The 116,474-nt window shown below is 44.1% G+C and overlaps 5 protein-coding genes and 4 long non-coding RNA genes across 13 annotated transcripts; 6 read left to right on the top strand and 3 right to left on the bottom strand.

The window, feature by feature from the left end:
- The first annotated feature begins 4,725 nt into the window (after nt 1–4,725).
- Nucleotides 4,726–26,760, top strand: LOC116946961 (transmembrane protein 88-like). Of its 2 annotated transcripts, none has more exons than XM_032962255.2 (3): nt 4,726–5,154; nt 10,123–10,506; nt 19,840–26,760. In XM_032962255.2, exons 2-3 carry the CDS (start codon nt 10,141–10,143, stop codon nt 20,158–20,160), a joined length of 687 nt encoding a protein of 228 aa, XP_032818146.1. In that variant the 5' UTR covers nt 4,726–5,154; nt 10,123–10,140; the 3' UTR covers nt 20,161–26,760. The 2 variants fall into 2 exon arrangements, with proteins under 2 accessions (XP_032818146.1, XP_032818145.1); XM_032962254.2 differs by having other exon boundaries at nt 4,727–5,154; nt 10,102–10,506.
- Nucleotides 16,209–19,584, bottom strand: LOC142929301 (uncharacterized). The gene is made up of 3 exons (XR_012945539.1): nt 19,526–19,584; nt 19,037–19,094; nt 16,209–16,409 (listed from the first exon to the last, which is right to left on the bottom strand). It is a non-coding gene; the product is annotated as an uncharacterized LOC142929301 (long non-coding RNA).
- Nucleotides 26,761–49,213: 22,453 nt separating the features above from the next.
- Nucleotides 49,214–58,032, bottom strand: LOC116946960 (acidic phospholipase A2 homolog). 2 transcript variants are annotated; one of them, XM_032962253.2, is made up of 4 exons: nt 55,463–58,024; nt 52,448–52,622; nt 50,795–50,901; nt 49,214–50,223 (listed from the first exon to the last, which is right to left on the bottom strand). In XM_032962253.2, exons 1-4 carry the CDS (start codon nt 55,500–55,502, stop codon nt 50,084–50,086), a joined length of 462 nt encoding a protein of 153 aa, XP_032818144.1. In that variant the 5' UTR covers nt 55,503–58,024; the 3' UTR covers nt 49,214–50,083. The 2 variants fall into 2 exon arrangements, with proteins under 2 accessions (XP_032818144.1, XP_075926410.1); XM_076070295.1 differs by lacking the exon at nt 50,795–50,901 and having other exon boundaries at nt 55,463–58,032.
- An 870-nt stretch (nt 58,033–58,902) lies between these two features.
- LOC116946959 (phospholipase A2 A2-actitoxin-Cgg2a-like) lies at nt 58,903–67,199 on the top strand. 2 transcript variants are annotated; one of them, XR_012945538.1, is made up of 5 exons: nt 58,903–58,998; nt 62,781–62,842; nt 63,605–63,773; nt 64,598–64,704; nt 65,214–67,199. XR_012945538.1 is itself a non-coding variant. In XM_076070294.1 (4 exons), exons 1-4 carry the CDS (start codon nt 62,963–62,965, stop codon nt 65,339–65,341), a joined length of 447 nt encoding a protein of 148 aa, XP_075926409.1. In that variant the 5' UTR covers nt 62,853–62,962; the 3' UTR covers nt 65,342–67,199. The 2 variants fall into 2 exon arrangements, 1 of the variants encoding a protein (XP_075926409.1); XM_076070294.1 differs by lacking the exons at nt 58,903–58,998; nt 62,781–62,842 and adding an exon at nt 62,853–63,005.
- A 3,936-nt stretch (nt 67,200–71,135) lies between these two features.
- Nucleotides 71,136–75,695, top strand: LOC116946958 (phospholipase A2 A2-actitoxin-Cgg2a-like). Its single transcript, XM_032962250.2, has 4 exons — nt 71,136–72,731; nt 73,746–73,914; nt 74,379–74,485; nt 74,902–75,695. Exons 1-4 carry the CDS (start codon nt 72,689–72,691, stop codon nt 75,036–75,038), a joined length of 456 nt encoding a protein of 151 aa, XP_032818141.2. The 5' UTR covers nt 71,136–72,688; the 3' UTR covers nt 75,039–75,695.
- A 10,911-nt stretch (nt 75,696–86,606) lies between these two features.
- Nucleotides 86,607–93,691, top strand: LOC116946957 (basic phospholipase A2 textilotoxin A chain-like). 2 transcript variants are annotated; one of them, XM_076070292.1, is made up of 4 exons: nt 86,607–87,104; nt 91,730–91,898; nt 92,366–92,472; nt 92,894–93,691. In XM_076070292.1, exons 2-4 carry the CDS (start codon nt 91,798–91,800, stop codon nt 93,028–93,030), a joined length of 345 nt encoding a protein of 114 aa, XP_075926407.1. In that variant the 5' UTR covers nt 86,607–87,104; nt 91,730–91,797; the 3' UTR covers nt 93,031–93,691. The 2 variants fall into 2 exon arrangements, with proteins under 2 accessions (XP_075926407.1, XP_075926408.1); XM_076070293.1 differs by having other exon boundaries at nt 86,607–87,109.
- LOC142929300 (uncharacterized) lies at nt 87,106–95,799 on the bottom strand. The gene is made up of 3 exons (XR_012945537.1): nt 95,518–95,799; nt 92,614–92,990; nt 87,106–89,407 (listed from the first exon to the last, which is right to left on the bottom strand). It is a non-coding gene; the product is annotated as an uncharacterized LOC142929300 (long non-coding RNA).
- A 5,835-nt stretch (nt 95,800–101,634) lies between these two features.
- On the top strand, nt 101,635–104,075 carry LOC116946827 (uncharacterized). The gene is made up of 3 exons (XR_012945510.1): nt 101,635–101,865; nt 102,376–102,482; nt 103,056–104,075. It is a non-coding gene; the product is annotated as an uncharacterized LOC116946827 (long non-coding RNA).
- A 7,271-nt stretch (nt 104,076–111,346) lies between these two features.
- On the top strand, nt 111,347–114,253 carry LOC116946826 (uncharacterized). Its single transcript, XR_012945509.1, has 3 exons — nt 111,347–112,319; nt 112,830–112,936; nt 113,353–114,253. It is a non-coding gene; the product is annotated as an uncharacterized LOC116946826 (long non-coding RNA).
- The last annotated feature ends 2,221 nt before the right edge of the window (nt 114,254–116,474 follow it).

The raw sequence follows: 116,474 nt of genomic DNA, 5'->3' as shown, positions 1-116,474 counted from the left end.
GTATGTCATCTTCTCTTGCTCTTATTTGCAACTCCGTATCGACCATTAAAATGTAGCCTGTTGAATACCCATCCGTCACCTGCTGTTATGGGCTAGAGCCTTTCATGAACATCATGGGGCCCATCCACCGCAGTAACCCAGGAAGCACACGTAACCTTTGTCAAGATGATCAAACATAAATTAGACATCTATATTACAAGCGATCAAGTCTGTATTAACACGAATACTGTTAGTAATAACGTGCAAATAACTATGCTTTGATAATGTATTCATTGTACTTGGAACTGATTGGCCTACACCAGAGAGACAGTCTCCTTTTATAGCATTGTCTCACCGGTGATATAGAGCACAGAACCCCAAAAGGCGAAGAACACAAGGAAGATGCAAACGACAAAGGATTTATCGATGTTAATACTGGCACAAAAAAAGTCCCATAGACACACAACATGCGTTAAGGTTTGCTTTATTATGCTGAAACTGCAAACAAATTGTAACATGCCATTTTTGTTGTTCTTCATGCATCTTGTAAACTAATATGTTAAACTAATAAATCGTGTACACGTGTGAATATTTTTTTTCAGAAGACTATTATTTCACAAATATTCTTGAAGCAGTGCTCCAATCCAGAACCCAGTGTGAGATGATCCAGAATCCAGTGTGCGGTGATCCGGAAACCCAGTATGTGATGATCCAGAATCCAGTGTACGGTGATCCGGAAACCCAGTATGTGATGATCCAGAATCCAGTGTGCGGTGATCCGGAAACCCAGTATGTGATGATCCAGAATCCAGTGTGCGGTGATCCGGAAACCCAGTATGTGATGATCCAGAATCCAGTGTGCGGTGATCCGGAAACCCAGTATGTGATGATCCAGAATCCAGTGTGCGGTGATCCGGAAACCCAGTATGTGATGATCCAGAATCCAGTGTGCGGTGACCCAGAATCCAGTTTGTGATCATCCAGAATCCAGAACTTCTGTCGTACGAAAACAACATTCACAAGGGCAGATCGAGTTCAGATATCCAGCCAGGAACAACAACGGATGCGGAATGGACGTTTCGTCTTCCCGTCGGGAAGAAGCGAATGCAAGGGGCGACCGTTCCGTTGTGTGCAGATCACCCGCACAGTCGAAGCGCGCCTCGTCCTGAACTCACCATCGTCATCATCGTCGTCGTCGCCGCCACTCGCGCACCAGATGTGATCCACGTCGCCCGTGGGACATCTTGACGCGGTTTACGATCGCTTGTTATCCGTCGTGATTGCGGGAAGCCACGAGGTTCGGACCTAGGATCTCCACGAAGATCGTTCGACGTCAAAGCAATCCACCAGCTAACTACACCGATGCCGATGATCCCAGATATCGATTTAAACTAAAATTCCGTTCCAAAAATCAGTTGCGTATTTCCGCAACACGCCATACGAAAGAAGATTTACTCATTTTGCTTTCCGTAACTCCGATACCTTCATTAATCTTGTCACGTTGTCCATGTTTGCATTGGCAGATTCGTTTTCCTCCTTTGTGGTCCGTGTTTTTTTTTGTTTCGTATTAAATGAGATTGCAGGCTTCAGAAAGGAATGAAACGTCTTGTTACCTGCCATAATAAGCATGCAATTAAAATGTACATCAGTAAAAATGTTATTGTCCGCAGTGGACCATAGCCCCTGGCTTTTATTTGTGAGCATATTATTCGTTGTTATTTTTGTGTTTTAATATCGGCTGTCGTTGTAGGCTTGCACATGGTAATTGCCCCAAGCCTAATAATCTGGCAAAATAATCTAGCACATTATGGATGAACATTTAGGTGTGTTCACGCTAATTGCATCTTTACGCTGCCAAGCCCTTGTTTCCCTTCATGTCACCCTTTGGGGACTAGTCATTGTCAACATACGAAAAACAAATTCAACACAAATGGATAAAAATCATCTGTTTACAAAATTCTTGAATCGAATCGCAATCCCGAGATTAAAAAAAAATCCTCTCGTTATTACCCACTGCTCTCTCTCTCTCTCGCGTTGTTTCTTGTTTGTTTCGCCTCGTTTGTAGTTTGGTTCCCTCCGCCAGCCTCATTGCAACACGTGCGAATTTTTTGAGAATTCTTTGCGTGAATCGAAAGCGTCGATTCCGACGCGATGCAATGCGCGTGAAGTCCCCGAAGGCACCGCGTTAATCGATTGCTTGATGATGTATCATTAAACGCTGATTTAAAACAGCACCACACTTGTCCCTCCCCCCGTTTTAAACAATCAGAATGTTTTCGTTCATGGCCCTCTCTTGTGCTTTGTGTGGTTATTGTTTGTGTGTGTAAACGGGTTCCAAGCGGCATCCCCATAGAATACCAAAAAGGGCCTCCGTTACTCAGGCACTCATGCAGGAATGGAAATCTTTTAATCTGCCACCGCCTACGATACCCCCCCAACTGCTGCATTTTTCTAAACAGGTTTCGCGCGATGTAAGCTTCCAAATTGGTGTTCAAATGTTCAATGTTGCATCACTTTGGCTTTGAGTCTTTGTTTTGATATTCATTCCGAGGCCAAAATTTGTCTTTTGTACGAGCGCGGTCACACGCTGAGCTTCACTGTTAAGCCCTCTTTTAATTTAGTAGAACGTTTGGCACTATTATATCTTGATAACATTTCATTTTAACAAATATATGGCTGCATTGTCATAGCTTATTATACCATATGGTTGAACAGCACGAGTGAGAAAAATAGTCGCTTTATGAATGCCGTGATTGTTCTCAGTTGTTATAATGAATCTTTGGTTCACGGTTATGCATAATGGTTCTACGTTTTTATTTTTTTACTTTATGAGTATAACCAGGGTAGCTGCGAACGAAGTTGGCTGTGGTTACACGGAGCAACCATCATACTGGACATCTGTGAAACTACTGGACATCTGTGAAAAAGAGCTTTATAATTCATCGGATTTGTCCAGTATGAATAAATATTCTGATTCTGATCAAAACGATCTAGATTTTTGCTCTGACCGCACCCAATCTCCTACCCCTTAGCTGACCATTAAGCTGTGTTTCACTCACAGAGGAGATCGTAAATCCAAAGTGTGTAGAACTGAGTGTCTTGTTTATTTTTCCGGCACGAGGTTTCTGTACCAGTCCGTTTTGCTGCTCCATTCCAAGCAAACGAGACTCCTCACCCGCACGCGTAACGAGACCACATCGCTCCTCCACTGGTTCCCAGACCCAGTCTGAGTCAACCATCAGATCGCCCTCACCGTATTCAAGAGAGCCTCCATGTACCCTGCCTGCCTCTCTGCTCTCATCTTCCCCTGCATCCCTTCACCCACTCTCTGCTCCAGCATTCAAGGCTGCTCCATCTCGCTTGCTCCTCCCGTCCTATGAAAGTGCCCCCCTTCTCCTTCCCAGTCATTAGTGCTGTTGACTCCATGCCCCCCCCCCTCCCCCTATTCAGGGTCAAAACCACCTCCCTCTCCCCCTCTGCCTGTGACTGACATTCCCCCGTGTATCAAGGTGATTCCATTCCCACCTTACTTAATAATAACTCGGTGCACTGCACTGTGAAATGCAGTCGCATGTGGACGCTCCGTAAACGAACACATTGGAATCCTGCATTGTAGTTGTAAATGCGGTCCGTTGTGTACGGCGCACGGCGAGGTGCTGTTTGTCGGGCGAACACGGAGGCAGGAAGGCAGTGTGGCAACCCTGCAGCATGACCTGCAGCAAACGGGGGGTGTCGTACAAAACAAACCCCATCCTTGACTCGACGATAAGAATTTTAAATGGGGTGCTAAGCTTTCATTCGGCAGGCTGTACCGTGAATGTGACCCCTCGTCCCTGTTGTGTTTGCTCTCCAGCAGCCAGTGGTACTGATGACCCACGCAGTGTGAACCTTTGTTGTACGAAGGCAAGCGCGTTTGGGGTGGTAGGGGAGGGGGGAACGCACACCTCGTGAAACATTCACTCCCAACCAAATAGGTTTCTCTTTCCTCCGCCAAAGACTGCTCGCCTCAACCTTGCCACTTTTCTCGTGTCGAATTCATCTCGGGTGACCCAAGGTTCGAGTCTGGCCTCCGAGCCTCCGAGTCCTCAAGGGTTGCAAGCCGATGGTCTCTGCTCGGTCACGATGAACTGACAATTAAAATTAGTAAAACTGCCACGCGACGAAGACGCTTTGCAGGGCGTATGAAAACAACAACAACGTGTGCCTCCAGTGTGCATAAAGAGGAACGTGTGATGCAATCGTAAAGGACTGCGCGCTGACACAGGGTGATGCACTGCTTACCGCAAGAACTTCAACGATATACTGCGTAACCGTATTGTCTGGCGCCAATATTGTCCGCGCCTCCGATTAGCCACGCACGGTGCCAAAGAAGTTCAACATACATACCTACATACAATAACAGCACGATTGCAATTCAATCGGAGAGGGAGGGGGGGGGGGAATGGTTTTATTTATTTGATTTAACATAAAAGGAAGCCACCGTCTACATACAGGGTTACAAGCCTGCGGACCATAACTCTTGGCACAGCTCTGCAAAGCCATTACGGTTGTGGCATAGTTGCGAGAGCCATCTGGCACTCATCACGGAGCGGTGCCTCCCTCTCCCGTGCGACCCGGCGCTCCGCCTCATCATCACCACCACCACTGCCGTCGCTCGCTCTCTTTAAGTGGGGAAGTGGGGTGGGTGGGTGGGAGGCGCCCCCCCCCCATCCCTCTCTCTCTCCCCCCCCCCCCCAAAAAAAAAAAGCGAGGCAAGATTCGACAAAGATAAGGAAGATAAATAAATAAATGGAAAATGTTGGAGCCCACCCTCGTGCCCTGGAATAGGGGGCTCGGGAGTCCACACACCTCCTCCTCCTCCACCACCGCGCGCGCGCGCGCACACGCGCGGACCGTTCGTCGCCCCTAAGGCAGCGGCTGCTGCTGCTGCTGCTGCTCAGACGAGCGATCCTTTTCTGCGGTGGTTTGGTGCCGTGGGGTTTTATTGTTATTGTTGTTTGGTTATCCGCCTTAAAAATATTTCCCCCCCCCCCCGCACACTTTTTGTGCTCCGGCTCGAGCGCGGTGGTTCACAGTGCAGAGCGATCGGAGGACTGCAAGCGAGGCCGAGTTTGTAAATTGTGCCTGGGACACGGACTCCCGAGGGGGGGTCCTGGGATTCCACCCATCCTGGAGGTGCGTGAGTCCGCTCTGTCTCTCTGCACTGCGCTCAGTCGCGTGATGTCCGGGTGTCGATGATGATGATGATGGTAGTGCGGCTGTGAATTTTGATTATTTGTTTTTGTAAGGAGTTAAAGTGTTGGTTGCATTGGAGGCGCGTCTATTGGTTGCTATAGTGCAAATTAATTAAATTAATTGACTGTCTTTTATCATGATTTTTTTTGCGCTATATGGCACAAAATTGCATACATAGCTTGGCTCTTATAATTGTTCAATCGACATTTGAACCCTATGGTAACATAATGTCAAGGCTTCAAGTATGTTGCACAGCAGAACACCTACAGTTACGATGTAGAAAATTAATAATACGAGTTAACTGTTCTTGGACTAAATTTCGTTTATCGCTTTATGACAACAGTTACATATAACGCGTCAACGATTATTATACGCTCAGCTACTTCACTGTAAAGCCCAATGCATCAATGTGCAATACGCATATATATAAAGTGCACACAACAAGCGCAATACATCGTTTCAGATTAAAGCTTAATTTGCTCTCAACCTTTAATTAACGCGCCTCGGTGCATAATTACAAGCAGGGTAGAAGCGTAATGCAGGGCTGGCTACTACTGCCACTACTGCAGTCGTGCGCGACATTGCCGGCTCTGATATATTAGCGCACATTATCACCTCCAAGTGTAATAAATTGCCTGGCTTCTTGTGTTCAAGCTTCGCTGGTTCGCGGGCCCGCGCGCGGCTCCCCTTGGGCAGTGATGGAACATTATCGATAAGTGCCGCTGCATGCGTGTGAGGAACTCAACGGGCTCGCTCTCCTTTTGTCTCCCACCGCGAGCAAAATCCACGGCTATTGTTCTCAGGCGTGAGCCGCTTGCAACGTAATGTCGTAGGTCAATCGGTTTCAAAGACAATGCGTATATTTTTCGATTTCAAGCTTTCGTGACTGCAGGGATTCATCTTCTTGGTTCTTTCGGTAAAGCCACCACGTAGAATGGGGATAAAATAATAATAATAATATTCCCATTCTACGTGAAGAAGAAGATGAATGCTTTTATTATCAGAGCATCGTGGAGTCTTTCTCTTGCCAGTATCGAAGTAAGGAAAAATAAAAATAGGTTTTAACCTTTCTTTTTTTATTGTCAGAAAAGGGGCAAATGCATTCTTATTTTTGCATTATCAGATCGTGTTTGTTTTGCATGTTCACCACACGCACACGTGGTTAATGCAGACTTGATTCCTTTGCAAAAAAAAAAATATATGCATTTGGTGCTTGAACATCTTAACACCTGTTTCATTGCCAGAAAGGGTGACGCCTATTCCTATTCTGATGTTTCGCACTTTGATGCTGGCGAAATAATGCCCCATGATACATCCCTTTTATCAGCGTTGTGGGAGCCGATGTGATTACATTTCAACCACGCCGGTCAGTGCGGTTTGGTGAACCCGTGGCGCATAGAACGTGGGCAACATAGTGTAGGACACCGACTGGTGCTTCTGCAGTGCTCTCTGTGCTGACAACATAGCCATGCAGGAAAGCCCACAGCACCTGCTTTGTATGTTCATGGCGGTCGCCCATGAAACCACCAGCCCTGGTGAAGCGATCTCGCGAGATCGGGAGCATTCCGGGTGATCGGGATTTGACCGTCGGCGGTTTACAAAGCGGTCCCACACAAAATTTAACGATTTATAGGAGGGAATCCTCACTGCTCGCGACACACCAACTGGCCGTTAAGCTGAGCCCTTTCCGTGCACGTGCGATTAAAATCAAAACCCCAAGTGGAAAGGCCTTCATGTTCTCATGCGCATTGGGTGGTGGTCATCTCTCGTGGCGGTCCCGTGCCCCCTTGGTTTGAATTTCAAATTCATGTGCCGAGGTCCAGTGTTTGTATAGGGCAACTGCTGTTGACTTTCAACAAGGAGTTGCGCATGTTATTCACCCGTGGGAAATGATGTGCCGAAGTTGAATCCCCCCTCCCACCCCATCTCCGTCCACACTGTGACAATTCGTAACAATGCAAATCGCACGTTGCATCTTGCAGACCCTTTGACTTTGTATTTATGAAGCTGTAACGTTGAGAGTGGGTGGCACGGTGGTTGGCGTACTACACTGCGAACGTACCATGGTACTGAACTGTTTCTTCACCATCCCGTACTGCTCAGCGTGTATGGCCAAAGAGCGCCCATGACCGCTGCAGTGTGAGAACACCTTCATCCATCATTAGGTGGACAGAGTGGCCTGTAAGCTATTGTATTGTATACTGTTAACATGGGGAGTAGTCCAGTTATTTCGGAACATCCAGTCAATTTGGTGTTTGGCTGTGATACCAACCCAAGTGCCCTCTTTCGTTTCGGTCTATGCCAATTGTACATTCAATTTCATGCCTGTACTTGGGCCGCACATCTTTCCAGATGACGTTTCGCTGACAGCACGCGGTGGTCTTGTCTAACGTTGTACAATTTATCCTCGTCTCGTGCGCAACATTGAACGTTTTTGAGAATTAAGTGGCTCTCGGCAGTAGAGCGAGCGGCTCGTTAACAGAAAGTTGTGAGTTAAACTTCCGGTTGTGGGTTGACTATTCTATGGGTCTTTCGGTAAAGCCACGTAGATAGAAAATTAATCAAAATATCACGACGTTTCGATCGCAACACAGGCAATTGTCTTTACCGAAAGACCCATAGAATATACACTATGCTGCGTTATTTATTACTCATTCAATTTAGAAAAATGTAGGCATAAACAACAAATAAATCGCATGTGCTTTGTGCCTCTTTCAAGCAGTGGATTGATAATGGACTGAAAGTTATTATTTTTATGCAATTATATTGTTGAACCCGCTGCTGCAAGGCGCCTTACAAGTTAAGTAGGTGCAACGTGTCCTAAACAATTACATTCACATAAACGGGACACGTCCAAGAGGATATCCTCCAAGGAGATGGAGCAATTAAATCAGTGAATGTGCAGGTGCTGCGCGGATTATTAGTGGCTTGGGGAGGCCTTCATCCAAAAGTGGATTGATAATGGATGATGATGATGATGGTCTGGCATGTAGGGTGCATGGAATAATTCTTAGTCAAACTGTGCAATCTCGTTTTTACTCTGCTTGGGTCCTGATATCAAATGTGTTCATGTGCATCTTGGTATACATGCGAACGTGAACATTGCAAAATTAATGAACTAACCATTAACGCCGTGTAAGAAATGCAGCTGGTAGTGTTAACTTATTTAGCACGATGTGCCATCTTCGTGAAAGGTCGCTTTTTAACTTGGTGGATTCTGGGATCTGCTTTGAAGATGTTTCCCCTGGCATCTCTCTGGATGAGAAAATACGAGATAATCTGAGCTGCTTAATAAGTGGTAATGTATGGCACGCAAGTGACGAACACCATTCAGCGAAGCTTGGATTGCAATTATTTGTCATTTAGAAGTGGCTTCTTTGTAAATTTATCTTCCAATGATTTCTCAGGATCTTATATACAGCATCGATGAGTCTTAGTTAGCAGGCACTCTTAATGTTCTACCGTGTAAGAAGCAAGTGAGGCTACGAGTCCCCCTGAAAGAGAGATCTGGGACGAACAATGGGAACACGTTAAAACATTCCAACGCAAACTCTCCCATTAGCACGGTTGGCTACGTACAGTGCAAAAAAAGTTCAACAATCATGCAAAACAAGACCAAACATTACATCAACATTTTATAACAAATTATAACATTTTATAATGATAACTTTAACAAAATGGAAGTTTTAAAACATATATATGTCTAATCATTGGATATGAATGTTGAACATGTGAGCAGTGTAAGAATGACCATTTAAATATATGATCAAAGTGGTCTTAGTAGTTGTTTGCATTATCAACCTTCAAGATCAGGTGAACCTTGTCAAAATCTCAAAGTTGGTGCGTGGGCCTCATGTTTCATTGAGAAATTGCTTCTCTTCATCTCTATCCATTTTCCCAAGTCAATGATGGACATTCCACATTCCTGTGACCATAACCAATCTGAATATTGCAGTGTAACGTGACACGTTTACTTCCAGCAAGGTGGTATTATTATTTGTATTAACCACCGAGAGATGATAATATGCTGGGCTGATTTGACCTCGCAATGTTCCAACTGCAAACGTGGCTTTTTTTGTTGTTGCTCGCGGTCTTGGACCAACGATGATAATAAAACATTTGTGCGGCAGGTACCCAGTTGGAATATGACGACAACCGTTGCCAAAATCCGACTGGCCCATGCTTCATTGCCATTTTCTGACCGCCAACCAGAATATGAACCCACGACCTCCCTCCCCACAAATAACGATTTCCATGATCTAACCAAAGCGCCTCGATTCTGGAACGATCACCCTATCTGCAGAATGTACGTATGCATGTTGAACTTCTTTTGCACCGTACGTAGCCAACCGCGGTAATCGGAAGTGCCACAATTAAATGGCCCTGTCGAATGATCGGCCATCGTCGAGGCGTCATTGCTCGAAAATCCAATCGGCCGTCCCACCTTTTACCCATTGGATTCCGGTTGCCGAAACGAATAGATTATATGGTCACACTCATTACACACAAAGTGCTTGGCCCCAAGTGAACCACAACACCTGGCTTATCTCGTCAAGGAGCATAGACCATCATCAGCGCGCGAACTCCGGTCATCCTCGCAGCAGTGGCTTATGACTGCTAGCCATCGAACACAGACGGTCACCGCATCGCGCGCTTTCAGGTGTGCTTCTGCGGCCGTCTGGAATGATCTTCCTTCCGATAGTCAGAAGCCACTGGATCTATATTTAATCAACAGATTTAATTTGTATTGAAAACGAATTTATTTTTATAACTGCTTTTTCTGCTCACTTTGTTGTCCTTCCCCCGATTAGCACGGTTGGCTACGTACGGTGCAAAAAAAAGTCCAACATACATACATACTTACACCACCCCCCGCGCCCTCCGCAGACGCGTTCGCTATCTCGGCAGCCGCCACCTCCTCCCAGGATGACGCTCGACAGCCTGGAGAAGGTGAGCGTGTGCGAGGGGCACGTGCCGGGAGACGGGGGCAACGCCGGCGGGGAGGCGAAGCCCCCCAGCTCGGCGGGGACGTCGACCACCGGCGGCCACCACCACCACCACCACGCCCCCCACAAAGGCACGCTGACCGTGCCGCCGCCCTACTCGGCGGACGAGCGAGCGGCGCCGCTGGAGGCGAGGGAGCCGCTGGACTGCTGGGCGTGCGCCATCCTGCTCACGGCGCACAACACGTGCGTGGCGGCGCTCAACCTACTCCTGCTGGCGCTCGTCTTCGGCCTGCTGCTGCTGCCCGCCATCGTGATGGTGTGGTTCGGATTCTCGTGCCACTCCAGGGTAAGTGGCGCGCGCGCACGCGCGCGCGCACGCACGGGGTGCGGTGACCTTTTGAACTTTTTGATTGCGAGGTGGGAGAGGGGGCGAGGTTTGGACGCTTGGTGTGGTGAGTGGCCGGTGAAGTGGATTGCAGCACTATGCTCCGCACCTACGCCAAACTCGGCGTGGTGAAGTGTGATCAAACAATCCCCATTACCGGCACGGCATGTGGAGGCCCTCATCCAGCAGTAGAGTGACAATACTAGCTGTATCTGTACAGGTACAATACGGTTTTTATTTGACTGTCAGTTGACCAGATGATGGCTGAATCCATCGGTGCAACCCTTGAGCGCTATCAGCTTGCATGTGTAGTGGCCTTATCGACGTCGGAGACTGTTCTTTTAGAGGCAACACGTATTTATTACAAACACTTCTGTTACAGAATCGAATCTAATACTTGAAGAGATAACGGCCCCTTCACCCGTACTCTACAGAGGGAACGATCCCCGGGCTTTACCCACGCTAGCTCCCTGGTTCCCTCTATCCTGGTCCTCTCTCCAGAGCTCTCTGACCTGGCCCAGCTTCGGCGCAGGTCCCGACCACCAGCCACACGAGCCCGGCCCTCAGAAGGACGTCGACCCTCGCGGCTCTGGTGTCGCACCCCCTGGCTTGGCTTGCCCGGCCCTCAAAAGGACAGCGGATCAAGGGAGCTCCAGGGCCTAGCTAGTCGGTCTTCTCTCTTCAACTGGTTCTTCATCTTGCTTGAGTCGAACTCCCCCCCAGCTCTCCGGGTCCCACCTTTCATACTGTCCCTCTCTGAGGGGTGGGGCTGGGAGGGATCACAGCGTCCTCCACAGCCCCCCAGGGTGATGGCCGTAGCGGACGTGGTTGTAGCCACCGCCCTACAACCGCGTGTCACCATCCCATAACACCTCTACACATGCATGGTGCTTTGTCTGCAAGTTCTCCAGTTTCCTACTAGATGAAGCCAAACTGTAATTTCGTGGAAATTGAATTATTTTATTTGGGCCACACATCGGCGAGGCTTTTCTGAGTGAAAGGAATGGCATTGCCATTATTCTTAGCGAGAAAAAAAACGGGTGGCATCCTGCTGTTTACCACATCATATACTTGATTGGGGGGAAGGGTCTGGAGGCAATGTGCATCATGTATCGCGTGCAGCATGGCTTTTGGCAACTGGATTCAATGATCAAGTCACAAATTCTCAGTAAAGTGGAAACCCTATGGGTAGCAGGCAAAGACAAAGATCACCCGTGTAGCCTTTAGATAATGTTGGGGCAAGTGCTGTTAGAGAGCACCTTTGAATGCCGAGGATGGGTGGCCAACACCACGCCCGACCGCCTTTCTCTCCCCATTGGCGATGTTTACACAATAGACCAGGTATTCATTTCAGGCTGAGTCGACCTAGGGGAGGCCCATGACCGGTTCAGACAATCGTCACTGGTGTTGACCGTGAGCAGGAATCGAACTCGGGTCACTGGATTCACAGCACAGCAGCGTGCTACCCGCTACCCTACCGCTCCCCCCTGTGTAGCAGGCTCACATGCACTCGCACAACCATGCGTGGCTGCTTTCATACTTTCCACTGCTGGCTTTATAGGAAGCTTTGAGCCCTCGATTGAAACCGCTCGCACAAACCCCAGGTTCTTTAGAGAAAGCTTCTTTCGCCTAGGCAGTTATTCATTATGCAGTCTCCGTGGTAACTCAGCGTCTCATTTGTACAATCTGTCCGTTATCGTTCAATTAAATTCACATGAGTGTAACCACTTTCATATCATGCGCATGCATTCTAAAATAAACGATTAGCACGTACACGATCCGATTGCGTGTGGTCAGATTAAGAATCGTTATTCAACGATGAACCGATGCATCGTTGTATTACTTCGACTAGTATTAGCGTATGTACTCATTTGTTTTTACATACATGTTTTTAATGTTAGCTGCCATTGAAAGACTGTATTCATATTGACTACCTTTATGATAAATGTGCCTTGAATTGGATGTTTAGGTGAGCTGTAACAAAATTATGCCTCTCGATCGTGTATCTTTTGGCTTGTATCAATGTAAACGGTGGAATTTTGCCCAATATTAACATCCTTATATTTTTTCTCCATCTAAATATTATATGTCCTGAATTTTTTTTTACTTACAATAAATACACGGTTGGCCACAAAAATAATGACATGTTAGTTTTGTGCTATTTGCAAGCAGTTTGAGAAGGCACATATTTGATATAATGTAAAGAAAAAACCTATTTGAAATTTTCAAAGTATGGCAACATGGTTTGCCATTGTTTATGAAACTGCATCAAAGGTTAGGCTCACGAAAAAAACATTTGTTTTAATTTTCAACTTTTAAAGAAAATAAACTGCAAGGGCAGCGACTCATTAAGAATTCCCAGAGTGTGCGTGAACACGGGACCCAAGAAGACATTTATAAAAGCGACAGTGAGCTGCGCAGAAACAAGTCGAAGCGATTTCCTGAACAAATGATGATGATTGAAGGCGGTGGTCATCTCCTGTTTACAGCCCTGAGAGTTCGTGGTAGAATTTCCACATTTCTGTGGCAGCGAAAAGATTATATCCATAGGAAGCAACCAATGTTGACTTCCCCCACAAAGTGGTCCCTATATTATCGACCCCAGTGGGATGATGAGCTTAGTCAAACCCAAGTCGGGATTTTAACTCGAAACCTTTCAATTGCGAGACGCTCTCTCTACCGCTGAGCAATCTGGTCGGTTAGAAACAAGATAGCATACATTTATCATGAATATTTATTTGTATATACACACACAGGGCTAAGGCATTCTGCCGTGCTGGTTTCTTGAAGAACTCTGAACTCTAACCAGTTTCATTGGCTTTTAAAAAAATGATTTTGAGATACAAGTCCTACATATTTGAACGTTGATAAAAGCCATTGTGTAAATAAATCTAAAGCCAGTGTTCCTTTTGATGCTCAAAACACATGTCGCATATCATTGTAGCTTGTAACACTCTAAAAAGATTATATAAAATAAAGCAAAGAATATAATGTAAAAGCATAATGGTTACTGTAATTGTGAAGCCAAAAAGTCAGATGTCCTTGTTAAGCTATTATATAAAAAAAATGCTGACCCTTTGGGAAATGCCATTTCCTCTGGGAGCTTTATGTTTAAAATGTCCCTTCTCTTCAAGTCGAGTTCCAAGATGGAATCTTCCTTATCTACGAGTTATTTAATGTTATTTGCTCAGACTCTGGGTGGCTACTGAACCTTCCTTCCCACTACTTTGGGGGGGGGGGGGGGGGGAAGTTGTTTACTCTCAGAAAATAACCGTCACTTAGACATTTTAAATCTTCACCAACTGCTTTCTACATAGAAGAAAAACAACACAACTAACTAACTAATAAGAGATGGAAGTGTCTTTTTTTTAAACACCGTCAAGCCCAGTGATAAATAGCAGACCTAATGGACTGTGTTTCACCCCTGGTGTAACGGGGTTACCCCTCTAGAAGCCCTGAGCACGTCACGGCACATAGCGCCGTGTGATTTGTGTTGCCACAGAATGATTAATCTCTCCACAGTGATTTGTGGCCACAAATTCGACTTAATAATAATCCAACGAAAAAAATATTGTCTCATTGTATTTGAACATCTCGTGATGCTTTTGACGCTGCCGTCGGTGAAAGGGTTAGCAGCACGCCGGACTTGCAACCCAGAGCTTGACGGTTCAACCTCTGGATATTTTTGTATGTGCCGTGTCCTTGCCAAATATGTCGAAAATCATGGCCTTCCATTGAGGTCTGCCCATGATATTACTCAAGAACTTTGCATGATATAGATACTCCTCCCATGTATGTATGTTGAACTTCTTGTTCACCGTATGTAGCCAACCGTGCGAAGCGGAGGTGCATCTGATTGTTCAATTAGCTCACGTTAGTAGATCGGCAGGTCACGTGTGGTGGGATAAAGTATTGGCATTTCCACCTCTTCCCACGCAACATCTGGCCAGCATGGAAGAGTAGGCCAAATTTTCCTGAGAGAGGCTCTCTCTAAAGTTCACTGTAGTGGAGGCCTTTCTGCCAGCAGTGACGTGAATTAGCAAGTGCAAAGGCAGCACCTTCACCTTTTATTATTACCACGTGGTGTGTATTGTTCACACATTTTATATCTCGTTTGTGTAGTTGTGTTTGCTCCGTTAGCCTAAGTGTAACATTGGCTTGTCATTTTTATTTAATTTGTACACATGGTTACATTTTCACAATTCAATTCAGGTGTCTTGAGAATAAGAATAGGGACTGTGCGTTAGTTAATTAATAGATCGTTACCTGCCTTCCTCTTTGGGTTTTCAAAATCCAGGTTGGTAAAAACTGAGTGGGGAAAAATACACATTGCGGGGGGAAAAGCCACAGGTTTTGTAACATGGTGGCTTAATTTCAGTTTTAGTCTGACAATTAATAGTTTTAAGAACGTTACCAGTCACTGGGTTTCCATTAAGAAATTGGAGAAATAGCTCGTGCGGTTGGAATAAAAAGAGACACCCTGTTTTAACACAATAAGTTGAGTGGCTTACTCTCTAACAATACAGATTTGCTCATTTTTATCGGCCACTAATTGCACTGTGTGCTGGAATTTTGACGTGTTGTTTTCATTGTGACATCCTGATTATAATCCATGACTTGTAGCTTGGTAAAAAAATATTGACTCATTCAGTACAGCCGTTAATGTATTTGCTGAACAAATATAAAGAAGGCCTTAGACATTTCAATCCTGTTCAGGAGTAGATTGGTTTTACTGGAAGGACTCACGCATTTTTATCTATCTTATTTATTTTCCCAAACAAGTTTCTTTCAAATAAACGACACGTATTCGACGACAAATGAAAATGGGAAAAACCATGAAGTCACTATGAATTTTAAATGTTTATAGGGCCAACCAAAATGTATACAGATATAATTTGTGTTTATACCGTATGTATATTGTACATTCCTGTACATATTTACGTTTAAGTCCTGATCTAATGAGGACAATTAGGAGGACCATTTTGTAAAAAGGAGATATTTTGAAAATTCCAGTGTGCTGGTTCCGTTTACAGTCACTGCAATTTGCGATGGCTTTGCTCAACAGCCTTGTGTGAACATGTGGATAAGAGGTTTCTTTTTCATATTAGGCATACATTTGTTGAAAGTTAATCGGTAATAGAATGAATACGAATGTGGAATAAAGCCACAATAGTGGTAAAGGTAGAACGATCCATCTATTCTTCTATTAATATAAATGCTTGAGCTCTCAATACATTCATATAAGCACGTGTTAGAATACATACTTTTTTAAAATCAAATAATGTGGTTATGTAATGGGTTCCCCTCACCCCTGCAGCTATAGGAGGTGCTACCATTCACTCATTAAACGCATTACCTTCAGATGCTGCAGAAAAAAAAATCTACGTTGTCACACATATATTAATACAGTATTAGGGCCAGGTGTATTAGTATTGTCATTTGAAAAATATGTTGACTCGTGGCCTAAAGCCCCTACGTTTTGATGATTTTCAGTATCATGATTTTTGCTTTAAACTGAGCAAGATTGATAGGCCCTTTGAATACACGAGGGCCAGAGGAAAGGAACTCCACATTATAGTTGATAGGAACGTCGGGTGCTCAATGTGGGATCAGGTGGCTCAGAGGTCACAGCACTGAGCTGGAACCACTGAAACCCTGGGATTGGGTCTCGTATTGGGCCACGGCCTGGTGGATGCAGCGGCGCCACCCACCCTAGGCGGTCAGCAGCCTGCCGCTCCTCACAATCTCGGAGGCTGATTTTTCCGTGCTTCAGGGAGGACTTGAGTCGCTTCACTTGGCCTCCCCTCGCCAGCTGCCCATTGGAGAACTGGGAGATGATGCACCGTTCGCTGCAAACTTTCCACCTGGAAATGTACGGTATTTTTTGACATTCCAAAAGCAGCAAAATTGGAATATATTTGGGGGGGGGGGCGGGGGGGGATCAAACCAAAAATGTCGGGTGCTCTGAAAAAACGTAAGGTTACAAATATGGGTATGAGGGAGTAGTGAGGGAGTAGTGAGGCAGTGGTTAGCATGCTGTTCTATGAACCTTGCCTCCCTGAGTTGAATTCCCAGACCATGGCTAACATCACTGGCAAGTGATATCTGAACCAGTTCTGGATATCTCCCTTACCAAACCCGCACTGACCAGTGTGGCCACACAACCCTCATGACCAACACGAGTGTGGGAAGGCCTTCATCTAGCAAGTGGATTTATTATAATTATTTTTTTGATGTATTTTCTTCAATGTAATAATAGATGCTCCTATATGATTCAAGTAAATTATTGGGCACTCAAATTTTTTTTGTAAATATATTCCCAGGTCCTCAAAAGCATTGTCTTGAACAAGACACGCGTCTCAAGATCATGCCACCACCATACCTCACCAGTGCTTTCCGCCCTTTACCAGATCCCGGCAGCTGCTGCACAGTCGTCACGTGATCTCCACGGTCTGCTCTGACAGCAGCCACCATTTGGACTTAGGTCTTCCCCTTTGTGACCAGATTCGTGGAGACGACTCCAGCGGCCGTCTCAGCAAACAGCGCAACCATTTTCGCCTGATCACGTCTACTCACCTGTCACGTTCTCTTCCGGATTTGTTTATCCTGCGTTGCTTATCCTGACTTGACACGGCATTCCAAGCTGAGTGATCGAAAAAGCTTTTTAATGTCAGACTGGACATTTTACCTCCCACCAAGCGCTAAGATCAACATTAATAACTCAACTCTAGAAAATGTAAATGGATGTGCACAGCTAAGCCATTTGCTCATCTTGCTTAATAGGGGACGTTTTTTAGTCATTTACAAATCGCCCTCGATGTGTGGTGATGTGTGGGAGGGACCCTCTGGTGTCCCCTGGCACGTCAACCACAAAAGCAGCTGCTGGGCATCAGAGAGAGTTCAAATTCCTCCCTTGACATCAGATAGCCTAGATAACCTCGCGGATCAGGATTCATAATTTAAACGCGTTCCCAATACAAGTCGACATTTGTTTTAGTCTGCGGGCAGCATTAGTTACGCTCTGCAAATCTCTTTACTCTACGCTCATGACCGCTCCCCTCCACCTTGCTCTTACTCTCCCCAAAACCCATCCCACCCGTGCCACGTGCCTTCATTTTCTCAGAGCTGCCAAGACTAATTGTAGCGCCTCTCAACCCGTATGGCTAAGTAAGTATATACATGCTTTTGGAGGAGGAATTCTGACGCAGTATGCCGTGGTAAGAAAAAAAATAACACGTGCGTGCCTAATGTTAAGGACCGTGAGCATATTGCCTGTATTATTTCATTTTGTAGATTCGTTGATGTGGGAACCAGGTCCTTCTATAGCTCAGTAACGGATGCTGTCGTATAAATCTTCACATTTGACACGGGGCTCTCAGCTTTATTCCTCAGCAACGATAACCACTTGGCCGCCAATGTGCCAAACACACTGTATTGAGTTGTGTCGCCGATACATTTCAATAATTAAAACGAGTTTGTTTCACTGGTCTCTTGGTATTATTGTCTAGGCTGCTACATTTGATCATATTCATGTCCTCCATTCACCCGTGAAACCTTGCCGAATTTCAAGACTCTTATTCAGTAGAGTTCTGCATGGGGATGTTTGGTCAGTTTCCTCAATGCATGTTTGGCAATGTTTGTGGAAACCAGAGTACTGTACCTGGAGAAACGCCATGCATATGAATGGACAACACTCAATGCCCTGCACAGATAGATTAAATAATCCATTGCTGTAATGGCAACTCCTGGCCAGCTCCATTCCTATGGGTCAATTCTACAAATCTCGGTATTCCCAGGCAGTCTCCAAGCACTAACCAGGCTCAAACATGATTAGCTTCCAAGAATTCAGGCACATTCAATGTTATTTGTTCATGGGCACATCCTTCCATAGTAGTGCCTTGCATTTATTACGAATGTTTGGAAGTCACTACAAAGGTTCGGTCAAGGAGTGCTTATGGGAAAAAAGTGTTACGTGCTAAGCTGCCTCCACCTCAACGATACAGGTTTCCCTCGCTTTATGCCGGTTCGATTTGTGCAATTTCCCATTATACATGCGGCTAATCTATCTCTACCCAAAATTTGTTATATGCGGTTTGAATTCACTCACATGCGGCTATGCGGTCGGGCGTGGTACGACATCGTGTAGTGTGAATGTACTGTGTGTGTACTCTGTATGCTACTCGTCAGGCAGCTGTCTCGTTCGGTTTCACTTTTTCTTGGAACGTATCTACTACCGCATATTTGATAATTGAATCTAATCACGACCTTACAAATCATCAAAGAGAGGTGAGGGTGAATCTGTGTGCGTACATGTACAACCCTTTTCTCAATCCACTGCTGGATGAGCGCCTCCCCACGCCGTACGGGTTGAGGGATTATTTAGACATACTTCACCATGCTGGTTTAGTGCGGTTTGGTGACCGTGGAGAGCATAGTTGTGGAAGCATAGAAGTACAGAACATGCATCTCTACAGCCAATAGCATACAACACCTGTCATGCGTGGTGGTCGCCCATTCAATAACGATCCAGGCTCCATCCTTCGAAGCTTCTGAACAATGAAAGGACCGGGCACATTCCAGATGATGCAGTCACAGGCAAACTAAAACTATTTAAACATGTATTTTTATCTTACCAGGCTAAGGCCGCAGCGAGCAATATAGCTCTTTTATTCAGAAGCGACCTTGCCACAAACGATAGTTCAACGAAGCAGGATTATCATGTGGAAATGTAAAGCAGCCCAAATACTCTGAGCGCATGTTTCTCAATATGGAGGGAAAAATCGGAGGACCCGGACAAAAATCCACACAACCACGGGATCGGGATCGAACGCACGAACTCCTACATGCCATGCAGAGCAATAATTCGCCGTACTCCTGTGCAGATTTTTTTGCGGTTGTGCTGTACAGCTATCTCTGCCGACGTGTTTTCGGGTCGTACCGCGTGCTGTCCGGTACAGTGTCTGACGTTCCAGGAACTGACCTGCATTCATTTCCTGAAGAAAGCTCCCAGCACGTGCAGCGGACCACAGCGCCACAACTGCAAGCGCGCCACGGCACACCACAACAACAAAAAAAAGCAGCAGACAGAGAGGCGACGCCGTCTTTCATTCCGTTCCACAGCATCGCATTTCTCCGAGCGATTTGCTCCGGAGCAGCGGTGGATTTCCGGCGGCGGGTGAATCGTTCGTGCGTGCCGAGCTCAAACAAACGTGTTGCGCGTTAGCCCCCCATAGGTTCCTTCTCACCTCTTCGCCCCCCCCCCCTCCCCCGGTGCCCCTTCTTGCCACGCTGCAGATGGTCCGCATCCGCCTGCCGCTGTGCCAGGGCGTGCTCAACGACAACAGCTCCACGGCGCTCATCATCGTCGGCTTCGTGCTCATGTCGCCCCTGCTCGTGCTCGCGCTGGCCGCCTACTGCCGCATGGCCCGGCGCCTCCAGCTGGGCTTCTGCTTCCTGCCGTACAGCCGCGCCGTCTACAAACCGCCGCTGCCCGCTGGCCTCGCTGCCCCGCGCTGCCCGCGGCTGCTGGCGCCCTGCTGCTGCTGCTACTACACGCGCGGCTCGCTGTCGGGTGGCAGCACCACCCCGCATGGCACGCGCTCCGTCTGGGTTTGAATTCACCACGTGGTCTCCGGGGCGTTCCTCGGCTTATCCCCTCCCCCCCACCCCCTTTCGATTCCCCCTGCTTTGCTCCACCCCTGCTGCCGCTCTCTCTCCCCGTCTCTCATCTTCATGCCACCCTCTCGTACCTCTTTTCCACAGTATGACCCCGCCATGCACGCCGAGGCCGTGCCGTGCCAGCCCGGTGTGGCTCAGGAGGCATCTGGTTGATTTTTTTTTCCCATTGCGGAGGCCGAGCCGTGCCGCTGATTTCACGCGCAAATGAATGCATTGTTAACACCAGCACTGAGCGTGCTTGGCCCAGAGCTATATGTCTCGTGGGTCCTGGATATCACAGTTATGGTTTTGGCTTGGCACAGCAAATAGCCAGTGGATTGAAACCTACACCGGGAGGCCCTCCCGTGGGCTCGGCTCAGATGTGCCAGTGGAAAATGGATATGAGCAGCTGCATACGCTCGTGTTGAGCCATTGGTGGGTGTAAATGGCATTCATTTTTGTTGTTTTTGAGATGGTTGGATGATTGTGTTGAGGTTGCTTTGTGGGGTTGGCCACGGGCCCGTGTGAAATGAATTAAACGGGCCCAATCCCCCTGTTCAGTCTTCCCCTCTTCTTTTGGTAACTCGACGCCTGGGCCCCCTCCAGGCTGTGAGTTACGGTGCAGTTGCGCTGCCTGTACCCTCGAAAGCTACGCGACTGCTTTAGGAAGCGTGCTTTCCTTGGGGTTTTTCATTTTGTTATAATGTCCCCCCTCCCTTTGTGGTTAATTTCTAGAGAAGCACTGGTCAAGAGGCTGTTGAATTTGTGGGTCGCTGCTTGAGATTCTATCACCGGCTATGGTGGAGTGGAGTTTCATGGTTTCAGCACCCTCACCGATAACGGCGCACAATTATACCACGAAAGATTTGTTGAATTACATTTGGCTGAGTTAATCTCTCCGAATGCTTACCACGCTTACCTATCTATACACTTGCAGACAGCCCAGTTTGGAGATCTTGGTCGGATAAGCCCTTGAGGGATGCCAGATAACGGTCTGCAATGTGTATTTTGGTTCATTATATAAAGTAACGTATGGCTTTGCTGTGTGTGGCCAGTCTTATCAATCTGGAAATTTATTTGCTTTGCGGTTACATGCGAAATCAGAGGTGGGATGTAGTGATTACTTTTTTTTGTTCAACATAATTCAATGCAGGTGGTATACCAAAGCCGAAACTGGTCAATTGTGTCTGGATTATAGCGAGTGCCAATGTTTCTCTGCAGGAGCAGCCACCACATGATCATGTTGCCAGCCTGGGTGCCATAGTTGTGAGATTAAAATAAAAAATACCCACAGAGCTTACAGGCATAATAGTTTGTAGGCTGCTCATGTACAATGTAGGCTTATCAATTATTTTGCAAACAAAATAGTATATAGCGAGCAGTCTTTGATAGATTTGGCCAAGTCGGTTAAAAATGTAATTAAATTTGATTGCTTCCAAAGCACATAAAAACGTGTATTTGCTAACCACTCAGAAATAATTGTCCAAATCGAGTACGAACATTCTCATACACACAGATTGTCACGATTTGGAATTCTATATCAACTAAATAATATTGTTTTTATATTGGAGTAAATTGTAGTGTAAGGGTTACACAGATTCATTACATGCAGCATCAATAGAAAATAATCGATTTGCAATACTCTCCATTGTGGTTGGACGAATAACAGTAAAGTTGCATTCATAACCAGTTGAGAGCCCATTGAGGCCAAAATTATCTTTTTCAGGGGTAACCTGGCTTCAAATAGAGTCCTGAATCACAAAAAATCCCCACAAAGTACAAAAAAAAGACAAAAAATGGAGCGCTATGATAAAAATAATTAACGTTATCGATAAAGATGAGGTGAAAATAAATGCAACGGTTAAATATAAGACTTTTATGAATAAAAAAATTTTGCCGTGCAGAAAAACTGGTGGCTAATTTTCCCACTTCATCTGTTCACGGTATTTTAGAGGAAATCTTAGGGTAATTGGGGCTCACTGGTGGATGGAATGGCAGGCAATTTGTTAAAATGGGATATGGCTATTTCCCCAGGTCTGAACTGCTGGCCCTTGTTAAAGCGTCCATGCATAGCCAGTGGCCTCTCATGATAACCTTAGGACAGGGGTCATTGTGAAGGCATTGTGCTTGGGTTTAGGGAGAAGACCGGTGGTGACAGCTGTACGGATTCACGCGCACACTCGTTCTGACACTGATGAAATAGCGGGCGGATTGCGTGTCCCGGGCAATTGGCAATCGGCCAGCCGTTAGAAGAAAACTGGAAGAAGTGAGTGTACATACGTCAATCATTCTTACTGTGAACTTTCAGCATCTTGGGCAATCTCCGTTGACAGAGGACAAAACGAGAATGACAACACGGGCAACAGCAACTGACTACAGCGATCACAATTTGTTACCGAGTGCTGATGATGTCCCAGATGGACACACAAACAGAAACCACCCGACCAAAACCTCACACAGGGCCCTTTACATTTCACAGTCCTCTCCATGTTGTTTGGACTGCATATTGTCAAATTAATTAGTGACGTTGGCCTTGACTGAGATGAGCAAGTGTGTGACACTCTTTATGAGATTATGCATCAGTCGGGGAGACTGATGTTGTGCGTGCGATGTTTGGCCCGCTGTTCGACGTTCTGCTGCACGTGCTGGGAGCCTCCTCAAGAAAATTCCTGAAGAAGCTCCCAGCACGTGCAGAGAAACGTCGGACACCGTGCCGAACAACGTGCGGCACAACCAGAAAACACGCCTGAGAGCTCATTGGTTTCTTATAGCCGCTGGATGTCAGAATCTCAAGCAGCAGTGCCCTAAATGTATTTCAACTTAACTTCATTTCCGAGAGATGTTTTGGAGCGTGCGAGGAAAAAGCAGTTTGTAACGAGGTGCGGGAAAGATAAACCAATGCCCTTGAGCTCAACTTCCATTCAGAATTTGTGTTGTTGTTGTTGTAAAATAGAGACGCTGAATCAAAAGAACTGCTGCTCTTGCGAAACGGCAAATAGAGGCCACGTACAAGTAGGGGCCGTTTAAAAGCCACCGACACCGTGAAGGATTGCACGAGATTCCACGTCAGTTATCTCCATTGAAATGGGTTGGCGAAATTACGTTCATGTGTTTCCGGAGTGTGCGTTTAACAAGAGAAGTTTTCGCTTTCGTACAATTGATAAACGCTTGCAGTGTTTCTGCTGACGTGACGTACGGCTGTCATTCTAGGAAATCGCATTATGCAATGTTGTTTTTATACTCCATTTAGATTTTTTTTACATCACGGAAAGTCGCAGCGCATGAATGCAAAATTGTCGTTGCTGCCAACTCGATGGTTGTGCACGGCTGTAGCTGTATTAAGAATTCCACAGAGGCTTTGCAGACCTGCAGGGAGACGCAACCTGAAAAATAAACTGACGTTATTATTCACGCTTTTCCAATTAAGGTTAATTTGGGCATTTGCTCTGTCCAATCTACCTTGTCTAACCTGTCTGTCACATGGGGGACACTATAAGGCTTGCAAGAAAGTGCCAATGTTGTGTAAAGACGACACAGGCCACTTGAACGGGTTTTTCATCCATTATTTTACGTCTCGCAACATGATACCACGAGGCACCACGGTGGCGAGATATTAACTACCTCGCCTGGCATACAGGAGGTCATGGGTTGTGGGCTCGATTCTGACCCTGACAGTGCCTGTATATTTGGAGTTTTGCATGCTCTCCCCGTGGTCGCGTGGATTTTTCTCCGGGCGTTCCGGTTATTCCCTCCACATTTAGAAACCTGCGTTTAGAGCATTTTGCCGCGAATAAATGTACACGTGATAAGCCACTTCGTTGAGCTATTATTTGTGGCCAGGTGGATTCTGAAAAAGAACTATATAGCTCAGTGGGCCTTACCTGTTAAAATAAAAAAAAATAGTTTAAATAGTTTTCAATGATACTGATAGAGCACAGGGAATATAAAAAAACAATATTTAGAATAGTTACAGTATCCATACCACACTCGAGTGCACAATAGCAGCTCTTTCGAATGCCACGAGACCATAAATTTCACCTCTTTTTTTTCTCACGAGCAAACCTTGGGATGCTTGAGAAATGAGTCATTTTTTTAGGTTGTGTCTTCCTACAATGGAATGAAGACATGCCATGGTAAAGTCTGCTTCAGCTTTCCCAAATCTTTACAGCCGACACCAAGGCAGGCACTGACCAGTGAAAATGGATCCCCAGGTTAATGTGAGCACCGGGAAGACACGGTTGTGAGATTGGCTTTGATCAAGTTCATTCTTGCATTGGCATTAGTCTGCGTTGAGTGCCACAGAGGGTAAATGGGGTTACAACGGCAGGCATGCCGAAGCCCTTTTGTAAAGTCCAGTGGGGTCTGGTGTGTTTCAGTGCTCTCCCAATGCACTAATGCACTTTCCAGAGCTTCATTTTACCAGATAACAGACATCAAGATATATATTTTTTCTGTACCATGTTCACCTTAGAAATAAAATTGCCAAAAGCACTTAAAAGTGACACTGGTAATAATTTTAGGAATGTAATTCGTGCGCGAATCACTAACTTTAAAAAAAGTCGAATACTTTCATACTTGTTTGAGCCTTGTGACTATTTTTTTTGTGAGAGCCCACTAAATTGAACATATACAAATGAGCTAGTGTATTCTGTTGCACTGAGAGGGCGTTTTCGACCAATTATAGTGGCATAAGAAAGTAGAAGCCACCCAGACATTCATATTCGCCAATGACCAAACCGTCTTAAATACTTTGACTTAAAGCTTTCGTGACTGCAGGAATTCATATTCTTTGGGTCTTTCGGTAAAGTCACGTAGATAGGTTCAAAGAAAATGTCAACCTATCTACGTGACGTTACCGAAAGACCCAAAGAATACGTCTTAAATACGCCTGATCGAGATGGGTCTTCGAAGCCAATACGAAAGTTGAGCCTACGTTAAAGTACTTAGATGGTTGACCAGCATGGCTTGCCAGATGTTGTAGGCGCGGGGCTGCCAGGAGATGGAAGCATTGAGTATTATCCCCTCATATGTTGTGGGTTTTCTCCGGGTACTTCCGTTACCTTCAACAAGCCTAACATTCCCAATGCAGGATCTTTGAAAGATTGGTGCCACACCAATATACATGGGCCACTTTATAAGGATACTTTGTTGACCGGTAAACGTGCCATCAAGCGCGGCCCTGCTTGGCAATGTTTTATTTTCCTCAATCTTAATTCGAAGTATATTTTGTTGGTTCAGTTTTACTTAAAAGTATATCAGATTGGTAATGAAAACATATATATTTGAAGGATTTACTATATATTTTTTTATTTTAATGATCGCTGTGGATTAAACAAAAAGTTTTCCTTTGAACCTTGTGTCTCATTCACGTAATAGCGGAAAGGCAGTTTTACCGTTATTTAACATCAATGTTTCGGCGATTTGGCTAATTTCTCTACCAAAAATGTGGTTTCTGACAACTCAGACCTTGCATTGAGCAGAGTGGAGGCCCTTTCTGAGCCCATTTCTCCCACTTAGTCTTGTGCCGTTCTGTCACCTATTCAATTTTTGCCAGTCAACACAGGTGAGACAGTTTTATATCATTGACGTTTCACTGGAGGCTATTGGTAAGCATGTCACCCATAGGGATATACAAGCAGAAGATTTGCGAACTGAGAACATACCTTAAATACCGTAATCCAAATAAATACTTTGGATGATGTGAATGATTATTATGCATGTACCAATTAACTTTCCCTCTAGTATCGATTAATTATCATGATTCAGGGTCACGATTCAAATAAAGAATCGATTATGTGTTTTTTTATCGTTAGCTTTGTGGTTTGGATTGTTTTATAAAAAGGTGTGTTTGCTTCATTACCTTAAATGTAACATTAACATAAGATGTCCATTTATTTTGCATACATACATAATCAAATCTTACACGCACGGTATGATGAACGTATCGGGAGCTTAATAATCAATTTGAATTAATGAATCTATACAGTGTTACATGCCGAATTATTACAATGATTATAATCTATGTATGAGGTGTGATGTATGCTGCAAGCCAAAGGGTAAAGACTGAACATCTGCATTATATATCCTTCCCCCGCTTATCCTCAGTGATCCTTACTCATAAATCCCCATCTATATATATATATTTTGCTTCATATATATTTTTAGTTTTATTTGCAGCTCTGTGCTTTGTACACACTTCGAGCCAGCACCACAACCCAGCAAAAAAAAGACATTTAAGTGTCAATTTTTTATTATTATTTTGACTGGAGAATGTTGACACGTTTGAGGCAGCCTTGCACATGCACATATACATATACTCCACCAGTGTCTGGCATTATTCATGGCTTCCACGCGTGACATTTACTGCATTGACATCGCTAAGTCATTGTGAACGTGCATGTTGCAAGGCGTTGGGACCAAGTTCAGAGATTTGCTCATTATGAACGGATGTTATGATTATATGATGTGCGTGTTTGGCATCGGAGCAACAACTTTTATTTTGAAGAAAATAAAGATTAAAAATTTCACTCGTAAAAAAAAAAGGTCTACTTCATTACATCACTTTGTGTAGCTTTTTTTTCTGTTTGTGCCTTTGGAAATGTTACACGGAAAGTCCCGTGTAGCCAGTTACCCAGCTGGTTCATAAGGGAGAGCCGTGGTGCATCAGCACAGAACAAGAAGGGCAAGACATCAAAGTGGAGGAACTGACTGCGTCAGAGGTGAGTGCGAACATCGTGCTTGAAGAAAGATTTCCGCTGCAGAAGATTGTTTGTCAATAAACAAGCGAAACAATAGGCATATAGCACCAAACACAAGGACGAGGTCGTGAATCATTGGAGAGGAGATGTCTGCGAGGCGAAAGGAAAACGATCAACACCTCAATGTACACCAATTACCGTCGACGAGACAGCATGCAGGGTGATCCATTCACGGATACTCCAATAATAAAAAAGAGATACGTTATCACAGAGAGAACAGCATTCTATTCCAAAGGCACCACACGCCTCCCGCCAATCTCGATACACGTATTACACCGTGAATATTCCACGGACACACTTTGCCTAACGTTGCCAGTGTCATTTTCTTGCAACATTCAATGATGACGCGCAAGTTTAGGTGCTTCACATCTCATGGTTGCGTTTTTTTGCGTGCAAAAAGCAAAGATCCCCCGTATAGTATTACCACACTGCTGGGGCAAGTTCTGCTAGCATACAACAACCGCCACTCGCCACTAAGTGGCGGTGACGTCACAACGGCGCTTGTGCCAGGCCATGTGCACGTTAAGGGCACGCGAAGTGTCGGACTACCGCTGGCAGGAGGTCACGGGGCAGATCCAGGTGCCATAGGTTGACTAAAATGATTGGCCGATGCATCACCTTGTGCCTCCTACTGTGCAAACTTGCTGTGTTTTAGCTATCCGGCACTCAGCTCGTTGTTGTGAGCGTCGCTCCTCCGCCCTCCGTTGTTGCTGGAAGGGCGACTGCCAGGCAGTGTCCTTCACGAGCCTCCTCCTATGTTAGCACACACACACATACACACACATCTGAGCAGTTTTTGACGTGACCTGGCAAGAAAAACATCCAGTTGGAGTCATGCCAGGTGAAGGGCCACACACAGTTGTTCCACCTCGGCCAATCTAAAGCAACACACGGTGCTGCAGCAGAACAGCGTCATTAGAGATCAGTGGTGTATCTATAAATGGATCGCCCTGTGCTTTGATTGCTTAAGAACTATTTAAGAGTGCGGTAAAAGGTGGGCCTGGCAGGGGCATGAAGGGCAGAGCCGACGGTGGAAGGGGTCACCGGGGAATTGAGGTCACGGTTGATGGAGAGAGAAGAGGAGCCAGGCTAATGGGGAATATTCGCCCCGTCCTCTGGATGGGCTGCCCTAAAGCATTATGCAAACACAATTCTTATTATTAGAGCTCCCAGAGTTGGCGTTCTTGATACAAGGTGTCTGAAAATGTAGAACTGTTCGGAAATAAAAGACTTATTTTGTTGACATATCCTTTCCGTGTATTATTTTAAGGATGCAATTTTTCTGAATATTATTTTGCCCAAGGCTTAATAATAATAACAGTGCAATGCATTCTTCTGTAAACGTGTTCCTGCTTTCCCGCATCATGTGGGCAGTCATGCTTTAATACCGTGTCCTCTAAAAATGGTTCAATTGCCCTAGATGAACTCAATTATGCTCTAATCACCAGATTCGCTCACCTGTGATAAATGTACCCAGCAAAACAGAAACGTAACCATTACTCATGGGAAAGATAGGCACTCCGGGTTTGATCATGCTGCAATGTGCATGAGGTTGATTATGAAATCGTTACTATAATTACCGTACTTTCGCTGGACTCTGCAAAAGGTCTGGGTTGCCCAATCGAGTACTTTTGTTCTGCTTATCTGTGCGTGAATAAATGCAGTGCGTGCTGAATGTTTCCCATCTATTCGATGCGGTCATTGCCACAAGTTTGCCTGCTCTGCCCGGAGCAATGTTCCACCAACAAATTGGGCACACGTGACAGGTGCACTGGGCCCTAAGCCAACGCAAAACCTGGCTTCTGCAAAGGCCTTGTTTACTTGGAAACTGTGACCCACACTCACTTAGTAATGCATAGCATTTGAAACTCAAAGTTCCAAAGGCTTGAGTTCATGGATCTCTTAAGATGATGCATTATTGGCAAGGCATCTCAGCCAAAAGTAGCTATCAGAACTAAAGGTGATCACTTGGTAGGTGTTTTCAACTCTCTCCTCGACTAGATCAGCAACTCTCTCATTTTCAAACTCCAAGTTGCTGCCCGGCCCCCGCACCTCCGATTATTAGGGTTGCTAAGTACGATGAGAAAGAAGTTCAACATACACTTGCATCTACAGGTGTAACAACATTACAGAGATACATCGATCCCTGCACTGGTTCTCAATCCAGTCTTGGATCAACTCTAATATTTTCCTCCATGGAGTATCCCCTGCAAACCGCTGCCCTCTCATATCACCACCCAAGTCCCACTCATGCGCTCACCACACCAGAAAGCAAGGCCTTCTGTCAAAGGCCCAGTCAACCTACGCTAAGCAAGAAGTCGTTCATTTTCCTCTGCTGACCCAGTGGTTTGTAACTCTCTCCCTCCAGCCGTCCTGTCCGTCCACGTCCAGGTTCTGTCTATGACAGTCGCATAACGCACGTGGGCCAGGGGGATGCCTTCCCCCCCCCTTGTGGTCAAAGCTACGAGTTGGGGCCCCTCTGACAATCACCATGAGATGTTTTGAACAACAGTGTGAAAGAACACACACTTTTGTAAAACGCGGTTTAAATATATTTTAATAGGAATTCTTCAATTTACGTTCCAAGAAGAGCCACGATCTATAATAGTTTAGGTGCGACCATCAGAGACCAATCAAATATTGGGGGCCCCACCTGACCGATTGCCGCACCCCCTGAGCTGATAATGTAGTCACTACACCACTGGTGTAGATACACCTCATTGTTTTCCATGATACAAATGACCAATCGTTTGGTACAGCATCTTGAGATGCAGTTGCATTTAAATGTTACATTAATCCAAATTTCACCGCACTGTCACGCTGGTGGATAAAGCGACAGTGTTTCCATCATTGTGTGGCAACAACAGCGTGCCTAGAATAAAACAAAAAAGGCCTCTTTGGTCATCCCTTAAAGCCATTATACTCTTGCTCTTAACATTTACCTCGCAATTTGTCAACTCTTACAACAAGGAATGCCACCATAGTTCACTTCGCAAGAAGAGTGATTTATTAAAAATTGTGTAATTTAAAAGAATGCTATTGAATGACGTTCGAGAAAGGCTAAGATTGTGTAGAACTAATTGTATTCACGAGATAGCCAGGTGGCTGAGGGGATTAATAGCATGTCAAAAGTCTGCCTAAATATAAAAAAATCAGATATACTCTTTTTTTAAAGCACCAATTGCTTAAGCAGACAAACTCTGGACTGATTTTAACTTTCTGTATCTCATCAGCAGAGTCAGACCTATTAAACAAATGCTTTTATGTTCCCAGATGTTCTCAGCAATACATACAACGCTGTCGGTGCAAAAAACAATACAATATAAAACCTCAATGCATTCTTATGAATATTTTGGGCAAAAAATCGTGTAAAGCATACTTCTCGTCTATCAACCATTGGGGCCTTTCAGACTAGTGCTTTATACCATACACTGTAAGGCGTTCAAGTATCAAAACCCTGGGCCAGTTTTGACTTTTTAACGCACTAAAATGCAAAGAACACTGCAGGGCATATACAAGATATGCTCAGTATTCATAATTGGGCATCCAGAAGTGGCTTCTGATGTGGTACTGTGATGCCATCCTTGAGGACTGTTCAGACACAGGGTGGTACATTCGAGCTGCGAGAATTCCACGTGGAACATTAATAAATCTCAAGACGTGATGCTGACCAGACAATGGAAGAACATTTGGGGGGTGAAATTAAAGCAATAATAATATTTAAAAAATAGAATGACCGTTCTTTCTCAGAATTCAACGATTTTGGGGCTTTAAAATGTCTAATAAAAATACATCTCAAGATATTAATAGAATCATGAATGTGTTGTTTATATAATTAATATATTTTCTTGTCGTCCACACACATACATATAACAGACCTGCATCTGGAATAAGAAATAGCATTCACGGGAAAAAAGGCTTTATTTATGTATCATTTTTTCAAAGAGGTAATGCTCACCGCCATCTGTTTTGATTATTATTCCTGTTAGTCTCCATAACTGCCAGTCATTATTTGGCCTCGTTTTAATGCACATTTTTACGATTTGTGCTGCGTAAACCTGGCAGCTCAGCTCACAATACCTCCCCCAGGTGCTGCTCGACACTGTTGTTGACAGCTGCTCATAAGAAATGGGTCTCAGTCATTAAAGCACAATTGAGATGATTGAGCTTGATGACGGTGCCACTGCTAGGGAGGCACTTTACCGAAGCGTGATTGACAGCCTCAAAGCATTGTGGCATAAAAGCGTTGTGACCTTTACTTGAGAGAGAGTCTGTGCCCGCGCGCTTTATTGTTCAAGGTGTTTTGGCCAGCTCGGAAGGCAGATAATGAAACGGGAAGAGTGGCATTTGTAGCTACGGTGAATGCACTCAGCACATCACAGCTGCCTCGCTAAATAGCATATCTGGTGAAGACTCTGGACATATCTCCAGTACCTTTTTATTTTCCAGTATCAACCCGAGCTATGAATGCTTCGCTTTTCGCATTGGCTTTGTGCTGCTCGCCTTTTGGCATGCTCTGATCTAACGCTGGTGAGACAAGGCCATAAAGAACAAGGCTGTCTCTGGTGCAAGCCAATCCGTTTAATAGAGAATGCATATATTATCAGAGCATCCATAATCGAAGTTTTTGGGTTAGATCGCGTACATACTTACGCGATCTAACCCAAAAAACCTCTATTATGGATAATATTGGTCGTGAAAGCCTACGTGTTACGTTATGAGAGGATCTTTGTTTGTATGTTTTACCACAAGCACGTGTGGTTAATGCAGACTTGATGCGGTGCAATCTTAACATCTTTATTATTGCCAGAAAGGGTAAACGCCTATTTTTTTGGTCATAATTTTGATATAGCCTGTGATTGCTCTGTCAGCCGAGGTTAGGGCTTGGATGATCTTTGCAAGCCGGCTACGGGAAGCTGTACCCATATTCGCTCGGGGTGGAACGATGGCATCGATAGCCCGAGTGGTGGTGGCTATGCACGTGGCCTGTAATCCAGCACTGTGGGGGTAGCGAGGGTTGGTGGATTATTGCACACATGTTGTGAAAAAACCTTCCCGTGGACGTTCAGATGCCATGCCTTGGCTTGCCAGGAGAAGGCGGTCCAGCAAGTGGACTGATCGCCATCTGTTTCCATCTGTACAGGGATAGTGTTGCTCCCTTGTGCAAGTGGGTTTTCTCCGGGTGCTCTGGTTTCCTTCCATGTGTATACAAACGCATTAATTGGATGAAAACATCTGAAGATAAAAAAAATGTAGGGCCTTTTATTGGAATTTGACTATTCAGTGTGCCTCTCCTCGATAAATAAGGCAATATTACTATATTATATCGATTATTTAGCACATGGATGATACCGTGGTGTCGTGGTTAGCAGCTTAGCACACTGAACTTACAATACAGGGGTCGAAACAATCTCCCGGCATGCCTGTTTATTAACGACGAGCAAGTTAGTACGTATGTTGAACTTCTTTCGCACCATACGTAGCCAACCGTACTAATCGGAGGTACACGTTTCTACCATCTCCCGACCTCCGTCTAGCCAGCAGTATAAACGGATACAGCACAGCAAGTTGATTAGCAGTTTGCGCGCGGTGGGCTAAAGTGTCTTACAAGACGTCTGACCAGTCTGAAAAAGGAGGCCAATAATAGCTACAACAGGGGCCCTCTAGATCTCGTGGCTCTCTAGAGCTCCCTCTATTGGAGGCGTTTATCACCAACAGTGGCAGGAGCAAGACATTGCAGGGGTGCACCTTTACCTTAGGTTCCTGATGGATGCATCGAGTCACATGTGTAGGAATCGCTGTTTGGCATGCTGTATTGGCACGCAATGCCAATATTAGCATGCGACGTTAATGCGCTTCCAACGCAACGCTAATAAACCCCCACACCTCGAATTAGCACGGTTGGCTGCACACGGTGCGAAAGAAGTTCAACATACATTTGTAAGCGCCAAGTGCCGTTGAAAGAGGCGCAGAGGCGAACACACCGTGCAGTACCACTCAGTGAGACACTAGGGGCTCACACACCGTGCAGTACCACTCAGTGGGCCACTAGGGGCTCACACACCGTGCAGTACCACTCAGTGGGCCACTAGGGGCTCACACACCGTGCAGTACCACTCAGTCGGCCACTAGGGGCTCACACACCGTGCAGTACCACTCAGTGGGCCACTAGGGGCATGGTACTGGGTGCTGGCAGGAGGAAGTCTGACGTATCCTGCCGACAGAGTAAGGGATTGCAGCCTCCACCAGCGCCGCAGGGAATCACCACAGAGTGCGCCACTGGAAGAGTGCGGTGGGGGGGGGCAGCTGGTGGTCGAGGCCATGTGAGGACGAGTCACCCCGGCACCGGGTTAAGCACGTGATGGGCCGGGGCGAGTAATGTGGGCCAAAGGTGAACGAGGGGGCACAGGGGGAGTAGCTGAGAACGTCGAGAGAGTTCCCGAAAGAGGCGTGGTTAAGGGCGGAGCCAGAGAAGGAACAGGTGCGGTGTAGCCTGGAGCCGTCGGGAATATTCTGGACGTAGGGCGCGGCCGAGGGTGGAGCCAGGCCGCGCCGGGAGAGATAAAAGGGAAGCCCCGATCAGAGATCCGGGCTGTCTGCAGGTGAAGTGGGGCCCAAGTGCTGCGTCTTCGACATTGTGGGTCAGGCAGTACGTTGGCTGCTCTGATTATATTCTTTGTTTTTTTTTCGGTAAAGTCACGTAGAAATAAGAAAAAAATACAATTACATAATATACGACGTTTCGATTGCAACACAAGCAATCATCATCAGGTAGAGGAAGCACATAACCGCAGATATATATACAGACCTTAAGTAGAGGGAATTAACACAGATATACCAGGGGATACAGAGAGACGGAGCATCACACTAAATCAAACAGGGTTTAGCAAAATTTGGAAACTGTATAAAGCAACACAGACGGTCGGTTAAAACACAATTAACGCATGGTCTTGTTGAATACGCTATTTCAAAGATTGTTAAATTGTAAGTTAAGTGTGAAATGTAAGATAGTGGTGGAATACATACCGTAGAGGGACCTATGGGGGGAGACACGCACACAGTTAAGAGGTGAAGCAGCTCTGTACCAAGGCTTTAAATAGCTAGAGATGGGGGGGGGGGCTGGGAATCAGAGACAATGGTACACAAATTAGCATGATATAAGTTGTCAGGCGCACAGAGAGGGCACCGTAGCGCACACTTAGAGGCACCCAGGTACAAAACAATATTAAAGTTCACACTTAACTTACAATTTAACAATCTTTGAAATAGCGTATTCAACAAGACCATGCGTTAATTGTGTTTTAACCGACCGTCTGTGTTGCTTTATACAGTTTCCAAATTTTGCTAAACCCTGTTTGATTTAGTGTGATGCTCCGTATCTCTGTATCCCCTGGTATATTTGTGTTAATTCCCTCTGCTTAAGGTCTGTATATATATCTGCGGTTATGTGTTTCCTCTACCTGATGATGATTGTTTGTGTTGCAATCGAAACGTCGTATATGATGTAAATTTATTTTTTCTTATTTCTACGTGACTTTCCTGAAAAAAACAAAGATTAATTCCTGCAGTCACGAAAGCACCAAATCTAGTTTGCTCTGATTATATTTATCCAGTATGCAAGAGAAATAGGTGAATTGTGGTCCTATGCGCAACAAGAGTGAGAATAGGTGTATTTAGTCCCGTGTGTAACGGTGTTGCGTAAAGTATAGAATAAACGTTGTTGCCACCTAAATAGTGTCTCCTATGACTCACTACACATACCTAAGGCTGTGAGTTTGTCGGAAGCATTTCGCAATGCACGGTGGCTTCAGAGCCGAGATCGGACTGACTGCAAGTAAAGTATCGCACACAAGGGGCGTTAAAGCAGAAAACACTTTAAATATTTTATTGGCCGCAGCTAAATTGAAAGGAGCATAAAGAATGTGGCCCTCTCCGGTGGCGGCGTACAACTGTGATACACTTTTATTGCCCTGCATTTTTTGTTTGAGACAAAACCCATTATTTTTGTCCGACAATAATTTGAAATCTTATTTGCAATGAAAATGTCAACTTGCAGCCAGCCCTGCCGCACTTTACTGCTGGTGTTTATTGTCGCCGCGAGAGATGTTAACTACAGCTCTGTGGTCCAGCGTGCTTACACCTTTAATTAAAGTATGCATTTTACCGTACAATTTTTTTTTTAAAATATAAAGGAACACAAACAAGTTTATTGAAACAGTTTTTCAATATAGTGTGGGTTTGTGTTCGCGAAGAATGACTAGCTGTGTTTGTGTGTGCCAAAGGCAGCCTAATAATTCAGCTCCTTAGGGCTTCTGAATAATTACAAGAATTTGCAAAACAGGATCTTTGCTTTCATCCCTGAGGGCTGTGAGAGATGGAATATTTTATCTAGTTTGAAGTTTTTTTACACTATGAGACCTCCTTTGCCAGTAGCAAGATTATGTAATAGGTTTTTACCCTTTTATCTGGCACAAAAACTGACACCTTTATACAAGGGATCATGTTTGCAATAACCACAACACAAGCAGTCAAAATGCAAACAAAAAGAGACAACTCTGATAATGATATGCACTGTCCTTGAAATTGATTGGTCGACACCCGAGACGGCTTTTCTTAGAGCCTAGTCTCCACTGGTGTTGGACCAAATGACGCCAAAAGGCCATGTGTTTGCTATTGTATAGCCGTTCAAATTTTGTTTTATTAAACTGAACAGTCCTCATAGCAGACATCAATAGGTACGACTCTCAAAGGCTCCACTGATGCTTTGTGTTGATTCCATCTTCTTGCCCCTTAGGATGTGCAGGCACCCGTGTGGTTCAGTCGTTTGCTCTTTGTAGATAGGCATCGCGATATAAAACGTTAAAGTGATTTCCTGCTGAGATGAGCATGGAGGCGGTGCTAATCTCCTGGTTACAGTCCTCAGACAGTGGTGGAAATTCTACATTCCTATGGCAAGGGTGTATTTCTTCATAGGACAACCATATTGATATAAAACTTTTAGATCATAATCGCGGTCTTTTATGTTATTTTATTGTCTGAATCTCCCATTGTTATCCTCTTGCCCTATTGTTCCTATGTGACTCGCCTTGCCCTCGAATCGATCTGCATTAACTCTTATTATCTATTTGATGTTTGTTGCTATTACACATGTTAAAATGCGGGTAAGGTGAAGAATTAATTATCATAATGATGCTCAGAGGGAGGTCGCTCATTCTCCTCTGCTGCTCCCATGGTCTGCAGCTCTCTTCCCCCATTGATCTGCGGTGTTGACCTCCTGCTCCTGTTCAAGTCCAGGTTCTAAGCCTTACCGTTTCCCACTCCCTATAATTGACTGCCCCTCTCTCTATATTCTTATATAGCCACACTATTTCTGCAGAGCATCTTTAGATGTGGTCACATTTAGATTCTATATAAATCTAAATGGTATTGCACTAATTACATATTTGTCATATTTAATGGTCAGTCTGCAATAATAACTACTGAGGGTGCAACAGTCTCTTGATTAATAGTACTTGCATCGAATCACACGTGGAAGAGTCCATGTTTCCGATTCGAAAATGCTCAATATGATTAATTCATATCTCCCTGCAGCCACTAGAGACGCTACCATTCACCGCAATGTTGAAGAATTGCATCGTGACAACTGCACCACACCACATTTCCACAGTTAACGATGTTTAAAATAGTCTTTGCAGCAGTAAATATAAAGTACGCTCATCTAAAATGCTGTTAAAACATGAAAGCATTCAACTCTATTGCTGGCATGAAATCATTCTGTCCTGCCATTTTCACCTCTGCAACGCTGTCGCTATTTGATGCGGAACATTGAATGAGCGTAAATCTTCCATGACAAAAACGTTTTGGAAATGCATTAACCTTCCTTATATAAGCCCGTCATTTTGTTCAAATGCTTTGATTGATACCGACAACCTTGACTCAGAATTTGATTGAGGTTGGCTTTTTAGCTATTTACGTGCCAAACTCTCCTCAATTAATTTACACAGCTAAGTGCAATTCTGTGAATTCGTGCATAGCAATAATTAAATACTAATTTCCAGCCTCCTGTCAAGCCACTGCCGGTTGAAGTTCTCCCCACACCAAGCTGGTCACTGCATATCGCTGGTGTGGGTCGCAGGGCTGGTTCAGATATCACTCTCCGCTGATGTTAGCCATGGCCGGGAATCCAACTCAGGTACCTCTGGGTTCTTAGCGCAGTGTGCAAAACACTGCACCCCAGCGCTACGCTCATTCCCTCCCACGGCCATCACTCCAATACAAGGAGAATGATGCACAGATACACAGAGATAACTGGATCTGCCCAAACTATATCCACAATGGAAAATTTATAATTCTAGATTATTCATGGGATTCAATTGCACGTGTAGCTAGGCAAACTGCCCTAGTTGGATTATGGTGTACACAAAGGAAGATGTTTATTTGCCAAATACGCCACTGCGCTTTGCCCCACGTAATTGGCAATGCAATTGATGCAGTAATGTGGGCCCTCATATAGCTTCGAAAGCAGTGCACACAACAATATTGCTTCCCAGATGGGGCCTAAATTGTCAAAAATGTGCCATCTTGCCTAATTAAGGTGCTGTTATTGGGAATTTAATCAGTGGTCATTTGGAAAAGTGCATTGCAATACAGTCAGGGTGATGTGTTGCTCAGTATGCTAAGTGGTAATTATTGCAACTTCGCAAATATGTCACGTGACCAAAGTTTTACTTGATTAATTTCTCTGTCATATTAGTTGGAAAATATGTTTGGATTTATTTTGTTGCTGTAATTATGATTATTTATATGAATGCTAATTTATCCAGAGGTGGCCAGTTTGTTCTTCTGGTGCGGCAGTTGAAACAAGGAGCACTTAAAAAAAATCCTCTTGCTTCTGTCTCCCCAGCAGTGTAAATAGGTACAACCACAGATGATGATCTGCAGGTATGCATGTGATGGAAAAATAGGCCAAAATACCCTCTCTAGGGGCTCTCTAGGGCTTCCTCTAGTGGAGGCTCTTTGATTTCAGAGCTGCACCCTAACCTAGACTTTTTTATGACATGATCTTAATTTGCTTTGCATAGAGTTGACATTGTGCTTTGTTCTCCTGGAAATTGGTTTTAGAGGGCAAGAAAAGGTTGCGCTTATAATAAAAGGCTCTGAGGAAGGCACTTATTGCCCAGTCTGCACCTTACAGTTTGAATGAGCCGCAGCTAAAGCGGATAAAACGATTCTCGTGGAACCGTTGATTAAGCGAAGATTGTATCACGCTAATCTTTTCTGTGTGCATAATCTTTCACTTTCAATGGATAAAGTCCAACCTTGTGCACCTTCACTGATGGAATTTGTTAACACACTTATTGATTTTGCTTTGGGCCATAAATTCAATACGTTTTTTTTAGATTCTGGATACAGGGTAATAATTGTATGCGGGTGGTGGGCGGGTTAGAGTCAACGTTGGCTCAAACATATTTTTGTTGTTGTTTAGGATTTACAGAATATAGTTCAATCTTAAATATTATGTCTTCCATTAGAGCAAACATGATATACACATGTCTTACGAAATATTTTGTAGCACTGTGAAAATATTAAAACATAAAGCGATGCTTTTGTCGAGGTAATTATTAGGCGTGTAAGGATTCAGATTACATCATAGGATAGCGAGAGATGGTGGCGGCTTCCTGAGGCTTTCATCAGCAGTGGATTAACCATGGCTGCCGATGACTAGCAAACTATTAATCTACCCAGCAGTTAAGACAAATTCACGAATGGGGTCACATTATATTCAAGAATGGGCTGTTTTTCTCTTACCTTTGCTGTCTTGTTTCTCATTTTTTCGGTCTCATTGGCATTTGCTTCATTCGCCTGAATGGAGCATGAGCATATCATTCACGTGTAGTTAGCATAATCCATAAGCAATTCTTACAGGCATGACCTCAAGCAAGTTTCATGAACGCAAATACAGATTTTCATCCACGACTCAATGTTTCATTAGACGCCTATAAATTAACCTCAATGTGCCACGTAGTCACCGCAAAGGACATCTGTTTGTACAGTATCATTCATAACGGCTTTACTTTAGACCGTGAAAATCAACGTTATCAATTATGTCCAGGACGCTCTGATGTCGGGATCCAAATCTCCACAGCAACAATGCCTGAAGGCTCCACCATTGTGAAATCCCATTGAGTCATAGCCTTGGGGCCTGATTACCCAGTACCCACGCCACAATGTTTCTGTTTGGCCCACGGGGTTCAGACTAAGTTTAGCAGTAGTAAATCCAAAGCCAGGGGATTGAAAAAACACACCATCAAAAGTGCAGAGAGATAGAGAGGCATAATAGTTGAAGGCTGCACTATACACCACGGGGCCCTGATATCAATGTATTTTAAATAATCTTTCTATATGAACGCTCTTGAATTAGAATATAATATGGTCATGTGAGTAGGACCATAAGCTGTGATACTTAAACATGTAAAATAAACATATTTTAACTTAATGTATTATATTTATAAATGCATCCCTCCAACAATGATCACCTTTTGTTTCGGGAACTTGATGGACGTGACTTCTTTTTTTGTCGCTCATATTTATCATTGGTGTAACTTACGATGTGGCCTTCTTTGTTAAGTTCTGAAACCATGTTCTGTAGCTCATTTCCATTGGCTGTAATAATGAACTGTCATCAGCAAAGCTGATATGGTTAAATACCTTCTACATTTATGTTTGCGTCTTAAGTTTACCCATAAAATTTTCGTAAAATATCATTTGTCACTGTGCATAGCGTTGCTAATGGCGCTATGACTTTGCTTAAGTCTTCCTCTGTTGAGTGCTTTGTTACTCCATGCAATCTCAAATGTAGCTGTTACATTTTGATGCAATTTTTAAATTGTTATTTGTACGTAGTATTTTTTAAAATGAAGGTCTTGGTTAGTCAAAGCTTGGATTAGTGTATCAGTTTCCAAGTTGTCAGATGCCTTTTCATCTACAAAAGCCAGGCGTATGTTATGTCATGTTGAATTGTAATTTTCCATAAATCTCATACGTGCTCAATAGTGGGGTTTCCTTCCTCCACTGCGTCAACATTATATTGGGATGGAGTCATTCATACAAGATCCGTGTGATTGATCACAAATGCAGTTTCTGTGTACATGGATTGTATGCAGTATTCCCTCGTTTTTCGCGAGGGATACATTCCGGAGATGCTCTTGAATATCACATTTCGCAGACAATATTGACCTCAAATAAATACGTAAATAAGCTATTAAGTATATGAAAAATATCACAACACAAAAATACAAATTCGTTATAAACATTAATATTAAAGTATTCAATAACAATGTATAAATTAGATTACCTTAAATTATGATGATCCTGCGCATTATCTCTCATCACTATGTCTCATTACTTTATCTCTTACCGCTTTATCTCATCACTTTCTTTCGCTCTCTCTCTCTCGATGCAGTCGAGTAGAGTTCAGGATGCGATTAGCAGATAGTCAAAAATCGCGGACAGCAAGTTCGCAAATAACGAGAAAATCCTGGAATAACATTTTTGTGGGAACCCAATAATTGTCTCTTAATGGAAGCCGCATTCTCCCTTCATAGAGGACTTTGGGGCTGGAATTTGTCGGGCTGAAATAAGTGACCTCAGAGGCCGTAATTCCTACTTCTGTTGAACCTGAGCGTGAATTTGTGACCGTACCTAAAACTTTGTGTGAACATAGAGTCGCCCGAAGGGTGTGAGAGACACTGCTTGAGTGACTTCGGAACGAAGATAAACTTAACACGTTCTAATCATATTTTGATTTAAAGCTTTCGTGACTGCAGTAATTCATATTCTTAGTTTTTTCGGTAAAGTCACGTTGAAGGGAAACAACAAAATAACAAAATATATATAAAACAATAAAAAATTCTCACGACGTTTCGACCATAACTCAAACGGTCGTCTTCAGGTGTGTTGGTTTGCATAAATTTGCATAAATTTATGCATAAATTTGTGAGAATCGTGAGAATTTTTTATTGTTTTATATATATATTTTGTTATTTTGTTGTTTCCCTTCAACGTGACTTTACCGAAAAAACTAAGAATACGTTCTAATCATGTTGAACTCCTGAAACGATCACCTTTGCATAAACATACATAGCCAAAATAATAAATCGACACATTTATTAATAACACCACCTTAGTAGGATTTTTTAAAATTATAATATGCGATGTTTTTGGGCATGGTGTAAAGTGGAGTCTCCAACTCTTATCCACCTTATCTATGAATAAGAGCCATTGCTCAAAACGTCACATATTGTACTTGTTTCAAGGCCAAAGTGTTATTGACGAGTGTGTTAAGGGCTTTGCGTAAAAATATGTAATTCCTGGGAATTTGATGAGGAAGCTACGTTGTTATGTAAAGCGTACATAGTTGATGATGGCTTTTAAAGCAATACTGATCTTAATGAGGTGATTATAGGCAAAGTTCGTTGGACGTGTATATATATAATTATTGATGACTTAATGCATTTTTAGTGAGGTTTATTATAAAACAGAAATTTCTTTAAAACAGAAAAACAAGAAAAACATTTCCACGTCAATGAATCAGGGGTCACAAGACATTTGGAGCACCCTGTAGATTGACCGGGTAGAAAGTGGCTTCATGACGCAGGAATGACTGTTCGGCTTAAAGTGTTCTGCCGCAAATGTAGTGCGATGATAAATACGTGCCCTGTGCGCGCGCACACACACACACACCGGCACGTGCGGCGCGCAAATCGATAGTGAGTTCGTACCAATTATGAAACGCAATTGTGATGTGTCACATAGGTGCCAAGCCAAAACGTTTGCTTACAGAAGTGTCAGCAATATTATTACAGCACTACCGCACGCCCCCACCCCAACGGAAAGCTCCCAGTGGCTTTAGTACAAGTGTACATATTGAAAATGTGGTTTCGTCATGGAAATACTTGGACATTTTGGGTGGCTTTAAAATAATATTGGTTTAATATCGTTAAACGTGAATATCTTGAATGGCACAGTAGCTTGTCGACTTTTAAGTTCATAATAGCAACAACAACGCATGTGTAAAATAAATTAATTGGGTGATAATATTGTTCATTCGAGTATTTCATGAAATATACTGTATATTCAGTTCTGTACATTTGAACACGGCAAGTGAAGTTGGTGGCAATTTTTTGTCAGATATTTTGCCACGAAATAAGTGGCGTTGATTCTTGGCAAACAACTTCGTGTGGGATGAAGCATGCATTTGATAAAAAGCACGATGTACCATGCTTGACATTCATTTTTACATCAGCTTGATTTAATATTGAATTCAAACCATTTCCCTGAATCTGAGTTTAATACCCGGCAATGGCTAACGTCATGGGCGAGTGATAGTTGAACATGCCCAGAGTACTGCCTTCACCAACTTACATTGACCAGTTCGGTGAAGTATGGTCAAACAACTCTTGAATTACATGAAGTGGAGAAGCCTTCATCCAGCAGTTTATTTACAAAGGGCTATAAAACTATTATTTTGGTAAAGTAGGCCAAATATCCTCTTTAGGAGATTTTTTTTAACCCTCTTATGTGGAAGACCTCTACCGCCGCCAGCAACAGCGATTCAACAATTGAAGGGTTGCATCTTTATTTGTCTCATTGTCAGTATAATCGAGCAGCTTGCTTATGCTGCATGCAATCCACGTTCTATGGTGCCTCATGGGACATCTGAAAAATGGCAAGGGAAATTGCGGCTTCAATTTGACGACACATATTAGAATCTAAATCGGGGAAAATTAACTGAGATTACCTCTGTGAATAAACCAATGATAGCCCGCATCGGTCTTTGTTGGTAAGATGAAGACATTTGAAAAGACCATTTTACTTCTCCAAATGTCTCCGTAATGTCCACTAAGCTTTGATAGAAAACGGACAATATGTCCGCACCACATTTGACCTTTAAGAAATAGTAATTAGCAGGGAGGTTTTTAAAATAATAAACTTAACAAAAATATTAAAACAAAGATAAGCGACTTGTGAAAAAAGTGATTACGCGAAATTACTTCTCTATTTGGTGTTAATTACTTGATTTGGGATTTTGCTACTGGGGTTAGTTGCATTTAAATGTGTGTATAATTTGGCAATTTTCTCTGAACATAAAAAGCTTATTTTAGGAACGAGTTTAATGTCCAGCTAGTATGACCAGGGATATATATTTACAAAAAATGGTCCTACTTGTATATACTTACTTAACTTCCTCTGTAATATATTTGGCCTACTCTTCCAATATGTATACACTGCGTAATATTAACACGGTCCCTTACTTCCGTTGCATTTAATTTACGTTACGCTCACAGACGTGGCTCGTGACCTACGGGCATAATGCGCAACGATCCCGCGTTTTTAAAATGTCCCCGTGAATTTGTGTCGGACACGCTTCATTATTATTATGGAAAGTCACAAAATATCAATGTCCGAGACAGAACGCCTTCCATAATTTACGAAATGTATTTAAAAAAAACACTAAAAAGAATCCGCAATGACTTTTAACTAAAATCCGCAATTGAATTTTATTTTGGAAAAAAAATCATAGTTTTACATCGAGCACATCCGGCTGAAATATCACAACAGCAAGTACCAACAAAAATACGTACATTTGTTTTTGCCAGGAAAGCAATAATAAACCTTCACACTCATTTTGTATGTGGCTGTAGCGACGGCGCAGCGGTGAGAGCAGGACACTGCGTTGTGACCTCACCTGACCCGTTTGCCGTTCGACTTTGTTTTTGAGTTTGTGTTTTGTCTTCCCTCATTACTCTGCTTTAAGCCAGGTCTCCCTTGAAAATGAGAGTTTTGGTCTCAAGGAGCTCTCAAATGTTACAATTAACGTATTACTCTGACTAATTATATGATAAATTATAATTCGAATTCTTCCAAGACGTCTGGCCAGGGTGAGTCGACAAAAAAAAAACATCCTCTCTATCTCAGTGTTCTAAACTGCAAGGTTCGCGGGCCACTGGCGGCCTCTGGTGGCCTTTAGTGCGACCCCCGACAATACACAACATCAATACGTGACAAAAACACGTGACAACACCCCCACCGTGCTGCTGTCAAACACCCAATAGTTTGTAATGCGCGGCGGCCCTCTCGCTGATGATGTCTCTTATAAATCTCAACGTCCATCCTACAAAGTGCCATCACAAGGGAGAAACACAAACGAATAGATATCAATTTTTTTGCCCATATATTGAAACGGCTGTAAGCCGTATGGACCCGAAACCTCAATTTCCCTTGTGCAAGAATACGGGGTCAACCGTATGGGTTGGCAGGTATCAGATAAACAACTTGGAAGGGAGCGTGCACACAGTGGGCTATATCGCGCTGCGTGTGAACCCAATGAATCGGTGGCGAGTGATACACTGTGTCTGAACCTGTCCTGGGCCGCCCACTTCACTAAGCCAGCGTCTTGAAGTACAGGCGTTCCTCGCTTTATTGCGCTTCGCTATAAGCAGGGGCGGAGCCAGGATTTTGACTTTGGGGGGTGCTGACTTCAATATTCTGAGATATCCAGTGTAATGTTTTCCAATAGACGCCACAAATGTATAAAACTAATTTTATTGGACTTGAACGCGGAGTTTATTAATAGGTCGGAGCCGCTGATGTGGCTGATAAGTTCGATAAGTTCCAAAGGCTGCCGCTCAAGCAGCCTGCAGGGCAGCACAAGGTGGCAGCCTGCAGGGCAGCACAAGGTGGCAGCCTGCAGGGCAGCACACGAGGTGGCAGCCTGCAGGGCAGCACACAAGGTGGCAGCACAAGGTGGCAGCCTGCAGGGCAGCACAAGGTGACAGCCTGCAGGGCAGCACGAGGTGGCAGCACAAGGTGGCAGCCTGCAGGGCAGCACGAGGTGACAGCCCGCAGGGCAGCACGAGGTGGCAGCACAAGGTGGCAGCCTGCAGGGCAGCACGAGGTGACAGCCCGCAGGGCAGCCTGCAGGGCAGCACAAGGTGGCAGCCTGCAGGGCAGCACAAGGTGGCAGCCTGCAGGGCAGCACAAGGTGGCAGCCTGCAGGGCAGCACACGAGGTGGCAGCCTGCAGGGCAGCACAAGGTGGCAGCCTGCAGGGCAGCACACGAGGTGGCAGCCTGCAGCATTTTGCAGCAGCCAGATATCCGGTTATCCCGATTAGCGACTTTCCCAACCCCTGTGGCTCCGCCCCTGGCTATAATTGCACTTTTTTAAATGTCGGATCTCAAGATTCTTAACTTAGCAAGAGAATAAGATTCGATTAATAATGACATCATTTACAATCTAATTGGCTTATCATCATCATCTGTAACGCCCGCTTTTTGCATGTGAACTTAGCGAGTCAGTCGGCGTCATTTTAACTCTTCTATTTATTTACGTACATCGTTTATTTAGGCATAATGGAGCTGCACTGCGCGTTGAATATAGTGTAGTTTAAACATGTTTTAAGGCTTTTATATGCATTCGCAAGTGACAAAAAAAGCATGTTACTCGCTTTATTGCTATTTTCGGTTTATTGCAGTGCTGATCCTATAAGGAGCAATTCTACCGAGGTAGGCCTGTATGGTCAATCAACCACGGTGACCAACCCTGGATTGGGAAGCGGATGGGGTTTCATTCTAGAAGTGGCATTGGCAAAAAAAAAACAGCTGTTATTTAACGTTCTGATGGAGTGCAGTGTTCTTCTTCACAATGTTTCAGAGCAGGGCCACTTTCGCCCATAAGACATCAGAGTCAGGGCCGCGACTGCCTGCAAGACAAACTCATGCAATGGTCAATGCAGTTATGTTAGCTAGGTGAACTAAATAGAAGTCATCATTAGACCCCCTTTGCCAGTACCAAAATGTAATAATAGGGGTTTTCCCCTTTTTTCTGGCAACAAAACTGAAACCTTTTTTTTACGAGGATTCATGTCTGCATTAACCACAATACCTGCAGTCAAAATGCAAACAAAAAACATACTATGATAATTTCTGCATTGTCCTTGAAACTGATTGGTCTTTTGGCATCATCTGGTCATCTGGTCGAGCACCAATTGGGTCGAGGCTCAAAAGAAAGCCGTCCCTTGGTGTGGACCAATCAGTTTCAAGGACAATGCATATATTATCATAGTATGTTTTTTGTTTGCATTTTGACTGCAGGTATTGTGGTTAATGCAGACATAAATCCTTGTAAAAAGGTTTCAGTTTTGTTGCCAGAAAAAAGGTGAAAACCCCTATTATTATTAAATATAGGTCTGCACGTGCAATGCAACAATGCAGGCTTAATTATTAGAAACCAAAAATATAATATGAAGCCACCTACTTGGGGTATACAAGTTCTAATCAAAATAATGCAGACACTATTACAATAATACGAATGGCAATACTCCCACCGACTAATGTAGTTGTGTCACTTTGCTTTATTTGATTTATTCGAAACCATTGCGTTTGTGATGGCACGATTTTGGGGGCGTTTTCCACTCGATGTGTACATTGTCGAGAGACGCACGCCAAGGGGCCGCAACTAAAGTCCACCAGGGGGCGACCAGCGGCCCGCGGGCCCTGCAATGAGGAACGTTGCAACTCTCGTGCGCTGCATCGCAGAGTTGCGTGCGAAGTGCGACATCTCTCGGCAATTCACGTTGCGCGTTTGCGGCACGGCGAGAGTTTTAAGCGGATGGTTGTTATTCTTATTACCATCGGAGCTGACACGCATCACCTTCCTCGCAGTCATCTGTCTATTTCCGAAAACAAAGTATACATGGGATTAAGCATTCGGTGTGCTATTAGCCCGTTTTAATTAGCAACCAGCAATGAAGCAGCACGCATATTGAATGGGTTAACACACATTTAAGGCTTGGAACTTTGAGAAAATTATTGCATGCGGAATCTCCTTCAAAAATAATGTTCTATATCAGAGAGGTAATGAAAGCTAGGACATTCAGGCTTTAGTAGATATTCCATCAATCTGCCTAATATTCTCTCTATTTATCCAGCGTCATTCCAATAACTCGGGGTCGATGGCCATGACAGGCTTTCTGTCTTCCGCGATATTCAGCATCTTCATAATCTAGTCCGTCTCACATCGTTCCACAACCGTCTCACACTCTCCCACAAATCGTCTCACACTCCCACAAATCGTCCCACACTCTCCCACCAACTGACCTTTTCCATCCTCTTCCCGTCTTCTCTTTCACTTTCCCGTGCCCAATGCATACGCAATATATACAGTATTTAAAAATACACTCCGGTGATATCAATGGGACACCTTTGAGCCGATATAAAAATGATGAAAACTATAAGAACAGGCTTTACACTCTGGTGACTTACTTAACAATATGGAGCCGTCAAGAAACCCTCACATTCATCGTGAAAAACATAAAGGTTACACAGATCAAGCAACCGAGTAAGTCAGGAATTAAAGTGGCTGAGCAGCCACCACCGAGGTTCTGGATTTGAATCCAGATTTAGGCCGCATTTGAATTAACTGCCTTCTCAAGCGGAGTGAATTGGTGCTCACTGCTCAGTCAACCTATGACTGCACCAATTAGTCATTTTGTGAACATTTGTTTTTATGCATTTCATGTTGCTAAAATGGGTTTTTAGAATATGAAAAATATCAGTTTCACTGTGATCAATATTTCCTTGTCGCTGGGTATGTGGGAGAGTACGCACCAAGTGGGGATAGATTATTAGGCGATGATGCATTGGCAGTGGGTGCACAAGAACATTTCACGACAAAAAACCTCAACACATTTGTCAATACCACATGCCATTGACTTTTCCAAGACGGAGGTTCTTTGTAAGCCATCTGGCTTCCATGAGAGATTCGTTCATGAGGCTATCCACATATACAAACACAGAGACAATTTCAACCGAGAAGATGGATTCTATCTTAGCAATCATTGGAAAGATTTGATAAATCATTTCAGTTCTTGATTGATTGTTCACGCTTACAGTGGCTTTCAGACAGCATACATAAAAACAAATTTCGTCTCCCCCCTCCTCTTTTCAAAAAAAAATAGATGGACTAGTCCTGGCAAACAGCCAATCGTTGCGCGTGACGCAAACGTTATTTTTATATATATATAAATAAATATGCCGTTTTCAAAATAAATTTATGCAAACCGACACACCTGATGATGACCGTTTGAGTTATGGTCGAAACGTCGTGAGAATTTTTTTATTGTTTTATATATTTTGTTATTTTGTTGTTTCTCTTCAACGTGACTTTACCGAAAAAACTAAGAATATGAATATATAAATAATATAGAACGTTACAGGCAATGGGCCTTTTTAATTGCACATTCATTGCACATGAGAATAGTTTTTCCCCTTTTTTATGGCAACAAAACAGGTGTTAAGATTTTGATTTAAAGCTTTCGTGACTGCAGTAATTCATATTCTTAGTTTTTTCGGTAAAGTCACGTTGTTGTTTCTCTTCAACGTGACTTTACCGAAAAAACTAAGAATATATATAGGTGTTAAGATTTTAAAACACCAAACTGAAACCTTTTACAAGGAATCATGTCTGCATTAACCACTATACTTGTGGTCAGAATGCAAACAAAAAACATACTCTGATAATATATGCATTGTCTGTGAAACTGAATGGTCCACACCAGAGACAGCTTTCTTTTGAGCCTCGTCTCAAAACGGTGTTAGACCAGTGGACGCCAAAAGGGATACAGCACAAAGACAATGCACTATCAGAGTAATGAGGGCTCGGGGTGAGCAACTACATCACGGGACCTCCTTTGCCAGTACCATCTCAACACCTGTTTTGTTGCCAGAAAAAAGGGGAAAACCTATTCTCATATTTTGGTTCTGGCGAAAGAGATCCCATGATTCATAGCACATGTTGGGTTTTAGTGTGAATACGGAGCTGTCAACCTCTTATGAGCGCCTTCATTATTACACGCCAATTTAGACCTTATTGGTCACACCGTGCTCTTAAAATCTCAACGTTCATCCTACAAAGCCCCATCACAAGGGAGAAACACAAACATATAGACGTTTATTTGGCCCGCATTGAAACGGCTGTACGCCGTATGGACCTGAAAACTCAATTTCCCAATACAAGAACACGCGTAAACTGTGTGGGTTGACAGGTATGAGCTTCACATGAAGGGGTCTCAGAAGCAGTTCTGCGAGATCTCATTCCGCAGGAAATCTTCTCACACCACGGGCTGATAACTGCTTTGCGAGAGTTCTGAATGCATCCCTCGTTCATAACGTCACGCCACTTGCACGACAGGAACAAAACTGATCAAAGTTTATTGAGTAAATGATGAATACATGGTGAAGTTGCAATGTTGATGTAATTTTAAACAACAAAAGGAAACATTACTTCAACCTAAATGTACTAATTATACGAGGTGTATCATGTCAGCATTGGTGGCAGTGCATGAGCAGATGACCCTGCCCAAATTTTTGTACAGCCAAGGCCATGCCACTTGTAAAAATGTTTCGAGACAATGCGTTTAAAAATCCCCAGCGCTCAGCTAACATTGCTATTGTGCTAGCCCTGCAGTACTAAACAGTGGGACGTGCGTGACAGGATTACTTTGAGAAGCCATACTAATTCAATACATTTTGTAAACTGTATTATTAGAAGCCAGCCTACAGACCATCGTCGCAAAGCGGTATAGTCTCCAGTGATACATCACCCTTCCACCCCATCTCAGGCTTGCCACCACCTAGGCGACCTCACATCCTGTGCAGGCACAGCAACGTCTCCGCACCTGCTGCGACACGTGACCTCGCCTCGGTTAAAATTTCCTTTCTGTCATCTCTGTGTGTGGGCGGCGCGCTTTAAGAAAAACAAAAACTACAAACTATTTTTTTATTTAACTGGGTAAGGCCCACTGAGCTATATAGCTATTTTTTGTCAGAAGCGACCTGGCCACAAACGATAGCTCAACGACGTGGCTTATCATGTGGACGTTTATATCAGCCGAATACTCTAAACGCACTTTGATTCTAATTGTGGAGGGGACCCTAAGAAAAATCAACACGACCACGGGGAGAACATGCAAACTCCAAAGATACAGGCGTCAGGGCCGGGGGATCGACCCCACGACCTCCTGTATACAAAACATCCCCTAGCCACCGTGGTGCCAAATCCGCGTCATCGACAAATGGGCTTGGTGCCCAGACACGGCCCCGTGTAGTCCACGAAGCGACTGCTGAAGGACGCGTGCGTGAAGCAGGCAGAAGCCCTCCGATCGCACTCGCAGATCTTCCTCTCGCACCAGTCGTTCTTTGCGTCTGTGGATGGGGTTTGGCGGGAATGAAAGTTATCATCTGGGATGGCGAGTACCGATTAATTAACTACTTCAGCGCTTCGATCGACGGGGTTTTTTTGTGCGGTTGGTTATATATGCAAGTGTGATATGTTGAACTTCTTTCGCACCGTACATAGCCAGCCGTGCTCATCGGAGGTGTGGAGGAAGGATTACTTGGGCCCCTTAACGTTTATGTCCGATCCAATAGCCTCCCTATTGAAGGCTGGGAACCACTTACAAGCCACGCTTGGCGTGGCACGGCTAACGATGACGTTCCCGTCACCAAGTCTCGTCCATCACCTCCCGTCCAGCGGCGCACGTGGGAACAGAGGTCAACTATATTTTCTTTGCCCCAAAAAAAATCTTCTTGTTATCGAACCAATATATAATCGGTAGAGTAATTGTCTGCACTACGCCGCTTTCATTTCCGAACGTTTCAGCTTTTCGGTCCCACTTTATTTCGCCAGTGGGCCACGTTTCTGATCCGTATGTCCAACGGGCGTTCGTTCCTAGGTTGACTTCAGAGTCTCGCTGAGACGGAACTTGCCCATTACCGCACGTGATGCGTCCGTGTTTACAGGCGTAGTGGTAAATGTCGCTGTAGGGGTTGCAGCCCGCCGTGATCGCCCGGTTGTAGCAGCAGTCATGAGAGCGACAGCAGCTGTTGAGATAATAAGAGAGACACAAAGTCGGCGTTGCGCTCGCTGCCTTAATACGTGCGAGCATCGGGCCAAAGAATCCCAACTGCTTCGAGCGCACAACAAGCACTTTAATGCCTGCCGCGAAATGAAGCCACGTCGGTCTGCCGCAAGGGTCCCGACTGACTCGGCAAGCAAGTTCAGAAGAGATGCGGCGAATCGATTCGGCGACCGCTTCGGTGAATAAGAAGAGCCTCACAGCCGAGCCGCCGGTCCAGCCTCCTGTCTTGCTTAGAATTGCTTCGGCCACGGTGGACTTCACGCGGAATCTGCGGCGGGTTTGCACTGCCTGCAACGTTGTTGGCATTCGCCTTGATTGTTGCAACGCCATCCTTACTCGGCGAACAAAAAGAAATCCTCAACAGGCTTCAGCGGAAACAAAATAACCTGTCACGCACTGTCCTTGGCATCAGGCGCAGCCATATGACTCCAATGTATTCGCTAAAAAAGACAATGCACCGGACTCCCCGTGACATCAAGGATAAAGTACAAAACAAAATCGTTATTCTGTGCTCACCGAATTCTTTTTAAAGATCTCCCGCCATACCTCTCCACCCTTTTTCACTCCACCGACCCACAGCAAACCGCTAAGACTTATGGAGAACATTATCATTGTCACCAGAATCAAGGACTGTACTGGCTGAGCAGCGTATCCCTCATAGGCGCACCGATCATCTGTAAATCTCGCCCACTGCACATTCCCGTCATCCAATGGCCATCTATCTTCAAGCAGCAGCTCAAGGCTCTCACCTGTTCAGGCTCTCAGCTGCTCACGCTAGCATATGAGGGTCTTTGAGCTCTCGCTCCGTGCCTCCGATTCGCTAAATATGCTTGCATTTCTAAGTAGAGTTTTTAAAAATTCATATTTGTTTGTTATTAAGCACACATGGATACTCAAGGACAGTCTGGAGTGCAAATGTGGTGAACAACTTCAAACAATGGAACATTGTGGACTAACCCATTCCCTTGCTTTGCTTAATATTTTCCTTCAAGTGATTTAAAAAAAAGAAAGATCTCCGCCCACACACAAGACATTAATCCTGATATTTTTTTTTGTTTCTCACAGCTGGAATTTTGTGATATGATATGAAAAAAAACGAATTTAATGTTTTTTTTTTAAAGTCATTGGTAAACGGGCTGAGAACCACCAACTCTCCTAAACTTGAGAAGCCATTTTAATAACGGGAGGCTGCAGATAGATTCGACAACACAGGATAGAAGCTGCGGTGGCTTCGTCCCCTATGGTTGTTTGCATAAAATAACTCAAGTGATATTTACCCTTAATTTGCAATGTAAATCAGTGTGAACAACGGGTCCAATATCGCTTAAGGAATGCTTTGCAAATGCCACTGACCTCTGTCTGAGCCACCTGCTAACCGCTTTCTTGGGAATTGTTGAGTGCGCCTTGGAGGATGCACGTTGCACAGGTAATCCTTGACGCGGTCGTATTCACACACATCGCGCAGAACATGAATTCGTGGATATTGTGTGTTATTCCGTCATTCTTACCGGTCTGTGGGGTCTACTGGCGCCCCCTTGCCTCCAAAGCCACAGTGACAGCCATAGCCGTAATAGTCCAAAGGCTGACGATTCATCCGGCACTCGATCATGTTGCCAAACTGCACAACGTTACGCCTGTGCCGGAGTCTGTTTGAGTCCGTGCCCTCTGTAGCGCTGAGAAGGACTGAGACACATGGACAAAGTAACGTGACTTCATGAATAATGAGTCTTGCCGAGTCAAAGGGAGTCAATGCTATAACGAGCATTGGGGTCACTATCATATCCATTTGTGAGGCTTGCCTCTCATTCGGAGGAAGGCTGTTCACGAATACCAGCAAGTGGTGTTAATTTAATTCAACCTGGCCAGATGATGGGATAAGATGACCTTCTGCCCGGATTTGAACTCGCATCCTTCTGATTGTAAGTTGAACACTAACCCGAGTACGACTTCGCTGAATACTAATAATATACGTATACATTGTAATTTGTAAAGCATTTTATTGCAGCCGCATGTCAAGAGACTAATAAAAAGCAATACTGATTTAAAGCTTTCGTGACTGCAGGGATTCATATTCTTGGTTCTTTCGGTAAAGTCACGTAGAAGGGAAACAATAAAATAATAAACCACAACAAGAAAATTTTCTTGTTGTGGTTTTCACACCTGATGATGATTGCTTGTGTTGCAGTCAAAACGTCGTGAGAATTTTATTATTTTAGATTTTTATTATTTTATTGTTTCCCTTCTACGTGACTTTACCGAAATAACCAAGAATAAAAAAGCAATACATTTGTAATACGACTGGAAAAGACGAGTTATTTCTAAAAATGTTTATCAAAGAGAGGCTGGCTAAGTCTCAAGATCGTATTCATGCCTAGTCCTGCTTGGAATGTTTGGCTGATTGCTTAAGTATTTCAACATGTGGGAGGAAACCAGCACACCCTGAGAAAAACCCATGCATATGTGACGAGATAACACTCAAATATCCATATTGATAGGCCAGACATCTACTTAATTTACAAATTTCTTGTAGCCATGTCATAGGTCTGCATGATGGAAGTATTGCACAGGATCATCCACCAACCCGCACTTCCATGCAATGGCTTTCAGGCATCTGCCACCATGCCCAATAAGCTCATACAAAGGTCACAAACAAAAACACTTCCAGCAGTTCTTGACGTAATTAATCATACTTACTGTAGGTCTTTAGGGGTTTTAATTTTCATTGACAGGAATAGTAAACAAGGAGTACATTCAGTAAACATTTATCATATTGTGATCATTGTAATTGTTATCTCTCTTTCTCGATCAACTATCGAATTAAGGCTTTTGCCCAAAATCTAGTCGATGGATTTAAATGGGATTCTAAACACATGACATAAGTTCACAAACAGTGGAAAGAGGTGAAATTGCTACAACAAATTAAAATATTTATCTTAAAATTTGGATATGAAATTGTGTTTGGACACAAAGATTGTAGAACAACTGACCCAAAATATTTTATTCCCCAAGTTAAGACTAAATTAGAGACATTATTTAGAAATGCGTTACGAATGACATAAATTAAGTGGCTTAAAAATAGAATAGTCTCAATTGTAGTTTAGCGTTTCAATGTGTCTTTCTTCTTCTCATTTTGTCGTGTATATTTCCGCAACTGTATTGTTTGAAACAAAGTATTTTATCTAGTATTTACTGAGTAATTATCTCAAATGCCCCTTTTTTCCGGCACCCGGAGATATACTGCACGGAAAGCATCACATGACTAATACAACATGTTAATGATGACAAATGCCATCATTTCTTTGTTCCATCTCCAATTTCAAAGTCCACTTACGGGTGCTTTTTTTAATTCTCTCTCGGCCGCAATTCCATCTTTGACTTTGCCAACCAGATGGGCTCTTTCTTTTTAAAGCGACCAGACTAGTGACCTTTCCTGAAGGTGGCCATGAGGTGGCAATTAAGCCAATGGATAATTACATCTATCTGTGTGGAGATAATGACAAACATCTCAATATCTCAATACAGGACCATCCAGGGAGACACAAACGTTTGATACTTTCCTGGATATTTTTTTTCTTATAAAGTCTGAGTATAAATGCGCCACCTCCGACTCCATTTCAACGTGGTTTTTATCGGTTATTGTCACGTGATTCGCCTTTAACACCCAAATATTTTCCCCCTCACTCCTTTGTGCGGTGTTGAGGTTTTCTGCTCCATTTGTTCTTCACTGGCAAGCGAGAAAGTTTTCATGGGCAGCGTTTTACAACGTGCACTGTACACACGTCGACTGAAAAACGATACATTATGTACGTAGCAATATTTTCGCAGGAGAAACATTGGTGCAAGCATCTTACATACCCCCGCCTCTGTCAACACTGCAGTATAAATGAGTGCACAGCAGTTAGTCGATCAGTGGGTCGCGTGGTGGGGTAAAGTGTGGGTACTCCCACCTCTTCGAAGACGACTAGCCAGTGTGGAATGGCTAAGACACAAAATATCCTCTAAGGGCTGTCTAGAGCTCCCTCTGGTTGAGGCACCTTCTGCCAGTAGTGGCGTGAGCAAGTATTTGCAGGGCCTGCACCTTTACCACCTTGCTGTGGGTATGCAGAGCACGTACAAAACTAACATTAACCCATATAGTCTTAAACCGGCACTTTTTGTGCGTATATACTGCCCCATAAAAATAAATATGAGTATACACATGCATAGTGAGGTTTATCAGCATACCATGTGTGGTATTTAATATACTGACAATTTATTGTCTCTTTAAAATGCATTCAGCTGCATTGCGTTCTTAATGTCAGTAACTCACGCCGTTATAACAGAGTAGTACCAAGTTGTATCTCTGGCTGAAAAAGGAGCTAATCAAAATCCAATGCACATCATAAAGCACACACACACGCACAATGTTCAGCGATACCTTTACCATACGACACCCTCCGTTTAAAACGGAGTGCTGCACATTACTTCACGTTATTCTCCGACGCGTTTACGATCGGTTTCGCGTGGGTCAATACTTGCCTTACCTCCGAACAAGCAAGCTGCAGTCCACAATGCACGATCCATGGCTTCTGGTCGATTTCGACAAAAACCCGCCAAACACAACCGTTCCCTCGAAAGTCCAATAAAACTGACGCTTAGATTTCAGTTCACACGCGCGCAGCGTACTAGTCTCCCGGCTCGAGTAGGGCAATTGCTTCACTGGGTGGATATTTCTGACATCAAGGTATATAAAAAATAAATAAATCCGAAATCAAGTCTAGCTGTTACTTTGTTGTCGTGCAGAGCATACGGGACATTTTGTTTTTTCCGAGTGGGTACTGTTGTGTTAAATTGGTGACTTTTGGGTAAATAGCCATATGAATGTTAATGGCTTTGCCAGAAATGTCAGCTCCCAATAAAACCCAGACTTTGCGATTGTTGTGCCTCCAGCCTAAACATTTAATTTGAAACAGGCCCCTTGGCATGTGTGCCTGTGAGTGGCTGTGTGTTTGTGTGCACTCGTGTGTTAGAATGTGATGGTCTGGATATTTTGAAGTTTGGTTTTCACAAAAAATAGAATTCGTGGAATCAAGAAAATTCACGGAATTATGTACGTGTTTTAAGCGGATTACAGTGCAGGTGAAATAACGCGAACGTTCATGATGCTACGCCAACATGTATGTGTGTTTGTATGTGCTTAGTTTTTTTCTCTCAGTACTAAAGCAATCATTTTATGGATCTGTTAGTGCCTTGTTTATATCTACATATGAACACACGTATTTTTTTTATTGAATTACAACGCAAGTCAATTAGGTTAACATGTGTAAAGTTACTCCAAGCTAACACTTGTAAAATTGTGCTGTTGTCTGTCTGTATGTGCTTTGCATTGGTCTTTAAAAAAATAGTTGTACGCATCTGTCGGTGCTTTATGTGTGTAAGCCATTTAATGACACATGCAGAGACTTGCAGAAAACTCTTTAAGGGCAAGGGACCTGGTATGAAAGATGAGCCATTTATAAATCAATCACTCACTCACCACTACAGTCCAATGGTTTATTACTGGAAATAAAAATCCTTTAAGTTTATTGTCAGTGAATGTTAATTACTTTTTGAGAAATGCAAGATGAAAATACTTTTCTGCCATCGTCATCAGAAAATATGGACACTTGGACAAAATACCAGCTTGTTTTATTTTACACAGTATGTCAGTTGTGAGGCAATGTGTATAGCATTCTGTTGAATTATTTAGGCCTGTGATGTTTACATTTGACAACATGCTTCTTAGAAAAGAGTTTGTCATCAGTCACAAATGGATAAAAAAATAATATTCATACATTTTTTTTATAAAGAATAACATAATTATGTATAGTCTTGTTTCACCCTCACAATACATTTGAACATTGTATAATCCCCATTTCATCATGAAAACATGCATTTTTATGGTTTTCATTCATTCCATATGGGCATGTGGCGAGGTTTGGCTTTGAGCCATCACTCTAAATGTACTATGGCGCAAGGCCCAGCTCTACAGATGGCTCCCACTGGAATAGTTAAGACTTTTCCCTTCCCGCTCACCCTGGTGATGAGCCAATGAATGACCTTACCGTGACTCGAGTGAGCCCTGCCTGCAATTTGGCCCGTAACTAGGGTAGGCAAATGTTTGTCTTTCTCATCATGTTAGTGGGAAGACATTGCTCAGAGATTCAGTTGGAAAGAAAAGGTGCATCCCTGTGGCTTGCATTCAAAAGTCACTGCTGGCAGACGGCCATCTACTCGAGGATATTTGGGCCTACCCTTTCATGCTTGCCAGACATCTTAGAATAGGTAGGCGTACCTACACTTTACCTCACCACACACCACTTGCCGAATAACTAATTGAGGTGGTACCCATTTATACTGCTGGGTGGACAGAGGCACGGATTTAAACATCCCCATTGTTTCAACTGCCACCACCTCCGGATTGCAAGTCCAGAGTGGAAACCATTGCACCATGGCACCATCCATTAATTTGTAAAGAGGGCCAGAAATATTGTTCTAGTTTGGTGCCCAGTGTGCCATAAATGCAACTTCTGGGTTAGGATTATTTCCAGATGTAAACACTATTATCGCCACAAGTGTGTAACGTTGCCTACATTTTTCTACGTATAAACAGTAAGAGAAGACGTTGACAATCATATATTTTGTACCCAGAATGGGTAATATAATTTATTAAAATATATTACTTCACAATTGTAACAATCAGTAAATTGTTAATACTCTTATACTTATGTATCCTATAACTTTCTATACAGCTCTCACAACCTCGCTACTCCCTTTCTCTCTAGGCTTAACTGCCTCCATCATATATTTCACCCCTTTGTATCGACTCTCCTACTCCCTAAATTTCCCCAACTGACGGCTTCGGGCTGCCTGCTAACTGCCCCAACTGACAGCCTCGCGGCTGCCCGTTAACTGCTCCAACTGACAGCTTCGGGCTGCTCGTTAACTGCCCCAACTGACAGCCTCGGGGCTGCCCAGTAACTGCCCCAACTAACAGCCTCACTGCTGCCCGTTAACTGCCAAAATTGACAGCCTCACGGCTAATAGGTTTTCACTCTTTTAGCTGGCACAAAAACTGACACCTTCATACCAGGGATCATGTTTGCAATAACCACAACACAAGCAGTCAAAAATGCAAACAAAAAGAAACTCTGATAATGATATGCACTGTCCTTGAATTTGATTGGTCCACACCCGAGACGGCTTTTCTTAGAGCCTAGTCTCCACTGGTGTTGGACCAGATGACACCATAAGGTGTACAACTCAAAAACAGCGCACTATCAGAGTATTGGGAGCTCGGGGTAAGCCTTTACATTATGAGACCTCCTTTGCCAGTAACAAGATATAGTAATAGGTTTTTACCCTTTTAGCTGGCACAAAAACTGACACCTTTATACAAGAGATCATATCTTGTTACTGGCAAAGGAGGTCTCATAATGTAAAGGCTTGCCCCGAGCTCTCAATACTCTGATAGTGCGCTGTTTTTGAGTTGTATGCCTTATGGTGACATCTGGTCCAACACCAGTGAAGACTAGGCTCTAAGAAAAGCCGTCTCGGGTGTGGACCAATCAAATTCAAGGACAGTGCATATCACTATCAGAGTTGTTTCTTTTTGTTTGCATTTTTGACTGCTTGTTTTGTGGTTATTGCAAACATGATCCCTTGTATAAAGGTGTCAGTTTTTGTGCCAGCTAAAAGGGTAAAAACCTATTACTATAGCCTCACGGCTGCCCGTTAACTGCCCCAACTGACAACCTCGCAGCTGCACATTAATTGCCCCAACTGACAGCCTCGCGGCTGCCCATTAACTGCCCCAACTGACAGCCTCGCGGCTGCCCGTTAACTGCCCCAACTGACAACCTCGCAGCTGCACATTAATTGCCCCAACTGACAGCCCCGTGGCTTCCCATTAACTGCCCCAACTGACAGCCTCGTGGCTGCCCGTTAACTGCCCCTGACTGCACCTCACACCCACGAGCTGCAGGAGCGGGTGGCTCTGTCAACTCAGTGTCGCCGACAAGGCTCACGCTCAGCACTACCGGTCGGTAGTCCCATCCCCGCAGCTCCCCGCCGTGGTGCCACCTCCCCCCATCATCATACAGCTCCTCAACTTCTTTATACACAAGGATCGTGCTTCACGACATATGCACAGTGGCGACTTCCCTGCTTTTTTACTTTCTCTTGTTATCCACTATATTTAACATGTAAAAGATATAGAAATATGTATCTATCTATAATTGCAGCATATCTATGACACCTGTAGTTATTATTTTGAATTCGTGCACTGCTGTGACCACCCATGTGAATTGAGGGAAACGTTCACAGAAATGGGAAGACGTTTCAGCGTTGACACAGACCACAATTTTCTTTCCGAGCCATCACATTTTGCCACGGTAATATTGGATACATTGATGGGATAACGTTTGCATGAGCTCGTAGACCATGCTCACCTCAGCGGTGTTTTCTGGTAAGGGATCAGTCATAATATGGTCACTTGAGTAGTTTGTGAATGCATAAAGTTGGATTACGTTTTGACGAGTCAAGATTGTTCAGAAATATAAATATTTTGCCGGGTCTTAGGTCAGCTCGTAGGCGTGTGTAAACTATGTTACCTTGATCTATTATATCCTTCACTCTTTGTTTCATGTCTCGATCTGGAAAAGGTGACCCACGGAAACTTCTGTGGCCCAAATCCTACAGGGCACATAATAGGCTGCTTCATGGTGAAGGCCCAATTCGGATTGGTTAAGCGGTAGGCAATGATTTATAAAAAGGGCCATTATTGGGTGTTGGGTTGTCTGAGTTCCAGAAACACGGGCACTCAGAGGTTGTCTCCAGGTGACTTCGACTCTAAAAGAAGGCGCAGAGACTCGTGTGCTGGTGATTGTTGCTATCATGCTTGCGTGTGGTATGTTTGATATTTATCTTTAGGTTAAACAGCTTCCCCAATTAAACTATCATTCATAACCGTGAGAATCAGCAATATTATACTGTGCTAACTTATAAAACAAACCACGTTAATTTGAAATGGGCTTCATGCAAAATGTTTAGTGGAGGGTGGGGGTGTGCGATGAGCCTGATCACGTAAGTTCAATTTCTGCCCGTGGTTGTAAACATCAGCGGTTAGTGACATCTGAATCAGTCCTCGGTCCCCTCTACTTGCTGTGAGGCACAGATGTTGCCGCTGCACTGTAAAGTGATGAAGTGAATTCATGATGTCAGGGAAATTCATTTTAATAACGTGAAAAAGGTATGTCATGGCCAGATAAAGATGTCATGGACGTCTGCTTGCCCATATAAAAAGTTATGGAGCAAGCACAGAGACTAATAATGGCGATTACATGCACAGAAACGATAATATCGAAGCCACGGTTGAGTCCATTCTTGAACGCATGCACCTAACTTTAACCCTATTCCTTACCCAAAACCTAACTGGGTTTTGTTCGAGCTGGGTTTTGTGAGCATAGGTTCAAGGTGTTGTACTTCGTTGTCATCGATGCAACGTGTTACAAGCAAATTCCCTAATTGCCGCTTTTCCCTATGGTTTTTTAGTTACTGCCTTGGGCGAGATTTTCCTCATGCATGCATGCATGACGCGTCCGTAATGTTATACTTTTACGCTGCCACAGAACCACGCTGCTAGGACTTTCAGGAGTGAGGAGTGTGCGTTCGAGTTCTGTAATTTAGCAGAGAATAAAACTTGTATTGTTAAGGTGCAGAGCCGAATGACAATTCGTGAACACATTCATATTACTAAAACTACACACTTCTCTGTTGCACATCGGTGACTGCAATGTAATCCATCCCTCACGCCATTGTATTCAGAGGCATTTAAGGATAAACGAATGAAAGGGATTAATTTAAACCTTTAATATGTATTGATTGTACAGCTTCTTCTAAACCACCGCAAATGTCAGAACATTTTTAGGGCTGAAGATAATTTCACATATACAGTGTAGTTCCAATTTGGCAGGGTAGCGCCGTGATACACCAGTGCCTCACAGCAACATGACCTTGGGTTCAATTCCCGACTCGGGCGCCTTCCTGTACGTTGCATGCGTTTCCTGGTTTCCGCTCTTAGCTAAAAAAAAGCCATACAATGTTACTGGTATTGGACAAACATACCAATACTGAACACTTACCTGCAAATTAGTCAATTTGGAGTACGCGTAGCATTGTTGCCACTACTGCGAAAAGTTGGCAAAAACCCTCCTGAAAGAAGTCTTGAGCCTTCGGTGACACTTTGCTGGGAAAACAAATATAGTGATAATAACAATAATAAAACAATTAAATTTAGACTTAAAACTTTCGTGACTGCAGGAATTCATATTATTGGTTCTTTTGGTAAAGTCACGTAGATAGAAAACAAAAATATAAATTAAAACCAAAAAAATCTTCATTTCTCTCCACCTGATGAAGACCGCTTGTGTTCCAATCGCAATGTCGTGGGTTTTTTGCTTTTAATTTAGATTTTAGTTTTCTATCTACGTGACTTCACCAAAAGAACCAAGAATAATAATAAAACAATTAATTCATCGTAAAGTCTCCACAATGATCAATTTTGTATTAACAGTGGTGAGAAATTAGCGTGACACCACAATATGATAGAAAATAATGCTTCAGGGCTCCATTTGAATAACCAAAAGATTATCTTTGTCCAATGCTACATTTTTACTAAATCTGAGGACATATGACTTTAACATCACAAACACATTCCTGCGGAGGGAGCTGGTAGGAACATTGGGTTGCTCGGTCAATGGCCAGGGTCAACGGCGGCACCACGTGGTGTATTCCGCACAATATGCCCGACTGTGAGGGCGGGCACAAGCCGGCGTGAGTAGGTTCAACGTTGAGTTTTAGAAGGGCACCACGGGGTGACCAGCCCCACCCCACCCAGCCCCACCCCTCCCACCCCCCACCCAGCCCCACCCTCCCCTCCGCACCCAGCCCCTCCCTACCCTCTCCTCTCCACCCAGCCCCACCCCTCCCACGTGGACAGACATCCACAGACATACACAATTAATCCCCTGCCTCCTGTGAATTAATCCCGGTTGGGCTTCCAGTCCACTACGTTTCCTACCAGTACAATTTTTATTATATGAAGGTTGCCACATAATTTATAGGCAGAGTAATATGCAATGCTGATTTTCCTTAACTTGCTTCTACCTTCCCCCATTGCTATGCTAATGATTTCATAATTTACAGTTGGGGCTTCCATTGCATCGTCACTGGGGATTTAAATCCATTGCTCAAAACAGTAAAAAAAAAATTACAAAACTACTTTCATGTTACTAAATTGCATTTATTCCCCGTCTTCAACGTAACACTTTGATATAACAAATAAAATAGGCGGTATCAGTTTTTGTATAACTTCTGCACTAGTTGGTAGGCTATACTCATTGCAGTGGTAAAGGTGCAACCCTGCGATTGCTTACATCTACGACCGCTAGTGAAGGGCCTCCCCTGGAGGGTGCTCTAGAGAGCCCTTCTAGAGGATATTTGTAGAGGATATTTGTACCCATTTATACTGCCCGGTGGGGACAAAAACGGTGGGAGGATTCAAGAAATGTACCCAATGTTTCAACTGCAGTGGTATTGTCTGGTAATGGGTGAAAGACAATCGGGGCGGGGGGGGGGTCAGCAAAAAAGATATCATTTAAATAAAGTAGTATGTACATGAATGATTAAAGTTGGATGAGGCTGTGATTAGTAAATATTATTAATGTATAATCAAACATGCATTGTCCTATCTAAGCTCATAAGTGTGTGCAAATATTGTTACCTCCATCTATATCTTTGAACTTTTGTTTGTTGCCTGTTCAGGACAAAGTGACCGACGGAAACTTTCGTGGCCCTAATTCCACGGGGCAAACGGCTGCTTCATGGTAACCCCCCCCCCACAAATCTGATTGGTCAGGACGTGGGCAGGCAACGAGATTAAAAAGGGGCCTTTTGGAGTGTGTGGCAGCATTGACCAGGTTGACATCAACGCTAAAGACGTTTCGATGGCTCGTGTGCTGGCGATTGTTGCTATTGCGCTTGCAAGTGGTGAGTTGTATATTTCTACTTCAGGTTAAATCAACTGGTAACACATACATCGTAAACATTGAAAATCATAATCGGTTAGAGCACCACCAAACACTACTGGCAGCATCATCAGCACTATACTAACCTGAAACACGTTAAAGACATGATTGTTATTCTGATGGGTTTTTTGGCTGCATAGCATTTTGTTCAGTATGATGCCCGACGTTTCGCTTCACATGCAGGGAGCTTCTTCAGGAACTCAATTCAGTGGAGCGAAACGTCGGACATCACGCCGAATAACACGCGGTACAATACAAAAGCCCATCAAAGAGTGATACAGCAATTTGAAAAAAACCATAAGCAATAGTAAATACACTTAATTCATCAACACAGTGAACTCATTAATATCACCGACAAATTGATTAAAACCACCAAATGCCCATTGAACATTTGCTACATTCGTGTTCACTATTTCATGACGGTAGGTAAATCAAACTTGTTAAACTCATGGAAAAATGGAGCAATGCCGTTTTCACAATATCACGCAGAAGCAAACGGGCATTTAACACGTTGCTCCGGTTAACGGGTACGTCTGTGTGCTCGCATGTCCTGTTTCGCAGTGTATCTTGCAAGTGGACAGGAGGTCGACAATCATAAACACAAGCGATCCAGCTGGAACTTTGCTTGGATGATCTACCGTGTCACGGGAAGAAATCCACTCGATTACAGTGGCTACGGCTGTCACTGTATTATGGGAAGTGAAGGACATCCAGTCGATGCTGTGGACAGGCGAGTGTGTGCATTGCGTATTTTCCCCATGTGTCTTTTCCCATTTCCAGCCAAACCAGTCATCCAGCAGGTAGCCTTGAACGCTAATGCAGGCACCAAACACAGTAGGGCTTTGGCTTTGGCCCAAGTAATTCCATCCAAACAGGTCGTGCAATTTGAGTAAAATTAATTGAGATTTTCTTGGTGGAGGAGCATAAGAGCTGTGTTTATATATATTATAACCTGAGCATTCCACGTATAGTTAGGAATTAGGTGGGTTGAGTTATTCAGAAAATTTTCCACAATAAATTGTGGGATAGATATTAGGCATGTAATTAATAACAAAAAAATACATTTGTATCCCAATTCCTGTGTTTAGCTTAAACCGTACATTTCGACCCCCAAATCATCCTTCGTGCATCGAAACTCATCAGATCTCAGTAGTTAAGCAGGCTTGGGCCTTGTTAGTACATGGTTGAGTGACCAGCAGGGATTGTCAGACGTTTGTAGGCTTGGGGCTACAAGGTGCCTAGAAGATGGCAGGGTTGAATGTCACCACCTCTTGTGCTTTGTGGGTTTTCTGTGGGTACCTCTGGTTTCCTCCCACGTGCAAAACACTCGCCAATGTAATTGGCCAAACACCTCTCTCGGAAAAGAGTCTTGAGAAACAGTGAGGCTTTCCAAAGTAAATTATCATCATTATCAACTGATATATAAAAAATAATGAACGCTCACAATGATACACTTAATTTGTTTCGACGTATCAGGTTTAGAGTACATTGTTGGAATAATTGCAAAGCAAAATTGAGCATTTGTATCTCTGGCCGATGCCTATGCGTACACAGGTGCTGCCAAGTTCACAACCGATGCTATGACGCCGCCTTCAGTATGGGGTGCGCATCGGATTTGGATTCTTATGAATTCAGCACTCGAGGAAAAGCCATAACCTGCAGTAAGTGACGGTCAAGCATTCTGTCTTTACACACATTTATCATACATCACATTTCATCACGATGGCTATTGTGTCGGTATTCAGCACACATAACTCGACACAACCATCAATAATACTGCCCGAAATGAAGACTTTATTGATAGGCAATAGTTCAGCCAATACAAGGGCCCTCCTTCATAGCATATCAGGGCCATTGCCTGACATGTCGCCTATTATATAAAAATGACAGCTATTATAGCGCCGTTCATAAGATCACAAGGTGCTTCATATCGATGACAATGGATGGAGGGGGGGGTGTAAGGTGTGTTTAGGTTACGTAGAAAATGGAAGCGTTCTTGACGGACGTGTTTGAGTTTTGTTGGTAATTTGTGAGCCACTGTCAAAGCAGCATCACACACACACAAAGAAAATCAAACTGAACATTCTATTGACATTTACAGGTGGTTAAAGCCGAATGTTAATACCGTCATTAATGGTAACGCATGTCTCGTTTCGTTTCCATATTTTAGGGAAGCAGGGATCACCATGTGAAACGCTGGCATGCTCTTGTGACAAAGCTGCCGTGGAGTGTTTCGCAATTCACGACTTTGACGACAATTTCCAGAACTTCAAGAGAAACGGAGTTTGTGACCAATAGAAAACAGCCGTTTTATGAGGGCATAAAGAATCAACGTTCGCATTTTAAAGCACCCACGTTCACGTATGATCGGTGATGGCCTTCAAAATAATATGAATTTTAAATAAATTCGTTATTTAAATGATAAAAACATGTTAACCAATTTAGTTAACTTAAAAATTAGGATTCAACCCATACAGACATGAAATTATGGATCAAAATATCCTTTGAGCTATACCGTTCGCATCCTTAGGCTGTCATTCAGTTTCGTGACTTAAATAATGAGCTAATATTAAATGTATCGTGAAAGTCATATGTGACTGCAGGTTGTGCTATTATTGGTGATAATACTGTATAACTATGGTGTAGGACTGTAGTTGTGCTTTAGTGGGGAAATATAATTCCTGATGACTTGTGCTGAAGTGTATCAAGTGAAACAAAAACATTTAATTTGAAAAACAATTATATTGATAATGCGAGCTAAGATGATTACAACTGGTTGTGGTGTTTGCACTATATATAATAAAGTGTTCAATGGAAGTTAAAGTATCACTTTCTATTTCATATGGATTTTAATTGAGCAATTTCATATAAATCACTGGAGTTATATGACCTTGCTGGTGACCAAATCAGCAAAAATGGATGCTAATCAGGATTGAGCCAACTAAATACTTACAACTATTTAAAATTATGTTTTAATCAGGTAAGACCCACTGAGATATTCTAGCTCTTTGTCAGAAGTGACCTGGCCACAAATGATCGGTCAACAAAGTGGCTTATCACGTGGAAATTTATAGCGGCCAAATACTTTAAACGCACGTTGTTTCTAATGTAGAGGGAAAAAAACCGGGGGACCCGGAGAAAAATACACACGACCACGGGGAGACCATCCAAACTCCAAATCTCTAGCAGGCGTCAGGGTCGGGATCGAACCCACGAACCTCCCTGTATACCCACCGTGGCACTCTTGGATGGATGGCCACCAGGGGCTTACCAGGGGTTGGTAAGGAAATGGCAGCGTTGAGTACTGCACCCTCATTTACAGGGGCTATCTCCGGGTTTGTTCCCACACGCAAAACACTCACCAATGCAGGACCCTGCATAAAGTTGGGCCCTGCATAAAGTTTGCATTAACCACTCGTACCTTGTGGTGAACATGCAAAACAAACATGCTCTATTAATATATGCATTCTTTGAAACTGATTTGGCCTACACCAGACAGCCTTTTCTATGGCCTAGTCTCACTAGTGTCAGACCACAGAACGCCAAAAGGCGAACAGTACACAGACAAGACACTATCAGAGCACCTAGAGCATTACTATTATTGCTCATAAACATGTGAACTAAAATGTTCAAACATCACGTGTCATACGGTATTTAGTGCGTTTGTGTTCGCGCTGCCAAAACTGATGCACATCATCAAAATGGGTGTCATGTGAAGTGGAAGACACCGACGTAACAATGCCACCTCATTTATTTTGCATCTCTTTTTAGCACTTAAAGATTAAAGTTTACGTAAAAATATTATCATTCCTTTATGTCTGCATTAAAGTTTTCTGGATGTATGACCGAAGCCTGATTTTCATTTCATGTTTCATAAAACGTGATATAGTATTTAATTAAAGGTCCCGGGATACAGCACACACTCATGTTCACTCTCATGGTACATTAACATTTGCTGAAACCAGTATATTAATGATGTCGCAATGTCACTTTTGAATGACTTTGGGTGGAACATTATCAAATGAGATATTTCAGAATATTCCAGGTCGTATTTGTTAATGGCCTTGGTGGGAGTTCATGCTGTTTTCAATCAACAATATAATTAAGGAGGGTCATGATTGAATGCGATGTTTGTTTGGCTTTTTTTTGCTTATTAATTCCAGGTCTTATAACGAATATTCTATACGCATACAAATACCGTGCAGAAATTATGGCGGTTACACCTCTTACCTGCGTGGTTTGGTGGTGGATTGGATCTGTTTCCCGAACCGCCCTTGGGAGAGTGTTTCTCAAACTCTTCACGTTGGCGACCCCTGAATGGAAGTCATTTATCCACAACCCCGCAAGGTCACCATAAACACAGGAACGCATACAGCTGGACTCCACTAAACCATGGGGATGTTGGAGGTGGTGGTGCCGGGGGACATCTCAAGTCAGTCAGTCAACTCATGGCACCACCCGGGTCTGTCCCGTGACCTCCTGCCAGCCGGCGTTCGACACTTCACGTGGCCTTAAAGTGAACATAGCCTGGCACAAAGCACCGCCACTTAGTGGTGAATGGCGGTTGTTGTTGGAGGGGCTCCTCGCAGATCCTGAAATCTGCTTTGGTAAAGTTTGCGCTGGGATGGTGTGGCATGCGGATTTTAATAGCTTATTTTAATCTGCGAAATTCAGTTAATCGATGTGACCACGGGGAGAACATGCAAACTATAAATATACATTTAGATTTAAAGCTTTCGTGACTGCAATGATTCATCTTCTTTGGTTCTTTCGGTAAAGTAACGTAGAATGAGAATAAAATAATAAATTGATAAAATAAATTGATAAAATAAAATATAAATATACAGCAGGCGTCAGGGTCGTGATGGAACCCACGACGTCCTGTAAACCGGGCGAGGTAGTTAACATCTCGCCACCGTGGCGCCCCAATCAAGATTTAAACATGCCCAAAGCATTAGAAAGCCACCACATCTCGCCAATGCTTTCAACCCTCCGTCATCAGTGTAATGCGCCGGGGTAGCAAGATCCACTCGGACGATGTTGCCACATCATCGTGCTGATGCGAGGAACACCAGTCTGCTTAGCAACTTCAGAATTCCTTATTCTCTCAAACCACTTAACCTGTATACCCTTTTGGACCCATGCGCTTAACGGTCGTAACCCTAAACCGCATCCACACAAATTGTGGCTGATGTGGATAACTTGATGCATGAAGGGAAGAAAAAAACATCTCCTGTGTGTGACTGTGGTCACCCAAAACAGACTGCGGAACACATAATGACTCAATGGCCAAATGACAAACATTAAGGAGGCATCCTCAAAGGGATAAACTCCACTACTCCTGACTCAATGATCTGACTCAAGCACCTTCGTGTAAATTTTGACTTCAGACTTTCGTGACTGCAGGAATTCATATTGTTGGTTCTTTCGCTAAAGTCACGTAGATATAAAAAAGAAAAGTTAATAAAATAAAAAAAATACTTTTCGATCACTTGTGTTGTGATCAAAACGTCGTAATTTTTATTTACTTTATTTTTTATATTTTTTCTATCGACGTGACTTTACCGAAAGAACCAAAAATACACCTACGTGTAATATTATAGTTGTTGCTCGACATCAACATTAGCCATACAAAGAAGAATAATGTGCCATTGGCAGTGGCTACGGAATTAATCTAGGTAGGCAAAGTCACACTCAAGGTATTTGTCCCTGACACATAAAGCAGCAATGACAATATCAATCATAGTTACAGCTGAAACTTTGTCTGAAGTCGTAAATGCTTTTGATGGCAGACACATTAAGGGCCCTTAATGCAACTTGCTGCCACTCCGATGCGATGAATGAAATCTGCTCTCGAGAGCCACCAAGCGACTCTTTCGGGTTCCAAGATAATTACATCGCTCAACGCTTCGAACATCTGGCCGTCGATGGCTGGGTTTGGTGCTCGTTGAAGATTATTAGCAGTTATAAGATGGTGGCATCGGAAAAGAAAAACACCACCACAATCATTATCGTTACAACTGTCACCATCGTCTTCATCAATATCAACATATAAATGATCAAAACCATCATCACAACAATTGTGAACATCATCATCATTCGTCATTGTGTATTCACAACTGTATGAAGGTCTCACCATACAGTCGTGCAATGTCACAATCCCTCTCATTCCTGCGAACATTAACTCATATCACTAATACTTAGGGCAGCGCATGGAGGTCGCGTGCCTACTGTGCAACAGTTGAGATAATTGACGAAGTTGTAGATAGAAAGCGTTGGCCAGGTGTGGTGGCTTCGAAGGCTTTGGGCATGATGAAATTTTGATTGGGGTGCCACGGTGGCAAGATGTTAATTCCATCGCCGAGGTCGAGGGTTCGATCCCGACCCTGATGCCTGTATATTTGGAGTTTGCACGTTCGCCCCGTGGTCATGCGTATTTTTCTCTGGGTCCTCCGGTTTTTACACGCTTTTTTATTACACGCTTTTATTTAACTCACTGGCTGTTGTCGTTATTGTTGTCGTATCCTCAAATCTTGTAACTCAATTTTAACCCACTTCCCAATGTGGCATCGACTGCAAACTTGGTATACTTATGTCATACTGATGACAATACTATATTCTATCATTAAAAATAAAATTAGATATTTTTAAACATTATTTTTATGTTATGTTTCGGCTTGGCTGTAATTGGCCACGGCCCCTTGTTGTGGCAAGCTTCGGGGCCACTTCATGGAGTCGTGGAGTTCTGCCATTACGAGTACGGTACATTTCATTAAAGCGTGTTTTTTAATATTACTTATTCTCTCCACATTTAGAAGAATAAGTTCAAAGTATTTGGCTGCTATACAATTCCACGTGATACGCCACTTCGTTGAGCTATCATTTGTGGCGAGTGGGCCTTCCCTGGCAAAATAAAAAAAATGATTTCTGGGTAAACCCTCTTACTAGCAAATAAATATAAATTAACTAGCTTTACTACCCGGCTTCGCCCGGGACTCGGGTTCACCACGCCCGGCCGCCTTTGTCCCCGCCAGTGGCGATGTTCACACACCACAGCAGTTACTTGTTTGAGGCTGAGTCGACCTGTTGATAAACGACTGAAATAATGAAGCAATGCTGCGCGAAGAACGCCTTAGACCTGCAACACATTTGTATGGCACTTTACACGCGCCGCGGAGAGTTGGGGGGGGCGTGACATGAGCAGGCACACCGCGTTACGCTTCCACATGCGCGGGTCACATGACAGATGTGACGTCACAGCTCACTTGCCATGCAAACATAAATGCATTGAGCCCCCCCCCCAATAAAAAATATACAGAAGTCTATTTTTTTATAATTTTTGCATGCTGTACAGTCTGGAAAGTACCCACCATGGCAAATTTCAAGTTTGTTGCATGTCGGGAAGTACGCTAAACATTTTGAACAGACACGTAATCACAACTTTGCCTTTTATATATTTTGGAGATAACTGAAATTCACTCGTTGATAATAGGGATACGAGGGATGTGGATTGATTCGACTGTTTTTCAGTAAGTATAGCAATCTTTATGCATGGTGATCATCCTCTCAGGGAATATGATCTTCAGGTAGAGTGTGAGCTGTCCTCGTCCCATTGAATCGTCATCCCGTCGAGTGTGTCTAGTGAGTGTGTGTGTGTAGTGTCTAGTTATGTAGTGAGTGTAGTGTGTGTGTAGTGATTGTAGTGTGTCTAGTTATGTAGTGTGTGTGTAATAAAATGTTTCTCTCCGGATGAGCTGCTGATCTTAAAGGTGCATTGAAAAATTTGATACTCCCACTGGTGCTTCTGTTGTTGTGGAGTAACTCATGCAGCCAGCTATGGCTCTAGGGTTTGGTGTTACATGTAATTTTTGTAAAAAAATCGGTCACTCCCTATGATCACTGTTAAATTGCAATTATGGCTTCATTTTTTTAATTCGAAAATGTGTTTTGATTTGGACATGTTTGTTTTGTTGTAGTACGGAGTTATACTGATGGCCTTAATCGAAGTTTTTCTTGTGTTTGTTGTTTGACTTGCATCCCACTGGGATTTTTGCACACAGCGTTGGTGTACGGTGCTTTTTCAGGAATATTTAACTGTTTTTTTCATGGATTTTCTGTTTGCACAGTCACATAGTCGCTTTAAGATGTTTTCTTGTTCGTGTTTTTGTTTTTTGTTTGTTGTGGTTACACCCGATTCAAGAGCCGAATAGCTCACAGGGCTATACCAAATAAATAAACAAAAAAATAATTGCTTGTCTCATCCATGTGCAGCACAAGCGACTGAATGAACGCACAGGATACCAAGGCTGTACACGACGGGATACTATGTGTTCTGTCTCGCAGCAGCAGAAACTGTAATGAAATAATAATTATCGTCATCAATTCAGCAGCATCAATATAGCACTGCTAATAGCTTAATGAATAGAATAAATGTACACTTTATATTAAGAACTACAAACTTCTCTGTGGTCCATTGATTACTTAAAATGAATCCATCACTAAGCCATTTTATTTTGAGTGTTTTAAGGGCAAATTAATAACACATTTACAATGTACATTTTAGATTTATATAAGCTGCCCTGAATGTCAGCACATTTTATCTAGCACTGAGAAAACAAAATAGACCTCGCGATTAGACTTTTGTATAAACAGTGGCTAGCAAAAACAGTAATATCTTTGTCCAATGGTGCTATTTTTGTTGCTGCTGTAAAACTCTTGTAATACGATTTTAATGGAACAAAATTAATATCAAGGACATTATTAAAAAAAAACACGAAATCTGCAAGATATATGCTATCACCACGGTGATATTTGTGACTAACGTGGTGTTCATAATGCAATTATTCAAATGTTATCGCAGTATTGCCTTTTTCTGTTTGTGAGCAGGTGATATCGATTGGGAAGGATATTTAAATATGTATCTCTCATTTATAATTTTCACAAATTTGTAATTATATTAACATGCTTTCATATTATTGGTTCTTTCGGTAAAGTCATGTATAAGGGAAACAATAAAAATATATTATTTTATTGTTTCCCTTCTACGTGACTTTACGGAAAGAACCAAGAATATGAATCCCTGCAGTCACGAAAGCTTTAAATCAAAATATAATGCTTTCACTTAACACTTTAATATTAAACGTGGAGTTATCAATGTTTTTTGATAATCCTTTGCATGAGTAAGTGGACGATGGTCATAGAAGCGGTATTATCTGTTAATGGGTGATAGTTAAAGTGTGAGAAAGTCAGTGGTAATGTGGTTAATTTGAGTAGTTTGTACATGAATGATTAAAGTTGGATTAACCTTTGATTCGTGAAGCTTGTCCAAAAAATATTTGGTCGAATCTCAGGTCAGCTCGTAGGTGTGAGGAAACGATGTTCCTTTAATCTATATCCTCTGTTTCTTTTCTTGATCCAAAAAAGGTGACCCCACGGAAACTTTTGTGGGCCAAATCCTGCAGGGCACATAATAGGCTGCTTCATGGTGAAGGACCAATTCTGATTGGACAGAGGATAGGCAGATAATGATATAAAAAGGGGACTTTTGGAGTGTTGAGCACCAGACTGGTTTGGTCCTGCACAAGAAGCAGAAATACAGGTGCTCTGAGGTGATCTACGGCTGCAATAAATTATCAAGAAGGCGCAATGGCTCGTGTCCTGGTAATCGCTGCTGTCATGCTTGCAAGTGGTAAGATACATATTTCCATCTACGTATAGTGCTTTCTATCTTTCGAGAACTTCAAAATCTCTCATGGAGTTTCCCATCCAACTTCTCCAATTTTTCCACCAACTGATCCATCCACCTCCTGTCCTTCCATTTTCCCCTTGCAGAATCATCTTTGTCATGTTCCAGCTGACCCTCTTAGGCTATCATCTCCCAAATTATCTTCTGCCCTTTTCTAAGACTAAACTATGTTTTTTTTTGTTTACCGGGTAAGGCCCACTGAGCTATATAGTTATTTTTCAGAAGTGGCCTGGCCACAAATGATAGCTCAACGAAGTTGCTTATCATGTGGACATTTATAGCAGCCAAATACTCGAAACGAATATTTCTAGATGCGGAGCGAAAAACCCGAGCTGGAGAAAAATCCACATTACCTTAGGGAGAGAGACACTCCAAATATACAGGCGTCGAGGTACAACCCACGACCTCCTTCATACCAGGCGAGGGAGTTAACATCTCGCTACCACGGCACCCCAGTTTCAAAAACCATTTTGTTCCATCCAATTATTCTCTTAAACCCTTGTTCACATTTGCTATAATCAATGATTGTGCTTCCAAGGTATTTTAATATGCGCATCTGCTCCAAGTTTCTCATGCAAGTATACTTTGATAGCAGGGGTTTTTTCTTCATCTCTTGCTTTTGCCTTCATTATTACAAATGTTGATATTCAGACCACGTTTTTTGCTTAAATTATACATCATATCGATCAGTTCTTGGCGATCAGATGATATAATTCACAGCATGTTAAATCAGGGCATAATACGTCAGTTATACTATCAGCAATCACTACTACCAGCAGTATTACGATACAACCCTGATTAAAATACAAACTAAATATGTACCGCATTCACACGTCAATTTACACTCAAGTTCCTTACTACTTGCAGTACATTATATTGAAATTTATTATAACATACATTTAAAGGTAGCTGCTGCAGTTATTGTACACAACCGTGTTTTTGTATTGTGTTTTGCAGTGTTGCTTGCCAGAGGACAGGAAATTGAGCATAAGAGAGAAAAACGAGCCATCTGGAACTTTGCTTGGATGATCTGGAAAGTCGTGAGAATAAATCCGGCAGAGTACAGCGGCTACGGCTGTAACTGTTTATCAACCGGTCATGGAAAACCAGTCGATGATGTGGACAGGTGATGTGCATTGTGCATCTTCCTTTGAGAATAACAGTTCCGTTATACTCCCTTTCCATCCTTTTTTTCGGTTGCCGAACGAATACGTTACGAGGTCGCACTCATTACACACCAAGTGCTTGCCACAAAAGAATCACAATACCTCGCTGATCTCAAGGAGACTAAAACAGTATGCGAACTCCAGCCATCCTTGCAGTGGCTAGCCAACGAACAAAGACGGTCACTGCATTATGCGCTTTCAGATGTGCTTCTGCGGCCGTCTGGAACGCTCTTCCTTCAGATATTTAGGAAGCTACTGGCGCTTTGCACTTTGAAATCTAGATTGAAAACGAATTTCTTTCGAACTGCTTTGTGTGTTAGTTTGTTGTCCTTCCCCCGCACCTCTGATTAGCATTGTTCGGTTATGTACAGTGTGAAAGACGTCCAACACACATGCAAAATTCTGGCTGTGTGTCTATACACAGGTGCTGTCAAGCTCACACCAAATGCTACGAGCAAGTCTACAAAATGAGTTGCTCACCGCATTGGGACCCGTATTATTTCTCCATCAGAGGAAAAGCCATACGCTGCAGTGAGTGACGCGGACGCATTTGTCTTTACACGCATGCAACAAACATGCTACATGCCGCAACGTCGATAACAGTGGCCATTGCTATGGTATCCATTGGCACGTACGCATACCTATCAACCCCTTATCAATGCCCTGCCTTATCACAGACCAATTCAGACTATTGGTCACCCCGTGTCCTTATAAATCCCAACTTTCATCCTACAAAGTCCCATCACAAGGGAGAAACACAAACAAACAGACAAAAACGTGACCTTTTAAACTCAATTTCCCTGTACAAGAATGTGGGTAAACCGTCTGGGTTGACAAGTGTGTGCGTACGCGTTTGTTCTCTTTGGCATCTTTCAACGTGGCTATGGCGAAGGGTTACCGACATTAATGGTGCCCATTCACTTCTCTTTGTTCTCTTGACACGTCAGCCCGTGGCGGACCGCCGTGCGACGTCCACACGTGCCTCTGCGACAAGGCTGCCGTGGAGTGCTTCGCTCGCAGCCACTTCAACCGACGCTACCGCAACTTCAACCGAAAGAGATATTGCAAAAAAGAAGACGACTAGGCACACCGGTCACATTTAATGCAACCGCATTCACATACGAACAGTGACGTTCCCATGTAATGAGTTTACCCGAGAACAACATTATAATAAAAAACATACTTCTGCAAATAATGTATACATTGTAACAAATAATTTGGACAATTAATTTGACTTCTGAATCAAGATTCAGTAACTAGTGGGTAATAACCAACAAAAAATGGGCTATTTAAAACTATCTTGATCATATGTGACTGCAAAGGTGTGATTCTCTTAGGGAAATACTCTAGTAATCCAGTTGTCAAATTGTGTGGTGATACGGCATTTGGCAGTGGTGCAAAAAGCACAATTAGCAGGAAAACAAAACGCCTTCGTCAATAACACTACCTTTAAAAAAGTTTAGGCAATGTCTTTGGGCAATGGCCATTCTTCAGAGAACACGTGCCATTTCCCAAACCATTGCTTATCAGAGTACATTACTGTATACACTTTATTAAGGCAGTTTTATTGTCAACCGTGTTCAGTTACCTTTTCGTGATGGTAAAACATACTTGCTGATTTCTCTTTCTTTTGTTTCAATTTCAAATTTACAGCATTGTACTTTGGGAAATGATGTTATTGACGGTGTGGGCTTAATGGTTGTGCTGTGAATGTCAAATACAATAAACAGTTCTAATCAAATGCTGGTGCGTATAACTTGGGTGAAAGTGAGTTGTACAATACATTTGAAGACCCTACAAATGCATTGCACAACTCATTCGAATGGCATCTTCACTGTCAGCCACAGTCAATCCACTGCTGGATGAAGGCCTCCACATTCCATATCCATCACTCATTCTGCGATGTATTAAGTACCTGCACATTACCTGATTTCATAGTTTTGTCTGCCCAGTGGATCCACAGCTTAGACACTTTGTGCTTCTTGGGCTGCCATACCATTATTATTTATTTTAGTTCAACGTTTGATTCACCTCTATTCTAGATTTAAAGCTTTCGTGACTGCAAGGATCCATACTCTTTGGTTCTATTCGGTAAAGTCACCGCATGTTGTGCATAGCTATGGTGAGATCAAGGTGTTTTGTTCGTACTCAGTGATTCAGAGCACCTCCTACTCCTTCACCTGCCCAGGTGAATATTAGGAAGCCACTGGGAGATATGCACTCTTAAATCTAGATTAAAAAATAATTGCTTTAGAACTGCTTTATGTGAAAGAATTTCAACATACACACACGTACGTTGAAATATCGCATTCCATCATCGCTTACGATTTAACTCCACAGTACCATCGCCAACATATTCGTTTGAGAGATTGTATACCTGATAGAGTATTCCAATTATGATATAGTTATTATCAAGTTTAGTAGTAAAAATATTTCAACCTGTTTGGTTTATGCTGATTACAACTGAAAACAACCTCTTTAGAAGACAGTTCGTTACTAGTTATGCTCATATAGGGTTTTGAAAAGTCGATAAAAGGTTACATAACGTAAGCATTTAAAACTGTGTTATTCTGCTTCTCCATCACATCTTGATTGATTTGCTTAGAATATCCATGACCGATAATACACCCATTCCATACAGTCATTCTGCAAATGTCCATTAGATTAGGTATTCACATTTTCCTTAAATCAAAAATGTGTCAACATAAAGGATGAGCAACTACAGTGTTCATGGCAATTATATGAAGTGGGAAAATATACACTGGGCCTTATTCTGTTTTTGACAAAAAAACATGGCAATCACTGTGCTTAATAGTTGGTGCATGAAATGTGGTTTAATCATCCTTGCAGCTCTCAAATGTGGAGAGAAATGTTAGACAATGTTTTGGACAACATGCGGTACAACGTGGAAACACATCAGAGAACTATGCAGCACAACTAAGTATTTAAATGCAGTATTATTTTACCAGCCTTGTTATCGGGTTGAATATATACATATGTCTCGGCCTCGCCGTGCGCTGCATTGCACCACTATCTGAATAGTTAATCTTGCATTCAATACACTTTCAGAGCCAGGGAGAACAACCGACTCCAACGTATTTAATGAATAGAACGAGGTAAAACTGATGGAAAAACACAGCACAAAATACAGCATCTGTTAATACTTGCAATATCGATACAATAAATGAACACAAGGAGCATCATAACATTGTCTTAGATAATGTGAAACTCAACAATAGGTCCAGGATGGACCAGGCTTCTACATTAGCAATGAATAGCTATACAATAGAATAAGCTACTGTGTTAAATAAGATCACATCGTGTACTCACCATACTGTAGCCTAAATGTACAGCACTGCACATTTCACTGAACTGTGGATGATAAACTTCTTCATCCTTGCTCTCAAGATCGCATTAAAGTTACATGGGTACAAGCCTGGCTCGACTTATCCAACTACAAGTAACATTCACAATAATGCAAGTGGCAGGCTTCATTGTTAACTAGGCCTCATATTTATAATAAGTTTAACAGCATTATAAAGGCATTTGCAGCATTATAATGGAAATCCTAACATTATAACAGCATTCCCAGTATTATAAGCACGTAAATGAACTTACAGACAATGCTTCTTAAAGTCCCACAATGAACAGATGCACCTATCTTCACCGAGATGCTATTTGTGCCTCCATTTTGTACTCTGTGTAATGGCTGACACCCTGCCACATGGCTTAGAGAATCTTAAATCGTAACTTCCTGGTCACGTGACCAAACTCAACACCATATAAGGAAATTCCTGTGTACTCACACCCCTATACCTGCTGTGAGGCAGAACAACATAAATTGCGTGAATAAATGAATCTTAGTGACATACTTGAAATATTGATTCTGAACTTAGAAGAGCATCTCTGGGTTGTTTTGACAGTCTCTAAAGAACTAAATCAAACCAAGAACCACAGTGTCAAAGAACTTCCAAGTTGAACATCGGCCGCCCTAACCCATTGACATGGCACTGCCAATAACAAATTGTGCTTGTGCAGTGAAAACGATGCAAACGTTACAAACTTCATCAGCATTTTCACAAATTCCTGCTTTGTTTAAAGGTGTTTTCAGAAGGGTCGGTCACGCATCGCCACAGTAACGCCTCTTCATCCATTTGGCTGGATTTGGTAAGTCGATCGAGTGGAGGTGTTGCTTAGGTAAAAACAAAAATCACGACGTTTTGGCCACAACACAAGCGGCCTTCATCAGGTGAAAGCGCTGGAGTGAAACACAGCCAAGCTCAGACCGCGACCTTTAAGCTGTGTTAGAGTAATGAAGGTGCCATGACAAAGGAATTAGCATAAAAAATAGCATTTTAATAGGCGGACTTAGCATGATGAAAGGTAGGGAGGGGGTCGACCTGTGCAGGCTGACGAGGGGTCACGGCAGCGTCCACATGCTGGTGGTGTGAAAAGGGGATTTTAAGAAGCTGCGAAAGTTTGGGGTACCACTACTTGAAAAATATACTGTACCATTGAAAAATTAGTTTAATGTTTGGTTCGATGGTTGCTTAATTAAGCAACCATTGGAAAGATGTTCTAAATCAATTGGGGATGGGAGGTGAATAAACAAGGGTTTTGTTGGTACCCCCCCCCCAGCCATATTGCCAGCTGTCATCTGCAGGTGGCATCGGTTCTGAAGTGGAGGCAATGATGGCCCGCGTGTTGTTGACTGCAGCTGTTGCATTGATTGCAGGTGGTATATCGTCTCACTGTATGATAACACTGTGTAACATTTTTTTTTAATATCATTTTTGTTCCTGGGTAGTTTGTGTTATCTCCTAATTGCTTATGCCTCAAAAAAGTACAGAAAATGGCTATTATTACCCACAAACTTTGCTTTTGTGACCAGGCCAGTGATATTTTGAAATTTGCCTATTTTCCAGAACATTCCAGATAGATTCAGTGCTGAGTAAACTTGGAGTAAATTCTAGAACATTCTACAACTTTCCAGTAATATAAATAGTAGGATAAAATACAGGGGAGTTAAGCATACCAGTTCAGTTTCGTTCCAGCTGCCTAAGTGGATACATATCTGCATTTTTCTGAGATGGCATCAGGAGGCTGCAAGCATCTGGCAGATGCATTTTGCTATGTCTGCGGCCAATTTTTCAAGACAATAGCAAAAAGTACTGTGTGGAAGCATCTGCTAAGATGTGTGAGGCCTACAAGGCATATTTCGGCATGCCTGTCGGGGATCAAGACAAACCCTGGGCACCTAATTTCACCTGCGAGCAATGCAAAAATTCTCTGGAATAAAAGATGGACATTTGTTGTTCGGAATTAAATGTTATGAAATGTAAAAAATGTATAATTGTAAAAGTTTATAATTTTTAAATGTTTTACAATTTTAAATGTAATTGAAAAAATATATCATACTAGCCTTTTGCCCGTCCAAGGACGGGTGTATTTCAGTAAATCTGAAACTTGCAAGCGAACAGCAGACCGCGACATGATATTCATTGCATCAATTTGTGCGCAATTTGTAAGGCCGTGGTGACACAGACTTACGTCATTTAAAGGTTATCATCCCTTATTCATCCTTTTAACTTCTGTCTCTATAGTGTTACGGAGATCGAGTGATGCGAGGGTTCTTTCTTTGTAGTGAGGGTTGTAAGTTGAGGCAGAGGAGGTGCCTCACCCCTCCATGTAGAGTGACGTCACCCGCTAATTATTATTAACGGTGGGGGTGTCCATTTGGAGGACGTCACCTGTTCATGATTATTAATGGGGGGGGGGGGGGGTGTTCCATGTAGAGGACGTCACCTGTTCATGATTTTTAATGAGGGGGGCTGGCCGACGTGGAGTGACCTTACGCGCGGGACACACAGACATTCTTGGCTCATTATAGTAGTGTAAAGGAGTTCCCGACGACTCACTCGGAGGCTAAGGTAAGGTCAGGGCTTCCGCCAAGGTTTTATTACAAATCTTTAACAATACACAGGGGTGAACAACTCCCCAGGGGTTAGGGGCCCCGGGCTAGGTCCCAACACAGCCGGCTGCCCTGTGCTGTCTCCTCTGCCCCGGCCGTGGGATCAACCAACACGGCCGACCGAGGAGCACAGCCACGTCTAGCCTGGCACTGTGTTATCCCCTATCCCTACCCTCTTGCCCCTGGCGCCCCGTTCCACCCTTCTCAGACCCTACTCTCCAGCTACGACCCCGCTTACGTCACGGGGTCCCCTTTTTATCCTTGAGGAGCCGTGACGTCACTCTGCTGCCCCGAGCGCATGACGTCACGTCATCGCCCTGGACAGCACAAGTGACGCCACTTCCCCATTCTACTCCTCTACATTACCCCCCCTGTGAAAAAAAACAGCCGACCCGGCTGCAAGAAAACCCCAACCTTAGGGCAGCACGGCATCCCAGGCATCACAATAACCACAACCAAATGAACGGGAAAAAAGCAAGACGGCTTCTTCCGGCCGGCAGTGCCTTAGCGGGCGCCGGGGCTGGGTCCGACGAACGGCTGCCCAGGCCATCACCGGAGCCGCATCCCCCTTGAACGGGTATGCGCTGCCGGCCCGCTTCCCCATGTGGCGTCCACCGCCGGTGCAGGTGGGCTGTCCGCAGGCAACAGGCCCCCGTAGCCTCCGGTGGCCGGGGGGTCCTCGCCGGCGCTACTTGGAAGGGCCCTGGGGGCACACAAACAGGGCGAACGCCGCCCCCGTCAACAGGACCCGGCCGGACAGGCACGACGGACGGATCACCCGCCGGCCGCCCCGGAGTTGGGGGTGGATCTGCCAGGGTAGATGGAATATAGCGTTTGAGCCGGGACGGGTGCACTATCCACCGCCGACGTCCGAACCGAATCCGGACGCACTGCGGCCGGGGGACTTCCACGACCTCAACGGGACCCTGCCAAGGGCGGTGCAATTTGGCAGATGTGCCAACCGGGACCTGGGGACAATGCAGCCACGCTTTCTGGCCCGCTACCCACGGGAGGCCCGCTGCCTGGTGTTTGGGCAGCCGCTCATTAGCCGCCTGCCGGCCGGCGGAATTCTCGGCAGCGGCTTGCCGTGCCTCGTGCAGCCGGTCAAGCTCGACTTTCAAAGGGACCGGCACAGCCGACCCCTTCCTGGAGGACCCCACGTCCAGTTGGACGTGCACCGGGGGCTCCGGCTCCCTCCCGTACATTAAATAAAAATGCGAAAATCCCGTTGAGGTGTGAGGAGCCAACCGATACGCTGCCAAGACCCCCGGGACGAACAGGTCCCAGTCCGATTAAGACGTGTTCACATGGTGGCACAGCATGGAAGTGAGGGTGCAGTTCAAGCGCTCTACCATCCCGTCCGATTGGGGGTGGTAGGGCGAGGTGCAGATTTTCTTGGTGCCAAGGAGGTCACACACCTTCTTGAGCAGCTTAGACGAGAAATTCCGCCCCTGATCCGTCAACAATTGTTCCGGCGCACCCTTGTCCAACACGTACCCCTGGACGGACGTCTCGGTGATAGAAGAGGCCGACTGATCGACCAAAGGCCACGCCACAGGCCAACGTGTGAGGTACTCAACGCCCACCAAGAGGTATTTATGGCCCCGTTGGGATGCAGGGAATGGGCCCAAGATGTCGAGTGCCACGAGTTCATTAACGTGAGAAACCCGGATGGACTGCAGCGGGGCCCGGTCCTGGACAACTGGGGCCTTCCTCCGCGCGCAGTCGTGGCAACCCTTCAAAATCAGTGCCACGTCACCCTCCACACCTGGCCAGTAATAGTCCCGCTTAAGGGTCAATAGGGTCTTGTGGTAGCCAAGGTGCATAAGCTTCCCGTGAATGGCTCGGGTTAATTTACCACGAAGGCTAGTGGGCACAACCACGCAATAGCATTCCAATTGGGCATCCCAACGCATGAGGAGTCTATCATGCACGGCGATCGCTGGGGCCGCCGACGAAGCTGAACCCCGGGCCGTACGTCCGACGCGTCGCCGTAGCTTCAGCAGGGAGGAATCCTCCATCTGCAAGCTGGACCATACCTCCCGGGGGAGTCCCAGGCCGAAATCCGCGGATGTCGCCGCACCCGGGGGGGTGGCCGTCGCGGCCGACGCGACCAACTGGGCCGCGACGTCTCCTGGGGCCTTGCAACGGCTAGAGCCCAAGGCGCATGCACACCCGCCGCCTGCCGGCAATCTGGACAAGCCGTCCGCATTTCCATGCAGTGCCCCCTTTCTGTGGATTACGTCAAAGGGGTAATCCTGGAGCACCTCGAGCCAGCAGGACAGCTGACCCGAGGGCTGACCAATCCTCAGCGAATATTGCAGGGCCGCGTGGTCGGTTCGGGCTGTAAACCGCCTACCGTACAAGTAGGGCCTATACAATTGAACAAAAAAAACTATGGCCAAAAGCTCCCTCCGAGTCACGCAGTATCGCTGTTCCATCGGGGACAGAACCCGACTGCCGTAGGCTACCACCCTCTCCACCCCGTCGACCACCTGGGCCAGGACTGCCCCAATGCCCATGTCGCTGGCATCGGTGTCAAGCAGAAAGGGCTTCGAGAAATCGGGGTACCCCAAGGGCGGCGCATCCGCCAAGGCCGTGCGAAGCGTCGCAAAAGCAGCCTCCTCCTCCGCACCCCAGTAAAACCTTTGGCCTTTGGCGGAGAGGGCGTGCAGCGGCTTCGCAATCGTCGCAAAATCGCGGACAAACCGGCGATAGTACGATGCGAAGCCGACGAAGCTATGCACCTCCGCGACAGATGTGGGAGTCGGCCACGTCCGGACACAAGCCGTTTTCTCCGGGTCCGTGGCGACACCTGACGCACTAACAATGTGTCCCAAATATTTCACCGATGGTTGTAGCAAATGGCATTTCTGGGGTTTAAATTTCAAGCCCGCAGCGCGCACTTTGACGAACACAGCCTCGAGGCGTTGCAAGTGCTTGTCAAACGTACGCCCAAAAACAATGTCGTCCAAGTAGATTAAACAAGACTCCCACTGCAGCCCCGCCAAAACCATCTCCATGAGACGCTGAAAGGTGGCTGGGGCCGAATGAAGACCCATAGGAAGCCGAATGAACTCGAACAGCCCCTGGGGCGTGCGGAACGCTGTCTTGAGTCTAGAGGCTTCATCCAGCGGCAATTGCCAGAAGCCGGAGAGCAAATCTAGAGTCGAAAAGAACCGCGCGCCCGAGAGGGCTTCCAGGGAATCATCCATGCGAGGCAATGGATATGCGTCAGCCACCGAGATATTGTTCAATTTACGGAAATCGACGCAGAACCGGAGACTCCCGTTCCGTTTCTTGACTAGCACAATGGGGGCACCCCAAGGGCTAGTGGAAGGGGAGACGATGTCCGCCGCCAACATTTCGTCGACAGCCGAGCAGACATGCTCCTTTTCCGCAGGGCTAAAGCGGTGGGAATTAAGCCGAATAGGGGCTGAGTCGCCCGTATCTATGTGGTGTTCCAAAAGAGTAGTGCGACCCAGATCAAACTTACTTTCGCTAAACACATCGGTGAACCTCTCTATGAGTTCGCGGAGTTGCTGACGCTCCCCGGTGGACGAGGCATTCTCGTCGCACAACTTGGCGATCCACGATGCGTCGGAGTCCCCCGCGCGCATCACGCCCGCCCCGACTCCTCCATCCGGGGCAGCGCTCTCGGGTGGGGGAGCCGGGGTCGCGTGCACCAGGACGGCACCGGCCGGGATTACGATCGGCGTGGGCCCCGAATTGAGGACCTGTAGAAAAGGTCCTGGCCCCCCCCGACACGGCCGTCAAGGCGCCCACCAATCCCATCATCCTTGAAAAGTAACTTGACGGGGACAGGAGGATACCTGTCTCCGTGGAGCCCCCTTCGAGCGGTCTGCGCAACCTAAGGGGTAGCAAGATTTGTGACGCCGGCGGCACGGTCACCGCCACCCTATTCAAGGCCCGCACACTGGCAACCAAGGGAGACAGGACGGTAGGCGATTGTAGGAATTGCAGCCGCCTCCCTGACGGCAATTCCACACAGCCAACGAGAATTCGAATGGGCATTCTAGAGAAAAAGTCAGCCCCCAAGAGGCATGGAACTGCCAAGGTCTTGGAGACCAAAATAGGCCCGGCCAACTCAATCTCGTCCACCCGAACCGACGCTATAACTTGGCCCAATATGCCCAAACTGCCGCCGTTCGCGGCGACACAAGCCCCACAAACCGGCCCTAACTGACCGACGCTACGGCGTAGGAGCTTGAAAATGGCCTCTGAAATAATGGTGGCAGACGCCCCCGTATCCACCAAGAGGCGAACTCGCACCCCCTGCACGCAACCCGCCAAAGCTGAGGAGCCAGCAGCTGCCGCCACCATCCGATGCGCCAGCACGTTCCAGTGGCGGGTCAGCCTGGGCCATCCAGTGGGTGACAATGGTGGTGCACCCGACCCTTCGAGGACAACCCCCTGACGATGAACCCTAGCCCCGCTAGATGCATGAGGTGAGGGGGTCGGCCGCGCGGGTGATGCGTCGCGACTCGCCTGGGGCCCTGGGCTCGATGCCGATGAAGGTCCGGGAGGAGTTGGAGCCCCCTTGCTGAAGGCCCCCGGGGCATTCCTACACCCCCAATCAATGTGGCCCTGCTGACCACAGCGGAAGCAGGTCACCGTGGCCGTGTCCTTCGGGCGGGAAGGTCCCGGCTGCCCCCGCTGCTCCGGACGGCGACCACCCGCCCCCCTCCCGCGACGACCGGGCATCGCCAGGGCCGCGAGGGTGTCCACACCCTGAGAGGCGGCCTCCTCTTCTGGCGCCGGGATCCCCGTGCACGCCGCCATCTGGGGCTGTTGGCGGAGGGAGAGGTGCGCCTGGATGTTTTCGGCCACCGCCAACGACGTGATCTGGCGATCGATATTTATGGACAAAGCAATCTCCAGCTCACGTGCCAGGTCGAGTAGCCATTCTAGGGCCATCGAGTCCAGCGCCCTGCCCTGTATATCAGGGTATGCGGCCTATGCCAAGGCCAGGAGCGAGCAGCGGAAAACCAATGGAGATTCCCCCTCCTCCCGCCGCCGTAGTGAAAACCTCTGGCGTGCCCTGGACGGCGGCTCGAGTACATCGGCCATTCGCAGGTACACTGTCGGAAGCGTAGCCTTATCGGCCGGGGGAATGGACTTGAAGACCTGCATCGCCTTCTCGTCCAGGTAGGTCGGAAGGGCCCCCAACGCCTCCTCCATGGACCAGCCAACCCACATATACGCTGCGTCGAACCGGTCCTGGAAGGCCAACCAGTCGCCCACTTTCGTGACAAACGGCGCGATGTGGGGTAACCGGCGCAGCCCCTGGCTGCGCGGTGCGGCGAGGTATGGAAGCCACCCGACTCCCGCGGGCCACCCTGCAACCACGGCGTGGTGCGGCAGCGTTGCGGCCCCCATAGGCCACACCGAAGATGCAGCAAGGTGCGGTGGCCCTGCGGCCCCCATAGGCCACGCCGAAGACGCGGCAAGGTGCGGCGGCGCTGCGGCCCCGGTAGGCCACGCCGGAGACGTGGTGAGTGGCGGCAGAGTTGCGGCCCCCATAGGCCACGCCGAAGACGTGGCAAGGTGCGGTGGCGCTGCGGCCCCCATAGGCCACGCCGGAGACGCGGTGGGTGGCGGCAGAGTTGCGGCCCCCATAGGCCACGCCGGAGACACGGCGGTATAACACGGCCCCGCGGTGGCCCCTGCGGGCCACCCCGCAGGCGCGGCGACGGATCGATCTGCAGCCGCAGCCACAGCAACCTCCCGCGATGCGGCGAGGGGCGGCGGCATTGCGGCCTCCCCGGGCCACGCCGCAGACGCGGCGAGGTGTGGAGGCGCCACAGCACCCGCAACCCACCTGTCCGCGGCGCCGTACGGAGCCTCGGTGCCGGCGTGCGTGCCTGCGGCGGCCTCCGCATCCGCGGCATCCTCCCGCGACGCGGCGTGGTGCGGCAGCGTTGCGGCCCCCGTGGGCCACGCTGGAGACGCGGCGAGCAGCGGCCGCGTTGCGGCCCCCCCGGGCCACGCCGTAGACGCGGCGAGGTGCGGAGGTGCAGCAGCGGCCGCCGCCAACCCCGCCGGCGCGGCGGGATGCGGAGGCGCACTAGCACCCGTGACCCACCTTGAAGGCGCGACGAGGTGCGGGCGTGCTGAGCCGCGGCAGCCCCCGTGGCCCCTCCCACAGACGCGACGAGGGCCGGCGGCGCTGCGGCCTCCGTGGGCCACGCCGCAGATGCGGCGAGGTGAGGAGGCGCAGCAGCGCCTGCGAGCCACCTCGCAAATGCGGCGGCATATGGATCCGCGGCCCATCCCGCCAACGTGGCGTGGTGCGGCGGCGTTGCGGTCCCGGCAAGCCACGCCGCAGACGCGGCGAGATGAGGAGCCGCAGCGGCGCCCGCGAGCCACCCCGCAATTGCGGCGGAATCCGCGGCCCGGCTCGCCGGTACGGCGAGGTGCGGAGCTGCGGCAGCGACATCCGCGGCAGCGACCTCCGCGGCAGCGACATCCCCAGCAGCCTCCGCGGCCAAGCTCGCAGCCACGGCGAGGCGCGGAGCCGCGGCAGCGACATCTGCGGCAGCGACCTCCGCGGCAGCGACATCCCCAGCAGCCTCCGCGGCCAAGCTCGCAGCCACGGCGAGGTGCGAATCCGCGGTGGCATCCGCAGCCGCATCCGTGGCAGCCACGGCCACAACAATGGCTGCCGCTTCCGGCGTCGCAGCGGAAATTACGTCCGCTTGCGGCTCCCCCACCAACATGGCCGCCACCTCCGGCGGGGCATGAAAAATGGCGCCAACTTCCAAATTGGCGGGCGGCAAAGCGGCGGGAATCCGGCGGTGCCCCGCGGAGTGTGGGCCGGGTGGGTGCGTCCGCGCTCCCACCTCTGTAAGGGCGGCGGTGAGCTGCTCGATCGCCCGCAGGAGCAGCTGCGACCGCTCCTCGGCATCGCCCCCCGCCACCGGCGGTGGTGCGCTGGGACCCCCAGCCGCCGACACCACCTGCCCCGCCGAGTCCATCTCCATGGCGATGGACTGCCCCTGGGTCGCAGCCGGAGCCTCCCCGACGTCGTCAGCACTCTCCCGGCGTCCCGCCGGTGGATTCTTACGCCGCCCGCCCGATTTAGGCATAACGACGGCAGCGTAACCACTCCTGACACCAGTTGTAAAGGAGTTCCCGACGACTCACTCGGAGGCTAAGGTAAGGTAAGGGCTTCCGCCAAGGTTTTATTACAAATCTTTAACAATACACAGGGGTGAACAACTCCCCAGGGGTTAGAGGCCCCGGGCTAGGTCCCGACACAGCCGGCTGCCCTGTGCTGTCTCCTCTGCCCCGGCCGTGGGATCAACCAACACGGCCGACCGAGGAGCACTGCCACGTCTAGCCTGGCACTGTGCTCTCCCCCATCCCTACCCTCTTGCCCCTGGCTCCCCGTTCCACCCTTCTCAGACCCTACTCTACAGCTACGACCCCGCTTACGTCACGGGGTCCCCGTCTTATCCTTGAGGAGCCGTGACGTCACTCTGCTGCCCCGAGCGCATGACGTCACGTCATCGCCATGGACAGCACAAGTGACGCCACTTCCTCATTCTACTCCTCTACAGTAGTATATATGAAAAAGGTGGGAGAATCTCTTACACATTAGTCATGGGTGAAATAAATGTATTTACGTGGGATGGTACAGAGGGGAAAATAGAGCCATGAAGTTCTCTATCCCAAAAATTTGGCAGGAACCCACTGACCAATCAAGCAACTGCTGGTGGATCCTTCCAAACGTCGGATTTGCAAGAATGCGCCTATCACGTATCCAGACCTTCCTTCATCCATCGCCCCAGTGCCACACTGCCATAAGCTCCCCGTACCCACTCCTCCAGAGAGAAAGCAGCCGTCTTTAGAAGAGAGCTGCAAGTCGGAGAGCGAGGAAGACGTTGTAGATCCAGATGACAATTTAAGAGGTGAAGTTAAGGAGAGAAATCCATTCTACCTCAAGAAAAAAGACCTCAATGACTTTATCAGAGATTTTGGTCTCACCAAGTCCAATGCCGAGCTTTTGACATCTAGGCGCAAGCAGTGGAACTTGTTGGATGAAAATGTGCAAATCGCAGATCAGAGGAAGCGTCACCAACCTTTTTGCTGCTTCTTCACCCATCAAGATGGGCTCTGCTTCTGCCACAATGTGACCAGTCTGTTTGAGGCAATCGGAATCGTCTGTAACCAGAATGAGTGGTGCCTCTTCTTTGACAGCTCATCCAGGAGCCTCAAAGCCGTGCTGCTCCATAATGGTAACAAGTACCTGTCTCTTCCCCTGGCTCACTCGGTGCACCTCAAAGAGGATTCCAACAGCATCAAGACCTTTCTGGATACGAAGAGTATGGCTGGGAGATCATCGGAGACTTCAAAATGGTGGCATTCCTGATGGGTCTCCAAAATAACAAAAAACTACACCACAGACCGCTTGTGTTGCGATCGAAACGTCGAAGTTTTTGTTATTTTTCTTATTTTCTTTGAACCTGTCTACGTGACTTTACCGAAACACCCAAGAATATAATGTAATCACAAGGTCGAAAATTATGTGGAGCTGGTTGAGACTCTGGCGAAGAACTACGGCACAATGGGCTGTAGGATGTCCCTTAAAGTCCATATCCTTGATGCTCATCTTGATAAATTCAAGAACATGGGAGCCCATTCAGAGGAGCAAGGCAGCGCTTCCACCAGGATATGCTAGGCTTTGAACGCCACTACCAACGACAGTATAACAAGAACATGATGGGAGACTACATTTAGGGGCTGATTCGTGAAAGTGATTTACAGTATAATCATAAATCTCGAAAAACTACTCACTTCTAAATCTTTTGTAGTCATTTTTATTTTATATTAGTATAAATGCATGTTAATTTTGATTCATGTTTTTTTTCTGACTTTATGTGAACGAAAAAACACAAATTCGCCCGTTTTTTCATTGAAAATGGGTAAATTTCAAAATATCAATGTCCTGGTCACAAAAGCAACGTTTGTGGGGAATAATCGTCATTTTCTATACTTTTTAGGCATAAGCAATTATGAAACAACACTTACTACCCAGGAACAAAAATTGTGTTACATAGTGTAATGGAACAAAAAACCCTCTCTTAAAAGTTATTTATCTCCTGGGTATGAATAGAAATGCTTGCAGGTGAAAAAAAACAGAATTGGAAATTTTACCATTACTGTACACAGCATTATTTGAATTGTAAATTATTATTTCTGCACTTGGGAATAACATTTAAGGAAAGTGGCATGCCAACTAAATTCACGCATTGATAATGGGGATACGAGGGATGTGGGTTGATTCGACTGTAGTTCAGTAAATATAGCAATCTTTATGCATGGTGATCATCCTCTCGGGGAATATGATCTTTATTGCTCGTCTCATCCATGTGCAGCACAAGCGGCTGAATGAACGCACAGGAGACCAAGGCTGTACACGACAGGATACTGTGTGTTCTCTCGAGCAGCAGCAGAAACTGTAATGAAAAAATTATAATCATCATCAATTCAGCAGCATCAATATAGCACTGCTAATAGCTTAATGAATAGAATAAATGTACACTTTATATTAAGAACTACAAACTTCTCTGTGGTCCATTGGTTCCTTTAAATTAATCCATCACTAAGCCATTTTATTTTGAGTGTTTAAAGGGCAAATTAATTACATATTTAAAATGTACATTTTAGATTTATATAAGCTGCCCTGAATGTCAGAACATTGTATCTAGCACTGAGAAAACAAAATAGCATCAATCTTACACAAAGACCTCGCGATTAGACTTTTGTATAAACAGTGGGGAGCAAAACAGTGTTGCCACGATTTGACGGGATTTTTTTGGGTTCCCTAATCCTCATCAGTAATACATTATCTTTTCCAATGGTGCTATTTCTGTTGCTGCTGTAAAACTCTTGTAATAAGATTTTAATGGAACAAAATGAATATCAAGGACATTATTAAAAAAAAACACGAAATCTGCAAGATATGCTATCACCACGGTGATATTTGTGACTAACGTGGTGTTCATAATGCAATTATTCAAATGTTATCGCAGTGTTGCCTTTTTCTGTTTGTGAGCAGGTGATATCGATTGGGAAGGATATTTAAATATGTATCTCTCATTTATACTTTTCACAAATTTGTAATTGTATTAACATAATGCTTTCATGTTATTGGTTATTTTGGTAAAGTCACGAAAGCTTTAAATCAAAATATGCTTTCACTTAACACTTTAATATAAAACGTGGAGTTATCAATGTTTTTGGATAATCCTTTTCATGAGTAAGTGGACAATGGTCATGGAAGCGGTATTACCTGTTAAAGGGTGATAGCTAAACTGTGAGAGGGTCAGTTGTAATGTGGTTATCTGAGTAGTTTGCACATGATTGATTAAATTTGGATTACCCTTTGATTAGTGAAGCTTGTCCAAAAAATATATATTTGGTCGAATCTCAGGTCGGCTCGTAGGTGTGAGCAAACGATGTTCCTTTAATCTATATCCTCTTTGTTTGTCTTGATCCAAAAAAGGTGACCCCACAGAAACTTTTGTGGCCTAAATCCTACAGGGCACATAATAGGCTGCTTCATGGTGAAGGCCCAATTCTTATTGGACAGAGGATAGGCAGATGATATAAAAAGGGGACTTTTGGAGTGTTGAGCACCAGACTGGTTTGGTCCTGCACAAGAAGCAGAAATACAGGTGCTCAGAGGTGATCTACAGCTGCAATAAATTCTAAAGAAGGCGCAATGGCTCGTTTCCTGGTAATCGCTGCCGTATTGCTTGCAAGTGGTAAGATACATATTTCCATCTACGTATAGTGCTTTCTATCTTTCGAGAACTTCAAAATCTCTCATGGAGTTTCCCATCCAACTTCTCCAATTTTTCCACCAACTGATCCATCCACCTCCTCTGTCATTCCATTTTCCCCTTGCAGAATCATCTTTGTCATGTTCCAGCTGACCCTCTTAGGCTATCATCTCCCAAATTATCTTCTGCCCTTTTCTAGGACTAAACTATTGTTTTTACCGGTTAAGGCCCACTGAGCTATATAGTTATTTTTCAGAAGTTGCCTGGCCACAAATGATAACTCCACGAAGTTGCTTATCATGTGGACATTTATAGCAGCCAAGTGCTCGAAACGAATATTTCTAGATGTGGAGCGAAAAACCGGAGCCGGAGAACAATCCACATTACCTTAGGGAGAGAGACACTCCAAATATACATGCGTCGCTGTACAACCCACGACCTCCTTCATACCAGGCGAGGGAGTTAACATCTCGCTACCACGGCACCCCAGTTTCAAAAACCAGTTTGTTCCATCAAATTATTATCTTAAGCCCTTGTTCACATTTGCTATAATCAATGATTGTGCTTCCAAGGTATTTTAATATGCGCATCTGCTCCAAGTTTCTCATGCAAGTATACTTTGATAGCAGGGGCTTTTTCTTCATCTCTTGCTTTTGCCTTCATTATTACAAATGTTGATATTCAGACCACGTTTTCTGCTTAAATTATCTATCATATCCATCAGTTCTTGGCGATCAGCTGATATAATTCACAGCATGTTAAATAAGGGCATAATACGTCAGTTATACTATCACCAATCACTACTACCAGCAGTATTACTATACAACCCTGAATAAAATACACAAACTAAATATATACCGCATTCACACGTCACATTACGCTCAAGTTCCTTACTACTTGCAGTACATTATATTGAAATTGAGTATAACATGCATTTAAAGGGAGCTGCTCCAGTTATTGTACACAACCGTGTGTTTGTATTGTGTTTTGCAGTGTTGCTTGCCAGAGGACAGGAAATTGAGCATAAGAGAGAAAAACGAGCCATCTGGAACTTTGCTTGGATGATCTGGAAAGTCGTGGGAATAAATCCGGCAGAGTACAGCGGCTACGGCTGTAACTGTTTATCAACCGGTCATGGAAAACCAGTCGATGATGTGGACAGGTGATGTGCATTGTGCATTTTCCCAAGAGCATAACTGTTCCGTTATACTCCCTTTCCACCATTTTTTTCGGTTGCGGAATGAATACGTTACGAGGTCGCACTCATTACACACCAAGTGCTTGCCGCAAAAGAATCACAATACCTCGCTGATCTCGTCAAGGAGAATAAAATAATATGCGAACTCCAACCATCCCTGCAGTGGCTAGCCATCGAACAAAGATGGTCACTGCATTATGCGCTTTCAGATGCGCTTCTGCGGCCGTCTGGAACGCTCTTCCTTCAGATATTTAGGAAGCTACTGGCGCTATGCACTTTGAAATCTAGATTGAAAACTAATTTCTTTCGAACTGCTTTGTGTTAGTTTGTTGTCCTTCCCCCGCACCTCTGATTAGCATTGTTCGGTTATGTACAGTGTGAAAGACGTCCAACACACATGCAAAATTCTGGCTGTGTGTGTCTATACACAGGTGCTGTCAAGCTCACACCAAATGCTACGAGCAAGTCTACAAAATGAGTTGCTCACCGCATTGGGACCCGTATTACTTCTCCATCAGAGGAAAAGCCATACGCTGCAGTGAGTGACGCGGACCCATTTGTCTTTACACGCATGCAACACACATGCTACATGCCGCATTGCAACATCGATAACAGTGGCCATTGCTATGGTATCCATTGGCATGTACGCATACCTATAAACCCCTTATCAGTGCCTTACCTTACTATAGACCAATTGAGGCTATTGGTCACCCCGTGTCCTTATACATCTCAACGTTCATCCTTCAAAGTCCCATCACAAGGGAGAAACACAAACAAATAGACAAAAACGTGACCTTTTAAACTCAATTTCCCTGTACAAGAATGTGGGTAAACCGTATGCGTTGACAGGTGTGTGCGTACGCGTTTGTTCTCTTTGGCATCTTTCAACGTGGCTATGGCCGAGGGTTACCGACATCAATGGTGCCCATTCACTTCTCTTTGTTCTCTTGACACGTCAGCCCGTGGCGGACCGCCGTGCGACGTCCACACGTGCCGCTGCGACAAGGCTGCCGTGGAGTGCTTCGCTCGCAGCCACTTCAACCGACGCTACCGCAACTTCAACCGAAAGAGATATTGCAAAAAAGAAGACGACTAGGCACACCGGTCACATTTAATGAAACCGCATTCACATACGAACAGTGACGTTCCCATGTAATGAGTTTACCCGAGAAGAACATTATAATAAAAAAACATACTTCTGCAAATAATGTATACATTGTAACAACAAATAATTTGGACAATTAATTTGACTTCTGAATCAAGATTCAGTAACTAGTGGGTAATAACCAACAAAAAATGGGATGTTTAAAACTATCTTGATCATATGTGACTGCAAAGGTGTGATTCTCTTAGTGATATACTCTAGTAATCCAGTTGTCAAATTGTGTGGTGATACGGCATTTGGCAGTGCAAAAAAGCACAATTAGCAGGAAAACAAAACGCCTTCGTCAATAACACTACCTTTAAAAAAGTTTAGGCAATGTCTTTGGGCAATGGCCATTCTTCAGAGAACACGTGCCATTTCCCAAACCATTGTCTATCAGAGTACATTACTGTACACACTTTATTAAGGCAGTTTTATTGTCAACCGTGTTCAGTTACCTTTTCGTGATGGTAAAACATACTTGCTGATTTCTCTTTCTTTCATGGTTCAATTTCAAATTTACAGCATTGTACTTTGGGAAATGATGTTATTGACGGTGTGGGGTTAATGGTTGTGCTGTGAATGTCAAATACAATAAACAGTTCTCATCAAATGCTGGTGCGTATAACTTGGGTGAAAGTGAGTTGTACAATACATTTGAAGACCCTACAAATGCATTGCACAACTCACTCGAATGGCATCTTCACTATCAGCCACAGTCAATCCACTGCTGGATGAAGGCCTCCACATGCCATATCCATCACTCATTCTGCGATGTATTAAGTACCTGCACATTACCTGATTTCATAGTTTTGGCTGCCCAGTGGCTCCACAGCTTAGACACTTCGTGCTTCTTGGGCTGCCATTCCGTTATTATGTATTTTAGGTCAACGTTTGATTCACCGCATGTTGTGCATAGCTATGGTGAGATCAAGAAGGTGTTCTGTTCGTACTAAGTGATTCAGAGCACTTCATACTCCTTCACCTGCCCAGGTGAATGTTAGGAAGCCACTAGGAGATATGCACTCTTAAATCTAGATTAAAAAATAATAGCTTTAGAACAGCTTTATGTGAAAGAATTTCAACATACACACACGCACGTTGAAAAATCTCATTCCATCATCGCTTACGATTTAACTCCACAGTACCATCGCCAACATATTCGTTTGAGAGATTGTATACTCGACAGAGTATTCCAATTATGATATAGTGATTATCAAGTTTAGTAGTAAAAATATTTCAGCCTGTTTGGTAATACGCTGATTACAACTGAAAACAACCTCTTTAGAAGACAGTTCGTTACTAGTTATGCTCATATAGGATTTTGAAAAGTTGATAAAAAGGTTACATAATGTAAGCATTTAAAACTGTGTTATTCTGCTTTTCCATCACATCTTGATTGTTTTGCTTAGAATTTCCGTGACCGATAATACACCCATTCCATACAGTCACTCTGCATAGTATCTATGGGTATTACTAAGAGGCTGTAAGAGGTTTGTCAAAATGTCCATTAGATTATGTCTCAACATAAAGGATGAGCAACTACGGTGTTCATGGCAATTCTATGAAGCGAGAAAATATACACTGGGCCGTATTCTGTTTTTGACAAAAAACATGGCAATCACTGTGCTTAATAGTTGGTGCATGAAATGTAGTTTAATCATCCTTGCAGCTCTCAAATGTGGAGAGAAATGTTAGACAATGTTTTGGACAACATGCGGTACAACGTGGAAACACATCAGATAACTATGCAGCACAAATAAGTATTTAAATGCAGTATTATTTTACCAGCCTTGTTATTGAGTTGAATATATACATATGTCTCGGCCTCGCTGTGTGCTGCATTGCACCACTATCTGAGTAGTTAACCTTGCATTCAATACACTTTCAGAGCCAGGATGAACAACCGACTCCAACGTATTTAATTAATAGAACGAGGTAAAACTGATGGAAAAACTCAGCACAAAATACAGCATCTGTTAATACTTGCAATATCGATACAATAAATGAACACAAGGAGCATCATAACATTGTCTGAGATAATGTGAAACTCAACAATAGGTCCTGGATAGACAGGGCTTCTACATTAGCAATGAATAGCTATACAATAGAATAAGCTATATTAAATAAGGTCACATCGTGTACTCACCATACTGTAGCCTAAATGTACACCGCTGCACATAACACTGAACTGTGGATGAGAAACTTCTTCATCCTTGCTCTCAAGATCGCATTAAAGTTACATGGGTACAAGTCTGGCTCGACTTATCCAACTACAAGTAACATTCACAATAATGCAAGTGGCAGGCTTCGTTGTTAACTAGGCCTCATATTTATAATAACAATTTAACAGCATTATAAAGGCAGTTGCAGCATTATAATGGAAATCCTAACATTATAACACCATTCCCAGTATTATAAGAACATAAACGAACTTACAGACAATGCTTCTGAAAGTCCCACAATGAACAGATGCACCTGTCTTCACCGAGACGCTATTTGTGCCTCCATTCTGTACTCTGTGTAATGGCTGACACCGTGCCACATGGCTTAGAGAATCTTAAATCGTAACTTCCTGGTCACGTGACCAAACTCAACACCATATAAGGAAATTCCTGTGTACGCACACCCCTATACTTGGTGTGAGGCAGAACAACATATATTGCGTGAATAAATTAAACTTAGTGACACACTTGAAATATTGATTCTGAACTGAGAAGACTAGTGTGTTCATGTGGATGATCATCACTTTAAGGCGAGTTTGCATTTCCCATCATCACATCACCAGTGCCTCATAACATCGGTGGTCATCTCTGTTTTGTTTTGACATAGACTAAATCAAACCAAGAACCACAGTGTCAAAGAACTTCCACGTTGAACATTGACAGCCCTTACCCATTGACATGGCACTGCCAATAACAACAACAAATTGTGCTTATGCAGTGAAAACGATGCAAACGTTACAAACTTCATCAACATTTTCATAAATTCCTGCTTTGTTTAAAGGTGTTTTCAGAAGGGTCGGTCAAGCATCACCACAGTAACGCCTCTTCATCCATTTGTCTGGATCTGGACAAGTCGATCGAGTGGAGGTGTTGCTGTCCGTGCTTCGAGGATGGGCAGGGTTGGCCAGCAGATGGGCGTATGCTGAGGGAGTGCCACGTTTGGGGATGTGAGGAGAATAAACAAGGCTTTTCAGAGCGTCAGGTTAATCCAATCCTGGTTCGTCAAGCCTCTTGTTGTTGGTACCACCCCCTCCCCCCAGCTATCTTGTCAGCGGTCATCTGAAGGTGGCATTGTTTCTGAAGTGGAGGCAATGATGGCTTGCGTGTTGTTGACTGCAGCTGTTGCGTTGATTGCAGGTGGTATATTGTCTCACTGTATGATAAGACTGTGTAACAATTTTTTTCATGTAATTTTTGTTCCTGGGTAGTTTGTGTTATCTCCTAATTGCTTATGCCTTAAAAAAGTACAGAAAATGGCTATTATTACCCACAAACTTTGCTTTTGTGACCAGGACAGTGATATTTTGAAATTTACCTATTTTCCAGAACATTCCAGATAGATTCAGTGCTGAGAAAACTTGGAGTAACTTCTAGAACATTCTACAACTTTCCAGTAATATAAATAGTAGTATAAATACAGGGGTCATAAGCCCACCATTTCAGTTTCGTTCCAGCTGCCTAAGTGGATACAAATCTACATTTTTTACGAGATGGCATCAAGAGGCTGCAAGCATCCGGCAGGTGCATTTTGCTATGTCTGCGGCCAATTTTTCAAGACAAGAGCGAAAAAGTACTCTGTGGAAGCATCTGCTAAGATGTGTGAGGTCTACAAGGCATATTTCGGCATACCTGTCGGGGATCAAGACAAACCCTGGGCACCTCATTTCACCTGCGAGCAATGCAAAAATACTTTGGAAGGAAAGATGGACATTTGTTGATCGGAATCTAATGTTATGAAATGTTAAAAAAGTATTATTGTAAAAGTTTTTTATTTTTTAAATGTTTTACAATTTTCAATGTTATTGAAAAAATATATCATACTAGCCTTTTGCCCGTCCAAGTACGGGTGTTTTTCAGTACATTTGAAACTTGCAAGCGAAAATCAGACTGCGACAAGATATTAATTGCATCAATTCGTGTGCAATTTCTAAGGCCGCGGTGAAACAGAATTGTTTCATTTTAAGGTTATAATCCCTTATTCATCATGACGTCCTTTTAACTTCTATGTCTCTATAGCGTTACGGCGATCGCGTGATGTGAGGGTTCTGCCTTTGTAGTGAGGGTTGTAAGTTGATGCAGGAGGGGGGAGGAGGTACCTCGCCCCCCTCATGTAGAGTGACATCACCCGCTAATTATTATTAATGGTGGGGGTGTCCATTTGGAGGACATCACCTGTTCATGATTATTAATGAGGGAGGCTTGCCGACGTGGAGTGACCTTACGCGTGGGACACACAGACATTCTTGGCTCATTATAGTAGTAAATATGAAAAATGTTGTGAGAATCTCTTACACATTAGTCATGGGTGAAATAAATGTATTTTTGTGGGATGGTACAGAGGGGAAAAGAGAGCCATGAAGTTCGTTATCCCAAGAATTTGACGGGAACCCACTCACCAATCAAGCAACTGCTACTTCAGTATGGTGGACCCTTCCAAACGTTCGACTGGCAAGAATGCACCTGCTATCACGCATCCATCGCCCCAGTGCCACACTGCCATAAGCTCCCTGTACCCACTCCTCCAGAGAGAGAGCAGCCGTCTTTAGAAGAGAGCTGCAAGTCGGAGAGCGAGGAAGACGTTGTAGATCCAGATGACAATTTAAGAGGTGAAGTTGAGGAGAGAAATCCGTTATACCCCAACCAAAAAGACCTCAATGACTTTATCAGAGATCTTGGTCTCACCAAGACCAATGCCAAGCTTTTGACGTCTAGGCTCAAGCAGTGGAACTTGTTGGATGAAAATGTGCAAGTCGCAGATCAGAGGAAGCGTCACCAACCTTTTTGCCGCTTCTTCACCCGTCAAGATGGGCTCAGCTTCTGCCACAATGTGACCAGTCTGTTTGAGGCAATTGGAATCGCCTGTAACCAGATTGAATGGTGCTTCTTCATTGACAGCTCATCCAGGAGCCTCAAAGCCGTGCTGCTCCATAATGGTAACAAGTACCTGTCTCTTCCCCTGGCTTACTCGGTGAACCTCAAAGAGGATTCTAACAGCATCAAAACCTTGCTGGATGCCTTGAAGTATAATGAGTATGGCTGGGACGTCATCGGAGACTTCAAAATGGTGGCATTCCTGATGGGTCTCCAAAATAACAAAAAACTACAACACAGACAACCGCTTGTGTTGCGATCGAAACGTCGAAATTTTGTGTTATTTTTCTTATTTTCTTTGAACCTATCTATGTGACTTTACCGAAACACCCAAGAAAATAATGTAATCACAAGGTCGAAAATTATGTGGAGCTGATTGAGACTCTGGCGAAGAACTATGGCACAATGGGCTGTAGGATGTCCCTCAAAGTCCATATCCTTAGTGCTCATCTTGATAAATTCAAGGAGAACATGGGAGTCTACTCAGAGGAGCAAGGCGAGCGCTTCCACCAGGATATACTGGACTTTGAAGGACAGTATAACGAGAACATAATGGGAGTCTACATTTAGGGGCTGATTCGTGGAAGTGATTTACAGTATAATCGTAAATCTCGAAAACTACTCACTTCTAAATCTTTTGTAGTCATTTTTGATTAAATTTAATATAATTATTTTAGTATAAATACATGTTAATTTTGATTCATGTTTTTTTTCTGACTTTATGTGAACGAAAAGACAAAAATTCGCCCATTTTTAATTGAAAATAGGTAAATTTCAAAATATCACTGTCCTGGTCACAAAAGCAAAGTTTGTGGGGAATAATAGCCATTTTCTATACTTTTTAGGCATAAGCAATGACGAAATAACCTTTACTACCCAGGAACAAAAATTGTGTTACATAGTGTAATGGAACAAAACAACCCTCTCTTAAAAGTTATTTATATACTGGGAATGAATAGAAATGCTTGCAGGTGAAATAATTTAAAATGGAAATTTTACCATTACTGTACACAGCATTATTTGAATTGTAAATTATTTCTGCATTTGGGAATAATGTTTAAGGAAAGTGGCATACCAACTTAATTCACTCATTAATAATAGGAATACGAGGGATGTGGATTGATTCTACTGTTCTTCAGTAAATATAGCAATCTTTGTGCGTGGTGATCATCCTCTCTGGGAATATGATCTTCATTGCTCGTCTCATCCATGTGCAGCACAAGCGACTGAATGAACGCACAGAAGGAGACCAAGGCTGTACACGACGGGATACTATGTGTTCTGTCTCGCAGCAGCAGAAACTCAAATACAATAATAATAATTATCATCATCAATTCAGCAGCATCAATATAGCACTGCTGATAGCTTAATGAATAGAATAAATGTACACTTTATATTAAGAACTACAAACTTCTCTGTGGTCCATTGGTTCCTTAAAATTAATCCATCACAAAGCCATTTTATTTTGAGTGTTTAAACGGCAAATGAATTACACATTTAAAATGTACATTTTAGATTTATATAAGCTGCCCTGAATGTCAGCACATTTTATCTAGCACTGAGAAAACAAAATAGTGTCAATCCTACACAAAGACCTCGCGATTAGACTTTTGTATAAACATTGGCTAGCAAAAACAGTAATATCTTTTTGCAATGGTGCAATTTTTTTGTTGCTATAAAACTCACGCAATATGATTTTCATGGAATAAAATGAATGATATTAAGGACATTATATAAAAAACAAGACCAAATCAGCAAGATATGCTATCACCACGGTGATATTTGTGATTAACGTGGTGTTCATAATGCAATTATTCAAATATTATCGCAGTATTGCCTTTTTCTGTTTGTGAGCAGGATATGTAAATATGTATCTCTCTTATACACTTTTCACAAATTTGTAATTGTATAACAGCATGATTTTACTTAATACTTTAATATAAAACGTAGAGTTATCGATGTTTTTGGATAATCCTTTGCATGAGTAAGTGGACAATGTTCATGGAAGCGGTATTACCTGTTAAAGGGTGATAGCTAAACTGTGAGAGGGTCAGTTGTAATGTGGTTATCTGAGTAGTTTGCACATGATTGATTAAAGTTCGATTACCCTTTGATTAGTGAAGCTTGTCCAAAAAATATATATTTGGTCGAATCTCAGGTCAGCTCGTAGGTGTGAGCAAACGATGTTCCTTTAATCTATATCCTCTTTTTTTCTTGTCTTGATCTAAAAAAAGGTGACCCCACGGAAACTTCTGTGGCCCAAATCCTACAGGGCACATAATAGGCTGCTTCATGGTGAAGGCCCAATTCTGATTGGACAGAGGATAGGCAGATAATGATATAAAAACGCAACTTTTCGAGTGTTGAGCACCAGACTGGTTTGGTCCTGCACAAGAAGCAGAAATACAGGTGCTCAGAGGTGATCTACGGCTGCAATAAATTATCAAGAAGGCGCAATGGCTCGTGTCCTGGTAATCGCTGCTGTTCTGCTTGCAAGTGGTAAGATACATGTTTCCATCTACGTATAGTGCTTTCTATCTTTCGAGAACTTCAGCATCTCTCATGGAGTTTCCCATCCAACTTCTCCCATTTTTCCACCATCTGATTCATCCACCTCCTCTGTCCTTCCATTTTCCCCTTGCAGAAACACATTTTTCATATGTTCCAGCTGACCCTCTTAGGCTATCTCCCAAATAATCTTCTGCCCTTTTTGTAAGACTAAACTAAACAATTCTTTTTATTGGGTAAGGCCCACTGAGCTATATAGTTCTTTTTCAGAAGTGACCTGGGCACAAATGATAGCTCAACGAAGTGGGCTATCATGTGGATATTTATACCAGCAAAATACTCTAAACTAATATTTCTAGATGTGGAGCGAAAAACCGGAGGAGCCGGAGAAAAATCCACATTACCTTAGGGAGAAAGACACTCCAAATATACAGGCTTCCAGGTAACACCCACCACCTCCTTAATACCAGGCGAGGGAGTTAACATCTCGCGACCACGGCACCCCAGTTTCAGAAAACCAGTTTGTTCCATCCAATTATTCTCTTAAACTCTTGTTCACATTTGCTATTTTCAATGATTGTGCTTCCAAGGTATTTTAGTATGTACACCTTCTCCAAGTTCCTCATGCAAGTATACTTTGATAGCAGGGGCTTTTTCTTCATCTCTTGCTTTTGCCTTCATTATTACAAATGTTGATTTTCAGACAACGCTTTCTGCTTAAATTATACATCCTAACCATCAGTTATTGGCGATCAGCTGATATAATTAACAGCATGTTAAATCAGGACAAAATACGTCAGTTATACCATCACCAATCACTACTACCAGCAGAATTACAACTATACAACCCCGAATAAAACACAAACTAAATATATACCTCATTCACACGTCAATTTAGGCTCAAGTTGCTTACTACTTGCAGTACATTATATTGAAATTGAGTATACCATGCATTTTAAAAGGTAGCTGCTCCAGTTATTGTACACAACCGTGTTTTTGTATTGTGTTTTGCAGTGTTGCTTGCCAGAGGACAGGAAATTGAGCATAAGAGAGAAAAACGAGCCATCTGGAACTTTGCTTGGATGATCTGGAAAGTCGTGGGAATAAATCCGGCAGAGTACAGCGGCTACGGCTGTAACTGTTTATCAACCGGTCATGGAAAACCAGTCGATGATGTGGACAGGTGATGTGCATTGTGCATTTTCCCATGAGCATAACAGTTCCGTTATACTCCCTTTCCACCCTTTTTTTCGGTTTGCGAACGAATACGTTACGAGGTCGCACTCATTACACACCAAGTGGTTGCCACAAAAGAATCACAATACCTCGCTGATCTCGTCAAGGAGCATAAAACAGTATGCGAACTCCAGCCATCCTTGCAGTGGCTAGCCATCGAACAAAGACAGTCACTGCATTATGCGCTTTCAGATGCGCTTCTGCGGCCGTCTGGAACGCTCTTCCTTTAGATATTTAGTAAGCTACTGGCGCTGTGCACTTTGAAATGTAGATTGAAAACCAATTTATTTAGAACTGCTTTGTGTGTTAGATTGTTGTCCTTCCCCCGCACCTCAGATTAGCATGGCTCGGCTATGTACGGTGCGAAAGACTTCCAACACACATACATACTTAACAGCCAGCCAGCTAATGCAGTCAGTATCCATTAGCAATTCTGGCTGTGTGTGTCTACACACAGGTGCTGTCAAGCTCACACCAAATGCTACGAGCAAGTCAACAAAATGAGTTGCTCACCGGATTGGGACCCGTATTATTTCTCCATCAGAGGAAAAGCCATACGCTGCAGTGAGTGACGCGGATGCATTTGTCTTACACGCATGCAACACACATGCTACATGCCGCATTGCAACATCGATAACATTGGCCATTGCTATTGTGTCCATTGGCATGTACGCATACCTATAAACCCCTTATCAGTGCCTTACCTTACTATAGACCAATTGAGGCTATTGGTCACCCCGTGTCCTTATAAATCTCAACGTTCATCCTACAAAGTCCCATCACAATGGAGAAACACAAATAGACACTCACTACTACACTCACCACTCCTCGTACACTCACCACTACATACATATCAACCCCTTACAGACCAATTTAGACTATATTGGTCACTCCGTGCCCTTTATAAATCTCAACGTTCATCCTACAACGTCCCATCACAAGGGAGAAACACAAATAGACAAAAACATGACTTTTTAAAACTCAGTTTCCCTGCACAAGAATGCGGGTAAACCGTATGGGTTGACAGGTGTGTGCGTACGCGTTTGTTCTCTTTGGCATCTTTCAACGTGGCTATGGCCGAGGGTTACCGACATCAATGGTGCCCATTCACTTCTCTTTGTTCTCTTGACACGTCAGCCCGTGGCGGACCGCCGTGCGACGTCCACACGTGCCTCTGCGACAAGGCTGCCGTGGAGTGCTTCGCTCGCAGCCACTTCAACCGACGCTACCGCAATTTCAACCGAAAGAGATATTGCAAAAAAGAAGACGACTAGGCACACCGGTCACATTTAATGCAACCGCTTTCACATATGAACAGTGACATTCCCATGTAATATACGAGTTTACCCGAGATCAACATGATAACGTATAAAAAAATATTACATACAACTGCAAATCATATATACATTGTAACAACATTATTTAGACTTAATTTGACTTCTGAATCAAGATTTCAATCTCAACTAAATTCAAACAATGATTATTTACATGCTGTGTTGATCAAATATACGTGTGGGCCGTTTTCCTCATTCGTGTGTTCAGTAACTCTAGTTGGTAATAACAAACCAAAAAATGGGCTGTTTAAAACTATCTTGATCATACGTGACTGCAAAGGTGTGATTCTCTTGGTTATATTCTCTAGTAATCCAGTTGTCAAATTGTGTGATGATACCGCATTTGGCAGTGGGGCAAAAATACTCAATTAGCAAAGAAACAACACGCCTTCGTCAAAAACACTGCCTTTAAAAAAGTTTAGGAAATGTCTTTGGGCAATGGCCGTTCTTCAGAGAACACGTGCCATTTCCCAAACCATAGCCTATCACAGTACATTACTGTATACACTTTATTAAGGTTGTTTTATTGTCAACCGTGTTCATTTACCTTTTGGTGACGGTTAAACATACTTGCTGATTTCTTTTTCTTCCATGTCTAAATTTCAAATTTACAGCATTGTATTTTGGGAAATGATGTCATTGACGGTGTGGGCTTAATGGTTGTGCTGTGAATGTCAAATACAATAAACAGTTCTAATCAAATGCTGGTGCGTATAACTTGGGTGAAAGGAGTTGTGCAATACATTTGAAGACCCTACAAATGATAACTGTGCGCAGAAAAGTCACAATTAAAAAAATCACACAGTAAAAATCTACTCGATTGGCATCATCACCATCAGCCACAATCAATCCACTGCTGGATGAAGGCCTCCACATGCCATATCCATCACTCATTCTGCGATGTAATAAGTACCTGCACATTACCTGATTTCATAGTTTCGTCTACCAAGTAGATCCACAGCTCAGACACTTTGTGCTCCTTGGGCTGCCATTCCGTTATTATTTCTTATAGTTCAACGTTTGATTCACGACATGTTGTGCATAGCTATGGTGAGATCAAGGTGTTCTGTTCGGTGAATATTAGGAAGCCACTGGGGGCTATGCACTCTTAAATCTAGATTTAAAAATCATTTCTTTAGAACTGCTTTATGTGAAATAATTTCAACAAACATACACATACGTTGAAATATCGCATTCCATCATCGCTTACAATTTAACTCTACAGTACCATGGCCAACATATTTGTTTGAGAGATTGTATACCCTACAGAGTATTCCAATTATGATATAGTGATTATCAAGCTTAGGAGTGGTAAAAAAATATTTCAGCCTGTTTGGTGTATGCTGATTACAACTGATAACCTATTTAGAAGAGAGTTCATTACTAGTTATGCTCTTATAGGATTTTGAAAAGTTGATAAAAGTTTACATAACGTAAGCAATTAAAACTGTTATTCTGCTTTTCCAACACATCTTGATTGATTTGCTTAGAATTTCCGTGACCGATAATACACCAATTCCATACAGTCACTCTGCATAGTATCTATGGGTATAGATACTATGCAGAGTAAGTGGAACGCCAGTGTGATGGCTCACACTGGTGTTCTACTTACACATCTCAGCGGCACCAGCACAAGATTCCACACTAGAGGTGGCTTTCCACTGGCTATTTCATCCAGAAGCAAACCGTGAAACTCTGACCTCGCAATACTTCTCAATGTGGCTCGGGGGGTGGGGAGGGGGGGGTTAGCAAGGCAAGGTTAATAAATTTGCGATATCATTATTATTTTAAAATAATCCATTGCATGTGATGTCAGTGGCATGGCCTTGGTTCTGCAGTGGGAAAAAAAAAACCAAGGTGATGCCTCGAGTCACACCAGGCAGTCCCGATATTGCCCACGATGGCTGTTGTGCAGTGGAGAAGAGCTATCAGTAGTCCAACGGAGTCATTAGCTGTCTGAGCACTGTTAAATTGATATATGTGTAGGGACTGACTCGTAGACACAACAGTAGGAGGCACTATATTTATTACAGCCCTCACAGGTATGAGAGGCAACTACATTACGGTCTGTACAGCTAACAGGCTGCCTGACCAACAGCTACCAACCGTCGCTCGGGGTCCCCCTTTAATCAACCTAGTATGGCCCCCTCCGCCTTCGCCACGCCCCCTTCTAGAACTCACTAGAAGGTTCCCGGGCTTTGCCACAGGTCCCCTCTATCACCCTTGCCTCGCGTTCCCTCTGTCCCCTTGCCTCACGTCACTTTTTCCCGTCTCCTGACCTCCTGCTGGCAGACAGGGCTACTGCCGAACCCCTCTGTGCCAGTAACCAGCGCTATGTGCCATAGTGACACATTCCCTGTCACTACACATGTTGAAAATGTAGTTTATGACAAACTTGAAAATTTGTCAAACTGTCCATCGTGTACTCACCATACTGTAGCCTAAATGTACAGCGCTGCACATAACACTGAACTGTGGATGAGAAACTTCTTCATCCTTGCTCTCAAGATCGCATTAAAGTTACATGGGTACAAGTCTGGCTCGACTTATCCAACTACAAGTAAGATTCACAATAATGCAAGTGGCAGGCTTCGTTGTTAACTTTGCCTCATATTTATAATAACAGTTTAACAGCATTATAAAGGCATTTGCAGCATTATAACGGCAATCCTAACATTATAACAGCATTCCCAGTATTATAAGAACCTAAACGAACTTACAGACAATGCTTCTGAAAGTCCCACAATGAACAGATGCACCTGTCTTCACCGAGACGCTATTTGTGCCTCCATTTTGTACTCTGTGTAATGGCTGACACCCTGCCACATGGCTTTGAGAATCTTAAATCGTAACTTCCTGGTCACGTGACCAAACTCAACACCATATCAGGAAATTCCTGTGTACGCACACCCGCATACCTGGCGTGAGGCAGAACAACATATATTGCGTGAATAAATTAATTTTAGTGACACACTTGAAATATTGATTCTGAACTTAGAAGAGTAGTGTGTTCATGTGGATGATCATCACTTTAAGGCGAGTTTGCATTTCCCATCATCACATCACCAGTGCCTCATAACATCGGTGGTCATCTCTGGTTTGTTTTGACATAGACTAAATCAAACCAAGAACAACAGTGTCAAAGAACTTCCACGTTGAACATTGGCAGCCCTTACCCATTGACATGGCACTGCCAATAACAACAACAAATTGTGCTTGTGCAGTGAAAACGATGCAAACGTTACAAACTTCATCAACATTCCTGCTTTGTTTAAAGGTGTTTTCAGAAGGGTCAGTCAAGCATCACCACAGTAACGCCTTTTCATCCATTTGTCTGGATCTGGACAAGTCGATCGAGTGAAGGTGTTGCTGTCCGTGCTTCGAGGATGGGCAGGGTGGGCCAGCAGATGGGTGTATGCTGAGGGAGTGCCACGTTTGGGGATGTGAGGTGAATAAACAAGGGTTTTCAGAGCGTCGGGTTAATCCAATCCTGGTTCGTCAAGCCTCTTGTTGTTGGTACCACCCCCTCCCCCCAGCTATCTTGTCAGCGGTCATCTGAAGGTGGCATTGGTTCTGAAGTGGAGGCAATGATGGCTTGCGTGTTGTTGACTGCAGCTGTTGCGTTGATTGCAGGTGGTATATTGTCTCACTGTATGATAAGACTATGTAACAATTTTTTTCATGTAATTTTTGTTCCTGGGTAGTTTGTGTTATCTCCTAATTGCTTATGCCTTAAAAAAGTACAGAAAATGGCTATTATTCCCCACAAACTTTGCTTTTGTGACCAGGACAGTGATATTTTGAAATGTACCTATTTTCCAGAACATTCCAGATAGATTCAGTGCTGAGAAAACTTGGAGTAACTTCTAGAACATTCTACAACTTTCCAGTAATATAAATAGTAGTATAAATACAGGGGTCATAAGCCCACCAGGTCAGTTTCGTTCCAGCTGCCTAAGTGGATACAAATCTACATTTTTTTACGAGATGGCATCAAGAGGCTGCAAACATCTGGCAGACGCATTTTGCTGTCTGCAGCCAATTTATCAAGACAAGAGCGAAAAAGTACTCTGTGGAAGCATCTGCTAAGAAGTGTGAGGCCTACACGGCATATTTCGGCATGCCTGTCGGGGATCAAAACAAACCCTGGGCACCTCATTTCACCTGCGAGCAATGCAAAAATACTCTGGAAGGAAAGATGGACATTTGTTGATCGGAATCTAATGTTATGAAATGTAAAAAAATTACTATTGTAAAAGGGTTTAATTTTTAAATGTTTTACAATTTTCAATGTTATTGAAAAAAATATATCATACTAGCCTTTTGCCCGTCCAAGCACGGGTGTTTTTTAGTAAATTTTAAACTTGCAAGCGAAAATCAGACTGCGACAACACATTAATTGCATCAATTCGTGTGCAATTTCTAAGGCCGCGGTGAAACAGAATTATTTCATTTTAAGGTTATAATCCCTTATTCATCATGACGTCCTTTTAACTTCTATGTCTCTATAGCGTCACGGCGATCGCGTGATGTGAGGGTTCTGCCTTTGTAGTGAGGGTTGTAAGTTGATGCAGGAGGGGGGAGGAGGTGCCTCGCCCCCCTCATGTAGAGTGACGTCACCCGCTAATTATTATTAATGGTGGGGGTGTCCATTTGGAGGACATCACCTGTTCATGATTATTAATGAGGGGGGCTGGCCGACGTGGAGTGACCTTACGCGTGGGACACACAGACATTCTTGGCTCATTATAGTAGTAAATATGAAAAATGTTGTGAGAATCTCTTACACATTAGTCATGGGTGAAATAAATGTATTTTTGTGGGATGGTACAGAGGGGAAAAGAGAGCCATGAAGTTCGTTATCCCAAGAATTTGACGGGAACCCACTCACCAATCAAGCAACTGCTACTTCAGTATGGTGGACCCTTCCAAACGTTCGACTGGCAAGAATGCACCTGCTATCACGCATCCATCGCCCCAGTGCCATACTGCCATAAGCTCCCTGTACCCACTCCTCCAGAGAGAGAGCAGCCGTCTTTAGAAGAGAGCAGCAAGTCGCAGAGCGAGGAAGATGTTGTAGAGCCAGATGACAATTTCAGAGGTGGAGGTGAGGAGAGAAATCCGTTCTACCCCAACCATAAAGACCTCAATGACTTTATCAGAGATCTTGGTCTCACTAAGTCCAATTCCGAGCTTTTGACGTCTAGGCTCAAGCAGTGGAACTTGTTGGATGAAAATGTGCAAATCGCAGATCAGAGGAAGCGTCACCAACCTTTTTGCTGCTTCTTCCCCCATCAAGATGGGCTCTGCTTCTGCCACAATGTGACCAGTCTGTTTGAGGCAATCGGAATCGTCTGTAACCAGAATGAATGGTGCTTCTTCATTGACAGCTCATCCAGGAGCCTCAAAGCCGTGCTGCTCAGTAATGGTAACAAGTACCCGTCTCTTCCCCTGGCTCACTCGGTGCACCTCAAAGAGGATTCTAATAGCATCAAAACCTTGCTGGATGCCTTGAAGTATAATGAGTATGGCTGGGAGGTCATCGGAGACTTCAAAATGGTGGCATTCCTGATGGGTCTCCAAAATATCAAAAAAACTACACCACAGACGAACGCTTGTGTTGCGATCGAAACGTCGAAGTTTTTGTTATTTTTCTTATTTTCTTTGAACCTATCTACGTGACTTTACCGAAACACCCAAGAATATAATATAATCACAAGGTCGAAAATTATGTGGAGCTGGTTGAGACTCTGGCGAAGAACTACGGCATAATGGGCTGTAGGATGTCCCTCAAAGTCCATATCCTTGGTGCTCATCTTGATAAATTCAAGGTGAACATGTGAGCGTACTTGGACGAGCAAGGCGAGCGCTTCCACCAGGATATACTGGACTTTGAACGCCGCTACCAAGGACAGTATAACAAGAACATGATGGGAGACTACATTTAGCAGCTGATTCGTGAAAGTGATTTACAGTATAACCCTAAATCTCGAAAAACTACTCACTTCTAAATCTTTAGTAGTCATTTTTTATTAAATTTAATATGATTATTATTTTAGTATAAATACATGTTAATTTTGATTCATGTTTTTTTTCTGACTTTATGTGAACGAAAAACCACAAATTCGCCCGTTTTTTAATTGAAAATAGGTTAATTTCAAAATATCAATGTCCTGGTCACAAAAGCAAAGTTTGTGGGGAATAATAGCCATTTTCTATACTTTTTAGGCATAAGCAATGACGAAATAACCTTTACTACCCAGGAAGAAAAATTGTGTTACATAGTGTAATATATTGGGAATGAATAGAAATCCTTGCAGGTGAAAAAATAAAAAAGGAAATTTTACCATTACTGTAAACAGCATTATTTGAATTGTAAATTATGATTGCTGCATTTGGGAATAACGTTTAAGGAAAGTGGCATACCAACTCAATTCACTCATTGATAATAGGATTACGAGGGATGTGGATTGATTCTTCTGTTGTTCAGTAAATATATCAATCTTTGTGCGTGGTGATCATCCTCTCGGGGAATATGATCTTCATTGCCCGTCTCATCCATGTGCAGCACAAGCGACTGAATGAACGCACAGAAGGAGACCAAGGCTGTACACGACGGGATACTATGTGTTCTGTCTCGCAGCAGCAGAAACTCTAATACAATAATAATAATAATTATCGTCATCAATTGAGCAGCATCAATATAGCACTGCTAATAGCTTAATGAATAGAATAAATGTACACTTTATATTAAGAACTACAAACTTCTCTTTGGTCCATTGGTTCCTTTAAATTAATCCATCAATAAGCCATTTTATTTTGAGTGTTTAAACGGCAAATTAATTACACATTTAAAATGTACATTTTAGATTTATATAAGCTGCCCTGAATGTCAGCACATTTTATCTAGCACTGAGAAAACAAAATAGTGTCAATCCTACACAAAGACCTCGCGATTAGATTTTTGTATAAACAGTGGCTAGCAAAAACAGTAATATCTTTTTCCAATGGTGCAATTTTTTTGTTGCTATAAAACTCACGTAATATGATTTTCATGAAATAAAATGAATGGAATTAAGGACATTATATAAAAAAACAAGACCAAATCAGCAAGATATGCTATCACCACGGTGATATTTGTGATTAACGTGGTATTCATAATGCAATTGTTCTAATATTATGGCAGTATTGGCTTTTTCTGTGTTAGTGAGCAGGTGATATTGATTTTGAAGGATATGTAAATATGTATCGCTCTTATACACTTTTCACAAATTTGTAATTGTATAACAGCATGCTTTCACTTAACACTTTAATATAAAACGTGGAGTTATCGATGTTTTTGGATAATCCTTTGCATGAGTAAGTGGACAATGGTAATGGAAGCGGTATTACCTGTTAAAGGGTGATAGCTAAACTGTGAGAGGGTCAGTTGTAATGTGGTTATCTGAGTAGTTTGCACATGATTGATTCAATTTGGATTACCCTTTGATTAGTGAAGCTTGTCCAAAAAATATATATTTGGTCGAATCTCAGGTCAGCTCGTAGGTGTGAGCAAACGATGTTCCTTTAATCTATATCCTCTTTGTTTCTTGTCTTGATACAAAAAAAGGTGACCCCACGGAAACTTCTGTGGCCCAAATCCTACAGGGCACATAATAGGCTGCTTCATGGTGAAGGCCCAATTCTGATTGGACAGAGGATAGGCAGATAATGATATAAAAACGCAACTTTTCGAGTGTTGAGCACCAGACTGGTTTGGTCCTGCACAAGAAGCAGAAATACAGGTGCTCAGAGGTGATCTACGGCTGCAATAAATTATCAAGAAGGCGCAATGGCTCGTGTCCTGGTAATCGCTGCTGTTCTGCTTGCAAGTGGTAAGATACATATTTCCATCTACGTATCGTGCTTTCTATCTTTCGAGAACTTCAGCATCTCTCATGGAGTTTCCCATCCAACTTCTCCCATTTTTCCACCAACTGATCCATCTACCTCCTCTGTCCTTCCATTTTCCCCTTGCAGAAACACTTTTTTCATATGTTCCAGCTGACCCTCTTAGGCTATCTCCCAAATAATCTTCTGCCCTTTTTGTAAGACTAAACTAAACAATTGTTTTTTATCGGGTAAGGCCCACTGAGCTATATAGTTCTTTTTCAGAAGTGACCTGGGCACAAATGATAGCTCAACGAAGTGGGCTATCATGTGGATATTAATACCAGCAAAATACTCTAAACTAATATTTCTAGATGTGGAGCGAAAAACCGGAGGAGCCGGAGAAAAATCCACATTACCTTAGGGAGAAAGACACTCGAAATATACAGGCTTCCAGGTAACACCCACCACCTCCTTAATACCAGGCGAGGGAGTTAACATCTCGCGACCACGGCACCCCAGTTTCAGAAAACCAGTTTGTTCCATCCAATTATTCTCTTAAACTCTTGTTCACATTTGCTATTTTCAATGATTGTGCTTCCAAGGTATTTTAGTATGCGCACCTTCTCCAAGTTCCTCATGCAAGTATACTTTGATAGCAGGAGCTTTTTCTTCATCTCTTGCTTTTTCCTTCATTATTACAAATGTTGATTTTCAGACAACGCTTTCTGCTTAAATTATACATCCTAACCATCAGTTATTGGCGATCAGCTGATGTAATTAACAGCATGTTAAATCAGGACAAAATACGTCAGTTATACCATCACCAATCACTACTACCAGCAGAATTACAACTATACAACCCCGAATAAAACACAAACTAAATATATACCTCATTCACACGTCAATTTAGGCTCAAGTTGCTTACTACTTGCAGTACATTATATTGAAATTGAGTATACCATGCATTTAAAAAGGTAGCTGCTCCAATTATTGTACGCAACCGTGTGTTTGTATTGTGTTTTGCAGTTTTGCTTGCCAGAGGACAGGAAATTGAGCATAAGAGAGAAAAACGAGCCATCTGGAACTTTGCTTGGATGATCTGGAAAGTCGTGAGAATAAATCCGGCAGAGTACAGCGGCTACGGCTGTAACTGTTTATCAACCGGTCATGGAAAACCAGTCGATGATGTGGACAGGTGATGTGCATTGTGCATTTTCCCATGAGCATAACAGTTCCGTTATACTCCCTTTCCACCCTTTTTTTCGGTTTGCGAACGAATATGTTACGAGGTCGCACTCATTACACACCAAGTGGTTGCCACAAAAGAATCACAATACCTCGCTGATCTCGTCAAGGAGAATAAAATAACATGCGAACTCCAGCCATCCTTGCAGTGGCTAGCCATCGAACAAAGACAGTCACTGCATTATGCGCTTTCAGATGCGCTTCTGCGGCCGTCTGGAACGCTCTTCCTTTAGATATTTAGTAAGCTACTGGCGCTGTGCACTTTGAAATCTAGATTGAAAACCAATTTATTTAGAACTGCTTTGTGTGTTAGATTGTTGTCCTTCCCCCGCACCTCTGATTAGCATGGCTCGGCTATGTACGGTGCGAAAGATGTCCAACACACATACATACTTAACAGCCATCCAGCTAATGCAGTCAGTATCCATTAGCAAGTCTGGCTGTGTGTGTCTACACACAGGTGCTGTCAAGCTCACACCAAATGCTACGAGCAAGTCTACAAAATGAGTTGCTCACCGCATTGGGACCCGTATTATTTCTCCATCAGAGGAAAAGCCATACGCTGCAGTGAGTGACGCGGACGCATTTGTCTTTACACGCATGCAACAAACATGCTACATGCCGCAACGTCGATAACAGTGGCCATTGCTATGGTATCCATTGGCACGTACGCATACCTATCAACCCCTTATCAATGCCCTGCCTTATCACAGACCAATTCAGACTATTGGTCACCCCGTGTCCTTATAAATCCCAACGTTCATCCTACAAAGTCCCATCACAAGGGAGAAACACAAACAAACAGACAAAAACGTGACCTTTTAAACTCAATTTCCCTGTACAAGAATGTGGGTAAACCGTCTGGGTTGACAAGTGTGTGCGTACGCGTTTGTTATCTTTCACATCTTTCAACGTGGCTATGGCAAAAGGGTACCGACATCAATGGTGCCCATTCACTTCTCTTTGTTCTCTTGACACGTCAGCCCGTGGCGGACCGCCGTGCGACGTCCACACGTGCCTCTGCGACAAGGCTGCCGTGGAGTGCTTCGCTCGCAGCCACTTCAACCGACGCTACCGCAATTTCAACCGAAAGAGATATTGCAAAAAAGAAGACGACTAGGCACACCGGTCACATTTAATGCAACCGCTTTCACATATGAACATTGACATTCCCATGTAATATACGAGTTTACCCGAGATCAACATGATAACGCATAAAAAATATAACATACAACTGCAAATCATATATACATTGTAACAACATAATTTGGACAATTAATTTGACTTCTGAATCAAGATTTCAATCTGAACAAAATTTCAAACTATCATTATTTACATGCTGTGTTGATCAAATATACGTGTGGGCCGTTTTTCTCATTCGTGTGTTCAGTAACTCTAGTTGGTAATAACAAACCAAAAAATGGGCTGTTTAAAACTATCTTGATCATACGTGACTGCAAAGGTGTGATTCTCTTGGTGATATACTGTAGTAATCGAGTTGTCAAACAAATCATGTGGTGATACTGCATTTGGCAGTGGTGCAAAAAAGCACAATAAGCAAAAAACACAACGCCTTCGTCAAAAAGACTGCCTTTAAAAAAAGTTTAGGCAATGTCTTTGAGCAATGGCCGTTCTTCAGAAAACACGTGCCATTTCCCAAACCATTGCCTATGAGAGTACATTACTGTATACACTTTATTAAGGCAGTTTTATTGTCAACCGTGTTCATTTACATTTTGGTGGCGGTAAAACATACTTGATTTATTTTTCTTCCATGCTTCAATTTCAAATTTACAGCATTGTACTTTTGGAAATGTCATTGACGGTGTTTGCTTAATGGTTGTGCTGTGAATGTCAAGTACAATAAACAGTTCTCTGCAAATGCTGGTGCGTATAGCTTGGGTGAAAGTGAGTTGTACAATACATTTGAAGGCCCTACACACTTAAAAACAATCACACAGTAAAAACCCACTCAATTGGCATCATCACCATCAGCCACAATCAATCCACTGCTGGGTGAAGGCCTCCACATGCCATATCCATCACTCATTCTGCGATGTAATAAGTACCTGCACATTCCCTGATTTCATAGTTTTGTCTCCCCAGTGGATCCCAAGTTCAGACACTTTGTGCTTCTTGGGCTGCCATTCCATTGTTATTATTTATTTTAGTTCCAACGTTTGATTCACGACATGTTGTGCATAGCGATGGTGAAATCAAGAAGGTGTTCTGTTCGTACTCAGTGATGCATTGCACCTCCTATTCCTTCACCTGCCCAGGTGAATATTAGGAAGCCACTTGGAGCTATGCACTCTTAAATCTAGATTTAAAAATAATGCATTTAGAACTGCTTTATGTGAAATAATTTCAACATACATACACATACGTTGAAACATCTCATTCCATCATCGCTTACGATTTAACTCCACAGTACCATGGCCAACATATTCGTTTGAGAGATTGCATATCCTACAGAGTATTACAATGACGATATAGTGATTATCAAGGTCAGGAGTGGTAAAAATATTTCAGCTTGTTTGGTTTATGCTGATTACAAATGATAACAACCTCTTTAGAAGACAGTTCGTTACTAGTTATGCTCATATATGATTTTGAAACGTGAATAAAACATTATATAACGTAAGCAATTGTTATTTTGCTTTTCCATCACAGCTTGATTTGCTTAGAATCTCCATAACAAATAATACGCCCATTCCATACAATCACTCTGCATAGTATCTCTGGGTATAACTAAGAGGCTGTAAGAGATGATGGCTCAGACTGGCGTTCCATTGGCACATCTGAGCTGCGCCAGCACAAGGTTCCACACTAAAGGTGGATTTCCACTGGCTATTTGAGCCAGAACCAAACCGTGAAACTCTGACCTCATAATACTTCTCAATTTGGAACGGGGTGGGGGGGGGGAAGTAAGGGAAGGTTAATAATTTAGCGATATGATTTTAAAAAGTCATCTATTGCATGTGGTTTCAGTGGCTGTGGTTCTGCAGCGCAGTGGAGAAGAGCTATCACTGGTCCAACAGAGGCATTAGCTCTATGAGCACGTTGTTACATTGATAAATGTTGGAAATGTAGATTATGACAAAATTGAAAGTGTGTCAAACTGTCCATTAGATTACGTATTTACATTTTCCTAGAATAAAAAAGTGTCAACATAAAGAATGAGCAACTATGGTGTTCATGGCAATTCCATGAAGCGAGAAAATATTCACTGGGCCTTATTCTGTTTTTGACAAAAAACATGGCAATATCTGGTCACTGTGCTTAAGGTTGGTTCATGAAATGTACTTTAATCATCCTTGTAGCTCTCAAATGTGGAGATAAATGTTAGACAATGTTTTGGACAACATGCGGTACAACTGTGAGGGACGCGGGCCCCCGGCTCCCCCTCCGGGGGAGGGTTGACCTCGGGAAGGCTGCAGGTTCCGGACTCCTCGCTCGCGTGAGAGCCGCCGCTATCCAACTCCTCGCTCGTGGGGAGAGGGCTGCCCCTCCCCGGCTGCTCTCCTCGCGCCGCAGCCCCTCGGGTCCGCGGGTCCTGTTTGGGGGGCACAGCTCGGGGCTGGCGCACGGCTGCCTGGAATCAACCCGTCGCTTCTCAGCCACTCAAACGCGACGTCTCCGTTCACACAACCCCGCGCACCACTCGCACGTGCTGAACCGGGGTCAGGGGTCAGAGGGCAATGACGTCCTTCGCACATGCGTTGCAACCGAGGTCGGACAATGGAGATTGTTTAAAGGGTTGCGGGGATTCGGAGTCGGTCGTAGGGCAGCACACCAATCGCACGCGCGGGACGGGGGGTCGGGGGTCAGAGGGCAGGGATGTCACTCGTACACGCGTAGCCGATTGGGGGGTTGTCTCGGAGATTATTTAAAGGGCTGAATGAATAATCCCACGTGTACCCAGGCGAGTCCACTGTCGCTCACCATACGCACACGCTAACCACGAGTTACACGCAGGGGCGAGCGCAAACACGTGGGTAAATACACACTCGCGCGCAAACACAGGGCACAATGACGCAGGAACCCTGGTCGGGCGCGCACACACTGGCCGCCTCGACAGAGTTACCCGCGCACAAATCCCCGT

Source organism: Petromyzon marinus, chromosome 28 (assembly GCF_048934315.1).
Source record: "Petromyzon marinus isolate PM22_M1 ecotype Great Lakes invasive population chromosome 28, UKy_Petmar_22M1.pri1.0, whole genome shotgun sequence".
NCBI lineage: Eukaryota > Metazoa > Chordata > Hyperoartia > Petromyzontiformes > Petromyzontidae > Petromyzon > Petromyzon marinus.
This window is presented reverse-complemented; position numbering and strand designations above follow the sequence as displayed.

What these genes read in the sequence shown, in the direction of transcription:
- LOC116946958 (XM_032962250.2), top strand. Translation starts at nt 72,689, where the DNA reads ATGGCTCGTGTCCTGGTAATCGCTGCTGTCATGCTTGCAAGTG. An exon ending in TGCTGTCATGCTTGCAAGTG is followed by an intron (nt 72,732 to 73,745) that starts GTAAGATACATA and finishes TGTGTTTTGCAG; the next exon opens with TGTTGCTTGCCAGAGGACAG. An exon ending in CCAGTCGATGATGTGGACAG is followed by an intron (nt 73,915 to 74,378) that starts GTGATGTGCATT and finishes GTCTATACACAG; the next exon opens with GTGCTGTCAAGCTCACACCA.
- LOC116946960 (XM_032962253.2), bottom strand. Translation starts at nt 55,502, where the DNA reads ATGGATCGTGCATTGTGGACTGCAGCTTGCTTGTTCGGAG. An exon ending in CCAGTAGACCCCACAGACCG is followed by an intron (nt 50,902 to 52,447) that starts GTAAGAATGACG and finishes TTATCTCAACAG; the next exon opens with CTGCTGTCGCTCTCATGACT. An exon ending in ACACGGACGCATCACGTGCG is followed by an intron (nt 50,224 to 50,794) that starts GTAATGGGCAAG and finishes CCCCATCCACAG; the next exon opens with ACGCAAAGAACGACTGGTGC.
- LOC116946959 (XM_076070294.1), top strand. Translation starts at nt 62,963, where the DNA reads ATGGCTCGTGTGCTGGCGATTGTTGCTATTGCGCTTGCAAGTG. An exon ending in CCAGTCGATGCTGTGGACAG is followed by an intron (nt 63,774 to 64,597) that starts GCGAGTGTGTGC and finishes ATGCGTACACAG; the next exon opens with GTGCTGCCAAGTTCACAACC. An exon ending in AGGAAAAGCCATAACCTGCA is followed by an intron (nt 64,705 to 65,213) that starts GTAAGTGACGGT and finishes TCCATATTTTAG; the next exon opens with GGAAGCAGGGATCACCATGT.
- LOC116946957 (XM_076070292.1), top strand. Translation starts at nt 91,798, where the DNA reads ATGATCTGGAAAGTCGTGGGAATAAATCCGGCAGAGTACAGCGGCTAC. An exon ending in CCAGTCGATGATGTGGACAG is followed by an intron (nt 91,899 to 92,365) that starts GTGATGTGCATT and finishes GTCTATACACAG; the next exon opens with GTGCTGTCAAGCTCACACCA. An exon ending in AGGAAAAGCCATACGCTGCA is followed by an intron (nt 92,473 to 92,893) that starts GTGAGTGACGCG and finishes TTGACACGTCAG; the next exon opens with CCCGTGGCGGACCGCCGTGC.
- LOC116946961 (XM_032962255.2), top strand. Translation starts at nt 10,141, where the DNA reads ATGACGCTCGACAGCCTGGAGAAGGTGAGCGTGTGCGAGGGGCACGTG. An exon ending in GATTCTCGTGCCACTCCAGG is followed by an intron (nt 10,507 to 19,839) that starts GTAAGTGGCGCG and finishes GCCACGCTGCAG; the next exon opens with ATGGTCCGCATCCGCCTGCC.